The 144,179-nt window shown below is 38.4% G+C and overlaps 1 protein-coding gene and 1 long non-coding RNA gene across 5 annotated transcripts; both read left to right on the top strand.

The window, feature by feature from the left end:
• Positions 1 to 4,199: 4,199 nt before the first annotated feature.
• LOC118967920 (uncharacterized) lies at positions 4,200 to 10,292 on the top strand. The gene is made up of 3 exons (XR_005055250.2): positions 4,200 to 5,597; positions 6,612 to 6,815; positions 9,490 to 10,292. It is a non-coding gene; the product is annotated as an uncharacterized lncRNA (long non-coding RNA).
• Positions 10,293 to 32,951: 22,659 nt separating this feature from the next.
• Positions 32,952 to 138,827, top strand: GRB14 (growth factor receptor bound protein 14). 4 transcript variants are annotated; one of them, XM_036996111.2, is made up of 14 exons: positions 32,956 to 33,263; positions 34,551 to 34,683; positions 98,517 to 98,673; positions 113,775 to 113,893; positions 115,633 to 115,707; positions 118,270 to 118,407; positions 122,854 to 122,964; positions 123,155 to 123,250; positions 129,568 to 129,648; positions 134,378 to 134,494; positions 134,585 to 134,657; positions 134,803 to 134,890; positions 137,061 to 137,154; positions 138,462 to 138,827. In XM_036996111.2, the coding sequence occupies exons 1-14, from the start codon at positions 33,073 to 33,075 to the stop codon at positions 138,606 to 138,608; spliced, it is 1,620 nt and encodes a 539-aa protein (XP_036852006.2). In that variant the 5' UTR covers positions 32,956 to 33,072; the 3' UTR covers positions 138,609 to 138,827. The 4 variants fall into 4 exon arrangements, with proteins under 4 accessions (XP_036852008.2, XP_036852007.2, XP_036852006.2 ...); XM_036996113.2 differs by lacking the exon at positions 137,061 to 137,154 and having other exon boundaries at positions 32,952 to 33,263; XM_036996112.2 differs by lacking the exon at positions 123,155 to 123,250 and having other exon boundaries at positions 32,955 to 33,263.
• The last annotated feature ends 5,352 nt before the right edge of the window (positions 138,828 to 144,179 follow it).

Here is a 144,179-nt window from a genome sequence, read left to right as displayed (position 1 = left end):
CCCTAAAATGATTAGGATCTTACATTCCTTCACTCTCACACAGGCAAAATAAAAGCCCTGGATTCTGCCATTTTCACTGAGGTTCTGTGCTGCAACTCCCTGCTGCTAACAGCTTCTGTTTAAATTGGGGTCTTGGTTGCACAACAGAAACTAACTCTGGTTCTCCTAAGCGGAAAAAGACTCCACTGGAAGAGTGTGGGTTAGCTCAGCCCATAGGAGGGTTGGACAAACAAACTTAGAAAATGAGCCTGAATTAGAGACTGGGAAGCAGAGAATGTAGCTAAACTCATACATCAGGACCAGCCTGTTAGGACACTGCCATTAACAGCGCCACCACTGGCTCCTTACTGCTGCTGACAGGAAGACATGCTACCGTTGTCACTTCACTGTTCTGTTCCCTCCAGAACCACCCCTCACTGCCCCTGATACTGTCACTTCCTAAGATCCAACGTTCCTGCGCAGAGCTTCCTGCTGGCCAGACTTAAGCGACATGCCTGCATCTCAGCCTTCGGGGCAGTGAGAGGGGATGAATGCTCCTTCCAGCTCCCTGGAGGGGAGAGGGGCTTTGGTTCACCATGTCTGCACAGCAGACCTCCTACCAAATAGGAAGGAGACTTGGATTTGGGGTAGACAAAAATAAGCCACATACTCACTGTTCATGCTTAATCTGATTATTTAATCATTAAAATAGATGAATGGGTGAATTAGCAATAAGATTTAATCAGTTCAAGCAACCACTTTAAAAAAGAACCCCCAGATTCTTCCCTTTTTGGTGGAGTGACTGGGTAAATCACTTAACCTCTCTAGTTATCTTTTCTCATGTATAAAACGAGGGGTTGACCTCTGATCTCTTAATTTTCACTACAACTAACTTCTCTTTTTAAAATTATTGTCAGTATTATTTGCAGAGGCTCATCCACATGGTGGAGCCACATGCCTAGGACTGGGCAGTACCCACTGCATGAGTTTTATAATATTAAAGGAATTCTTAGGGAACCAAGTTGGATGACTTTGGAAGTTTCGATGGTTTGTTTTCCTATGCGTACATAAACACATAATGAAAGATTATTGAATAAAGTTGGTTATACTTAATGGTTATACATCTAATTTTGCATTGTGTGTGTAGTAATTTGGAACTTTTTCTTTTTGGACAGTCTTATTTTGTTTTCTCAACTTTAGCACAGCTTGATGAGCTGGCTAGCCAATAGCCTGCAAACCCAGGAAACCCTCCCCAAGAGAATGTGGGTTCTTGGTACAGAAATCTTTACAAGAGACTTGGTTCCAAGGTTCTCTAGGAGGAATTCTGAGGACTTTCCATTTAATTCACCTCCTCTGAGTCATTCCTTCCATGCCCCTGATGTTGCCTCTGAAGATGATCTAAACTCTTCAAGAGAACACAGACTGTATTCTCTCCCCCTTAGGAAAGATCACAGTCATTCTTTGGAGGAAAAGATGGTGCCACTTCAGCCTTGTCTGACCTCCCCTTCCTCAGGGTATCGATTAGGGATTTTCTCAAGCGTCCAGGGAACTCCTCTGGATCCATCTTTAGCAACTAATACCCAACCAAGATCAAATTTTCAGATTTCACTGGCAGTGGCTCCCACAGTCCTCCTACCTGAACGGCACAGAACCTTCAGAAAGGAGCAATGTCTCATGAATCCCGAGAAGCCTTTTGGACAGAAAGGTAATTTGCCAAAATTTTGCAGTTTGCTATGTAATTTACTATAGTTGGGATCCAAATTTCCAAACAGGGTTACAACAGAGAAATCAGACAATTGGAATAGGTATTCAGAAATGGCTGTTCACCCAGCAACATGAAGTTCCCAGGCAGGGACTTTTGGATTGATTTGCCAGGCCCAAGTCATGCCTGTGTTCAAGGGAAATTCCCAGCAAGGCCATGGATGTGACCACTGGGAGTGCTCCAGTCTCCTCCAGCCAACTCCAGACCCAAACAGGAACTCATTCAGGGAATGTTACAGCCGTACTGGCTCCCACAGTCTTGCTGTGGGACCAGCTCCACAGTGACAGGGAAGTTCACACAGCAGGAATGTGCAGTCAGAAGTTGCCTTTTGACCAGCTACACTAGATTCCCACATTATGACAGCTGATGGTTGTTGTATTTGATCACATAGACGCGATTAAAGATGACTGGTTAGTTGAAGGTTTCATAAATGTGCACACTTGTGTTAGAACTCTTCATACAAGGCCTAGCGTAAAATGATCAGAGCAATGAACTAACATTTGTGTCAGTTAACTTTGTGGCATAGGCATATTTTTGCACCTACTTTCCAGGTAGAGAAACTAAAGTGCAAAAAAAAAAAAAAAACAACCAAAATACTAAACTGAAAGGAAAACCTAGTTAGTTACATTGCTTAAATATACCTGGCTTGTTAGAGATGGGTTTGGGGTTTTCCTACTACAGCCCATCTCCTTAGCCACACCGTTGCATGTGATGGATGCAGGCTCAATAAATATTATTTTTTATTAAATAAATACTGAAATACATAAAAGATAGAACACATAACTCTTTCCTGGACTATTAGTTTTTAAACCTCATCTTCATGCCTATGTAATTTTGTTGATTTATTTTATTAGTGTCTCACATTTAGTTTAGCAAAAGATATTCTTCCTAAATTTTCATAAAACCTGTTGGTTAATATAGACATGGCCTGCCTTGTGTAAACTTTTATACATGGGCTTACCTATGATGTATATACCATGTAGTTGTTTTAATTCCTAAGTTTTAAGAATATGTAAACAATGACAAAAGCTCTTTAATTTATAAAAGGTTAAATGAAATTACAGACTACATCAATGACCTATGTAAATACAATAGATTTCCTGAAGGAACTATTTCAGTGTGGCCTTTACATACCAGGGTCAAAGTCAATATATCATAAATTTGTTCCAAAAATACATGTCATTTTTAGGGGTCCCAGTTAGGGCTGAAGCAATATTTTTATGTGCTGAAAAAAATGACAGTCATTTTTTGTAGACCCCGTAACATTTACTATTCTCTGTCCCTTTTCAGGATTTCTGAGGATTTTATATTTCCCATTGTATGTCCAAACCAATTTCACTGTGTCCCTTAAAAAGAAATTTCCAGAGAAGTAGACAGGAGTCAATATACTGGCAATAAAATATTTCAGGTAAGTTTTCTAGATTGTTCACCTGTCACAAATGCCACTGAAATGACTGTTTTTTGCCTAGACTGGTAATTAAGTGACACAATAATCTGTATGAGAAATGGGTTGTTTTATTCACTTGTGTATTATGTTATTACTTAGGTATCCATTGCTTTGTGGAGTGAATACTTACAAAATAAGTTGGTTAAACGGTCTTCATCAAATAAGACAAAACTTATTTTAGTCGCAAAATTGGTTTGGCAAACTTCTTCTGTAAAGGGCCAGATATTAAGTATTTCAGGCTTTTCTGGCCATATGGTCTCCGTAGCTAGTACCCAGCTTTTCCACTTGAGCCCCAGAACAGCCATATAGCACATGCACACGTAGTGTGGTTGTGTTCCAATAAAACTTTATGGATACTGAAGTTTGAATGCCATTTAGATTTTATGTGTCATGAAACATTCTTCTTCTTTTGAAGCATTATTCTTCTGGTGATTTTTTTCAACTAACCATTTAACAATGTGAAGTGGGCCTTAGTCTGTGCGCTGTATCTGGCTGACCCTTGTAATAAACTGTGAAATCAGCTGTAGGTTAAAAACAACAAAAATCTACCCATGGAATACTTAAAGTGGCAATGATAACGCTATATAGTGGTATTTTAATCATTCTAGTTTACTTTTACTTGTTATCTCTATCATCTTAATCATCTCCAAGATGAGTGTGCATCTTAAATTTGTACTTTTCCTTTTGTTGCTCCTTCTGAACTTGAAGTATTTACCTAATCCACTATTTTTTATGTCAGCCATTTTACCCTTGATCCTGTATTCTTCAAACCTTGCTTTGATTTGCTATGTTCTTAAATTTATATGGGGAAATAAATGATAACAGATATTATTTATATCAGGGAGATAAATTATAACAAAGAATATGTTAGCTGTTTCTTTATCCTTGCCCTAATGAAAGCATCATTTTACATGTTTTAGATTTGTATAAATGTAATATGTGTTTTTCTGTCCTTTCGTTGATATAAAATTTTCTTCCCTTTCCCTTTGATGATAGATTATTTTTAAAACATGGCTATGTACTATCATAACTTTGGCTATTCTCATTATAATTTCACTTAAAATGGGGATTAATGGCTGTATATAACTTTGCCTCTGAACACGGACCTTGGCAGAACTGGTGAGAATATGGAAGATCAGAACCAAGAGTACAGGCCGGACTACAAGTTGGGTGAAGACCTGACAACATACCCGTAGAAGGATAATTGTTTTCAAGATAAGGAGGTGAAGGTATAAAATTGAAAGAGTTCCAGCGTTGGCCATACATCCAAGGAGAAAAGACAGGCACATCATGAGAATAAATGACAAAACTTCTAAAATTTCAAAGGTTTCTTTTTGGAGATGGACTAGGTCATTGGCCACAGCTAAAAAATACTAATTAGTTGACATTTTAATATAGATTATGGGTAAGATTCAAAAGCAACACAGTGTTTGAAAGATGTTAGTTTTCTCATAACATTATCAGTGTTACCAAAAAACAATTGCAGCAGAAGAGACAAGACCACTGAGTACAAACCAGCTAGTGAGCTGAGAGACTGGCCTGGCAGCGGGTAATAGGAATCCTGAGCTAGCGAGGTTAGGGTTCATGGACAGGTGCAAGGCAGGCATGCGGGATTGTGGGTGTAAAGCCCATGTGTACACACTGGCTCACAAAGTAGCAAAACCAGAGACAAGGTAGAGAGAAGAGTGGGATCAAAGATTATCCTCACAACCTGGAATCTGAGGTATCAAGCCTAGACCGAAACTTGCAGTGAAACACCTCAAATTTCAGTTGCTGCCAGATTTGGGAGAATAAAAAGTCACAAATGAGGTTCTGCTGAGGAATTACAATTGGCAGGGAAAAAAGAGAGAGAGAGAGCAAGAGAGAGAGAGAGAGAGAGAGCACTGTATTATAAGTGCATAAGATAAGAATGAAGTAACACCACAGTTAGAAGACATATGTTATTTTTTACAGAGGGAAACCTAGATCTTTCCATTTTCTTATTTAAATGATGTCACTACTCATATTAATTTATGTGTCATCCAAGCTTTGTTCATATTTATTTCAGTCAATTTAATTAGAAATATGGTCATGGAAAATACATATTGGTTGGTATACGTCCTAAAATCTTGGACTCGTGTCCTGTGCAGAGAAGTCTCTCTGGTAAGACTTGGTCTCCCACCTGAACAGCCCATCACCAGGTCCTCTCCCAGCCCCATAACATTTCTCCGTGCATCTGCTTCTTCTTTTCCTCAATGCCTCTACTTTGTTCAGCGCTTCAGTGTATTTTGCTTGGATTACTGAAATGTCTTCTCAAATTCTTTGTTCACGTTCAAGCCAGGATGATCTTCACAACCGAGAAATTACATCATGCCCCTTCCTGCTGCCATTAGGAGCCCAGCTCCATTATGACACAGCTGTGCCACTTTGGTAAAGTTCGTTATGTTTCATCTCTGTGCCTCAGCTTCACTTTTATTAAATTGGGAGTCATACCAGTTCCTAGAGCAGCTGTGAAGACTGACATAAACTTAGCACAATGCAGAGCTGTTAGTAAGCACCGGAACAGCATTATATATGAGTCTTGTTATTTAGAATGACATCCAAATTCCTTTGTAGGGCATTCAGCACCCCACAAGATCCTTCCTTCCCTTGCCTTCCCATCGGGCATTAACCCCTATTGCCCTCCATGCCATTCCTTCCCTGGCACCAGCAATGCCCTGTGCTAGTCACACTGAGCAGCTCGCAACTATTTTAAACCGTCTTCTTTCTCTTGGATTTGGGACTTTGCATATGCCACTGTCCTATCTGGAAGGCCCCACCCCACATAATTTGCCCGTGTATATTCTTTGGGACTTACCGTTATGGTCATATTCATTGCAAAGACGTTTCTGGTCTCCTAATCCTAGACCCGGTGCTCTTTCTGCTGCGATGCCGTGTAGTACCTATGTTTACATCCACCTTCATAAGACTCCCTGGTAACTGCTTGCTTCTCTGTCTCCCCTTTAGTCTGTAAGATTCTCGGAGGCAAAACTGTCTGAGGGCAGAGCCTCTGGCAGTGCCTGGCTCATGGAGCACATGCAATAAATACGGTTGCCTTAGTGAGTGAATAGGACACTTATGGAATAATACGGTTATTAATTCAAAAGTGAAAACCAGAGCGACACATGTTGGCAGCAATTATAAAAATATCCTGTTTGCTTCCCTCCCAAAATGTTCAAGCATCCTGGAAATGCATAAGTAAATGTGGCATTTGCAGTATAAATATGTCTTATTCAAAATGTAAGTCTGAAGCTATTATACACCAAGGATTTTTTTAAAATGTACTGTAAAAATACACTTAATATTTCAAACTACAAATTGTTGTGTCATAAAACATCACATTGACAAATTGATGAAACATACTTTTATTTATAATTATTTCTTACTTTTTTGGTTGTTTTTCAGTTGGGCTTCTCCCTCACTGAACTCTCCTTACTGGACTGTAACCCAGGACTGACTGAACTGAAACACACTGGGGATGCACAAATGTATTTTTATTCATCATGACAGATGCTCTTTGAAACTTGTGAGAACAGAAGTTCAGTTAATGTGTTTCCCATTTGTTCTTATAACAGACAGAGGCCAAAAGATGCAGTGAGAAGGTCCTCAGTAAGTGTCAGAGTACAGCTCCTGTCCTATCGTGTTCTAGTGTCCTCTTTACCACTTTAAATAGCCTTGTAACTAAGAGTGTCATTTGACAGCTCTGAGATTTAGAAATGGAAATGAAAGACATTTTTAAAGTGGCACATCACGGGCGGTAGAAAGAATCTGACACGGAGGTGCCCAGGGAGTCCTGGGCTTGCCACTCCTATTTGGGCGACCACTAAACCATTCGCTTGTTTCTCTTTCACTCATTTACATACTGTAAATTGCATACAGCTCAGCAGACACGGTCACTTTGTTAAGCGATTCAAAAAATGAAATACGTGGTTCTTATCTAGAGGAGCTCAGAGTTCAGTATAAAAGATAGCTCTCCAAACCTCTGATAATATTATCTCTAGCCACATATCTAAAACTTTTATGTGCATAAGAATCAGCTGGGGAGCTCCTTAAAATGCAGGCTGTGATTCAGCAGGCCTTGGGGAGTCTGGAATCCTGCATTTCTCAGAAGCTTCCAGGCTGTGGAGATGGCTGGCCAATGGGCACAGTTTGAGAAGCAACTGCACTGAGATATAAACAGAGATGGGGGAGGAGCACAGAAGAAAGGGCACGAAGTCATCCAGGAAGACTCCACAGAGTGAGTGAGAAGGGGTTGAAGGGTGAGTAATACAAGGTGAAGAGGGAGGTATTAAATGCATTTGAATGGAGGGAATATTTTATATAAGACGCGGAAGTGTGAATGGCCTCGCCTCGGTGTGGGTGTGGAAAAAAAGGCAGCAAATTTAGGGAGGCATGTGGTGGGCGACCAATTTTCAGGAAGCGCAGTAGTCCAGGAAGCTCAGTTTGCAAAAGGTGCGTGGTGGAGTGGGCCTAAGCAAGGTGGGGTCAGTGAAAACGGGAGAAAAGAAACAGATTTCTACTGATATTTTTATGAGGTAAAAAAAATAACAGAACCAGATCCCTGATGGCATGTGGTTGAGGCACGCAGGGACGTCTGTAACTCAGTGACTGGAAAATAGGGCTGGTTTTTAATTCAGGGAATCTTAGCAGGAGAAGCGGGTTTGGATTTGGGGGGGCAAGTGAAAAATGAAGTGTGTTTTGAATACGTAAAATTTAATGACTGAGGGACAGAGATTCATCTCCATTTACATCTAAAGATCTGTTGTTTCCTTTTGTTAAGTCCATTGTCCCTGAATGCTGCACAGAGGTATTATTTTCTATTTAGTAATAAATAAAACAAAAGTTAACATTATACCCCCAAAAACAAGATTTAATGTTTTACCCTCATTTCATGAGTCCCTTCAACAATTTTCTTTTCTTGCTTATAAATTCTCTGTGTGTATTCCTTAAAAGTTTACTGTTGTGACTTTTAATAGTATTGCCATTTTTTTCCCTGAATACAGAATCTTTTAATCATGCCCTTGGGTGGGTCTATAATACAGTTCATTTTCTGTGTCTCTTAATTATTGCCAGCGTCATTTCAGCTGCTTTTGTGACCTTATTTTTTCCTTGACATTACCTTTTCATTTCTCATGGGTTCAATCTGATTATATTCCAGACTCTCTTAAATAAGTCATTCTGAAACAGTTTGTCATTAATGACTTCTTTCTGGTAGTAAGTAATATTGTGAGTCTTAAAGAAAGACTACACAAGAAAATGAATTCACTAAACCTTTGTCTCTATCTGTAGAGCTGATGGTTTTTGCTTTTTTAAAAAACAAGAGTTGTAAAATAATAAATCGTCTCGGCCAGAGAGGTAATGTAGTGGATGAAGTGGGTGGAGTGTAGGAATTCTGGCATTTTGATACTGTCATAACTCATGTTCAGTTGTGAAGATGAAACTTGGCCCTGGCTTCAAGTGACATTGAACCTTGGCGAGGGAGACAATAGTGATTGGCGGAGAATGTGGCAAACTAGAGAGCACGGGCCCCGTATAGAGCGGAAGACACCCCTTAGTTCCAGGGGGCTGATGCCATGTGGGAAGGCAGTTACTCTTAAAATCTGCTGAGTTTTCAAGAGTAGAAATCTAGATTTTTATTTGAATCTTATCAATGTTGGCCCAACTATTTTAATACTGTGACCTGTAGTTGTTATGGGGTGAACCATGTATCCTAAAAAAATATGTTGAAGTCATAACCCACAGTATCTGAGAATGTGACCTTATTTCAAAACAGGGTTTTTGCTGATGTAATCTTGTTGGTTAAGATGAGGTCATTGGAATGGGTCCTGATATGGTATGACTGTGACTTTATGAGAAGACAGGAGAGAAACACACAGGGAAAGGGCCATGTGAGAAGCGGGCAGAGATTGTAACATTGCATCTACAAGCCAAGGCACAGGAAGGGTGCCAATCACCAGCAGCCAGGAGGAGAGGCATAGGGCAGATCACCCCTCACAGTCCTCAGACAGAACCAGTCTTGCTGACTGCTGGCCTCCAGAACTGTAAGACAGTAAATTTCTGTTGTTCCAAGCCACCCAGTTTGTGGCACTTTGTTATGGCAGCCCTAGGACTGACACCATAGTAAATCAACATGCCTGAGAGTTTTATGTAGTTTGCCACCATATAATATTGTGTAATTTTGTTACAGATAAAAAAACAAAACAAAACAGGAATTTGTAAAAATATTTATGTCTGGCTATGCTTTTCTAGAATATGGCAAGTTACTTTGTGTCTTTATCAACAGCTTTTCATCTAATGTCTTAACCCAGTAGATGACCAGAAAATTAAGGATCGGAATTTATTCCCTCAATAAATATTAAGCACGTAGCAGGTGCCCAAAACTGGACGAGGCACAAGGGGTAAAACTATGAATACGAACAGCCCTTCTCCTCAGGAAATTCACCATGATAACAGCAGTTATGATGCAAACCTGTCGTGATGGCAGAGTAGCACGGAGCGCTACGGGAGGACGGATGAGGGGCACCTGACACTAAGAGGAGGTCGGGAAAACCATCCAACCGCGGCGCGCACGGTTGAATTGTGCGGAAGGGGAGGCATGGCAGCCGACTTGTCTCACAACTGGTACATAACAGAAGTAAGAGCCAGCCCAGGACCTCCAACCCAAATCTCGTTGTACTTCACTACACTACTTCGGTCTTCTCATCTGCAAAAAAGGAGATATTATTACTCCTTAAACCTTCTGTGGAGATTAAATAAAACATATGAAGCGCGCGAGCCCCATGCGTGCTCATGGCACACCTCACCAGTGCCCACCAGCACTGGCTCTCCTGCCCGCCCTGGACACTCACAGGACTCCATGTCCCAGATCCCTTGCAAGGAGGCAGAGTCTTGTGACTATTTCTGGCCAATACATCAAAGCAGCTAAGAGCCAATGTCCACTTCTGATGGTAGGACCAGGGTGACCGTAGGTTCTGGATGGTGGAGCTGCAGGTGATGAAGCCTCTGCCAGCCAGAGTCTCTGGGCAACTATTAGGACAAGCAACCTGCCACCACACCATGGGAATACATTTGTGTTTTGTTAAACTACTGGGATTTGAGAGTTCATTTTTTTATAGACGTTTATCTTAGTTTATCCTAATGAATACACTCCTCCATAATACGTGCCTCACAAATGTCCTTTTTTCCTTTGACAATAATTTAGGTCACAGGGTGATGGAAATAAGCTTTAAATTGAGAAAAATATTAAAAGTTAGGGTACCTGTTACCCAGCTGCATGTATTACATTCCTATTGCAGATCCTGAGACAAACCCAAAGCAGTTTATGATAGCTGAGGAAGTCAACGTGTCCTGAGACCCGCTGAAACGGAAAATCCATGTGCTGTCAGAAAAGTCACCTCTCATGAAAGATCATTTCTCTCATTCTTCCAAACCAAATTATTTCAGTTTAAAAATAGCAAAAGGGCCTTATGAAAAAACACACAAATGCAAAAATTCCCAGCTTGAGGTTTCAGCCACTCTTCTTAACATACCTTCGGAGGGCTCTGACTGCCTTTGCTACAAATAGAAGACTTCCAGGAAGGAATTATTGAGCAAAAATAAGTCTTTCATTTTCTCTACAAATTTGAGACACAGGGAGAAAGATGAGAGTAAATATAATTCCAAGTTTTCCACTCAAACAAATCTGGATGCTTCTGCCCAGCATCCGATGTCTTGATGACATGTTCTCATTTGCTGACTAACCGCATTTGCCATTTTTTTTTTTCTAACAGACTCCATTTTAGTCACATCTCCTCAAAGTCCACAAACAAGCCAGATTCATCTTTTCTTTATGTCTTTATCCGATTGCCTGAAATGCCCTTCTCTCTAATGTGGAGAACCAGCTGGGGTGCTGCTTCTCATACCTGGATTTTGTCCTCTAAGATTCTATGCTTTTTTTTTAAATTTATCGATTTATTTTACCATTGTTCTTTTAAAAATGGAGATACAATTGGCATATAACATTATATTAGTTTCAAGTGTACAATATGATGATTTCGCACGTATATATCTAGCCAAATGATCACCAAACCAAGTCTTAACATCATCGATGCCTTTTTATGCCTAGTAATTCTATCTCTTATCTGAACTGTAAGTTTTCCAAGAACAGGAATGGCTTTACCCACCTCACCTCCATAGCCCGAGACTCTGACACAGTCCTGGGGGCACCATTAGCAGTCAATCAACACTTCCAGGAGGCTTGGCTTGTGATAGTTATGGATGGGTAATGTATTTCAAGCAGGGAAAAGAGAAAATTGAAGAGGTTCCAGCGGGACTGGTGACTGAAGTTCAAATCCATGTCTGGGAACTTGAAAAATCATGTTCCGCAGGGTTTTTTTAGAGCTGAGTCTTACCAATTAGTGACCATTTGACAATAGGTTTACCACAGCTGTCCCATGGAGACTGGAAATAGGCAAAGAGCACTTCAAAACATTTTTTACTTGGGAATAGCTCTGGTGGCTGGAGAGAGAGGTCCTGAAAATGATATTGTGCACATTTTTTTTGTGTGTGTGTGTGTTTTTATTTTTTTATTTTTATTAAGGTATCATTGATATACACTCTTATGAAGGTTTCACAGGAAAAACAATGTGGTTATTACATTCACCCCTATTTCCAAGTCCCCCCTTACCCCATTGCAGTCACTGTCCATCAGTATAGTAAGATGGCACAGAGTCCCTATTTGTCTGTCTTCCCTGTAACCCCAGACACACTATGGGTACCAATTATAATACCCCACAATCCCCTTCTCCCTCCCTCCCCACCTGCCCTTCCCACCCCTCCCCTTTGGTAACCACTAGTCCCTTCTTGGAGTCTGTGAGTCTGCTGCTATTTTGTTTCTTCAGTTTTGCTTTGTTGTTATATTCCACAAATTAGGGAAATCATTTGGTATATGACTTATTTCACTGAGCATAATACCCTCTAGCTCCATCCATGTTGTTGCAAATGGGAGGATTTGTTTCTTTCTTATGGCTGAGTAATATTCCATTGTGTATATGTACCACATCTTCTTTATCCATTCATCTACTGATGGACACTTAGGTTGCTTCCATATCATGGCTGTTGTAAACAGTGCTGCGATAAACATAGGGATGCATATGTCATTTTGAATCTGAGAACTTGTTTTCTTTGGGTAAATTCCTAGGAGTGGAATTCCTGGGTCAAACGGTATTTCTATTTTTTAGTTTTTTGAAGAACCTCCATATTGCTTTTCACAATGGTTGAACTAGTTTACATTCCCACCAACAGTGTAGGAGGGCTCCCCTTTCTCTGCATCCTCGCCAGCATTTGTTGTTTCTAGTCTTTTCCATGTTGGCTATCCTAACTGGTATGGGGTGATATATCATTGTGGTTTTAATTTGCATTTTCCTGATAATTAGCAATGACACTGGTCACATTTTAACGTTAGGCATTCCATTCTCTGCTCCTGCATCTGCTTCTGAGAATTAGATCTGTGATCATTGGGAGTATTGTACGTATTATGTTTTTACTCAAACTATCACCTCAGTTATAGAGGACACAAAGACGTTTTATGTGACAATTGAGTTTCAGTTAGTGAATAATTTTGTGCTATAGACTCATGTGAAGTACATTAGCACCAATAAAAATAAATAATTAAGATGTTTGGGTAGGTTTTTCTCCGAGTCCTGGTTGCACTACCTTATCCTGTATCCTGTGGTGATTGTAATTTTCAGATATATTATGTTAAACTAGGTGGTGAGTTAGATCTGATGTTCCTAAAAAGGAAAGGTGACATCATAGACAGGGCCATGAATTGAGCAGAACTTGACTGAAAGAGGGGAGGGAGGAATTGGGGTGGTTTTTAAATTGAGCTCAATTTATTCATTGGATAAGTGTTTCCTGAATACCAGGCACCATTCTGGGCACTGAGGAGCTACAGGTGATCCAGACAGACTTGCCCTCTGTAATCTTGGAGCATCTATTCCAGTTGGGGTGATAGACCATAAACAAGGGAATAAATGACCAAGGCAGAACCTGACAGTGGCAAGTGCTATGAAGAACCTGAAACGGTGTGTTGCTAACAATATGGAGGGAAGGTGCGGCAAGGGAAGGCTGTCTGGGAGGTGACGTGAAAGCAGAGGCTCGTTCCATCCAGGGAGCAGCCTCACCCCGATGCCGGGAAAGAGCGTCCCTGCAGGGGCCTTTAGGCTGCAGTGAGCTTGGCCTGTTTGTGTCTGAGGAGCTTAGGAAGACCAGTGTGATGGGAGCATGGCGGAGGAGCAGTGGGAAGGGGATGAGACGGGGGGCGATGGGGTGGCTCAGACCTGCAGGCCACGGGAGGAGTGCCGGCTTTAATGGAGTCAGAGACTGCTTCCCTGACTCTGGTAGCACCTGCACGTACTCTGCCTCCATTGTCCCCCTGCTGCTCGGTGTAGCTTCAGGTCCCTCTTCTCTCCTTTCTCTTATCCTGACTGCTGTTCTGGGAAATCCACCATCTTTCAAACAGGAAAAAGTTATCTTTGAGGGATAACTGCAGAAAACCCATGATCCGGGGGCACTAGTCCTTCCTCAGTACACCCCGTCCTTGTGGGTGGGTTTTTGCATACATGCCACCAGCTACAAAACTGAAACCTAAACCTGAGCAGTTTTATTTCATCTCTTAGGGTGTGGGTGCCAAGGCCAAGTTATCCACGTGGCACAGCACCTGGGCCCACAAAACTGGGAGGAGAAAATGAACTTTTAGTTTACAGCAAACAAGTAGTATTGATATATCTATAGTCATCTTTAGTCCAATGCAGTCATAAAATAAAATTTTAAATATCTTTATGGAAGAAGAGGCCCGTGGAGGCCCGATGCCTGGGACCCACGGAAGTCATAATGTAGCCCTTGGAGTTTATATGATAATAGATGCTAAGGGGCTGTTTACTTTTCAGTGTAATTATTACTCTAAAAGAAAAGCATTTTATTTTGTTCATTCTAGTTTATTAATTCAGTGGACTCTAAACTAGTTGAATAGTAAACCCCTAATAGTAAAAATTATTTTAAAATTGTGTATCCCTGGAAGTATGAAGTATGAAGTTATTTATAAAATATATATATATATATATATATGCATCTATTACTGTACTATTATATTGATAAAATTTATACAGTTATAAATACATAAATAGAAAAATTTTAAGGCTAGGTTAAATAAGAAATAAATGTTAAAAACATTTTCAAGTTATTAATAGGTATAATTTTTGCTCTATATAAAGTTATTGATGATTGTTTTTAGTAAAAACAATATAACTGAATATGCTGAACTCCTATGAAAGTCTTATTTTAACATTTAGTGATGTGAGAGTCAAGTTAAAAAGTCAGCTTTTTTCAGCTAACATAACTGAAAAAGATACATAATAAAAATCTGTATCCAATGGAATGAGTCCAGCAAAGGAGGCACTTAGGAAGTCATGATACTTGTTTTTCGATCCTGTCTATCAATTACACATTTTGTTGAAATTCAGCCACTTGGTTATCTTCTTTGTGTAAAAATCACTAGTATTTTGGTTTTTTTAAATCAGAAATAGCTGCAGTGTTTATTTTTAGCAATTAGTTCAAGATCCACTGAAATCCTCATTTAGAAGATTTTAAAATAAATTATAAAACATTAGGTTTGTTTTTAAATTAAGGAGCAGTTAAATTAAGGAGCAAATATATACATTTGCTTTTAAAATGCAGCAAAATCACATAACAAGGGCAACATCTCCACAGATTTATCTTCTCTATATTAATGAGTTTCTCTTAAAAACTTACTGAATCACTCATTGTTAAAACATTATCTTGACGGGGTGGATGAAAGTATGTCTTTTTCAAAAAATATCTACAAGCATTCCATTGAGAAATGCTATCACTGGAGCAAAGATCAGCCAATTTGGAGCACTTCCCTAATTTCTAAAAGAAAAATGTGTAACTCGCTTTTATTTCAACAACCACTTCATGCACTTCGACAAGGTAACTAGTGAACTTCTTTGTAGGGTAAAACAATTTTGTGGTCATTGTCTTCTCATTGCAGAATATTTAAAGGTTACAATAACTTAAAATAAGAAATTAAAAAATATATTTAATGGGACAAGGAATTGCAATACATGGTGAAATGCTGAAAGGGAACCCAAGAGTTATGGAGTGATTCTCAAAAAGCTTTGGATGTCACAATATGCTCTTGGGACACCTTGCGCACATGATAGGACGCTCGCATTCCTGACACGCACAGGGAGTGAGGGGGCCAGGGTAAAGATCTAAATGAAAGATCAGGGCCACTTAATTTCTTTTTTATTTTTTAGATAAGAAATAATTACAAATATGAGGCTTGATATTTTCATTTTGCACTATAATGGATTATTTGACTCTGGAAGTCATGCTGTAAAATTGCCATTGGGTGTTTCTCATCTTTTTTCAGTTTTTATTCTAGTTGTCTTCTCCTAACATATTTACTATGACATCAATTCCTTCATGTATTTTTGCCAATCAAATGTTATTTAACAATGACAAATAAACAGATTAGAGACACTTTCTAAATAGTCTATGCATTTATATAGATTCTTTTCAGGGTTTCTCATATCAGTTGAAATTAATAACAGATTAATTGAAGAAAAAAATTTCTGCAATTAAAAAGCAATTTTCAAAGCCTCTTTTTATTATTTAAAAAGAATAGTCTAGATTATATTCAGAGAGTTATGGAATATTCTTATTAAGACAGAGCAAACAAGTTTTGAGCTTGAGCAATAAAGTTATTTTTTTCACTTTTTTTTGCTTTCTATGAAAGTATCAACACTCAAACAATAAATATGCCATGTGTTTATCAACCCAAAATATCTGAAGACAGGATGGTATTTCTGTAGCCTTAGCGTTATAAAAAGGATACAGAGAAGCAAATGTTTCTTATGTCAAATCAGAATTTTTAAAAAGTAAAATGACATTATCTAACATACTAGAGATTGGAAACCAGAGGACAAAGAGAGATTAGTATTTCAGAGACAATATGTTCCAAAAAAAAAAAAGAGTACATTAATAGCTGAGATAAAGTCATTCAATTAATTGACTATTTTCTATTCAAAGTCTACTGTAACACCAATTGCTAGTAACTTAACTCACACTTGAATCAAACCTAAAACTTGCCTTTGGAGAATATTCCTGAATGGTTTAAGAATTTACTAGGAATCCATTTTCCATTAGTATTGCCTATTACTTTTATTCAAAATGGGGGTTTGGGGGGAAGGCTGGGAAAATAAACCAGCTTTGAAGTAGCATTGTAAAAAAAGTTTTAAAAGTAAATGGCCCCACAAAAAAATTCTATTCAGTTCATCAAATTTGCCTTGGCCTCGTCCATATTTACCAACTTACTTCCTCTTAGCTATTTTCATCATTTTCTATCATTAAACGAAGACAGTACTTCTCAGTTTTGAAACTAGCAGAAATAACCCCCTGAGGGAAGTAATAACCACCTACCTCTGACCGCACCTTCTCTGTCTACTTTGAGGCTGTTTCTTCCGCCTTCTACCCCCTAATGTTCCTGCCTGAGGTTTGTTCAAATCTTTACTCTTACTTTTCATACCCTTCCTTGTCTCTGATAGTTTCATTTACCCTATGATTTCAGTAATTGCCTCCTGGAGAAGAATCCCAAATAGGTGACGCTAGCTGAGATTTTTAACTTCTTTCTGGTCACCTATGTTCAGGTAGACTACAAGCAATACAAACTTAATGTCTACACAGCCAATAGCCAGTCTTCCTGCATGTAAGTCCTCTGCTTCTGTTTAGGTTCCATTTTCCTATCTACGTTGCCTGGAGACTCAGAGCTCTTTGAATCCCGTGTCTGCTCTCTTACCATCCCATCCTGACAATCCTGACGAGCACTGCTTTCAGTAACATCTTAATGGGTCTTATTCTGAGGAATATGTCAACCTGAGTCATCATTTTAAAGCATGGCTTTAATCACATTTCATATCTCCTTTAAAAACCTTTATTTACTTCTGATTGCTTGTAGAGGAATGTTCAAGTTTGAATGTCCATATTCTTCAGTCTGCCATTCAAGAATTTCATATTTTTTTAGATTCACTGCCCCTCTGTCCTATCACTTAGTAGCGTATACACTAAGGTTGAATTTCATTGCTTCGTATTTCCCCAATATAACATGCAATGTCTTGCCCCTTCATCTTTGCTCATTGTGTATCCTGTCTCTAGCCTGAAGTACTATACAACCTGCAAAACCTAGTTCAAATTAATCTTTCCAAAGGAGTTTTACCTGATGGCTCTAGCTTAGGCTATGATCTCTAACTGTTGACTTATTCCTGTGGGTTCCATGATGTAATGGAAAGGGTATAAACTACATCTAGGTTCCAAAGTCCTGCTGTTAGCTTTGTGACAACTGGAAAGTTATTTAATTACTTTAAGTCTTGTTTTTCACATCTGTAAAGCAAGAATAATATAGTTTACCAAGTAGCTCAAAACAAATCCTGTGTGGTTGATATCACCAAGCGAGATGCCAACTGAGTGGTTACCAAGAAGCCTGGCATTCATTTGGATATATATATGTATATATGAAGTGCCACCTAAGGACCAGGCATTTTAAAATAGAGGATGATGAGCAGGATAAACACAGCCCCTGCTTACATGGAGCTAACAGTTTTATGGTCTAAATTCATCTCAGCCCAGAGAATAGTCCTCTACTTTGCAGACTCAGAAATTACCTGAAAGTGATTGGATTAATGGATGTAGCTCTTGCTAACAACACCCTTAACACTGATATATGAAAACAGAATAATAATTTCTTATTTATACTGAAAAGGTAACTGTCAAACACACTAACCCCTTGACATGATCTAACCAGAAAGCTGTATGGAATCAGAATAAGAATGAGAAAAAATTCAAATATTTGATGGGCTTGAGCTCTGATGGCCAGATGGATCAATCTCTAAAGATAGACTTTCTTTCTTAATACTTGTATACAGAGAGATGGCACCTGGAATATCAAGCTTCAGAAAGGCCCCGGAATACCATCTCTCTCTGATTTCCCTCATTTCCTAAAGATCTGTAGAAGAAGGGGGCACAAAGATGGTGGCGAAAGAAGTTCCTGAACTCACCTCCTCCAAGGATATACCAAACCTGTAGCTACATACATGCATCATTTCCCTCTGAAAAAGATCTGAAAATCAGATGAACTGCTCTCCACAACAAAGGTTAAAAGGACCATACCAAGATGGATAGGAGAGGCAGAGACATGTTCTTGCAAACCACCCCCTTCCCTGGCTGGACAACTTGCATTAGGGAAGGATCTCACCAGACAGGCACTTCCCCTGGAGGAGTGAAGGGTTGGTACCCTACATCCGGCATCCCAGAGCCCTGGAGAGATGAGCCTCAAGAACATCTGGCTTGGAAAACCTGATGAAGCTGACATCCAGGGGTCTCAAAGTGCTACAGGAAACATATTCCCCTCTTGGAGGGCTAACATGCAATCTTGCTAACCCCAAAACCCATTGAAAAATATAGCAGTTTAAAAAGCTTCTAGACTATATATATAAAGGAGATACATTTGCTGATTGGCAGGCATTGACCGGAGGGATGGACGGCGGACAAAACACTCTCTGGAGATGGAGGTGCTGGTGGATGCCATTATTGAATTCTTAGCACAGCCTGATAGCACAGGTGAGCGGGACAACAGCCCCCTCCCACCGCTTTGCTGGGATGAATGGCAAGTGCAAATAGTCATGGAGTTCTCCTGCTCCCTAGTAAATCCGCAAATGTGGGCAATTACCATACTCCACTGCCTCCTGGCTTGGGCTGGTGATCATAGGTAGTCAGGGCATTTCCCACTCACAGCTTAAAGCTGGTGAGCATGCACATAGAGAAGGCACTCCCCCACAGCATTACTGAGCTCTGCAGGCATGTGCAGTCAAGACATTTTCCCACTGACTTTCTGAAGCTGGAGAGTGTGTCCTGCCTCCTACGCTCTCCAGCTACCTTACTAAAGCCAGTGGGCAAGCAAAATCCACACAGTGGCCACGCCTTGCCTTCCTGGCCCTTGTGGCCAATGGGGCCAGTGTTCCAGAGCTCCATAGGACTGTAACAATTGGAAAGACAGTTCTTGGCAGGTCACCACCCCCAGAGCACTGCACAGACATCAGCCTGAAATACAACCTGGGTCTTCCTGTGAACAAGGCCTATTTACTTAGCCTGGAGCTTCAGCCTAAAGGACACACTTCAGGTTTCCCATACACCTGGAAACTAAGGAGGTGCTACCTGGGAATATAAACAGAGAGACACCATCCTTGTGTACCTCTGTAGCCTTGCTACAGCTCTACAAGACTTCCCAGAGAGGAGCTTATACACTCATTTGGAGTCCCAATTTTTGCAACATCACCCAGGGGTCACCTCTGTATCTCTTTGTCTGGAAGCCAGTAGGGATTACAATTGCAGCCCCACAGGACTGCATATATTTGCATGCTTTAAAAGCTGCTACCTGAGGGCCTGGCTTCCAATCAGCCTGAAACTAGGTGCTGAATGAGATTCCTCCCCTTGGATCACTGACAGGTCTTGGCACACCCTCAACAATATCAAGAATAAATCAGTCTGTTTAGACAATCACAAAGGATTAAGAAACAACCAAGAGCTAGGGTAAAGCTGAATAAGGATAGTCACCTACATAAAACTACTCTTTCAAGACTGAAAGAGGTAGCTATTTCACTTAATACATAGAAACAGAGAGTCAAGCAAAATGAGGAAACAGAGGAATATGTCCCAAACAAAAGAACAAGATAAAAATCTCAGAAAAAGGCCATAATAGTATGGAGATAAATAATATATCTGAAAAAGAATTTAAAGTCATAGTCATAAAGATGCTCACTGAACTCAGGAGAAGAAGGGATGAACAGTGAGAATTGGAAAGAATGGATAGGAAACATGAGAAGGTACCAAACAGAAATCATAGAGCTAAAGAATATAATAACTGACCTGAAAAATACACTAGGCTGGATGAAGTAGAAGAATGGGTCAGTCAGTGCTGGGAGACAAAGCAATGGAACTCACCTAAACGATGCAACAAAAAGAAAAAATAACTAAAAAAAAATGAAGATAACTTAAAATACCTCTAAGACAAGATCAAGTGGAATAACTTTTGCATTATAGGGGACCCTGAAAGAGAAGAGAAAAGGGCAGCAAAGTTATTTGAGGAAATAATGGGTGAAAGCTTTCCTAATCTAGGGAAGGAAACTGATAGCTCAGTCCAGGAAAACCAGAGCATTCCAAAAAAAATGAACCCAAATTGAACCACACCAAGACACAGTATAATTAAAGTGTCAAAAGTTAAAGACAAAAAAAGAATCTTAAAAACTGAAGGAGAAAGAAAAAAGTTACACATGAGGGAAACCCCAGAAGGCCAACAGCAGATTCCTCAACAGAAACTTTTCAAGTCAGAAGGGAGTAGCATGATATATTCAAAGTACTGAAAGAAAAAGATTTCCAACCAAGAATACTCTACCCAGGAAGATTATCATTCAGATTAGAAAGAATAGTTTTCCAGACAAGCAAAATCTAAAGGAGTTAATCACTACTAAACTGGTCATGCAAGAAATACTAAAGGGACTTCTTTAAACTGTAATGAAATGGCACTAATTAGTAACAAAAAAACATACAAAAGTAAACTCTCACTGCAAAAGGTAAATATATGGTAAAGGTAGTAGATCAATCACTTATAAAGCCATTAAAAAGGTTAACAGACAAAACTGATAAAATTAAATAAAACTACAATAATAAGCTAAAATAAAAAGATGCAGAAAGTGACATTAAAAACAAAAAATGTGGTCAGGGAAGTAAAAATGTAGAGCTTTGTAATGTGTCCAAGTTTGAATTACTATCAATTTAAAACAGACTATTATATACAGAGCATGCTTCATGGCAACCACAAAGCAAAAACTTACAGTAAACACACAGAAGAAAATGACAGACAATCTAAATATAACATTAAAGAAAGTCATGAAAACACAAGGGAAGAGAGAAAGAAATGAAAAAAAGGAGCAGAGATGAACTAGAAAAATAGCCAAAAAACAATGAACAAATGGCAATAAGTACATGCCAATGAATAATTACTTTAAATGTAAATGGACTAAATTCTCCAATCAAAAGACACAGACTGGCTGAATAGATTTAAAAAAGAAGATGTATCTGTATACTGCCTACAAGAGACTCATTTCAGGTAAGGATGTGCACAGACCAAAAGTAAAGGGATAAGAAAAAAAATTACATGCATATTGGAAATGAAAAGAAAGCTGGTATAGCTATATTTATATCAGAGAAAACGGACTTTAAAACTAAGATTGTAATAAAAGACAAAGGGGGTACTACATAATGATAAATGGGTTAATCCAGCAAGAAGATATAAATGACATTTATAAATATATATGCACCCAACATAGGAGCACAAAAATATATAAAGCTAATATTAACAGACCTAAAGGGAGAAATTGACAGCAATATACTAATAATAGAGGATTTTTAACACCTTTCTTACATCGATGGATAGATTATCCAGATAAAAGTAATAAGGAAAATTGGCCTCAAGCAATACATTAGGACAGATGGACTTAATAGATATATACAGTACATTCCATCCAAAGGCAGCAGAGTCCACATTCTTCTCAAGTACACATGGAACATTCTCCAGGATAGAGCATGTTAGGCCACAAAACAAGTCTCATAAAATTCAAGAAGACTGAAATCTTACAAGTGCCTTTTGAACCAATGACATGAAACTATAAAGCAATTAGAAGAAGAAAACTGGAAAGCCTAAAAATATGTGGAGATTAAAGAACATGTTACTGAACAACTACTGGATCACAGAAGAAATCAAAGGGAAGATTAAAAAAATATTTACAGACAGATGAATACAGAAATGTGACATATCAAAATCTATGGGATGCAACAAAAGTAGTTCCAGGAAGTTCAAAGTAATATAGGCTTATTTCAAGAACCAAGAGACAGCTCAAATAATCAACTTTACATCTAAAGGATCTAGAAAAAAGAAAAACAAATGAAGCCCAAAGTTAGTAAAGTTAGTAAAAAAAAAAGTTAGTAAAAGGATCAGAGTGGAAATAAATGAGAGAGAGACCTAAAAGATAACAAAAAAGATCAGTGAAACTAAGAACTGGTTCTTTGAAGTACATAGAATTGATAAACTTTAGCTAGACTTACCAAGAAAAAAAAGAGAGAGGGTTCAAATAAATTAAATCAGAAATGAGAGGGAAATTACAAGTGATACCATAAAATACAAAGGATTATAAGACACAACTATGAGGAATTATATGCCACAACTTGGACAACCTAGAATAAGTGGATAAATTATGTCACAGATGCAAGAGTACTTACAAACTTCAAAAAGAATATATAAAAACAAATCCTCATGTATGTACATTATAATAAAATTGCTGAAAACCAAGAAAAGAGACTACCTTAAGAGACAGGGGGTTGGATAGGAATCAAATTACTTTCAAAATAAATGACAATTAGTCAGAGTTGATTTTTCAGTATAAACAGTTAAACCAGAATAATGGAAGGATATATTCAAAGTGTTGAAAGAGAGTAGTACCAACCAAGAATTCTATAGCCAATAAAACATCCTCCAAATATGACAAGAAGAAAAGAACATTTAACAAAATCCAAACTTCTTCATAATAAAAACACTCAAAAAGTAGGAATATAAGTTAATTTTTTCTACTTGATAAAAGGCATTTATGGAACTCCACAGCTAACATCATACGTAAAACCGAAAGATTGAATATTCCCACTTTAAGATAAGAACAAGACAAGAATATCTGTTCTCATTACTATTCAACATTGTATTGGAGGTTCTTGCCAGGGGCAAAAAACTATTAGAATTAAAAAGTGAGTTCATCAAGGTTGCAGGATATAAGATCAATATAGAAAAATCAATTTTATTTATATGAACTAGGAATGAATAATTTAAAATGAAATTAAGAAAACAATTTCACTTAGATTAGCATCAAAAAGATAAAGTACATAGTAATAAGTTTAAGCAAAGTAGTACAACATTTATAATTAAAAATACAGAACATTTTTGATAGGAGATAAAGAAGATCTAAGTGAATGGAAAGATATTCCATGTTCATGGACTGGAAGACTTATTATTTTTAAGACCATAATACTCTCCAAATTGAACCACATATTCAATGCAATCCTTGTCAACATCTCAGTGGTACTCCTTTATAAAACCTGACAAGCCGATTTTTAAAATTCAAGAGGAAATTCAAGGCTCCAGAATAGCTATAAAAATCTTTAAAAAGAACAATCTTAAAAAGAAGAGCAAAGTCACAATGAACAATTCAGAACTTACTACAAATATATAATAATAAAAATATTGTACCACTAGCACAAGAAAAAGAGACCAGTGGAATAAAATTGAAAGCCCAGAAATAAAAACTCATATGTATAGTCAACTGATTTTTGAACAAGGAAGCCAAGACAATTGAAAAAAAAAAGTCTTTTCAATAAATGATGCTGGGACAACTGTACATACACATAGAATAAAGCTAGACTCCTTTCTCACATCATATATAAAAATGTATCATAGACATAAATGTAAGGATTAAAACTAAAACTTTTAGATAAAAGTATAGGAGTATATCTTGGTGATCCTGGTCTTCTTAGATATGACATCAAAAGCATATGTGTCAAAAGAAAAATATAAATCGGAGTTTGTCAAAATTAAAAACCATGTGATTCAAAGATATCAAAAAATGAAAAGGCAACCCACAAAATAGGAGAAAGTATTCACAAAACATGAATCTTATAACAGACTTGATTCTAGAATATGTAAAGACCTTTTACAAATCAATAATAAAAAGACAAATGACCTTTTAAGAAATGGAGAAAAGTTCTGAACAGACGTATCTCAAAGATTTACAAATGGCCAATAGACACATGAAAAGTTGTTTAACGTCATTAGCCATGCAGGAAATGCAAATCAAAACCACAATGAAATACCACTTTGCACCCACTGGAATGGCTATACTCAAAGGCAGATAATAAGAAGTGTTAGTCAGAATGTGGAGCAACTGGAACCCTCGTACATTGCTGGTATGAAAGTAAAGTGGGGCAAATATTACGGACAATATTCTGGTAGCTCTTCAAATGATTAAAAATAGTTACCTACCATATGACAGTGCAGTTCAAAGGAGAAATGAAAATATGTCCACATAAAAACTTGTACACAAATGTTCATTGTGGCACTATTCACAATAGCCAAAAAGTGGAAAAAAAATCCAAACATCTTATCAACTCATGAGTGGATAAAGAAAATGTATATATATTTTGAATGAATAGAACATTATTCCTCAACAAAAAAAGAACGAAGTACTGACACATGCTACAATACATATGAATCTTGAAAACTTGTCCTAAGTGAATGAAGACAGTGATAAAAAAAACCACATGTTATGTGAGTCTTTTTATATGAAATGTCCAGCAGAAGCAAATCTGTGGAGACAGAAAGTAGATGAGTGGTTGCCTAGGGCTGCATAGTTTGAGGTAAAATGGAAAATGACTGCTAATGGATGTGGGTTTCTTTCGGGATGATGAAAATGTTCTAAAGTTGATTGTTTTGTACAAATCTGTATATATATTAAAGCCATTGAATTGTAAATTTTAAGTGATAAAAAGCATGGTAAGGGACCTACATCTCAGTATAGTTGCTATATACAGAAAAAGACATTTTTCAGAGAAACAAAACATAATCACCAGCAGACTTATCAGTAGAAGAAATATAATTGTAAAGTTTGATGGCTTCAGAAAGAATGAAGACCAATAAAGAAGGTAAATATGTGAGTAAAACAAATGAGTATTACTGTGTGAAACAATATTAATGATACCTTATGGAGATATAATACACATGAACACAGACAGAGGTTCATATACAAAACAGCAGAATAGAAGTGGAGAGGAGGTTAAATGGAGATAAAATGTTCTAAGATCCTTGCATGTCTAGAAAGATGGTAAAATTAAATATATTTGGTGAGTCAAGGATATATGTTGTAATTTCTGATATAATCACTAAAAGGATAGTAAAAATGTGCATTACTTCCAAGTTAATAAAGCAGGAAACAGATGGCACACTCAAGCTGGGTACTTTCAAGAGTTTAATAGAGGAGTTCTTTATAAAGATGTGAGCAAGTTAAAAATTACAACAAAAGGAGATGGTGCTGAACTCCACTGTGCCAAGAACTGTGATTTGTGTGAGATTTTACTTGGTTTACAAGCTGACAAATTATCTTGCTGTGGTTTCAAGGATGCTGGCAGAAGACACAAGACTCCTGGGTCAGAGACAAAGGACAGGTTGTCACTATAACAGTATTAGTAGCAGAGCACCTGTGCGGTTCTCCAGGCTTCAAATTCCCACAAGGTTATAAGAAGAGGGTCAGGCCAGACCTGCACACGCAGTAGATTGCACTTCAGGTGAGGAACCATGCAACCTCTTAGAGAGGGGAAAGAAATTAACTATCCTAATGTCATGTTCTTCTTACTGTTTCATCTCCTGATGGTTAACTTCCACTGAACAAAACCAACCAGAAGTTAGAGGGCAAGAAACACTCTGATATCACCCATAAAGTTGACCTTCCCAGGGCCCACAGCAAGGTGGAGAAGGATGGAAAATGGGTCCGATGGGACAGTGGATAAACAGAGGGGAAATATGGAGTAATACAAACTAATCCAAAAAAAGTAAGAAAGAAGGGGAAAAGGAATACAGAAATGGTTAGACAAAAAGATAGCACTAATAGGACAGAGGTTTAACCCCAAAGGTTTAAATGCATCAATTATAAGCTATGGTGATCTGATTGGATAAAAACCAATGAGCAAAATGCTTTATCATATGTCACTTACAAAAGACACCTCTAAAACATGGAGGTAAAGCAATATTGACACTGACAGGACAGATAAAAGATGTACCATAAAGCATCAGTCAAACTGTATTAATATCAGACAAAGACCTGAAGGCAGAAGAGTTACTAGAGATAAAGGAGGACACCTCAAAAAGTTAAATGCTTCAATTTACCAAGAAGACCTACTAAATTTATAAAATAACATACTAAAGTTAACCTGTAAAAATTCAGCCTTACAGCATATAAAGCAAAAGAGAATATATAGAGCAAAAATAATTAGAAAATCCATAATCATAGTGGGAGATTTTCATACATTTCTCAGAAAATGATAAAACAAAAAATTAGTATGAATATAGAAAATCTAAACATGGTTGACATATTTGACCTACTTGACTTAACAATAAAACCTGCATAAAACACCTTCTTTCCAAGTGCACACATACTATTATAAATATTTGACCATATGCTAAGCCATAAAAGAACTTTCAACAAATTTCAAAGCACTGAAATCCTACAGAGTACATTCTGTGACAAGGTAATTAACCTATATATTTAAAAAATAATAAAACAAAAAGAAAAATCTCTATCACATTGGTAAATATAAAATATTTTGATTGGGATGCAAATGAAAATACAATTTATTGAACTTCAGGTGTACAGCTAAGACCATACCTGAAAGGAAAAATATGTCTTTAAATGTGAATATTAGAAAATATAAAACACTAAATATCAGTGAGCTATAAACTTAGGGCCAAATATCAATTAGTCAAAAAAACTCAGGGAGGAATAAAATAACAGGAAATAAAACCGAAGAAAGTAGAAGGAGGGAAATAGGAAAAATAAGATTAAAAATAAACACGAGCACACAGACAATAAGGTCACTCCTAAAACACTTTAAAATTGATAAGTTCTGGTGAATATAACCAAGATAAAAATAAGAAGGAGCAAATATACAATGTTAGGACTAAGGAATAGAGCAATATAATAAATCTTCAAGTATTAAAAAGTGAAGAGGAAAATGTAATTCTATGCTAACACATTTGAAAATTTAGATGAAAACGATAAATTCCTAGAAACGCTGTTTGTCAAAATCGAGACTGGGAAAAATAAGAATTCAGGAGAGTCCTATTGACTCATTTCTTAAAAACTTTCCCAATAAGAGAACCACAGAGCCAGATGGCTTTGCAAGTACACCGTATCAACTATTAAGGAACAAGTAACACTAATGTTATATATACTTTTTAAGGAAAGAAAAAAGGGAACACTCCCCACTTCTAATGAGGCCATCAAAACCCTATACTAACACCTCATAAGAATATTATGGGCAAGGAAAATTATGGGCCAATCTCATTCATTAAATAGATGCAAAAGTTATATACAAAATATTAGCAAGCTTATCAAAAACGTATAAGAATGGTAGGGGTTAGTCTGTGAATGTAAGTTTAGTTTGCCATAATTCATTACTTTAATAGAATGAAGGAGGAAAACCGTATGATCAACTCAGTAGTTGCAGAAAAGCTATTTAATACTATTCAATATCAACTGGCAATAACAATTTTTAGAAAACACGGAATATGAGGTAGGTTTCCTCCTTTATCTGATAAAGGATATATATGACAAAGATATGACAATAGTATATTTAATATCTGTTCCTCTGAGATGAGGAATATGACTAGATTTTGTACTCTCATCACTCATATTTGACATTGTACTCAAATTCCTAAGCAGTGTAGTAAGGCTAAAAAAAGGTGTAAAAGATATAAATTAGAAAGACACAAATAAAACTGTTATTTTTCATAGATAATATGGTCATATACATAGAAAACTAAAAATGTGTTCAGTTAAAATATTAGAATTAATTTGTTGAAAGTAATTATATGGTTGAAGAGATCAACAAAGAGAAATCAGTTATTTTTGTCATCACAACAAATGATAGAAAATCAAATTTAAAATAAGGTATCAAAAATAGTGTAAAAATATCAAATATCTAAGAACACATCTAATAATATATGTGCAAGGTATTTATTCAGAAAACCATTACTGCAACAAATTAAAGATATAATCAAATGGAAAGATACAGAAATTTCATGGATTAGGTATGTTATTTCTAAAAAATACTATTTTTCTCTGAACTGATTTATAGATTTAATTCAATTGAATCAAAATTCCAGCAGGTCTTTGTAGAATTTGTGAAGTTAATTCTAAAATTAATAAATTGAAGAACAAAATGAAATACCTTGCAGTACTGAATATTAAGACTTTTAATAAATCATAGTAATTAAGGCAATGTGATATTGACATAAATATTGATAAGTAAGCTAATGGAATAGAAGAGAGAAGCCAGAGAAGAACTGTGGATAGATAAACAATTGGATTAATACAAAGAAATACTGAATAGTGAGGAAATGATAATCCTTTCAGTGAATGAGGCTGTGAAAATTACCTATTTATATGGGAAAAAAATAAAACAATCTCCACGTCTTCACACAGTAAGGAAAAAAAAATCAGCTTCGAGTGGATAACAGATTTAAATGTTAAAGGCAAAATATATTTCTTGAGTAGATAGGGACAATTTCCAAGCAGGATATGGAAATATAATCATAAAAAGATAAATTTGACTACACCATAGATGAGAACTTCTGTTTATCAAAAGATTCCATTGAGAGGTCTAAGATGTAAGACAAACAATGGGAGAATATACTTACAAAACATAACTAACAAAGAGCTGGAACTAAATATAAGATCTCCTATAAAAGAATAAGAAAAAGATAGACAACCTGTTATAAAAAAGGACAGCAGACTTGAACTGGCATTTACCAGAAGAGGTTCTCCAAATGGTAAATTAACACATGAAAATGTGCTCATCTTTATTAGACATCAGAAAAGTCAAATTCCACCATGAGATACTGCTGTATACACACCAGAATGTCTGTTGTGAAAATTCCAATAATCTCCGAATTGTCAAGGATGCTAAGAACTGGGGAAACTTATGCATTGTTGGTGGTGAAATTGGTGCAATTAATTGAATAAACTGGCAGTCTCTACGAAAGCTGAACATATGCCTTCCATGACCTCACCATGCCCCTCCTGCATATACACCATCCAGAAATGCATGCACGTGTGCACCAAGAGAAGTCTACAAAATACTCACTGCAGTGTTACTAATAATGGTCCAAAGCTGGAAATAGCCGTGATGTTCATCAGTACTAGAATGGATAAATGATTACATACAATAAAAGAATTAAAGAACTACAGCTACTTGTACAAGCATGGAAGAATATCGTAAAAAAAATATGCTGAAGGGAACCTAGCCAAGCGCAAAATGGTCATAGTGTATGATTCCATTTACATACACAGAACCAGGCAAGCTACCCTGCTGTGCTTAGGGATGGATCCTTGCGGTTAAACCATGAGTGGATTACTATGAAAATCTGGGTTGGAGGGAGGTGCTTTTCGAGGACTGGCAATATGAATTTCATGACCTAACATCATCAGTGTTTGCATTGTGATAAGCAAAATTGCCTTGTGATCATGCAATTTTGTTTGCAAAGTTTTATGTATGTTATCTTCCCCAATATAAAGGCTTGCAATAATTGATTTGATGAGAAAGGGAGAGAGTAGAGCAAGGGAGACATGCTTTCCTTGAAGAGTAGGTAAGCTAGGGTCTCCCGGGAGAGGTGGAAAGGCAGGTGGAAGGGGGCAGAAAAGGCTCACAGTGAGTGAGGGGCCAGGAGACAAGCTCCCTCTGCAGTTTTACAAGCTCAAGTCAAAAGCGACAAGTGCTACCCGGAGGAGGACTGCTCTTGGGTACCAAGATATCTGCCTTATTGTTTCAGACATCTTTGTCAGTGATGGAAAGGAAAATCTCCCCTTTTATCTTCCCTTTTGATAAAAAAGAAAGCCTCTGTATTCTCTGAGGCTGTACAAGGACTGATAGTATTCTGCACCTTTTACATTGTGTAGTTCTTTATTTAGAATCATTTTTTTCTAAACCTCTTGGATACAAAACCTAGTTCTTTGGTTGGCTTGATTCAAAAAATGTGAATGAGCTAATTCGAATATTTCTTGGTGCTGCTCCTCAAGGTATCTCGGAGTAAATTCAATATTTAACACCAGTCTACAAGACAAAATTATTTAGGTTCCCATTACTCGGAGACGTGTTCTTTTTGTTTCTGCCCCTGCTGACTGCCGGTATTATAATTTTTACCCATGGGGGTTAGAGGAAGAGCATAATGCCTGCAAATGATTATTCCCTGGATTTTCACTAAATGAGAAAATGCCTAGAGAGGGGAATACAATTGAGATCTTGTTCCGACCAGTGAATACTCTTTCTTGAGGTTAACATGCTGGAAAGTGGAGCGGGATACAGTTAGGAAATAGTACTTCCAGTGATTCCAAAGACATATACTTTCCACCTGTCCTTTTTCTCTAACAGAAAAATCCCAGCATGCTCGTGTGTGTGTGTGTGTGTGTGTGTGTGTGTGTGTGTGTGTGTGTGAGAGAGAGAGAGAGAGAGAGAGAGAGAGAGAGAGAGAGAGAGAGAGAGAGAGAGAGAGAGAGAGAGAGAGAGAGATTCATTGGAAGTAGGGAGGGAATAAACCCGAGCCATTGCTTCACCCTCCTGGTAGAATGCTCAAACTACACCAGTTTCAGAGGAGAAATGGCTGCCTGCAAGAGTTTTGGATGAAAATAGGACGATGTTGTTGAGGAAGATGATGATGATGATGAAGTTTATTTCTTTATGTCTTTAGTTTAAGCCATCAGCAGATACATACCTCTTACTGAGGTGGAATGACCTCAGGGTATCTGTGCGCTTTTACATTAAACTCTCATTACCAGCACAAAGAATCCAGACCATAATTCAGGGAATTGGGTGTGAGTGAGGGTTTTGCCTGGCGGCGAGGCCATCGCATCTCAGTACCTGCTAGCTGTCACCACGATTAGTATTACTAATTTTACTCCTCAGGAGAACTGCTGTTTCGTCCTGGCTTGGACACTGCACTGTATGAAGGGTCCTGGCCACCACACCCACAGTGCGGCCCAGGCCAGTACTGATTTTATTAGGCCTGAATTTTGACACCAGTCAAGTGAAGTATATGCATTCCGCGAGCTCTTCGACTTCAGATTTCCTGCATTCATGGAGTCTCCAGGTTTGCTCACTGTCTGACCAAGACGTCAGCAGAGGATGGTGCCATGGGGTTTTCACGTTTGCAGGGTGGGGGTGTGGGGGGTGAGCATGGACATGCAGGAGGGGGCTTTGCTGGTTTCTTCAGGAGGCAGTGTTTTCCTTTCCCCAGGCAGAGGTTGTGGAGGTTAAGGAAACCTGCTGAAACAGATGCCAGGGATAGATGTTACCTAATTTGGTCAAAGAACATGGAGCGTGTAAAACATTTGGAAGTCCTCAGCAGTGCACTGGGATGGGGACATGCAGGGGGAGAGCTGGAACCGAGTATCACCTAGGATTTCTGAGTAGAGTTGCTGCTTCTCAGAGGCTGAGCATAATGGAATGACAGCAGTGCTCCCTTATCTATGGAGGATACAGGCCAAGACCCCCAGTGGATGCCTGAAGCTTCTGGATAGTACTGAACCCTATATATATTTAATGTTTATATATATAAAAATATATGTAATGTTTTATATAAGATATGTAAAAACATTTGATATATTTAAAGATATACACAATTTCTACATATACATATGATAAAGTTTAATTTCTAAATTATGCACAATAAGAGATTAAGAACAATAACAATACAGAACAATTATAAGGATTAGTGCAGTAGAAGTTACGTGAATGTGGTCTGGCTTTCTCTCAAAATACCTTACTGTTGTGCACCCACCCTTCTCGTGATGATGCGAGATGATAAAATGCCTCCTGATGAGATGAAGCCAGGTGAACGGCTGGAGGCACAGTGTTAGGCTACTTCTGCCCTGATACTGATACCCAGAGGGGGGATCGTCTGCTTCCAGACCTTGGTTGACTCTGGATCACGTAACTGGTGGAAAGCAAGACGGCTACGAGGGGACTGTTGCATCGTTTCAAGTAGTCTGGGTTTTTGAGGGAATCTTCTGGGTTGGAAGCTTAACTGCACCAATTACCTGTGCTATGTTGCAGAAAGTACTCTATGGCTTTAAGCGCCAATTTCCTTACCTGTAAAATGGGATAAATACCTAATTTAGGAGGCTATTGTAGGGGTGGAATAGGACAAGGCAGAGTGGGGAGTGAGAGCTGATGTTACTAAAATAAAATTAATAGTTTTTCCCAATTCTCAAGACCCCTTCAGGTTTACCCATGCCCAGGAATCCTCAGGGATCTCAGGAGTGCATTGCACGCCCTGCTCGCCCACCCACCCTTTCCCTCTCCCGCGCCCGGCGCTGGCTGAGGAACGGAGGGAAGACGGGGCGCGCGGGCCGAGTCTGGGGCACACCTGGCGCCCGGGCCCCCGGCCTCCCGGCTCGGTGGGCCTGTCATGGCGGCCCGGCCGTAGCTCAGGGGATCCCCAGCTTAGTATGAATGGAAGGGTGCGGAGGCCAGGCTGCCCTGACGCCCGCCCGCCGGGCGCCCCGCGCGGCCGCGCAGCGCACAGCGGACCCGCCTCCGGCGGCGCGGGCCGCCCTGACCTCGGGCTCAGCCTCGCGCCGGGCGCCCACCTGGGGAGGCGGCCGCACGGCCTCGGGCGCCCGCAGCCGAGGCCCCGGCGCGCTCCCCGCCCCCTCCGCGCCGCGCCCGCCCGCCCGCCGGCCGCTCCTCCCCTCTCCCCTCCCTCCCCGCCCGCCCCGCCCCTCCCCCGCCGCCTCGCCGCCTGCTCCGCCGCGCGTCTCCGCCGCCCGGGCCCGGAGCGCCGGCAGCGAGGCCACCGCACCTGCCGCGCGCCCGGGCCGCCGAGCGGGCCCCCGGCCCCCGCCGCCCGCCCTCCTTCTCCCCCCGCGCCGGCGCTCCCGGGGCGCCCATGGCCACTTCCCTGCAGGATGGGCAGAGCGCCGCGGGCAGGGCGGCCGCCCGGGACCCGCCGCTGGCCGCCCAGGTGTGCGGCGCGGCCCGGGGCAGGGGCGACGCCCGCGACCTGGCGCCGGCCCCCTGGCTGCACGCGCGGGCGCTCCTGCCCCCGGCGGACGCGCCCCGCGGCGGTGCTGCACGCAGGTAGGCAGGCTCGGAGGGCGCGGGGGAGTGTCCTGGGCGGGCAGCCGGCGAGGGGGGGAGGAGGCGGGCCTAGGGGGGAGCATGTGCCCAGAGCCGGGCCAAGTTTGTGAAAGTCTCCGAAGACAATTCCCTCTGAGCGGGCTGCTGCCGGGTCGGCAGGACATTGCGATCTCCCAGCGTCTTATAAATAGCATCACCGTTTCATTGAGAGCTCCAGGTCTCTCTCGCCTTTCACGCCCATCGGTGTGAACTAGGAGGCCAAACCCCAGGCTGATCACCCCCCTTTCCTCTTTATTCCTGGCCTGCATTAAAGTAATAATAATAACAACTCTTTCTATTTTATGTTTTTAAAAAACCAAAGCGTAAATGAGTTCACCTCCCACATAGAGTGTTCCAGCGACCCGGCAGAAGCAAAGAACGGATGACATTTGAGCAGTCTTGCAGTTCAGCAGGAAAAGAATAGAGGCTTTAAAAGGTTTCTCAGTCTCCATAGCATTCAGCACTAAGTGCCTTTAGAGTTCATAATTTTGCACAGACTTCAGCAAAGAGAAAGGTTGCAACAATACACAAATCTATATTCATAGACTTAAATGATACTTTTTTTTCCTTCAGATTTTTCAAAGTGCTTCAACTTCATTGAAGTTAAAATTATTCTGCAGTGGACTAGAAGTACATTTACACCAGCCAGTTCTCTTCACTTACCTCTTCAGCACTGCCTTGCAGCTTAGTATCTATAAGCACTTGAAAAGTCAACAGACTGTGTGTGGGCAACATTGTGAATGAAATTTGAAGTGAGATGAACCACAGCTATAATTAATAAACCATAACTTCCAAAAGTGATTAGTAAAATAGCAGAGGGATGAATTCCCTAAATGTTTATAGACTTTATCAGTTTAATGGATGCAGAACAATGTCTAACTCCTCCAAATGATGTTTGCATCAATTATTAGATAGTCTCTATTTCAATTTCAGGAAAATTATCAGAAGTGCTAGAAATGGCGTTTCCATGCCTGGTGATTACTTTTTTAAAGGCAAAAACCAACCAACCAAACAAACAAAAAAAATCAAAGAAAAAAAACACCTAGAAAAGAATACTATAAAAGATTGATTTATATCAACATTTTATTTTACCCACAGAAAGTACATCACAGAACTTTGCTGCATACTTTATATAGTATTAGTGTTGTCACAGCATGCTACATCTTGGCCTTCCCTTTTTAATCCTGACAGCAATTACATTTTACATTCTGTTTTATGTAAATTACATCCTATGTTCTCTTGGTGTAGGAGAAAAGAGAAAGATCTTGATGTTCTGGAAATGCCATCTATTCCAAACCCTTTTCCTGAGCTATGCTGTTCTCCGTTTACATCTGTGTTATCAGCAGGCCTTTTTCCCAAAGCAAATTCAAGGAAAAAGCAGGTATGCATTTAAACATTTTCTGATTAAAAAATCTTAAAGAGTTCTAAATCCATGTAGTCTTTAAGATATTCAGTAACTTAATCTTAACAGAATTAGCATGCCTATTTTAAATAACTCTGTTGACTGACATTTCTTTGACATTATTTCCTTTGGGGCCCTTGGTTTTCACAGCTGTATAATGGGAATGTTAAAACCTAGCTATCAGTCTTTTGGGACCCATTAAATGAAAGCATATATGTAAAGTACAGTATCTGGGTACTATTATTATTCAGAATAGTTGGGAGAGTTCTATGTGATAATAGATTATCAATCTTAGGTTAGAAATTGGGGGTGCAGTGGTATTGAGGTGAGAAGGGGATTGGCTGGATTCTGTAACACCTTTATTCTCTGAAATTTTCAACCTAAGCCAGCCTCATTTATTAAAGTGATACAGTGGATCTGCGGCAAAAGGTAATTGGAGTTTAGGACTCAACATCTCTTCGTCATCAGGGAATTCCTGAATTTGGAGACTGCTGGCTACAGGAGGCAGTTCCTGTGTAAGTGGTGATCAGAAGATGGACTTAATTTTTATGCTTTCCTTTCTTTTCACGTTTTCAGTTCGGGACTGCCAAGCAAATTAGGGTCCAAGAACCAAGTAACTATGAGGAGATCCATCAATGATTATACATTTTGTGAGGAGAAAAAAAGTCAGTGTATTTTAGGATAATCCCATCTTTTCTTAATATTTTCCTCCCAAGTTTGAATCAGCAACACAAAGATAGGCTTCATTAGGCAACGTGTACCTCATTCTTGCAAGGGGAGAAGCGATAAATTTAAACAACTGCTTGTAGTGAGGGGAGGGACAATGAACAGAGAGAAGACAGTTGATCATGTCCTCTCATCTGTTGTTCCCTTTCCTTTTTTCTCAACTTTTACTACCTGTGATGGGTTCCGGGTAATGTGGGTTTATAGTTTTAGGAGTAAAGGACATACCCTAGGAAATGGATGACTTCTTGATAACATGCAGCAATAATAGAGGCATTAGGGAAGCATTACATGGAAAGTTGTGTTGTGATGGAAATCCAGTCCAGCAAGGCATATACACCTTTTTTTTTTTTCGGCTTGGGAGGTGTTGAAATTTAATTGGTGCATGTCCCTTTTGGATAAGGATTGGAGAAAGTGGGAGTAGTGTTCCTGGAGCAGAGGTATGTTCTGAATTAGCCTTTGATGGGGGAGGCAAGTCCTTAAGTGGGCAGGACTGTGACTGTGGGTGGGAGGTGAACAAGGAGACTCTCTCCAGAGCTTTATTATCCGGGTGAGGTTTAAAGTCAGAGCCCAAGAAAATAGCCCTGCGGAAATGTCTGGGCTTTTGAAGAGCTTGAATTTGGGGTTAGGATATGAGATGGAAGTGTGGATGATAGATTTGCTTGTGTGTCCCGGTGGTGGAAAAAAATTGATCTTGGATGGTTCCTGTGATCCAGAATGGGAAAAGGAAATGTTTTGATAATGAAGTAATAGTCATCTGGAGAATTTAATAGATGATTTCTCTATTTATGGAGGGCCTGCTATGTTCGTTGCACCATCCTAGGCTCTGAGGCCTTGAGCTAAGCAAAAATGCCACCCAAGGAGGGGTTTACCAGGGTGGGCCTTGTTCTGGGCTGGGATTAGTGGTCAGGACTGAACAGAGGAAGGGGAGTAGAGGGAGAGAGGTGTGGGTTTACTTTTTCTTTAATTTCATCAATGAACACGGGGTGGGGTGGGGGAATATCTGGGTCTAGGAGATGTGTCCACAGGGCGGTGTTTGTTTTGAATAGAGAGAATAAGTGTTTTGTGCTTATGTTAATAGAAGGAGAGAAAGAGAAAGGGAGTGGCTGGGTGTGTCCTGTCACATCAGGGTGTGTCCTAAGGATGGGTAGTCAGCATCCTAGAGTAAGATGGCTGATCTGGGGAATGATAACATTTCTTTAGGTTTGGCAAATTGGTAAAATGGGAAAAGGGTGCTGTGTGGTGACTGACTCCTGCGGGTTTCCTGCTCCGGCCTCTGTCCTGTTTCCACAGTGACCTTCTCAGAAAGCAGTGCACCCGCAGACCGCTGCGCTGTTTCAGGCACAGAGCGTTGCGGCCCGACTCCTGGCGAAGGGCCCTTCCTGCTGGTCTCTTCCTTGGCCCCAAGGGTTGGGGTCTCTATGAAGAGAAGGATGTCCCAAAGTTGGGGAAGAGGAAGAGTGCGTTTGGAACTGATCCTTTGTTTTTATTCCTTTGAATATGCTCAATTCTTTGGAATGAGTGAGTTTCGGGAACAGAGGACCCTATGTCAGTAATTTCCCAAACTCAGTATCTTTGTGACACAATTCACTCCTTTATGAGATGGTATTTCTGGCCCAGTTATTTCTGACCTTCAGTTGAGCCGATGTAAATAACTGTATATGGTAGGTTTCTGCTGATTATTATTTATGGTTGAAACATCACAGGAGCCCCAATGTCTCTTTTCTTTATATTCTCACTTTTCATTTGTTTTGTTTAGCCGTTTCAATCATTATAGCCATTTTTGTCTCCCCATAGAGTGAAGAATTGCGCTTCTTATTTACAAATAAATGACCAGAAAGTTTGAAAGCATCCAGACTAGAAATGTTAAATTGAATGTGGCTTTTCAAAACCACAGTCAAAACTCATTTTACAGGCCATAAATTTTTTTTTTCACAATTTAAGATGCCTACATAATGCATGAGTGGAAAAGTACATTGAAGCCACAAATAGGATATGCTTTATCTCTTTTTGCAAATAAAATGTCTCAAAGTTTACAATACTCTAGGCTTTCAGTATTTTTATTGTAAAGTAAGAGCCAGGATGAGATAGAGTATGGATTCTTTGAAAGCCTCTCCCCCCTTTTTTTTTATAATACTGTCCAGATATATTTCCTAGGCATATTTTTTTGTGTGTGTTTACCAATAAAGCAGATTTAAACTTCCATTGTACACATGATCCATAAGAGTTTTACTTAAAATTAAAATTTTATATTAAAAGTGACTTGTGATTTTAGATATCTCCTTTGCTTTTTTTCTATTTCTTACTGAAATTTACCAGGAAATCATCCCTTAGCACTTATTATTTGAAGAAAGGGGAAGAGATCTTCAGTCCTTGCAGAAGAATCAGTTCTTCTCTTGAGTTTATCTACCCCCACGTGATTTTTGGGCTTGGAATCAGCTTCTGTAGAAGCTCTGGTTAATTGCTTCCCAGGACTATATAGTATAACAAATTAAAAATAAAGCATCTAAAGATTTTAAAGATAAAAAGACACCTATAAAATACCATGTGTCATGGAATTTTTGAGCTGGGAGAAATCTTTGAGATCATGTAATGAATGCTCTTCTTTTACGTATGTGTAAATTGAGGCTACGAAATGCCCTGTGGCTGATAATGGCATAGTCAGGACCTGAAATCTGGATTTCTTGAGGCTTTAGGACAGTCTGTTTTTAGGAAGGCAAAATTTCCAAGACATCGAGAACCGTAAGAGTAACACAAGTAATAAAGTCCTATGATTGTCGTTAGTTATAATTCAGCCTGTGATGCAAGAGGCAGCGGGACAATGCTGCTTATTAATACTCCTCTAAGGATCTGTATTCCTTTTTTTTTCCTTCCTCAAGTATAACTGTCCCTTTGCCTTTTTTTGCTTTTTTCCCTCTAGCTTTCTTCTCCATCTTTTCTCTACAATTAATATATGAAAAATCTATCAAGTAATGGGTTAGTCACCAAATAAGATTTTTGAGTACCGTTAATGACCAGCTTTTGTGTGTAACGTATGGTCCACAGTCACAGGAAGTAGGTCTGCATCCACATTTTAAGATTTTTTTTGAGACATACAAAAAGCAGAAATGACTTGCCCCTCCGTCTACACTTTAGATAAAGGGGGATGTGAAGGAATATCACGTCTGAGTGTGCTTTGCCCCTGACCTCACTGTTTCTGATCTATTCTGTATTGAATTGAGCCTTCTTGTGTATCTCAGAAAAATAGAAAATATCATCCAAATAATTCAGAAATTACTGTTCCATATGCTTTGCCTTTGAGTTCATTTTCTTCTCGCATGTCAGGGACTATCAAAGGAGAAGCTCATCTCTGTCACCAGACTAAAGAGCCTCTGATGTCATTCCTTTGTGATGTCAGCAATGATTCCAGTTTGTATAGTGCTGAATCTGTGGGTCCAGTGGGAATCTTACGTGGTCGCTACATTAACCAAATTTGCTTTTACTCATTTCTCTAGTATATACAGAGGTAAAAAGAAATAAATTATGCCCCCATATTCCCATGTTCCAGATTCAGCAATTATCAAGATTTTGCCTTATTTATTTCATCTGTTTTCCTCATTGACATTTTTATTGACTCTGTTGAAGTATTGTAAAGTCAGTCCTGGACATCCTATCACTGCATTCCTACCTGGTTTTTTATGCGTCTCTGAAAAACACACTTTCTTACATATCCAAAATGCCATTATTCCATACAAAAAAATAACAGTAATTCCTTGGTATCACTTAAAACCATCCATAATTAAATTTTCTCATTTGGAATGATACATGAAATTCTCCAGTTGCAAACTGGTTCTGTTTCATGGTTCTTTAAGATAGCTCTGTGGAAATTTAAAGTTATTTTCAGATGGAAGCAGCATCATAAGCTGTATTTAGCAACCCCCTCATCCCCCCGCCACTTGCCCCAGGCCATTTTATAAAATCCCATTTAATGTGAAATGAAACACAAATGTCATATTTATGCAGGAAGAATAATAGAAACAATACTTGCTCCTATTAGGGTTTCAAACAAATGTGTCTTTTCAACAGCAGTGTGCTCCTTTTGAATGTTGGCACTTGATGAATATCATTTTTCTTGGGAGGAATTTGAAAGTGCACAGATCTTTGTAGCAGTATTGAAACAGGCTTTAGAGCAGTACAGCTCAAAGTGTAGTCACTGGGCCATCTTCCTCAGACTCAAGCATTCCTCAAGTAGGGATGCTTGTTAAAAATATAGAGACTTGGGTCTCTTGCAAATAATACGTTAGTGAAGGGCATAGGAATGTGACTTCTCCCTTTTTTTTTTGCTTTGACATATGTACAAAAAAGGGGTACTATTAATCTCTGCCGTATTCACACCAATCTGATACTTCAAAGTTGTGGACAGTTTCATGTAACTGAGAACAGGTAGGCCTGTTACAAATGGACTTTAGTTGGTATTTTATCCAGGTATTGATTGTTTGGAGGAAACACAGCCTCACATGAACTAGCCTGAAAGGTTATGTTATAGTACCTGAAGGCCAAAAGTTCACTGATCACATGAGAGATAGGAATTGGGAATTAGGAAGTCAGCAAAAATCAAGGCAACCACTTTCTCCATTCTCTCTTTTGTCCTAGTCCTTCCACAATCACGGCAACCACACCTTCCAAATCTGTTTGTCTCTGACATTTTTCTCTGCACTCTTGATTGTCTTGATTGCACATCGGTGCCTGTGGCCTCAAAGGGCCACTCCACTGGGACAAATATTTCCTCCTGTTACTGGCTCAGCACTTGGTAAGTGACTTAGAAGTTGTCTGGAGAGAGCTGTTAGCCCGGAATGTCCTGTGCTTCCTTGGTCAGCTGTGGCCATGAGGACACAGGAACCTGAGCCCCTGCTCACTCGTCACATTCTGTGAGCAGGAAGGCGGGGCCAGCAGGTGTGGCCAGTGGAGGTGGGGGGAAACAGGATGCATGCCCCAGGGTAAAAAGAAGAGCTCAGACAAAATACAATGGAAAAAAACCAAATTCTTACATATGTATGATACATGGTGATCCCCTGATGAGCTTGGCTAACTTAAACTAGGCAGTCCACAGTGTCCAGTTCCTTGGCCTCAATTTGCTTGATTCACGTGAAGCATATTTACTTGGTAGTGGTGTTGGTTAATGCCACCCTGCAGTGATGGCCATCCTCTTTGGCCATCGTCCTGCGCTTGCACCTTAATAAGGTTCCTTCCACTCTGATGACAGGAGCTACCAACTCAGGATGCTCCCTACTTCATGCTAGTTACCTTCCCTTGTCACAGAAGACAGCTGTCTCTTCCTATTTTAAAACTTAAATCCCCTTGCAGATCTTCTGCTTGTCAAGGTTTTATTTTCAGCTTGAAGGTTGCCTCTAATGTGTGGCTAACTTGCAGGGCACATCTGCAGTCCAGCCTTTATCTGCAACATGGATTTTGCTTTTTGCTTGTTTGAAAGCTCAGCTTCTGGTTTGTTTTTTCCTAGGGGCATGTATTATGTTGTATCAAGAGAAGGAAAATTGGAGTCATTCATGTTTCAGTATAAATGTGGATCTTAATAGAAGAAAGCTTTCTGCAGTCTTAGAGCTGTTGCTGGAAAACATGGCGCGTTTATGGGATAGTGGTAATTCCACTGTATAAGCACACATTGTTGTGTGTGTGAGTTGGCATATGCAGCCCTGGCCATTGTCCTTTTGGCAGTCTAGGTACGGGAGCGCTTGATGGAGCAGCTAGGATATGGCCACAAATCTTTGCCAAGGCAAAGGAGCAGAAGGGAGCTTTCAACATCAATGCAGTAAAGATATGGAAGAGCTGATACGGGGAGAGCATCCTTTACTTTCTGTCCTTCCCTTTGGTTCCACTCATTTGATATTTTTCAAAGCTATGGAGAAAATAAACACAAACAGGAGGATTCATGTTCTTAATCAGTTTACAAATGCTCCTATCTATTCCAACTGGCTGTTTATTCACATACATTTTCCCATAGATGTTATGGTATATGTGGTGATTAGGTTGTGAGGTCAGTCAGTGAAATTTTTTAACGCATAATAGCTCCTAAGAATGGTACATTTGCAACATCTTGTGCACCGTGCTTTTAACAGTATTTCTATGGAAAGGGGTGAGTCAATATGATGTGCTGAAAGTTATTGGACTGGAATCTACAAACCTAATTTTTAATAACGTCCTGCTACTGATGGGTGATGTGGTATAAACCTGTTGCGTCCACGCTGTCTGGGCCTGAGAGTGCTACAGTTCTATTCTGTTCATAGAGCAGGTGATGCTGATGGCTCTTGGAGTACTAATGACTCCATGTGGTAGATCCAGCAGTCTTAAGAGGCTTCTCTGGTTTCACTGGCCTTGGAAGTTCCCTCTCCGCCTTTGCTCACATTTCCCACAGGGTCATTATACCTCCTTTGATAAGGAGCACATTTGGATGCCATGGAGAAGGAACCCAGGAGTCACCTTTATGGAAATGATGAGGGGCTAGTTAAACTAGAAAACGTGCATCAAAGTCAAGGGCCAAATATTAGAAAGAGAGCTGTCTGGGAGGGGCTGGGTTAGATGGGGAAGCTGCACTTGAATTTAGAAGTAAGGATATGAGATTAGATGTGAACATTTCAGATTGTCATGGTCCGGTGTACACCTGCCTTACAACCTCTAAGTCCCTCTCCTCTTCTCAGCCCTCAAGTCACACATTTAGTTGCTCAAGCCAGAAACCAGGGAGACCTCCTTCTGGTTTTTCCTCCAGTATTGCTACATCTTTCATTATAATATACTTGAATCCGTAAACTTTTCTCTCTCTCCATTGCTACCATTCCAATTTAAGCCACTGTCTTCCCGGCACAGGAGCCTCATAAATGCCCCCCCTTGCTTCCCTTTTAGCGCATTGGTCCTTTCTCCTTACACTTGTTGGAAGTGAACTTTTAGAAATGTAGATTACATCATGTCACTCCGCGGTTGAAAATATCTTGGTAGCTTAGAATAAAATTCAGATTTTTACCTTGGCCTATAGCATTTCACATGGTTTGGCTTCTGTCTGTTCCTTAATGTGCATTCTACTTAATTAATGTGCATTTCCACTAATTCTCATGTGCATTCTACTTTTTTGCTCATTCTAGTGCAGCCCAGTGGATGGGCAGGCCTACCTTTTTGTGAACATGGCACACTTTTTTCTACTTCAAGGCCTTTGGGTTGACTGTTTTCTCTGTTTCTCTTCTCGTGGTTCTTCACATAGCTGACCCCTCTTTATTCTTCCTTTGGGTTTTAGCATAAGATCATTTCACCAAGGAGGCCTTTTTTGACTAGTCTACCTAAAGTGTCCTCTATGCCTGTTTATTTATTCCTACCCCATCACATTTCCCAGTGTGTTTCCTTGGATTTACTTACCACAATCTGAACTGTGTCATTGATGAATTCGGCCTAATTATTTGTTGTTTTCCCTCCAAGTAGAATATCATGGGTTCATCATTCTTGGGTTCTCACATTAAAAGAATGAATAAGTAGATTGTGAAAGAGTAAGTGTTATTAATTCTAACTAATTGTATTTTGAGATATTCATTTGAATCATGATCAGTCATCTTACTCCTCTTCATTGAATAAAAAAATTTCTAATTCTATTAACAGATTTCTTATGGCAAAAATAACATTATATGCTAGGATCCTGGACCAGTGGGATTTAGCGGTATATATATCTTTTGCTTTCATTACATGCATAGGCAATTTTGATTATATTTCCTATTTTATTCATTATTCTTAATTAATGGAATTCTAAGTGAAAAGTGTTTGGTGGACCTATACTATCAGCTTCCTGTGTGTTAACAAAAATGCACAAATTTAGAAAAAATTAAATGAAAATATCAGTTGGATTTATAATGTAAGTCTCTCAGAGCAAGGGGTAAATGTTAGCAAATGTTTTAATTATTAACTGTTAATGTCACTGGTGAATGATTTAGGCCAGCACTTCTGACGTAGATAGAAATGGGAGACCTTACCCTTGAATATGCAAGACTTTCCAGGGATATGCAAACTCAGGTTTGAGAGCATCCATTTCCAGACCCTCTTGTCCATATGTACTTCGTCTGTATCCCTCAGAAACCCACCTGGGTTCCCAGTAACCTTCTCACCTGGGGCACAGAAACCTCCAGGGTATCACGCACGGGGGCAACTGCCTTTACTGACTGATCAAAGCACCACACATCAGAAGCGGTTCCTATCTCTTTATGATTTAAATGTATTTCTGCTAAGGGGCGACATTGTTAGAAATGAAGATTTTGACTTGTGTTGAAATGTTCAGAATTCAGATATATGATGTTGTGACGGCATTAATGACACTTTTCATTTTTTGTTTTCCAATTTTCACTGATTGACTTCAGTTCTTTCCTCTCCTGCCTGTTGTCTGAGGACGTTTGAGGGAGGGCTTCCTAAGAACAAAGCAGATACAGCATGACCGTGGGAAATACTGAATGCTGAAGGGACTTTTGTTATGTATTTAAATGTATCTTCTGCTATCCTCTGTCACATCAGCAGCTGAAAGAAAATGTGCCTACAGATACTTGATGTGAGGTTAGGCTGCGGGGGAGGCTCTCCTTGGAGCATAGATTTGCCTGCAGGCGGGTTCCTGGGGACAGCGCTCGGCACCCGTGCCTGTGGGAACGGACAGAGGGTAGAAGCTGGCGCTCAGCACAGCCGCCACACAGGCTTCAGCCCCGTCCGCAGGAGCTCCAGAGACGGGCTGGCTCTACAGAACTGCTCAGAATTAGGGCAGAGAGCCTGGGCCACCCAGGAAGGGCTTGACCTTGGACTCGGCCGCCTCCCTGATTGGACGTGCTGTCGGGAGGACTTAGCCAGGAGTCAGGATGGCTTAGTGGCTGACGCTGTTAACAGCTGGGAGGAGGAGGGTTTTAGCCTTAAAAGGTTGGATGGTGTGCCTAGCTCCACAGCAGTCAGGAATTCCAATTCTTTTAAATGTAACAGAAATCCTTTCTGAAACTACCCGGCTTTTTAACATAATTGGGATAAAACTCAGGGATATCATTTGTACATTTTTTTTTTTTAAGATTTTGTGTGTGTTATTCAACACCTTGGTTAAAACCTCTTTTATCAAATCGTATCATGAAATATATATTTAGTGCCAATCAAGCCCCATCCTATTTTATCATAAAATACTTTATAAGATTTTCTACTTTCTGTTAATAAAAAATATACTCCATGCTAGACTCTTTTTTTTTTTTTAAGTCTGTATACTTCATTTGCTTTCATTAAAAATGAGAAATTTTTGTCATGATGAATACTTCAAATTATGGAACTGTTTCTATTTTTTTAAAGTTGTTTATTTAATTACATCCAAAAGCTGGAAATCAAGGTGGAAATGTGTACTCAGAGGAACTCCATGCCTTTCCTAGCACTTCATCATACTCTTCAGAACTCTTAATTCTGTATTATTTTAATTTTGACTGCTTTCAGCTATTTCGTGCATAAAACATAAGTCATAATTAATTTTTAGTGTTTTTCAATAATTTTTTTCTCTCAAAATGCATATTGGTAGCTGTATTTGAACTGAAAAGTAAAGTTGGACTTTAGAATATGACAGAATATGGCAGATTTGGTTGATTGATTTGGAGTGAGGACATTACCAATTATATGGTTGATATTTTCCTTAAATTGAATAAACTAAATTTATAGCCCTAAACTTTTGATGAGGATATATATAAAGCACACTATAAGACAAAAAGCACTTTATTTAAAAAAATTGGAAGAAAGTCATGCAAAAGCCTCTCTAGTATGTTGTTCTGGTGAACGTGTGATAAAATTAACACACCCCGCCTCACAGTTCTTCTGAGTGTATTAGTTTGAACAAAGTGCATTTAAGAAAGAGGAATGTATCACAAATGGTAAAGCCTTGGGGATGAATTATCCAGAGCTTGAGGAAGTAAATGAATCTGATTGGGTAACAAATCTGTCAAGTCAAATAGATTCCAATTCATTGTTTGAAATCACGTTCTAAGAGGCCTCATGGATTTACTGGATAATGGATCATTAAAAGTGATTTTAGCTCAGATGGAAATCAAAGATTTGCATTGCCTTTCACTACCTCTGCACATTTTCCTCCCCTTTACCCAGCTTAATTTTTCTCTCTGGCACTTACCATCATCTGGCATATTATATGTTCACACATACATGTGTTTATTCTCTGCCTTTTCCCGCTAGAACAGAAGCCCTGTGAGGGCACAGACTCTGATATACTTATCAGTCTGCGGCAGATAGAGAGAGCGATGCTTTGCTCTTCATAGGTCCTCAGTAAATTTTGCTGAAATAAGGAATAAGTGAATGAATTAATGAATGGGAAAGGAGCAGAGGAAGTGGTTATTACTAAGGGAAGGAATGAGGGACTATTGGGGAACATGCTGATAGTTTAATATAAGTGATAAAGAGTTTGCAAGGGAACTTAGAAAAGTGAGATTTAGTTTAGTTACTGGGAGGGGTCTGATATTCTTGGATGTTAAAAGAGATCCTAGTCAGGATACACGTTGAGTATTGATATACCACTATCAGCACATTCTAAATTGGGATTCCCCTGGCTCAGAGTAAGCTCTGCTCTTTGTGTCTCTGGTCCCCTTGTAAGTGTTATTCAGCCTCACCAACTCGTGTGTGCCAGTTAAAAAGCAAGTATATTTTATGAGACTGAGTCTAGTAAAAGCTTTTCAGTCAACCCACATTCACAGTGGAAGATTACTTTCATTCTTGGGAAGGGTGACACGCGTGTGAAACCCAGTATTCAGATGAAAGGGGTACTTTGATATTATTTAGCGGTGTATTGGCAACACTGGACCCAGGATCTAGTTTCTGTTTAGAGACATTCTGCATTATGTTACAGTACTCCTACTGTGCTGTGCCAGGGAAATTAAGATCAGCTGGAACACTCTGTAGGTCACTGGCTTGGAATCTTAGGGCACTGGGAACTTGATGTTTTGTTTTAATGACCTCATTTAGGCTGAACCTGCCTTTGTCCCAAAGGCATAAGGGCCCCTTTACAAAATCATGTCTGCACCTTGGAAAATATATGGGGAAGGTTTGGAGAAAAGTGCATAAATATTTCAAGGTATTGGGTGGACTTCCATGTAAAGAGTACTTGGTAAATTATGAATCTCTGGTCAAAAAGATGAAAAGGAGGCCTTAATTAAAGTCCCCGTCACATGGGTATAGTCATCAGATTCCCTGACATCTGAAACATGCTTTGAAGGCTGAAGGACCTAGTTTTAAGAAAAATGAAAGGGAGAAATGTTTGCTAGTCACGTAGCAGTTCAAGGGACTTGTACCCTGGCAGATGCTTTCTAGAGATTTCCAGAGGATGTTACTTTTGTGGAATGAAGTACTTCCTACAGGTTTTTCATAGTGGGAGTATATATGGTATGTATCTGCATATGGGGTTTGTGAGGACTGTGGGAGAGCCATATGGGAAGCTGCATGATAAATGCGGAACACCTTTCTGGAACAATAATTTTAATTGAAAATAGGAGGAAAACATTTTTATATTTAACCCTCCTGTTTTTATGAGTGAAATGCACAACTTAGATGGATTTTTAAGAACAAATTAAACAGAGTTATTTCCTACCCTTAGATGGCAAGGACTGGGTCATTATTTTATTTTGTATTTTTGGTAGTTCTAGTGGGAAATTTGAGAACCCTTAGTGTTGTTTTCAGTTCGGTGGGAAGTAGCTTTCTGTAGTCCTCTGGAGGATTGATTATTGTCTCTCTTTTCCTTCTCAGTTCTCTAGCCAAAGTTCATTCTCTCTAAAGTGTCTCTGCTTTTATTGGTGCTTATAATATTGAGGATATTGGGTTGTTAAGCATTTGAAGTACTTTTTTCTACTCTGCTTTCCTGCAGCTTGGCAGGAAATTTACCTCACTAAAGTCTCTGAAAACCCCCTTTATTCCAGAAGGCCTACTTCACTGCTTATTTTTATATCTCAGCAGTTTGGGGCAGCTTTGAGTACTCTTTCCTTTCTGGAGCACTTTCTTGACCTCTACATCTCCTAGGTCTCTGTTGTAGGATCTTGGCATTGGTGTTCCTAATCTGGGGTTTTTATCCTCAAACTTCTTGTTTTCATTTTACTGCCAGGGTGATCTTATACTCCCATGGTCTCAGTTGCAATATACCTGTAAGTCTAGACTTGGGCAGGTCATCCTGGGCTGCCTACTAGATGTCTTTACTTACATGGTCCACAGACATCCTAAACTCAGCATATTCCAGACTGAATCATTACTTTCCCCTTTACTCTGTGCTTTCCTTCATTGGGAATGGCATACTCTACTCATACCAGAAAATCGGAAATCTTAGTTCTTCCCTGGCTTCTCACTATATTCCTCTCTCTCCTCATCTGATTGGTTACAAAGCCCTCTTGGAAAAACAACAGTTTATCCATTCTGTGTCAGATGCCTGATTAGAGGCAATCCACCAGGTCAGTTGCATTGCATTATCAGTCTGTTCACTTACCAGTGTTCCACTATCCCGGAAGCTCTGAAAGGGCAGCAGGAGCTAAGTCTGGCTTGGCCACCAGTGAATTTCCAAACCTTAGCATTGTACCTTGTAGGTCTTCTGTAAATGCTGGTTGAATGAAAAGATGGCTCAGATGACATTCTTATGTAAAGTAGGATTCATTTCTAAACTGCCTGATAGATGACCATCTATACAGTCTCCTTGAGCATTTTCAGTATAATGAGCTTATTTTGTTTGTGATCAATAGCTTTCTTATGAGCTGTATATGAACCAAGGTTGTGTATAAATGTTAGAAAAAATTTAATTGGAATCTTTTTTTTGTAGAATTTCACCTTTCTCTGTTTAAATCCAGTATGTCAGGATGTTACAGAATTGTATTGTATTTACAATAATTGTCCTTCTCAGCTTTGCTTCGTATGCACATAGGTATGGATGGCAGTACCTTCATTCAAGAGTAGAAAATGAAGCTTGCCCCTTTAGCCTGCTTTCAGAGGTTATGCTAGTGGAATTAGCCAACACTTTAAATAAGTTTTCTCAATGTGTTGCTAATCCATTCAACTGATATTTATTGAGTGTCTGCTTTATACTAGTCATTGTGTTTGGTGTATATATAATAATTTTATCATTTTAGTCTTACATTATCTTTTCTGTCAGGAGTGTCATGGGGTATTTTTCAATTATTCTTTAGAAATCAAGATGTCTTCAGTCCTAGATAGTCCTTTGACCAATCAGTATAGAGGCTTAAAAAGCTGTAACTTAGTGGTTATTACTGTTATCAGTAGTATTTATTCAGGCCTGACAGTATACCTTTGGTGCTGTGCTAAGAAGGTAAGTTTTATAATATCAGCTTTTCTCAATACCTCAGTGAGTTAGATGTTATCCTCTTTTCCATCTTACAGAGGAGAGCACTTAAGTTTAATGAAGGTGATATCATTTGATTAGAATTACGCAGATGGGAAGTGACAAAGGCTGCATCCTAACTCAGACTGCCCTATTGTTAGTGAGATTCACAGACACTCTGTGACTCTCCCTCCCTGCCTCCCTCCCATCCATTCGCTCATCATCCATCCTTTCGTCTTTTCTTCCTTCCTTCTTCGCTCCCTCTCTCCCTTCCTTCCTTCCATCCATCCATCCATCCATCCATCCATCCATCCATCCATCCATCCATATTTTCTTCTTTCCTTCCTTCCTTCCTCATTATATCATTCCTTTATATTGATGATGTAATTTTCAAGGTACTTTTAAGTATGTTATCATCTTTATCCTTTGAATGAATTTTAAATTGTATTATCTTTAAAAATAAAGTATGTTTGTTGTTTAACAAAGAACCTCTGTAGCATGGAAACTCCATGGTTATGCTGGTGGCTGTTGAAGTAGATTGCACAGGGGGGCGCTGTTGAAATATGTTTTTGTCTGTGGTTAGTTCCAAATACGGACAGTAGAGGGGGCATGCTTTAAATGACCCCAAGCACCTTTATGAATAGGTTGTTCTAGATTGCATTGTTAATTCATTTCATTTAGACTCTTAGAGAAGGGCCATTTGTTGAAACAAATCGTCTATTTAAGAAGGGACCATGAGAGTGGACATTTTTATAAGTAAATTGTTTGAAGGAAAAATATTTCAATCATTCATTTAAATTATCCTTGGTTCTTTTCATATTTTCACATTATGTTATGAGCAATGGCTCTAGCTAGCATCTTTTATAGGATGGGTTTTTATTTTTAGTTGTAATAATTAAGAGTAGGATATGCTGAAAGTTTAATTATAAAACTAGAACTGACAGATCTCCTACAGATGATTTGTTGAATAAAGTTGTACAGTGCTTCGCCTAAGAATTGAAGATATATGTCATTCAGATCATATTATATCATTAAAAAACTGGAAATGAATCCTATGTCCTAAAACCATTCTCTCTTTCCTTCCAGACTTCATGCATTTATAGATACTGTGTTTATAACTTGGTGTTCTTTTTTATATGGCATTTTTCAACACATGCTTTTATCAATTAAGGCTCTATTAGTAACAATAGAATAAATCAACTTGAATTAAATTAAGCAAAAAAGGAATGCTTCCTTTGCCATTCTTTTTGTTAAATTGTGACCTTTTTTGAAGGCAGAGACTGTTCCTTTTCTTTTTTTTTTTTTTGACCTCTTTAGATTCTACTGTGAAACTTTAGACAGAATAATGAGTGTTACCACTGGTATGAATTCCTATGAAAGGCTGTCATGGTTTAAAGATGGCTATGGTTTAAAGATTTTTTGCTTTTTCTCACATCTCACATGGGGAGTTGGAATCTACGTCACATCCTCTAGAATCTTGGGGACATCTGATTATTTGACCAATGTAGTACAGTAGAAGTGACACTGACAGTTTTTGGTCTGAGGATTTAAGAGACTGGCAGCTTCCGTTTCCTGTTTCTTGGAATACTTCCTTTGGGAAACCTGAGCATTCCTGTCTGAGCTCTTTCTGACCGCATGGAGACCACTGTGCTGGAGAGGTCATGGCGAGGCTCTCCAGTCTGACAGTCTCAGCTAAGCCCGGCTTTTCAGCCACCTCCACAAGATGTTGGTGATGAGAATGAGGCAGTCTTGGATCTTCCAGAGCAGCCTGTCCACTGACTGAATATCTTGTGGCATTCACTGCACCGTGCAGATCTGAAGAATTGCTTCACTAAGCCTTGCCCTCCTGATCCACAAAACCATGAGGTACGATCAGAGGGTTACTCTTTTAAGTTACTGTGTTTGGGGCCAATTTGTTTTGCACCAATAGGATAACCAGAAAACAGGCAAAGCACCTGACAGAAGAGTAGATGGTGGCAGTTAGTAGGAGCTGGGAGGAACCTCGGACAATACCTTATTTAATCACTACCTTTTGTTGGGTAAAACTACATTCCGGAGAGATGAAGTGACGTGTTCACTTCAAGGTCCTCCAGACAGTTATGGTCACAGTCAGAACTCTCATCCATCTCTGCCAGATCAGTAATTTTATACTTTAAAACTGGTAGGCAAAGACATACAGATGTAGCCTAGAGACATCTCAAGAACTACTACCATGACAGAAAGAACTTCTTCAACTCTAAAAAGAACCCCAAAGCAGTGGTTTTTATGGGAAAATGCTTTCTAAATGCCAGCTGGATGTCTGTGAATCTGGCAGTGCAGCGTCCCGCTGTATCCGGCTTTGGTAGGGTTCTGCTCCTCCTGTGAGCAGTGGCAGGGGGCACTTACCTGTGTCTTAGCACCAGCTGGTGGCAGAGGTCATCTGTGACTAAGGATGAAGGGGAGAAGGTCCTGGGATCCCATGCAGGTGGGGAGTGTGCGCCACTTGGCGAGGAGCAGAAGGGAGGAAGCAGCAAGCAGCATGGGTCAGGACTCGCTTAAATATTTTAGTTCAGGTCCGCTCTGCTGCTTTTTTCTCCCTCTTTTTCTTAAACACCACGGACAGTGGTGTACTTGCTTTTCTTTCCGTCTTTCCCAATCGCTGCCTCCTTTTAAGGTAGCAGTTCTTAACCTCGCTAACAACAGCATGAGGTCTTCCCATTTTTCTGTACTTTTCTATTTTTAAAGATAAGATGGTGACTTTCTTTCCTTTTATTTCTTTTTTTTCCTTCTCTCTTTTTTCCTTTCTCTTCTCTTGTCTTCTTTTTCCCTCCCTCCCTCCTTCCTTCCCTCTCTACCCACTGTCTTATTTCTCTTAAAATGAACCATATTTCTTTTATGCCTTGGGAATTATTAGTTGGTACAGTGAATTAAATCCTTCAGTTTATCTTTATAAATTTAGGGATGGTGAGTGGCACCTTTACTATTTAAATACCTAACACAAATTACAGGTATTTGTACCAGGTTGTAAACCCCCAATAGGAGGGACTACATTTAATTTTTCTCTCTATCCCTTGTCACGTAATTTTGAAATATTTAGCTCTATTTATTGAATGAATGAATAAAGATTAAGGATCACAGTTGTGACCTCTGTCTCTGATTATATATTTATGCTTTGAAAGAAGGTGAAATGCACTGAAGATTATGTTAAGGTCCTGGAATACTTGCATCATGCCCACGTTTCTAGCCTGTGAATGCCAAGTATTTGGGAAACTTGAAAATCAAATTCTGCTTTTGGTTTTTCCTTCAACCTTTACTTTCCACTTTGGCTAATGTTCTGGTGGTACTGCTTGACTCTCTTATAATGAGGCCATCAAAGAGCGGAGCTGTATAAAGCCATATATGTGGTGTGGTTAATTCATTAATAATACTTGACATTACTCTTTATTGAGTAAGCTTAAATAAAGGTTTTGTAGGTTATTGCAAAGATTAAAGACTAGATTCAGGAAACACTTCTTTTTCAGTTGGTATTTTGATGAGAAGGGAACTCTAACTCTTCACTCAAACAGAATAATTTGCATTGTGACAGTTCCAGCTTTCTTCAGGTATAAGACCAAAATTGTGCTGAGAAGTTCAAGGTAAATTTTGTTTTTAATGTTTCCTTGAGTCTGATTTGAAGTATAAAAATAAGATGCCAAGAAGTCCCAAGTTGAACATATTATTCCACAAAATGTTATCTTTTGTGTTTCTATCAGTTTTTGCTGTAGCCATTCTAAACTCTTCTATTTTCATCTTCTTAGACCAAATATACTTTAAATAATTCCTCATGTAATCAAGAGGGAAAACACAGCTATGAGAGAATCCCAAATAGAAATTTTAAGAAAATCTTCAAATAATAGATAAGGAAACTTTTTATTAAGGGCCTTGGTTAATTCTTGGTCTATTTTTTAAAAAAGAAAGCTGGCATTTTAATGACCTCAGGGGTATTAATTACCTTCTTCTTATGTTAGATTTCAGGACTCTCCAGATGTCCACTGGGGTACAAATTCTTTAGAAAGTTAATATTTCAAAAGGTGGAAATTAACTCTATTTGCTTTACTAAAACTTGACTCATTAACATTACAAATTTTTATGAAGTAACTATTATATCCCTCCTATTACTGGTCAATCAGTTATGTTTGAGAAAAATTTATTTGTATTGTACATGGAGTAGAAATCTACAGTATATTCCAAGTTGGACATTCATGTATAGGTACCAAATATAGAATGCAACTTTAATTTTATTCTGCTCTATTGCATAGTCTCTAAATACCATCAACTGGCTTCCCAGATCATATCTTTCTCTTCTTTTTCTGTTAGATAATCTTTCTAAAAATCTAAATGTGAACCTGACATTCATCTATGTTGATTCTTGGATGACTCTCCACTGCCTATCAAATAGGGCCTAAGCTGTTTACTATTGCTTACCCAGCTTTCTGTGATTTGGCTTCTGACAGCCTCCCCCTTGCCTGCTGTTTACCCCTCTCCACGTCTTACTTCCTCCTCCAGGCATAGCTTGCCATCCTGTAATGAATCACCACCTTCCCTAAAGGGCATGTCCTGTGAGCTTCAGGATAGATGGACCACGTTCCCCTTTCTTATGCATTTGTTTTCAACTCTGCCAACTATACCATCTGGGCCCTATGTTTTTTATATCTGCCTGTTTCAACCACTAGACCATGAGATTCTTGAGATTAGAGATTACGTCTTACTCATATATGAATCCTTAGTGCATAGCTCTTGGCACTGTAGGGTTTAAAAAATACTTAGTGAATGAAAGAATGAGTAGGCTTACCAAACTGAAAATGTCAACTTGACTACATAAACTGACTTATGATAAAGTCTTTTGCATGTGCTCAAGTTACTTGGTCATATGGGCTTGTCAAATCATTTTCATGAAGAACCATTAGCTGAGACTGGCAGAAACTGATTTTAATGTTTAGTGGAAAGTCTGATTTTGAAGATAGCAGGGGTACTCTCTTTCTTTTCATTCTCTAAACCCTGTTTTTACTTCTGTAAATTTCCTTTTGTTGTAAAAGTGAACAGGAAATTATTTAGTAAGTTAATATGTATACATAATTTTTATGGTAAAAAATATTTAGCTGTAGAATCTCTTCATGAAGAAATTTGAGAAGAAATTGATTGCTTCTACCTGACCTGAGATATGGCTACTTCAGCTAACACCTTGGGGACTGTCAAATTGAGTCCAAAGTTCCCTGTGCACCTGTAGTAGATAATGAGTCCCTGGTAAATAATTACATGTGACCTCTGTACTTGACAAGAAAGAATACAGTGGACAGCATCCTGGAGTAATAGGCAAGAAAGTTGGTTCTACCATGGTTCTGATTAGCCAGATGTTTCTGAGTAAGTTAGCAGATCCACTGCACGTTTCTTCAGTAATACAGAGATGATGAGATCCATTCCATTTATCTCACATGATGTCATGAAGTTTATGACATTAGTTATGTGGACATATGAGCTTATTTGGTGTCAAAATAATACATGCATGTAGCTTAGAAAGTCAAGAAGTAAGTCTTATAAAAATAAAAGAAAGCCTCGTTTGTCTTCCTACCCCAGGGGCAAGTCCTGCTAGACGACTGAACCCTTTTTTCCCCTTATATAACATAGTTTTAATCAGTATTCATAAACTGTGGTCTTGTGAATCAGCACAAGATAGATATTTTTTATTAGATAGACTGTGAACACAAGATATTTTCAGTCATCTGCTGTCTCCCTATTATGCAGCTGACGATGTTCAGTTCTTTGTCAGCCTCTGCCTCCCTCTTCCCCTACTGACAATGTGATCACATCACAAATGTGCTTTGGAAATCTCCGTAATGGATGTATGTAAACATCATTTGCTGCTACATTGTGTATTATGGTTACATTTCTTTTATTGTGAGAACTTTTTGTTTTTCCTGAAATTAATAATTGCCTTGTTTTTTCATTTGCTTCACTCTCTTTAATCTTATGACCAAATTTTATTCACCTCTTCTGACAATTGGGTCAAACACTCAACACAGCCTTCAAAGTGGTCAGCTGGGCAGGTAGTCTATTATGTTAGCTCCTTCCCCAGCCCAGGCGTCCCTCTCGGAACTCTGTTCTTCTGACTCTGGTCTTCTGTGTTGCTGTTCTGCTTTTGTCTGGCAAGTTTATGCTTCAGGATTGGCATAGACCTGTTGTCCCTTTGGGATTTTACTTTGCCTTTATTCTGGGAATTCCTTTTTCCTCTTTCCTGTATTAGGTTCCTGGTTTTCTAAGCCTCATAATTTATTTTTCCCCTTTTTCTGTGGTGGTGTACACAGCTGGGGGAGGGCGGAGTAAGTTTTTTGAGTCGGCTGGTTGGAAAATGCCTTTATAATAAGGCTTATAATTCAGCAATTTGTTTTGCTGAATATGGAATTCTAGTTATTTATACTCTTTTGCAGGCATTTCTCTATTGTCTTGTATTTCTAGATTGTTGTTGAGAATTTCAGTTTAAAATTTTAATCCTTTTTGCTCTGTTTATTCCTGGAAGGTTTTAGAATTCTCTCTTTATCACAGATGTTCTAGAATTTTATGATGAAATGCCTTGATGTAGGACTTAAAAAAATTTTGGGGTAGAGTATGTTGTAACCCATTTAATCTGGAGATTAGTCCTATTCTGTGTTTCTTTCTGTGTTATTTTTGTGGTGTATTCCTACCCTCTGTTTTCTCATTATAGAATTGTACAAATCAGATGTTGAGCCTATTGGTTTGATCTGTTTTTTTCTTCCCTTTCATCCTCTTTTAAAAAAAATTATTGTCTTTCGGTTCTACTTTTGGGTGATTTTCTCAATTTATGTTTCCATTTTAAATTAAACGTTTTTTTCCGGTAAATGCTATCTTTGTATCTTTCATGTCTAAGAAATCTTTTCTTATTTCTAAATATTCCTTTTTTTACTTTGATAGATTCTGGATGCTATTTCTGCTATCTCTCTCTGGATATTATTTTAGCTTCCTTGAAGTTGTCTTCTGTACCATTCATTGTGTCTAATTCTTTTCTCTTTTTTGTTGTTGACTTTCTGGGATAGAGATATTCATCAAAAGTCTGTTGACTTTTGGCTGCTTATTCATATTTAAAAATTAAGCCATAAAATGATTATTGAAAGCTCTGTTTGTTGGCTAGTAGGGCAATATTAATCAGGCATTTGGGGAACCCACATGACCATGATCTCACAGGTCTTTTATCTGAGGCCATTTAGTTCATCCAGCTAGGAGTCCTCCAACATTTTGCCAAGGGTGATAAGCCTGCCAGCGAGTGTGTGGGAGCTAGGTGAGGACAGTGTGCTTAGACAGTGGATATCTTATTATTTGGGATATAGATTTTTCACCCCTAGCCTTCTCTGACCCTGGAGCCTCTCCAACTCCATTTCTCTTAAAATTCTGTCTCCCCTGGGTGGTGCTAGGTGGCCTGACTCTGCAGGGTGGGAGGAGGGGAGACTTGGGAGTATAAAGTCCCTTTATACAGATTTGCAGGCCATGACCTTTATTTTTTTTATATCTAGTAGCAATACCTCCTCTGGAGATGCCTTATATTTCTAATTTCTGAGTATTTAGGGGTTTGCGGGACATAGTAGACTACTTCATTGTTTCTGCCCTCAGATTTGACCTCCTTCCATTCTCCTAAGTCATCTACCATTCTTCCAGCCATTGTATGTTTTCATATGTTAAAGTTTATGGTTAAATCTGCTTCCTGGTCTCTTTGTAGATGGCATTAGTGTTTTTGCTCATTGTTCCTGTTCGTGGGAATTTGAAAATGAGGAGAAAATGTGTTAGTCTACATTCTTGAAATTTTAAATCCATTGAAGACACATTTATTTATTTATTTTTAAATTTTATTCTCTTAAGTAGGTATAACATGTATAGTTCACAATATAAAATCATATTTGAATTATTCATTGAGAAGTCTTGCTTCCCTTCTTCAATCCATTGGCCTGTGATGTCTCCCACAATAACTTTAGAGATCCACTTATATTAATATCTTTTATACATCCCTCTGTATTGATGTATGTAAACATCAGTAACTATAAATACATATTTATTTGTAGGCATACCCTGTTTACTTTGCCTTTTTGGCTTAATAGTTTCTCTGGATACCTTGACATGAAAGCAGTTTTAAAGGAGCAGACTACTATATAACAAAGTGATTTGCATTATTTATGACTTAAAATTGGTTCTTGTACAATTGCCTTCACTTTTTAATGAAACTCAAGGCTTATCGTTGGGAAATACGAAAGATTGGACAATAACAGCTCAAATCAGGGCATGGAGGCAGAACTGAGCTGCAATGAGAAAGCAGCACAAGGGTGGAAGGTTCTAAGAAACACGGAGGTGGGTATTTAGGCCAGCTTTCATAAACTGAGGAGTAGGTCTACATATGGACAAAGTAGTTTATGGAGTACAGGGCTCCACTGCATACAAAGCACATGCAAAGTAAGCAGAGAAGAGAGTCATATCTGATGCCCCCCTAAAATATCTGTAGCGAATAGCAAAGTTTGCTTCAGAAAGTTTTGCCACTTGCGTAAGAGAATACATTTCTGTAAATGTCTTGAAAAGTTTTGATAGACTTGAGACTAATAAGGGATTTCTGTGACTTTTGGCTTATACATGTATATTCAGCAATAAATATGCATTCAGTGATTCAAAATGAGGATGACACCTTCAAGGAAATGGCTTCCCAAGCACCTGTAACAGCACACTACAAAAACAGTCACTCAAAGGTTTTGCTGTTAGAATTCGGCTAATGATGTTGAATAGTTTCCTCAGCTTGTGTGTACACAAATGAGAAGGCTCTTCTGAAACGGCGTAAAACAATACAAAAACTGGTGATCTGGAAGAGTCCTGCTTGAGTGATCTTAAACAGTCATCTTTAGTTGGGAAATAATATAATTTTATATTTAAATTTAAAATAAGTACCTTTAAATTAAACTGTGAAGCGTTAGGGAAAACTAGGAACTGTATACAAACAGAAGATAAAACTAAAACTACTGAATGAGAATGAAAACCATAATCCCATGGCTTGAAAATAACTCCTGCTACTGTCTTTTTTCTACCTTTTTAATGCATCTGAATATAATTTTAAAATGTTTAATTAAATACTGTATATTGATCTAGAATTATAAACTTCTGGCAGTAAGGGGGCCCATTCGTGATCAGCTTCCTTGTTTTACAAATGTGGAGAACTATGGACTGACTGATGGGCTGGCAGGCACCTCAGTTGAAACGCTGAGAACAGAAGTAAATGCTAGTGGGATCTCCCTGTGCACTTTTTCCATCTCTAGTCTTAGAAAGTCCACATTCCCCATGGAAGACTGATGTGGGGAGTATTTGTAAGTGTCAGTTTATCTCATGACCTCCTGGGTTTGAGAGGAGCTCTCAGTGAATTTACTTGCCAATACTTGGCTGTAATCCCTTCTGAAGCGGGGCGGGGGCAGGAGGACTCAGGTTTGCTCATGATCTTTCTACAGTGGCACTAAATTCAGGTCCCACTCCTGCTTTAATTTCTCAGCTTGTTAGCAGGTTGCCATGCACACAAATGCCAGGCTGTGAAGACGAGGGCTGCATGAACACAGTGTGCCTAGTGGCTGTTGCCAGCCACCTGCTTGGATTCCAGCCTGGTGGTGGCCCAAGAGGCGGCCTGCAAGGCAGAGCTGGCTCGTTTGGAGCTGGGTCTTGGAGGCCTCGCTGAGGTCAGTAGCCTGCGAAGCACAGGCCTGGGCCAAGCTCACCAAGCCCGTCTGCTTAGCCGCCCAGAACAATAGATACTGCTTTGGAGAAGGCAGTGGGATCGGGAAGTAGTTTCTGAGGATTGGTGAGGAATGATAGGGAAGTGAACTGCCCCGAGGCCTTTGGGAGCCCCTGGCCTCCTGACCAACAACCCAGAGGATCAGAAGAGGCCAGGCCTTCCTATTATCTGTCCTCTAATTCTCTGAAAATTGGCAAAATAACAGGATGGTGTTGCAGGCCCCGGCTGGACCTGGGCAGAATAGCCTTTTCCTTCCTCCTCTTTTATTGAAGAATATAAGTACTGTTAAGATGCCCTCTCCCCAAGGCTTTGGTTGGGGTGTTACTGATGTCCAGCAGGGGGAGGAGAGGAAGAAACAATGATTTTTTTTTTTTTCTTGAAGCATTTGAAGACTTTTGTTACTCAGTAGAAGTTTCATGCAATGTTTTGGTCAAAACCCCTTACTTTTAATGGACTGATTGGCCTGGCAGGCACCTCAGTTGAGATGCTGAGACCAGAAGTAAATGCTAGTGGGATCTCCCTGTGCACTTTTTCCATTTCTAGTCTTAGAAAGTCTGCATTCCACATGGAAGACTCATGTGGGGAGTATTTATAAGTGTCAGTTTATCTCATGACCTCCTGGGTTTGAGAGGAACTCTCAGTCAAATACACAGAAATTTCTGTGTGTTACATGTAAATTTCTATGTGTTAAGTCAGCTTCATATTTGAACCGAAAGTGATTTCTTATGGTTGATAGGAATTCATTAGGCCAAATAATTTCCCTGGATTAACAAACGGCATAATTGATATAGAATGACAGCCAAGAATTGCGTGTCATTACGCATTTGGTGCAGATGTTTGCAAAGTAAATCAAGTGACAGTTTGCAAATATGGATACAGTAGAACCAGTTGCAGTTGTATATTTAGAGCCCTTTTAACCCCTAAATAATAGGGTTACTATTTTCTTTTCCTATAATGAAGAATGATTGTTTTGTTTGTATACTTTTTAGTAAGTGAAACTATTTCTATAAAGTACTGTCAAAATAGTTTTAGCCATAGATTCAGAAGGAACAGTGCTGTAGAAGGGATGTTTCATCTTGTAAGATTCATCCAGTGCCAGTCAGGGTGCTGTGTGCTACATATGGGCGTAAAATAAATGTCAGTTTGTGCTAGATGCTCCCCTAAGTAATCGGTTTGTTGCCTTTCCCCTTCCCAAACTGTTGGACTTGATCTTCATTTGGCTGTAGCTTAAGGTCATGGCAATTTATTTGTTTTATTCTGGAATCGATGCCTCCAAATGAGTGTAGTCTAATTTGAGGTGGTCACTGGGAGGTGACACTGAGTCTAGTGGTGGTGGTAACTGCTCAACAGCTATAGAACAGCTCACTTGTTTTTGGAGATTGACAGCAATCTTTTAAGCACCCCCACTGGTGACTGATCTTAATTCCTTTTGACTGTCTGATTTTGAGAAAGAGTGAAAAGTTGTGTAGAGCCAAATCTGGAGAATGACATGAGCACTCAGCCTAGGAAATTCCTGAAGAAGTTAACGACGCTCTGAGTTTCTTGCTTGACTTAAATACTTCGGTATTCCCTGGAAGAATATAAAAACTGCTCATGGAGAGGAACATTGTTAGAATAAGGATGTAAGATGCCTAAACTTCTGTGACATTTTCTGTGAAACTGCAAAGTAGAATATTTTAACTAGGATAGTATTTTTTTTTCCAAGGGCAAGGTATTATTAGAGTTGTAATTTGAACTAAATACATCCTAGTAGAACAGTATGGTGAAAGCAAAAACATAGTAACAATAAAACACTATAAATAGCATTTGAATATAGTCTTATGTTTCAGCATCTATAAAATGCATGGGAATATGCACATTGACCCTAGGAAAGACTTCCGTGTATCGTGCTGTGTACAGCCAACATAAAAATGCACTTCTACCCTCATCAATTTTGTTGTGCCACTAATATGTACTATTAAGTGAATGTTCTCCAAAGGAAATTTTTGGAATGACTTATCTGAATTGGGAATTGTAATAAAGGTGTCTGGGAGGTTTAAGCATGAACCATGTTTTCCTCAAAATAGCTTTCTCTGCAGCAAACTGAACATTCAAAACTGCTATACTGGCCTTGTAAGCATGTTACTTAAAATAGCTTGCACCTTCTCCCCATTTATACCAGAAAATAATGGTTCCTCCTTTGTTAATACATTGTCAAAAGGATAGAGGTGGCTGAAAATAAAAATAATAGGCTTACTTTAAACAATTTGGAATGAACCTCCGCATGATGAAATTTATGAGTAACTTCCGAGACAGTCACTTGTGAAGGATTTCACTCATTTGCTGCTTCCATATGTCCTGGTATATTTGTTAAATCAGTATCATTATCACATAGTCACACCTTATAAATATTTGAACTTGCGGTCAAAAAATGCATGTACTCCCACAATAACAGTTAAGAATACTTTTCTCTCTCCACCTACATACAGCTCCATAATGATGTCCACATTTGTTTTCTTGAAGTTTCTGCTGTGACCACTGGCAGAAACAGCATAGCAGACCAGATGGTCTGTTGATTCACGTAGAGAAATTCTTTTGGCCCTTATTTAGTTCAGTAGTTCTCCTCAATCTGCTCAGGAGAGTCTAATGAGAGAACAGAAGGCTGCTGCTGTTAAGATGAGGTACACTGGCAACATTTCTGTATTTCTTGCCTACCCCGGCTGAGTATTGTCAGTAGTTTTCTTATCTTTATAAACCCATTAAATGAATCATTCAATTAAGAAAAGCATTTTCTGATGTGACATTTTATTTTTTAAAAGGTGGCTCTAGGTTTACATATTGTTACCTGTAGAGAGTTTGTGAAGACTGGAAACAGATTTATCCAGTAACGGTTGATAAGAAGTCGAGCATCTCATTGGGCTTTAGATGCATTTTGGGGACCACTGTGGTTCTAACGTGGAAGGATTGGAATGAGCAGGAATGAAGTCCTAAACAAGTGCAGGCACCCTCTTTGGACCTGGATGTTTAGATCAGAAGTTGCCATGACAAACAGTCTTTGAAAAGACGCTTTGTGTGCTCACCTCCGAGGAGTGTTGTCTGTAATGACTGCATGTCACCTTGTCTGATGCGGTGTTTTTACTCCTGTCAGGAGAGTTTTCATGTCAGGTGCAGTTTTCTTTAAAATTGGTCCTGATATCCAGAGTGAAAATTTATATTGGAAGGTCATCCTAAATGTCAGTTTCCCACGCATAAGGTTAGCAGACTGTGCACTGGGGTAGATGAAAATGAGTAAGGATCTATGTCTTGAATTATTTTTTGGAGTTTCAACTCATTGCCGCCTGTCTGACACCCTTCCTCCTTTCTCTCCTGTATCATTAGCCAAATTATTTGTTAGTCTGTGGTGAGAGTTGGTAGATACAAACATTACATTGTTGTATCAGTTTGCATATTTAAAAGTATATCTATAAAAATGGAGTTATGCATGTTTGGAGAAATGCAATGTTGCAATAAAATGAATTTTTTTAATGTTATAACTTAAAGACAACTTTTTTATGCAGAAGAACTGTCTGGGACAGAGTGGTTCACCTGTAATAATGAATGCCTAGCACTGTGCCTGAAACAGAGTGTTCATCTGGATTTAGTAGAGAAAGGGGCTCTATTTTTAAGGATGTCATCACTTGACCCTCACTCTTTTTAACAATTTGGCTAGATATGGAATTCTAGGTTCAAAATAATTTTGCCCTCAGAACTTTAAAGATATGTATTAATCCATTGTCATACAACATCCAGTTTTGAAGGTCAAAAAGTTTGTGGCTTTTTGTTTTGATTTGTTGATTTAATGTTTGAAAAGTCTTCTCTCTGGAAGCTTTACAGTTTTTCCCTTGTTGGGATGATGATATTTCATTAAAATATGTGAAAAACTTGTCAAAAAACTCCACTCCTCTGCCCTGCACTTGGTAGGCTCATTTAATCTCAAGCCTACAGTCCTTTATAACAGCTAAGAGAACATGAAGTGCTTCGTTATTTTCTATCTTCTGTTTTCCCCTTCTGGGTCCCAGTTTTGCCAAGCATTATGTCAGCCTTGTGGGTTTGAGCAAGTTAACCTCTAACATCTTTGATCATCAATTGCTTTATTACAGAGTGGAAATTGGAATCCGCAGGAGGCCAGGCCCCCCAGTCTGGTGGTTATTCTGTCTCCTTCACATGCCTTGCTCATCTACGCTTATCGTTTTGATCAAGGTACTTGAATCTAAATATAGCCTTCTGGCTCTTAAAGTGATGTCTGGGCTGTTTTTAGCATGAAGGTTATTGGGCATGACTGGTCCCTCACGGTAGCCCTGGCTCATTTCTGAAGGCTTCCTTGGCTGCCTTCAGAAGCCTATGTTAACATGGCAAATGCAGAGGTCGACCCGAAGGGGGAATCAAAGCATATGTGCAAATAGGAGATAGAAGGTTAAATAACAGGATGACATGTAGCATCTGTTATATAATAGAAGTCTATAAAAGAAAACAGTAGGATCGACAATATTTCCATATGAGTTCATCTGATGAATGGCTGCCAGATTAATCTTCTCAAAAGGAGAGCTCCGGTCATGTTACACTCCTTGAAAATCTCCTTGGGATCCCCATTGCCTACAAAATTGACATCAGATTCTTAAACTAAATTTTCAAGTTGTCCAAAAGATTGGCTGTTGTGGGGGGGAACTTGGCAATATGTATCCTACTTTTCTTTACATATTCCTTCAGTCTAATCAAAATATTTCATTCTGTTTCCCAAATCTGTCCTATATTGTTCCCTTTGCCTGTCATTCTCCTTTAGTTTATCCTTGTGAAATACTTCTGAGGTCCAGCTCCACAGTCCCCGCCTTTACAAAGTCTTCACCAAGCTCTGTAACTCTACATTCTGTTTCTCTTTATGGCCCAAAGCATATGACTTGTGCATTTCTTATAGCACCTAACATACTGCATTGAAGTGACTTTAGGTAGGAACTGTGTCATACTCATTTGTGATCTACTGAGGTCTAATTGTGCCTCATGTGTAATTTGTGCTCAGTAAATATGATTGAATGAATTAAGGCAATACATGCATGTAGTCATGCTGCCTTGTAATGTCTTACAGGAACAAGGTAAATTTGGAGTGTGTTTTTTTTCTTTCTTTAATGGAGCTTACTGGTGACCAAAACTGTGCTTTGTTGACTATTTTGTTTAGAGGTTTTTATATTATCTATATGATGTTTTTATGAACCAAGCTATAAGCAATTTGCTAATGATACAGGAATACTGTCAGATATTTGTATAGTAGTTTATCAGCTTTAAGTCCTTTTCTTTTCAAGAGTTCATATGAAGAAAAATGAAAATCAAATATAATACTGCTTGTGATTGAAAATATTGTGCATTTTATTGAAATTTCTTCTACAATCTGACTTGTGTCAGTGCAAATAGTTTGAAAATCAACTGACTTGCTACTTGGGATGGATGGTACTAAATCTGCTGAGAGTCTCAAATGCATTCTCTCTCCTGCTCCTTTTCCATTGATGAAATTGAAGATATTATAATACCTTATTCTTTAAGTTGCAGCATTTCCTATAAGGAAGCATGTAACTTTTACGAAGGCACTAGCAGTTTCTTGATGGATCTAAGAAAGAGGAGTGGAACAAAACATTACATGGCAATTTGTTATATGTGATTTATAATATGTGGGAGAAGAGTAGCTATAACTTTGTGTCTTTAGTCAGTGGAGTGACATTGATTGGTGGCAAGTCAATGTATTTCTTGGTATTTTTGCAGTGATAATGATACTTGAGAGAAAAATACGTAGGTCTCCTGAGAAAGACTTTTAAGTTGTAGGGACTTACTCCTAGTCATCCCTCTGATAAATATACAAAATATTGTAGTTTCAGGAAATGAGTGTGTTTTCATGTTCATATTAATGGTTTTTCCCCCTTATAAATAGAAAAATATGTAAGGTCCATTTTGTACAAATACTTTCTTTTTTTTTTTTTTTTTCACAGATAAGTATAGATGCTTTGAGAGTTGGGAGAGGGCCTGGGACCAAAAGTTGTCTTCCAGCTTAATACTAATTATATTAACAACAACAATAATAAAGGTACTAGCAGCTAATGTGTATTATACATATTGTTTCCATATACTATCACTATAAGGGAACAGAGGCGTGGAGAAGTTAAGTAGCTTGTGTAGGATCACACCATCAGTAAGTGGTAGAGTTGAGGTTCAAATACAGGTTGTCTTGTTGTGAGTCTTTCAGTGTAACCCAGAAATGTGGTATGCTATGGTTTCTGTTTTAAATGAAGCTTAGAGTACATATTGCTTCTCTAAGAAAATAAAGACCCAACTTCAAACCCAACATCTCAACATTAGTATCAGTAATGGTTTCCAAAATATTATTTCTTCTCATTACAGAGCATACCTATGTCACAATTCATAAAGAGAGAATAAAACTCTATTATTGGTCTGAATAAACATTTCTTATTTGAAATAAAACTATGAAAATTGAAATGAAATTGAATATGATGAAAATTGAACTTCTCTAGTTTATAAATTGCACTAAGTGTAATCCGTTCTAAGCTCTGGATGTTAATATAGACTGATCATAATGCCTAAGTGTGTAAGAGGTCACCTAATCATGTTAGAGTCAGGAAGACAAAACAGGTACAATTTCCAGCACCCATAAAGAAAGAGACTCTCTTAAATAAGAAAAGTGACACTTTGTTGAACTCATCTAGAATGTTTATAACCAAGGAAATTATGAAGAAATTATTTCAACTTTAATGTAAAAATGAGTACACTGACTTACAATTCCAAATAGTTTGTTGTATTCCCTTTTACTATTTGTCCCACCTATTTTTATGTTCTTTATTTTTCCTCTCCTGTCTTCTTTTGGACTAATCAAGTATTTAAAAATTGTTTAGCTATCTCACTCTACTAGCTTATAGTTTTATACTGTTTTACTATTCCTTTTGTGATTATCTTTGCGATTATCTTTTGTGATTAGACTTTTTTTTTATGTTGTGTATATATATATATATATATTTTTTTTGACAGGGCATCTCTCATATTTATTGATCAAATGGTTGTTAACAACAATAAAATTCTGTATAGGGGAGTCAATGCTCAATGCACAATCATTAATCCACCCCAAGCCTAATTTTCATCAGTCTCCAATCTTCTGAAGCATAATAAACAAGTTCTTACATGGTGAACAAATTCTTACATAGTGAATAAGTTCTTACCTGGTGAACAGTACAAGGGCAGTCATCACAGAAACTTTCGGTTTTGATCACGCATTATGAACTATAAACAATCAGGTCAAATATGAATATTCGTTTGATTTTTATACTTGATTTATATGTGGATCCCACATTTCTCCCTTTATTATTATTACTATTATTATTATTATTTTTAATAAAATGCTGAGGTGGTAGGTAGATGCAAGATAAAGGTAGAAAGCATAGTTTAGTGTTGTAAGAGAGCAGATGTAGATGATAGGGTGTGTGCCTGTAGCCTATTTGTTAATGCAAGCTAGACAAGGGCAATAAAACATCCACAGATGCAGAAGATTTCTCTCAAAACAGGGAGGGTGAGGTTCTAAGCCTCACCTCTGTTGATCCCCAATTTCTCACCTGTGCCTGTCTTAGGTTGTTCCTCCCTTGAGGAATCTTACCCATCTCTGGCTAACCAGTCATCTTCTGGGGCCATACAGGGAAATGTAAAGTTGGTAAGTGAAAGAGAGGCCATATTGTTTGAAAAGGTTAGCTTTTTACTTCTTTGCAGATTTATGCCCTGTGGCTTCTATGCCCAGCATTTGTCTTGAGGTATCTTTACCACTTGGAGGAATTATGATACTTGGTAAATTCAATATGAGCCATGAATTCTATTTAAGGGTTGTAATTAGGAAGGAAGAAGAAAAGCTATAGAAGTAGCAGGCGAAAGAAAACATGGGAAGATTGATTATTTCTTTGACATATCTTCTTGTAGAGTAACTTAAGCATGTATAGGTTTTAAGCCACTAATTAAATTGCACACATACATTAACATAATAGGAATACAGTTACATAACCAAAGCAGATCTATAATTACCAGCCATCTCCAGTGAAACCAAGAAAACCATTTAGGCATCCTAGGCATTTGTGAAAATTTATCTATGATATGATGGATATTGTCCAACTGTACTTGAATAGTCTGAGAGAAATCAGACAAATTAAAACAACCCATTCCCGGGAACTGTTCACATCCATATGTTCTTTTAACAGTAGACAGTCTGTAGTTGTAAGATTTTGGAGCGCTACAACTTGCACTTCTCCTAATTCTTGGTTGAGTTCCAACAGTATAGATCCAGTCAAATTTGTTGTTTTACTGTATGCACAGGCCAGCTTAGATATCTCCTTCTTCATTCCCATGGCAAGTCCAGGAACCGGTGGAATGAATGCAACTACAGCTGTAGCAGCACCTGGATCTTTGTTGAGGTTTTTTGATGATCATCTTCTGGTATGAGTCTTCCAGAGAGTGCTGATGTTGGAAGTTCTTCGTCATATTGTATCTTAGTTCATTTTCTGGGTAGCCAAATTAGGCTTTGATCCTCTGTATAAACACAAACAGACCCTTTGCCCACACTTTGATATGCCCTTTATACCATTGTGTAGAACTCATTGGAGGTCACCACCCAGGAACTGCTTTTTTTTTTAAGAGAAAGGAATATTATCAGAAAAGTGTACCTCCATAGCCGATCATCTGACACCCTTTAAGTGATCAAAATTAAGGATATTTAAAGCATGCATTAATCGTTGATTTACAGTTAGTTTTATCCTATCAGGGAGTAATTCCCCTTTCCTTTCTTTCTTTTTTTTTTTGTTATCATTAATCTACACTTACATGAAGAATATTATGTTTACTAGGCTCTCCCCTATACCAGGTCCCCCCTATAAAACCCCTTTACAGTCACTGTCCATCAGCATAGCAAAATGTTATAGAATCACTACTTATCTTCTCTGTGTTGTACAGCCCTCCCCTTTCTTCCACCCCCCCCATTATGCATGCTAATGTGATTAGACTTTTTAATGTGTACTTGACTCATTGAACTGGTACTGTTACCAGTACTGAGACTAGTTAACTGTATTCTCCTGTCCTTTGTGTTAATGTCATGTATTTTAATTCTTTACATATTTTAAGCTTCATAAAACATCAGTATTTTCATTCAAAATTTATTTTGAATTACCATTGCTTTTCCATTGCTCTTCCATTGAATTCTACATTAAAAAAAAACCTGGAATCAATTTCCTTTTGCCTGAAGAATTCCATTACTGTTTATTGTAATGGTAGTCATACATTTTCTCTGATTTTCTTTTATTGGAAATGTCTTTTTTTTTATTGAGGTGTATTTTTTATGGGTTTAAAATTCTAGGCTGACATTATTTTCTATTAATGTTTAATAGATTGTCTTTCCATTGTCTTCCAACTTCTGTTGTTTCTGTTAGGAAATTAGCTGTCAGTCTTATTGTTATTTTTGTTTTTTTTCCAGTTATTTTCCCACCTCAGACTGTTTCTAAAATTTTCCCTTTAGTTGAGTATAATTATTATTATACTTTTAAAATACTTATCTGCTTAACACATGTAGTGCTTCTTAATTCTTTGACTTGTTGGCTTTCCTCAGTTTTGGAATATCTTGATCACACAAAGAAAGCTCTTTAAGTGTTTTGTCCAGTTCTTTCTCTGTTTCTCTTACCTATTTTATGCTCTTTCCTCCTTCCTTTTTGCTTCTCTTATGTCAGTCTGAATATTTTTAATGAGATATTCCAGTTCACTAATCTTCTCCTTGGCTAAATCCAACCTGTTAGTAAAACTGTATTTTGTGTTTTTAATTTTATGATTGTACTTTTCAGTTCTAGAATATCTATTTCATTCATTTTTATATATTTGAGTTCTTTTGTGAATTACCCACTTTGTCATTTACTTTCTTAAACACGTTAGTTACAATTATTTTGAAGTCCAGATCTGAAAACTCCAATATCTAGATGTTTTTCTTTTGTCTGTTCCCTTCCACCCCACTTGACCCTGACCCTGTTTCTTGGTATGCCGGTTGATTTTTTTTCAAATGTTGACATTATGTATGGAAAATTGAACAGGTTGTAGATGAAGTAATTTTCCTAAGGATGTTCATCATGTTCCCTGATTGGGTGCATAACCTCTATCTGTTCATAAGAGTAGCTCAGACGGCCAAAGATAACTGCTACAAGGAGGAGTAGTGGGTGATATATTTTAATGATAAATTCTTAAAGCTAGGCAAATTTAACAAAAAGAGGAAGTTAAAAATAGCAATGAGGAACAAGAAGGATCTCTGCCCGCCTCTGGATTGAGGGCCTTGAGACATGTGGGGCAGTGATCTTCAGTGATATTCAGGGTTCGTTTACAATGAAGGGGAAGTTGAGAGAAGATCATGGGTTTTTCTTCATGATTAACTGTGAGATCCAGAGGCATAGCAAAAGGATTTTAGTAGTTGGGGAAATGTGAGTGATGAGGTAAGGGAGGTAGTGAACTGATCCTACAGAAAGAGGATGGATGACCTGTGAGTTAAGGGCTTGGAGTGGCTGCCCCAACCCAGGAAAAGGTTATAAAGAAATCGGAGACAGACAGATAATGACGGTGAAGCTGTAAGGAGGCAGAGTCATTTTGTCAGCACACAAAGTTCTGCGTTCTGTGTTACATTCATTTAAGTCATATTTGCATGAAATTGAGGAAATTTATTTCTTAATATTCTTTCAGTTGCTTCTTTGTTTCTCTGGGATTATTTTTTATTTTGTGTATTGGTAATTCTCTCTCTCCCACCCCAGATTTATTTCACTATTTATCTCTTTTTTCATCAAAGAAAAGATCTTGGAGTTTTACTTATTAGTTCTATGATTTTGCTTTTTCCCAAGTTTTAATTTCTACTTTTATCTTTATTAGTTTCTTCCTTCTGCTTTCCTCAGGTTTATTATAGTTTCTAATTATGGGATGTTAATTTATTCTCATTCTTGTTTATGAATAGATATGTTGCTTAAGGCTATGAATTATAGTATGAGAATAGTTTTAGCAGTGTAAGATGTGATATATATTGTTTTCATTATATTCATTAATATTATTACATAATCTGCAATTTCAATTTCCATTTTTTTCTTTGGTATAAGATATTGAGAAGTTTTGAAATATTTAGATGCCAGGAGCTTCCTAACCTCAGATTTTATTATTTTTCACTTTATTGTGTATTGTGATCAAAATCTGTGTCTGTATTTCGTCTCTTTAAGAATTTTTTTGGGTTCTATCTATGACATAAAATGTGACCAAGATTTTTTTTTTAACTAAGAGTTTCTTAAGGAGAAGCTATATTCTCTGATTTAACTTTAGAATTCAGTAACAAACTGTTCTATTAACTATATTTTCCTATCTGTATTTTTCATATTTATACCAACTTTTTAAATTGAAGTATAGTTGATATACAAATCATGTTGGTTTGATGTATACAACACAGTGATTCAACAACAGTTACCCCCGTTATGAAATCCTCATCCGAACTAGTGCAGTTACTGTCAACATAGAAAGATGTTACAGAACCATTGACTGGATTCTCCATTGGGCACTTGCATCCCCGCCATGACCAACTGATATTATGACTGAGATGTTTTATACCAACTTTCTAATCCACTTGTTCTTCATGATTTGAGGGAGTTGGATAATAGTTCATTGATAATGAGTTCCTATATGATTCTCCTTGTATCTCCTTTAAGGTGTGTTTTACAAATGTGTATCATATGACACCTAGATATTCATAATCAATGTTTTTATTGTGAATTGCATCATTCAGCATTATAAAGTTTTCATTACTCTCTCAGTCCTTTTCTGTACCGAGTTTAATATTCCATGACATTGACCACTGCATTCTTTCCTTTTTTATCTCTTTCCCTCCCTCTATTTTTCCTTTTCTCACCCACCCCCTATTCTCTTATTTTCAAACTTTCTCAGTCACTTGGTTATAGTGGTCTCTTTTTGATAGAATAGAGTGGAATCTGCTTTGTGATTCAAATAAAAACCTTTGTTTTCTTTCAGAAGGTGAGTTTGGCCCCCTAACATTTACTGAGAATATGTAAGTTTGACATTAATACTGTTATATTATGTTTTAAAATTTCTAGGTTTTGGAAAAACATTCACAATGTGTTCTTCCTTCTTAGCATTGTGTTCTTTTAATTAGGAAGCTCTATATTTCTATTATCATGACTGTCACTTTATCAAAAACCCTTAATCCTCTTAGGTCTTTAAACAATACCTATTAATCCCTTCTGAGGAGCAATAATGAAATTAATATTTTTCCTCTTCCTTCTCCCTTGTCTACTAGCTGTTTTTAACATTATAAAATAACTTACTTAAATCCTCCTGTGATGTCAGTTTTAAATAATCACTTTTGATCTCAGAAACATTCTATGGTTTTCCTCCTTTATCTTTCACCTCTTCTGTTTATCATTTCTGCATTGTTAAGGCTTATATTACTTATATTTTATTATAGCAATATAATCAAATAGTGATTTATTTCCCTAATTTGTTTTGGTATTTATTATTGTTCTTTTACTAAAATTTTTCTAGCCATCTCTTGGAGAGCTGCAGTTTGTCTTCTGGCAAATGATCCAGAAGCTCTCATGGGAACAAGTGGTTTTTGTGTTTGCATATGTTCAGAACTTGCCTTTATAATTAATGAGTTTGGCTAGATTTAAACATTTCATTTGTATTTTCTTTCCCCACGGATCACGGGTATTATTGCATCCAGTGGCGTAAGTAGGAGGCAGTGGGGTTCCTTGAGACCTGGCACAGAGTGATGTGGAGAAATACAACAGACTGATCCCCTCCTAAAAGCTACTAGAGTTTTCTTTGTTGTTGGTTTTCTTTGTTTTTTTGTTTTTTTTGTTTTTTTGCCTTGATGTCCAAAAGGATTTCTTAAATTTGAAGTCCAGTAATTTTGCTAGGGTATCTTGCTGTTGACTGTTAGAATGAGTTTCTCTGGGGAAGTGTGCCCTTTTAATAGGTATTTTATTACAAAAAGATTTCTTATATTTTATCTTTAGAGATTTATTTGTTTCCATTATTTTGGTTTTCTTCTGTGGAGATTCCAGTTACAGGTATATACATCTTCTTTGCTTGTGTTTACATCTCTGTGTCTAATAATTAAATTAAAAAATTTTATTCTCTCTTTGGCTACTTTTCTTGTATCTGTCATCTATTTACCTAACTCTGATTTCACTGTAGATTTCAATATGTAGTAATTAAGTCTCTTGAGCTCTGCCATTTGATGCTTTGTTTACTCTTACCTTCTTGGTATTTCTTTCTTTTTTTTTGTTTTAACTTTATTTTGGTATCATTAATATACGGTTACATGAGCAACTTTATGGTTACTAGACTTCCCCCATTATCCAGTTCCCACCACATACCCCATGACAGTGACTGTCCTTCAGCATAGTGAGATGCTATAGAATCACTACCTGTCTTCTCTGTGTTGTATTGCCTTCCCCATGCCCAGCCCCTACATTATGTGTGCTAATCATAATGCCCCTTTTTCCCCCTTATCCCTCCCTTCCCACCCATCCTCCCCAGGCCCTTTCTCTTTGGTAACTGTTAGTCCATTCTTGGGTTCTGTGATTCTGCTGCTGTTTTGTTTTGTTCCTTCAGTTTTTTCTTTGTTCTTATACTCCACATATGAGTGAAATCATTTGATACTTGTCTTTCTCCTCTGCCTGGCTTATTTCACTGAGCATCATACCCTCTACCTCCATCCACGTTGTTGCAAATGGTAGGATTTGTTTTCTTCTGATGGCTGAATAATATTCCATTGTGTATATGTACCACATCTTCTGTATTCATTCATCTACTGATGGACACTTAGGTTGCTTCCATTTCTTGGGTATTGTAAATAGTGTTGCAATAAACATAGGGGTGCATCTGTCTTTTTCAAACTGGGCTGCTGCATTCTTAGGGTAAATTCCTAGGAGTGGAATTCCTGGGTCAGATGGTATTTCTATTTTGAGTTTTTTGAGGAGCATCCATACTGCTTTCCACAATGGTTGAACTAATTTACATTCCCACCAGCAGTGTAGGAGGGTTCCCCTTTCTCCACATCCTTGCCAACATTTGTTGATGTTTTTCTTTTGGATGGTGGCCATCCTAACTGGTGTGAGGTAATATCTCATTGTGGTTTTAATTTGCATTCTCTGATGATTAGCGATGTGGAGCATCTTTTCATGTGCCTGTTGGCCATCTGAATTTCTTCTTTGGAGAAGTATCTGTTCAGCTCCTCTGCCCATTTTTTAATTGGATTATTTGCTTTTTGTTTGTTGAGGCACGTGAGCTCTTTATATATTTTGGATGTCAACTGTTTATCAGGTAGGTCATTTATGAAAATATTCTCCCATACTGTAGAATGCCTTTTTGTTCTATTGATGGTGTCCTTTGCTGTACAGAAGCTTTTCAGCTTGATATAGTCCCACTTGTTCATTTTTGCTTTTGTTTCGCTTGCCCGGGGAGATATCTTCATCAACAAGTTGCTCATGTTTATGTCCAAGAGATTTTTGCCTATGTTTTTTTCTAAGAGTTTATGGTTTCATGACTTACATTCAGGTCTTTGATCCATTTTGAATTTACTTTTGTGTATGGAGTTAGACAATGATCCAGTTTTATTCTCTTACATGTAGCTGTCCAGTTTTGCCAACACCAGCTTTTGAAGAGGCTGTCATTTCTCCACTGTATATCTAGTGGCTCCTTTGTCATATATTAACTGACCATACATGTTTTGGTTAATATCTGGGCTCTATTCTGTTCCCTAGATATACTCTTAGCTTAATTTATCTGGGTCATTTATCTGTTCTGGTCTGTGGGTCTGTTCTTGTGCCAGTACCACATTGTCTTGTCTTGGTGTTTCTTTTTTATGCTTTTAATTTTCTACTTTATGTGTGAGCAGACAAGAGTTTGCTTCATGAATTATTTTTTATTCTTGGTTAATGTATGGTTTTAATTTTTATCTGATTTTTGGAAGTATTTTTTTTTGGCACGTAATCCTCATCTGCCATTTGTTTTTACTCTACCTTTTCTTCTTTCTTTCCATTCATAATGTGTTTGTGCAGATTCAGTGATTATTATGTTTTATTATTCATCTTCAGAGGGGTGGGTTTTTCTTAGAACATACTTATATGTGATGTTCATGAAGAAGAAAGTCAAGGTCTAAGTGCTAAGACTTCATTTTTATGTTTGATTTTTTTTTTCAGTCTTTAATTCTTCTGAGCTAATGGAAATGAGAAGGTGTGTTTTTTTCTTAATCACTGACTTCCCCCTGCCACAGAGTTATGGTGTTCCCTGTGAAGGTGGGTTTCTACCTCTGTTGGTTTCTACTATTTATTAAGGGTGTTTGTGCCTAGAATCATGAGGAGTATCAGTGAGAAATAGGATAACATTCTGATAACTGTCTTATTCTTATACTTTGCACATAAACATGAATTCCCCTCTCAGGAAGTCTTATCTTCCCCCTTTGAAGTTGATACATTTCCCACTATTTGTGTAGCACTCAAATACGTAGCATCTTGGTGCCCTTTTAGTTTAAAGGTGTCTAACTTTTATCAGTTCAGAGAATCTCTCCTCTGCCTTTTCCCTCTTACTTTCTTCCACTTACTTTTTTCACTCTTTATGTAACTCTTATTCTGTGTGTGTTGATCTTTCTGGATTGTTCCTTCATTGTTTTTTTTTTTCCCTTTTCACTTTGACTTTGCCTTCACATTTTGGGAAACACTCTCTCAACTTCATCTTCTTTACTTACTAGTTTTTAGCTTTGTTTATTGTAATAATATCTTAAAATATCCCATTTCCATATTGTTCTTAATATCTATGAATGGTCTATGGTTCTTTGATTGCTACTTTTATAGGCAGAGCATTCCATTTTATTAATGCTGTGGCAAATCAACTCTTCACCTGATCTGAGGAGTCCAGTTACACTCCTTAAAATTTTAATTTTTCCCTAAAAGATCTCTGATATTTTTTATATTTACATGTTTTTGTGTTGTTTTCTTCAAATGTTTAGTGATCCTTGGTTATTTATTTATTAAGGTGAAATGTCTCATTTAAATGTGTCCTTTTTTCTCCTTTTTCTTTCTTTTTTGGTCTTTTTTGGAAGTTCTAGGTTGCCTCTACCTGCATTCCTTTTCTCTTTTAAGTATTTACATAATATTTATAATGTGCTTACATTTTCCATAGATATATTTCAGCTTAATTTTTCTGGATCTGCCTTCACGATCATTTATTTTATACACAAATTCTGGCTGTAATTTCATATACTCTTATTAGTCTAATCACAATGACTTTCAGCTTCTTGAAATTCTTTTTTTTAAGCTCTTCTTGAAGATATGTTTCTTATCCCAGCATAGTAAAAAAAGAAATTGTTTCCTTTTCCTTAGTAAGGGAATTATTTTTCTATTTCCTTCTTCTTCTTGTCATTTTAAAGTTTTGGGGATTTTGAGAAAGGTAGATGCTGTTTTCTGTCTGTTCTCTGGACTTAATCTCTCTAAAATTTCAAAGACTGTTTTTCATAAGAAAACAAAGCATATGAAATTTGAAGAATGTAGACATTTATCATTTATCTTTTTATAGTTTATACTTTTGTTAATCATTATTTTGTAAGCTGATATACAGGAAAAAGTTAATGACTTTTATGTGTATTTGACCATTTGATCCTGCTGTATCTATATCCTCTTTATCTTTGAAATCTTGGTTTTTTCCTTATCTGGTAATTTCCATTTCTCTCTGGGACTCATTTAGATATTCCTAATTCTTTTCTTTCTTTCTAGTTACCATTCCCAGAAACAACACAGTCTGGCTTACTCACTGAGGTAAAATTCACATCTTATCAAATATTGCTACCCTTAAGAATGGAGTTAAATTCAATAGGTGACGTAGAATGACCATTCTTGTCTGGCCCCTCCCTCCATGTTTTTCCAGATTCATCTGTGTATATGTTACCTTTACCTGGAATTTCCTTCATTCTTGAATCTTCTGTTTATTTGGGAAACTTGTCTGCTATCTTATGGTGAAGTTATGCCCTTTCTCTTATATGTTTCCAACACTTTATTTTTACTCTGTTATAGAGCTTCACACATTTTTGTAGTTACTTTTTATGTATCCATCAACCCTGCTGTAGAAAGTAGTTCCTTGCTAGGTGGGCCTACTCTTCCTGGAAGACTGTGTTAGGTAGATTACATAGGTTCTTTTTAAATACTTGAATGAACGAACTGTGGATTGGTAATATTTATTATCACTGGGACTTATAAGTCATTCAGTAATTTCTTTAAAGAAGAAATTTTCTATTGGAGTTTAAGATGGTGAGAAACCTTGGACATTCCTGATGGAAGGAAATAGCTGTCAGACTGGAGGAGGCAAAATAAGATAGAGGTTAGATCACATCAGGCTCATCAAGTGTGAAGACTGGCACCATGTCGTGTACCTAGGGGAGCAGAGGGTCTGCGGGTAAGACGGGCGGGTGGAACTAGCAGGACTGAGTTCATGTTTAAAGATCTAGACTCAATTGCTATAACAAAACACTTTAAGATTTTTTTTAAAAAACCGTGTTCTTAGGATAAAAGTTAAATTTAGCATCCACACTGCTGACCACCAATTGAACTATATCAGAGAGCAAAAGAATATCCAAATGTGTTCTTGTGAAGAAGGCTGTGTGCTTTTGTTCAGTATAAATCATAGGCTAACAATTAAGAGGAGAAAGGAGGCTCATCCACTGTGTGACTGGAGCGAGTGGTCTTTCTGCATTGGTTGTGAGCGAGGATAATGCCTACCGTGCACAGAGAATTCTCCGCGAGGTATTCTGGGAGCAGCAGAGGAAATAGGAATCTGGGATCCACCCTGAAAGATCCTATCTTCAATAGGCAGAAAACTAGGGCCTAGAAAAGTATATATTAGTTATGAAAGCAATTTGTTAGTATATACAGAGCAAGACATGAGAAATGGAAAATTTAAGTCCTAAAAATGTACAAAACAATGAATGATATATTTTAGATGGAGGAATGACTTCTTGGGGCAGTGAATTTTGATCGGAGTCTTTGAAGGAGATGATAAAGCTGGATAGGCAGTGAGCTACCCCAAACGGCTAGCGTGATAGCACAATGCATGGGGGAGGATGAGGGGACAGAGAAAGCTGTGTCTTGTGTAAGGCAGGAGATTGGTCAGTTGGTTGGCTAAAGAATTTTTAGGACTTAGTAGTCAAGAAGCATTTTTCTGCCTTATAGCATTTTTTTTTCTTTTTGTATAGAGCCACTGGGTAGACAGTGTGATGGTTAAAGAAAGGTTTGACATGTCCCTACTTTCAAGGAGCCTACATTCTAAATGATATAAATTCCTCACACATGGAAACAGTGGCTTGACTAAACTAGCATATAATAAAGATAGGGAAACAGTATGGAAAGGACAGATCTAATATGAATCTGTAAAATGGGATAAAATAATACTGCTTTACAGGGTTAGAATAAAATGTAATAACATATGCAAAGTGCCTTATGTAACCCTTATATAAACATGTAAAAGCTTAATAGACAATTCATAGGTGTTTATTGTCTCTCTCGCCTTCTCTGCCTCTCAGTTTTAAGGTAACTTAATGCAAAGAAAAGAAGAGATGACCGAGGAGGCATGATTAATGATACTTGCAGAAGAGGGGTGTCTTGACTTTGGCCATGAAAGATCTGTGGGGTCTAGTGAGTGAACATTGTGAAAAGAGAAGCGAGAATGCAGAGTGTACTTTGGGAGCTACAGAAAACATGTTGATGTTGAGTAGAAGAGGTTGGAAAGACAGGCTTAGAACCTCTGGCTGGTGCTTACGTGGCATTCTTCTGTGCAGACCCCACCTTGTACACTTCTCTGACTCATTGTTTACGTGGTGCCGTGGGTTGGCTCCTTTGGTAAACAGGAATCAAGAGTTATCAACTTTGAATTCCCATAGCAAATACTGCCGTACTTTACACATGCTAAGGCCCTTACTACACATTTATTGAGTTAGTAAAACAAATGCATAGGTGCGTCAGAAACAAGAGCTATATGAAGGTGACATATTGCGCTATATTCTATCACATTACATAGTACAGTGTGATAGAATATGGGGAAGAATACTGTAGAGTAGAATAGTGGAATGTCTTAGAGAGGGCTGGATATGGCTCTCTCCTTGGCTTATCGACTTACATGCTCTGTGAACTTGGACACGTTCTTTTCCAATATGTCCTTATGTCTGAAACCATTTCTTAAGCCGTCTGCTCTTCCGGCCTTAGTTTCCTCATCTATAGGATGGCTAGTGCCCACTGCATGGAGTTGTGAGGAATAAATAAAAACTAACTTAGTGCCTGGCTCAGACTGAGTGCTCACATAAATACTATTCATAATCAGAGCAATAGTTATTTTTTGTTATTAATTTGCATTGAATCTGTGATATGCATATTTTGAGTGGCAAAATACACTGTTCTATCAAAATATTGAGCAAAAACAAAATACTGTACAGTGCCATTTAGTAATGTTTCATTGTTGATCTTGCTGTATTAAGTTTGAAACCCTGTTAGATCGAAATTTCATGTTTGGAAATGGCAACCAGTGATACAGTGTAAGAATGCACGTTAGGCCCAAATCATTGCAGGAGGCAGTTCTGAGAGTGTTTTTTTCAGCACCTGCCTTGGGCCCTTCCGGGCCTTGTACAACTTTGATTTTGTTGATCCTCATAGTAATTCCCAAACTGTTTGCCATAGCTTTTTATCCCCATTTGTGGCAGCTGAAGAAATTAAGGCTCAGGTGACAAGGTTAATGAGTGTGAAGTCAGTTATAATAATGCTAAAAAGAGCATAGGCCTGAGTTAAATTTTGAATCAGTGTCCACAGTGATTGCAGGTGGGTAAGTGAGCTCGAGCAGTCAGTATGAATGTTTGGGAAGGATCACTGGAAAATGAGACTCTACCTGGCCTAAGTGTGAATGCCATTTCATTCGTCTTTCAGCCTGTTGACTATGAAAAGTGTATGTATGTTTCATTTTTTCAGAGACAATGACCTGTTTGGCAGCAGAGCATTGCAAAATGGCACATTTTGTTCTTCATGGTTTTCACTGAAAATTTATAGACTTCAATTTTCAAGTGTCCCAAAAAGATGAGCTGTCACACCTCAGCAGTTAGTTAGATGTCTGTCAAATGTTTTTTAAGCCCATTTAAGGCAGGTATATTTTATTATAATAAATATAAAGCCTGGGCACTGTTTTGACTTGAGGATTCATTTTAGTGTTTAGAAATTGTTACAGTGTGACGTAAAACAGCATCTTTGACTTCCCACTCACCTGTCTTCAAAACTTGGGGTCAACTTTGAGGACCCCACTCTCTATCCATATCAGTTACCAAGTTCTGTGTGATCTTTTCTCCTAATTGCTTCTCAAAGTGAATGTCATTTCCTCCTTGAGGCCTGCCATGATCTCACCTTTGATGTATAGTTTCTTCTACCTTGGTGCACCTCTGGTACTTGGCATTTAACCACTATTGGACTAACTTTGCCCACCACTGAGTATGATTTTTTAGTTTGAAAGGGAGTGTCTCTATGGGTCAATGACCCTGTCTTATTCAACATTCCTTCTGCCTAACACACTGCCTGACACATAGGAGGTACTTTGCCCCATGATATAGTGAATAGATCTGCTTGGATTGTGCTGGAACCCATATTTTGAGACCAGAGGTAATACTTCTTTATAATATTCAAAGACTAAATTGAAAAAAGAAGAAACAAAAAGCCAAGTATTACAGTTAATAATCTGAAGCTGTGTAGTTCCCCTGGGCACTGTTATTCTTGGCATGCCAAAAAGGTGACTCAAGGTTAAACCAGAATCTTTTACTTCAGAAATGGTAACTCCCCTCTCAGTGTCAGTAGAATTTTGTTGGTAGTTTTATTTTAAAAGGCCATGATAACACCTAACTGGGCAAGGAGCCAGTGAAAGCCCCCAAACTAGATCTGTCTGTGACCTTCTATACTAAGTGAATTTTTTCCCCTCTAGTTACCATCGCGGGGGATCTATGTAGGTGTTCAGATTCAAAGTAGGGAACTCTAGAATTTGTACTCTTTTTTTTCTTTTGAGGAATATGAGATCACTATGCATATAAAACACACCCCAGTGTTAAACAGTAAAGTGAACCCTGCCTAGTAGCAGTCTAGATAATGAAATGGAAAGTTTGTGTCAGAGATGCTGAGAATCTTCCATTTTGCCCTGTTCCTATAACACCCACGTTGTAATCTAGAAATTGTGGGGAGTTCCCTGCAGGCTGCCTGCACTGAGTGGGTCATGACATGTATCATGGTTGAAAGAGCACTGAGTAGGTGCTTGCTTAGTTATCAGTCCAGGAGGGATTCTGTAAGTATAAAAACTCAAATTAGATTTAATATTGCAATGTTTTTGTCATTTGGAGTGCTTCTTTTACTCTTTTTAAATTAAAAAAAAATTTTAATTTTATTTGTTTTTTATTATCAAATGTACATCACAGTCTTTTACTCTTTATTTAGACTTTACTGGAAATTTTCTCATTAGCCAGGAATGTTTTTAGTTGTGACCCTCCTCCAACCTCTGAAGTATTGGAATTTTTACTTAATGCATGAAAAAAGGCTCAATGGTTGTTAAAATTTTGAGAGCTCTTTGAGCAGTGATTGTTTAAATGCTTTTAATTGAATGAAATATACTAAATTACACAGATCTGTACTTTGTAAAAACAAGCACTGAGATTCATATATTGCAGTTTAATGCCCCCTTAATACTGAACAGTATTATTTAAGTTGATAAGGTAATGTTAATAGGAATATTTAAGCAGGTAACCTTAAGGATAGCCAAAAGGCCCATAACACAGAAATTTTATCTTCTTCAGAGATGAAATGCATAAATGTACATTGAAAACCTTTTATTATAACATGTCAGTTCACACATTTGGACCAATACTAACTTCAAGATTCTTTTTTGCACCTCACATAATATGTTTCAGTTGACCCATTTATCAACTTTGTGAGCAGCTTAAGTAAATTTGGTTCATCTGCATATTTATATACTTCAAATAGACCAATGTAAACAGTTTCTTATCTGCCATATGTTGAAATGTTTTAGCAAAGTAAAGACATAACTGCTTAGTCAACAAAGATGGCATTAAATTGCACTGTTTTGGAAAAAAAAGTCAGTGAACTAGATGCCTGTTAATCTGGTTCTTTAAATATCATAAACAAAAGTATCAGAATGTGTTTCCAAGGACAAAGGCGGAGTTTTCCAGGCTTTGATTGGTCGCTGCCTTGTCCTGTCGCACAGCCATCCTTAATTGGCTTTGGGGAGACTGGAATCACAGAAGCAGAGCGACATTTATTACTTTCCCCGTTTCTTTGCCCTGAGCCCTGAGATTCTCAAGGAGTAACTGTAAAAGATTTCTTTCATTTTGTCCCTGGTCTACGCGAGGGGATCGTTCTCAGGAGGGCAGACATGAGTCTGAGCGTGAGGAGAGTCACTCTGCCTGCAATCACACCAATAGTTCTACAGAAAAGGGTATGTGACTTTTTTTTGCCCTTTTCTTTTCTTTTTTTGCTGATTTTTTTTTCTCCCTGTTAGTATGCATCTCTTAGTATGTTGGAAACTTCAGTTATACATCCTGAGAGAGACTGTAATTCATTGAGGCTGTAAATAATTAAAGGATATATATCACTGAAATTAGTGTAGGGGAAAAAAATGCTCTTCTGTAACTTTGCTGTAGTAAAAAAGCTCCACAGTAAAAGCAGTTTGCTCTTGACTTCAGGGCTTTGTGACTTGGAAACTATATTAAAGTTCGTCTCTTGTTTTTCCCCCTCTGTAACTTCAGGTCTCTCTGCCTTGAGTGCAATAGGAAATCTGCTAGCGGTTATGTTTTATATTTGCTTGTTAAAAAGCAGTTTCTTTGTTTTATTATAATTCATAATGCATCCATCCTCATTGTTGAATGGACTATATAACTGTTTTACTGTTTAAAACATATGGCACCGGTTTATATCCTCTGGTTTCTACCCATTTCTATTGAGTTTCTGCCTATTTGCTTAAGAAAAACTTTCCATTAAAATCCCTTGTGAAAGGGCTTTCTGTTAATTATTAATGCAGTCAGTCCTGTGTATTAAAATCTCTATTTTTATCTATCAGTTTTTTGTAAAGTTTATTTCCATGTCTTACTTGCAGCATCATATTTTATAAGGTAATAAATACAGCATGTAATGTAACATTTAAGTAAAATCGAGTATACTAAACTTTTCTTATAAATATACCAAGTAAGAACAATGCATAAAAATCCTTAAAGAATCACATTTGTTGTGTAGAAAAAGAAAGCACTGAAATACATTTGTGGCAGTCTACTTTCTGAATGGTTTTGGTGATATTAGAGACTGTGTTTGTTTCCATACCTGACTTTTAATAGTTAACTGTTAGTTAACTATTAGTGTATTCCTTAAGTCAAAGGTCATGGTTTAATTTGTTTGAAAATGACAAATCTAACAATTAGGGTCTTTTTAAAAAAAGAAGCATCTCTTGTTTGTTGTTTTTAATTATTAGGTTTTCAGTTTATTTCTTATCTAGTCAACCGTTTATTCACTAGGGACGTTTTCCTTGGCAGTGGGATAATATATGGTCATTTTGCCAACATTTGTTCATTATCTTTCTCGATACCTTTCCTCATCTTAAGCAAATTTAATTAAAGATATTTTGCTTTAAGCTTGAGTCTTTATTTTGATTTAGATTTAGCATTAATGACAGTGTAGATCCCCTGACTCATTGAGAGTGTAAAAAGGAGTATTAACATATACCAAATCTATGTTCTTATGTTTGAGTTCTTTGTGCAGTTAATGTTGCCGTGTAGATTGACCAAACAGCTTGCATCGTGTGGTCTTTCTGGACGTGGCGGTGTGGTAGAAAGCCTCTCACCTGGCTTTCTTCTGACATTTTAATCCCCAAGGGACTCCATTGTCTGTAAGATTCTTCTAAAAATGTTTTCTAACTGTGTGACTTTTGTTAAGTCACTTAGACTCTCAGAATCATTACTTCCTTACCTGTAATACAATAGTTGACAGATTGTCATTAAATGCTCTCTTCAGTCTTATTTGGGTCTATAATTCTGTGAATCAAGGACTATATTTTGTATTTTCATAGTTGTAATACAATATTTAAATCAATTTTCATTTTCTGAGAGTTTAAAGCATTAGAAAAGATGCTGTTGTTTTCAGGATTTTGAGCAGTTAGTTTAGGGGAAATTGGTATGAGTAAAACTTGGCTAGAAAATAACTTCCAGCACTGACAGGTAAGTAGCAAAACAAGATTCTTTGGGGAAGCTGTGATTATAGCTAATGTTAGGCCTGAGCAGCTGATGGACAGAGCATTGCAGTTTCTCTTGGCCTTTTATAATAACTTTCTTGTCAGGTATCTAGGACAAAAATTACTAAGTTAAAATTCCCTAAGTCCGGAAGTCTGTGTTGTTCCTTTCCAGTGACTATACATAGCAAGCATTCATATAATTTACCACATCATCATTTGCTGAGAGTTTACACTGTTTCTTTCTTCTGACATTTTAATCCCCAAGGGACTCCATTGTCTGTAAGATTCTTCTAAAAATCTTAATATCTCTTATTTTAGAAATTGAGTATTTTTCTGACTCAGAAAACATCCATCTGCTCTGGTCGCACCATGACTTTTTCCAAGATAGGAAATTATTCCACACTTGTAATTAACTTGCCATTTTCTATATACACCATAATTTAAGATGACTTTACAAAGTGTAAGCATTGTGCAGAGTATTTGAGGGTAGCTTCTCATTTTCCCAAGAAGTCAGGTGCTTTTTCTGCAGGTTTGCCATGAAGTTTGCTCATCCTAAATGAGTAGCTCTTGCGAAATAATTTGCCAGTTGGAATCCTAGTCATTTGAAAGGCTAAGGGCATCTCTGGCGCTAGGGAATAATTTTCTTATCAGCTAGTGCATCTTATATAAAAGGCCGTAAGAGTCTCCTGAGAGTGGTTAGACCCTGAACTTGAAACATAGCCCTTAACAAGGCAGGAGTGATTTTTTCAGAATTGTAGAATTTTGTAACTTCAGTCTTCGAGGAACAGTATTTTGGTAGACTCTCCATCCAGTAGATTGGAAAAAAATTTTGGACTTCTAATTCTATTAGGGTCTGATTTCCTTGATTCTAGTTAATCAACATGATAGTGAAGAAAGTTTTATTATGTCTCTCAGAAATCATCACACCTTCATCAGATTTTCCGAGTGAGTCCTTTACCTCATAGCATTTTTCTCAGCTAACTGTTAGGTCATGCCTTTTTTTCCCCCCCAGATGAGAAGACTGAGTCTCTTGGGTGTTGAGTGACTTATGCAAGGCCACCCAGAAGGTCAATGGCAAAGCTAGAAATAGAATCTAGGTCTTGTGATTTCCAGTGTGTTTCTCCTAGATATGTGTTACCTCCTGAAATTAATGTTAATGAACTTGCCTTATGGTGTGTGTGATTGCCATTCAGCATTTAGTCTAGAATTAGTTTAGGCAAATCTTTTCATCTTTCTCTGTGCTTTCACCAACTCCCATGTGTTCTAGTGAGAAACATTTTCTTCAGAAAGCACTTATGAGAAACAAAATGAATGTGAGTATGTGTGTTTGGGTATGTGTGTATCGGTGTGTGTGTGAGAGAGAGAGAGAGGGAGAGAGATTGAGGGAGAGATTGAGATTGAGAGGCAGAGAGAATGAGATGGAAAGACAATTTATACCCAGGGCTCTACACTGGTACATTACTTCAGGAAGCTGTTTTAAGGTCCCAGGGAGTTAACAAAAGACTAAAGCACTGTAAGGTTTACGTTAAGTGCAATATAAAATTCATATTCTGTTTCTACAAATGCTGCAAGGTCAGAAGGCCAGATGTCCATGTTCTGATTCTGTGGGCAGAAATATTTCATGTCTGTCTGATTAATATTGTTTTGCAAATTATGTTTACATGCGTTCTGCCTTCTTTATCCATATTGCAATTACAAGAAGTGTTCATGAGCACACACGGTCCTGAAGCAGCTTCTGAAATCTCAGAGACAAAAGGGATACTTTTTTAGAACCTATTCTTCCTAAGAGTCAAATACTTTTGAAAATCCGAAATTTGTGAGTATAATATGGAGCATTGCCATTTCTCCAAAGACACAAGTCCTCATCTATATACAAGAGAATACTTTGTGTTATATTCATTTGTTTCCTCATGCACTGGGAATAATTTCTATGCTTTCTTAAAAACAGTTTTATAAGAAATGAAAGAATACAGACTGTCATATCACTATTTTGCCCAGAAACTCTTAAATACTTACAAACTCAGTCCAGATGTATGTAGCATTCACTGTGCTTCAGGGCCTGGAAGCACCGTGTTTTGCCCAGCTTCTTATGAAGCCTCCACTCCAGGACATTGCTTTTCTCATTGTTCTCCAAATACCCTCTGACATTTGTGCCCCTTCACCTCTGCCCCAGCCTTGCAGGCCATGGCCTGTAGACAACCCCAGGATCCCATGTGCTTTCCCAAAGACTGTCTGTTGTCTGTGTCCCAGCTCAAACTTGGTACCATCCTGAAGCCTAGAGATGCTTTCTCATCGCAGTTATCTTGATGGTGTCTGGATTCAGCATAAGTGGACACGCCTTTGTTAACTCATGTTCCAGTTTAGTATTACTGCCATAGGTTTGCAAAACAATTTTATTATTACCTTTTATGATATTTAAGGTCTTATTAGCTACTCATAGGTGTGTATATTATGCCTTCTGGCTTTTCAAATTTTCCCTTTAGTCTTCTTTGTGTATCTTGTGTATTTTTTATGTGTCTCATACTATGTGGTTTTCAAAACTTGTTTTTCATTTTTACTTAGAACTAGATTTTAAAATTTTAAGGGAAAGACTCTTTAAATAAAGTGCTTTGTCATTTATAGGCTGAATTTAGTTTCACACAACAAGAAAACTCAGAGTGTATTAAACACGGAAGAGATTTATTTTTCTTTCACTTTACAAGAAGAATCCGTCCAAAGCTAATGTAGCAGCCCCACGATGTCCTCAGGCAATCAAGCTCCTTCTTGTTTGCTATTGTATATTCCTTAGTGTGGGTCTCTTTTCCTTTTATGGAAAGATAAATGCAAATCTCCAGTCATCTCATGCACATTCCTGGCATACGAAGTGGGAAGGACCTGGGACATGCTGCCTAGCTCTGTCAGACCTTAACATGTCACCTTAGAATAACCAGGAGCTTCTGTTTACATTGCATTGGACGGCATTGTGTCATGTGATCAACCTTGGCTGTGAGGGAAGCTGGGAAACGGAGGCCCTGAGTTCCACCCTTTTTATCAGAATCAGGATTCCTTAGGGAGAAGGGAAGGGAAGTCCTTGGTGAGCCACTAGCCATCTCCACCACAACATATTAGGCATGCAGGAAATACTTGTCCCTCGGATTTTTACTATTGTCATGCCACGTACAAAATATGGTTATGCTTTTTGAACACCTGTGTTCTTTTACTTGATGGGGATAGTAGAAAGAGCGGTAAGGGGGAAGGGAACCCATTTCCTGAGTACGGAGGGTGATGGGCGTCCGCAGGTGGTGACCTGAGCTGAGATGCTAGCCTTGGCTGGGAGGCGGTAGGGGTGGCATCTCTTACTGCTCTTTGCTTGGAGTTTGCATTCTTGCTACACCTTGATATTTCTCTTGCCTTTTTGACTTTTACGCAGGGTAGCTTAGTGGCATATTCATCCAGGAAGGGCGCCACACAGATAAGTGGATTTTGTATTTTCACAAAACGTTTCCTTCCCAGGGAAGTGAGTGTTTGGGGGGTGTGAGGTACCAGAGATGCATGTGTGCTGTAGAGGCAGAAAGCCTGGAGTTTTAGCTCAGCTCTGTCACCAGCCAGTGGTGTGACTCTGGGTGCCTTCTTTTCAACCTTTCTGAGAATCAGTTTCTCTGTCTTGGGGATAATATGCTTCCTCACAGAACAGTTATGAGAATTAAATATTGACACATAATAGAAGCTCAACAAATGTGAATTCCTTTTTCCCCCCTCATCTGTGAAATGGCATGTTTTACTAATTTCAAAAGCAGTTTAAAATCTCCCTCTTCCTGTGAATTTAAATTTTTTTGTGCTCTCTCCAATTAAGGTAATTATCCAAAAATTTCCTTGTAGCAAATGAGTCAGACAAAAGTAGTTGTCCTTGATCTAATGTAGCCAAGGAGAAAAAGACAATATGCCTTTCAACTGCTTGTTCCATCTGCTTCCTTTCTGTAATTTTAGGTGGACTCTGAATTAGAAAAAATTAATCCAGGTATTATATGCTGATAAATACATTTATATTTAAATCTGGGAACACAGATTTAAATGTAATACAATAGGTTAGGTTAGATTATTTCCCCTTTGAGTCTCCCAGGGAGCATCAGGCATGGGTTTCTAGGTTGTGCATGTGCAAGGTAGCATTGTGCCTCATGTTGTGATACTGTTTTAGTAGAGAAAGGCGGCGTTACTGGAACGTTAGCTATGTGACGGCAGGAGCTGTGTCACTTTTGATCATCAGTGGGTTCGAGTGTCCAGCACAGGGAAGGTGCAAAATTGGTATGTAATTACTATTAGTTGAATAAACACAAGTTTTGGAAAAACAGAATTGGGTTCTCCATTGGATGCTGACCTATTTCTGGCATTTCCTTCTCTACATCCATCTCTCTGTTGCATTCACTTTGTTTTCCCAGGTTGCATACCTTGTGGTGGAAGCCGTGTGCTCAGGGCCCCCCTGTGCTGGTCTGCCTGTCTGTCCCTTACCTTTATCCAGGGCAGCTTGCTGCTCTGGGCAGTTTGTTATACTTACTGCCCTCCCCACACACCAGGAAAAACAAAAGTAGCTGTAATGTGTTCAGCACTGAGTTCACATCCTCTTCAGTCCTTGTAAGAACACTACAGGGTTGGTGGACAAACCCAGTTTTGGATGAAGAAAGTGAGGCTAGAGAAAACACCCCGCTAATCAGTGGCGGAGCTGGGACTGAGCTCCAGGCCTGCTCCGCCAGCCCAGGCGGCCACCTCAGGGAGCCGCACAGGCACATGCATGCTGCCGAGCCGCCCTCCACCCCAGGTGCGATGCTCTCTCCTCCCGCCTGCAGTCCACTCATTGGGCAGATCTCACCTCCCTACCAGTCTTTCTCTTGCCTCGTTATTTTTTTTTTGCAGTGCACTCAATCGTGCCTCAAAGACAGTGACTAAACTCTATGTTAGAGTTTCATACAAAGAGTTCAGTGGGAATGCAGGTGTCTCTTGGGGCTTACTCATAAAATGCTCTATTTGCTTTCAAAACTTTATAGCAGTAAGCACTAATATTAACCGAGCACTATCAGTTTGCCAGCATTTTGCCCATTTTACAGTGTCAGGAATCTGAGACACATAACTGATAAGCTGGTGGTTTAGGATCTGACCCAGAGCATCGCCATGAGTACTGGGCTGAAGCTCCATGAGAACCCGACCAAGCCTCTTACTAACTTTGTAAACCACAATGCCTGGTCCACGTTTGGCAAACGAAAGCAGATTAAAAATAGCCAGGCTGATTAACAGTCTCAGACTCTTGCTTGAGGACAGTCTTAAGGCTGGTTCTCCTGGCCATGCCCCAGCACCCTGAGCCAAATTAGAAAATAAGAATCTCTGGCAGAAAAAAAGCAAAACTTCCGGTGATTTCATATATTAAACCTTCTGAAAGATTAAAGATTTTCTACCCCTATAGAATATTAAAAATGCTTGCTCTTGAGACAGTTCCAAAAAAAGGAATGAAAATATCATTTTGGCCAAAACAGCATTGTCAGAAAGAGATAATAGTCTCCTTTTCAGCCATACATATTTGGACCATGTACATTCAGTTGTGTTTACGAAAAATATCAGGGATATTATTTTGTAGTGTCAGAAGTCAGGTTTGTTTGGATAATTCTGTCAAAATTTCAAGAAAAAATTTGACATCACCATTCTAAATTCCAGGGAGGACCTCCAGTTTGAGTTTCTGGAAAAATCCTTGCTGAGGTGAATAAACACACACACATACACATGCACACACACAAAATACCCTTCTTATTGAAGTTAAAGATGTAGACGTGATTTATCTAAAAAATTCAACTAGTTAATATTTAAAAATAAATTTAAACTTGTTAAAAGCTTGTAATTATGATAAGTAGGACCTCCTTTGGGTGAGCAAAGTTAAAGCTGAGCTGTAATTTTCAAAACATTGTTATTTCGTTTCTTCTCCATTTGCATTCTCTGAGCAATAGAGACTCCCTCTGCTGGCTCTTTCCATATATGCAGTTTTTCTGGGAAGATTCGCTGAGAAAAGTGAAATAGGAAGAACAACCTATTGTGACATTCAAAAAGCTAGGTGCTGCGGGACACGTACGCCCTTTTTATGTCCCGGTTTTTAGTTACCTAATACTGACTAAGTAAGATGTCGTGTAGAAGCAGCAGCTTCAAGTGGCAGGAAAGTTGGATCGGCAAAAGAACAGAATCAGGAGCCCAGCGGCAGAGTTCCCTGGCCGGCGCTGCCGGGGACGGCGGGGATCCCTGGGCAAGTCAGACCCTCCTCGGCCTCAGCTTCTTTATTTATATAGAATGAGAGGACTTTAGTAAATGATCTCCAACAGCCCTCTGACCTTTAGTATTTTAGATTCGAACAGTATTGATTCCATTTCTTTTATAGGAACATGCTGTATACATGTTTTGCACTGATATAAAACAGATATTTAGAAAAATGAAAGGTGAAATTATAAAAATAGATATAAATCAGTTGTGCCTAGCTATCACAGCATGGGAAAGCTAGGTCTCTTAAGTGATTATTTTGTATGCTATTATAAGTTTATAAAATAATACCTCCCCAAATGTCCCAGAAAGACTGAACATAGCATATTCCATTCACTCTAGGGCACCTTACATTATAAAAGGCCTCACTACTTTATGTGTTTCCAATTAAACTACAACATACCTTTGATGATAAGTTACCTCTAAGTTTCAGAGAAGTTAAATGTAAGAAAACTGTGCTGTTCAAATTCAGTGCAACAAGGTAGTTCCTAAAAGTGCGGCGATCAATGCCAGGGAGCTCAAGTATCGCAATTAAATGTCTGATTTGTCCTGGCTCTACTAATTATGCTTTTCTCTCTTTTCAAAACACTTCTTCCTCCGTCCCTCCCCAACTTGTCCTTACCTCTCACTGTGTGAAACAGTTTTTATTTTTTCGCTTAGACTTGCCTTAAGGTTATTCTGGGAATAAATGATTGCTTAAAGACTGAAATGAGATACTGGAATAAAATCGTGTCCAACCTAAGCATGACCAGTGGTTTTCTGCTTTAAATATGAATAAGGATTAGCACTTGTGAAGGGCTTTTTTTTTTTTTTTTTTTTTACTTCAAAGATGAATTAGCACTGGCATCTTCACAGGAATTACACGAGTGTTAAAAACACTAAGGCTACAGAGAACCACCCCTTTGATGAAGTCCCTGGAAACATTAGCGTGGGAATGGTGGTTTGGCCCTCTTCATTATTCGTCAAACAACATGTGTATATACATATGTATACGTGTGTATGGGTGTGTGCGCGTGGTTTGGGATATTTTTAGACTTAGCTTTTCATGCTTGCCTTCTTTTATAATGAAATTGGAGCTGTTTCTGTCTTCTGCCTTTTTTTTCTACCACATTAACAGCACCCCGCAAGGCCTTCTGGTTTCTGCCTTTGTAAACTTGAACCCGTACGGGAGTGAGCGTCTGTCTTGCTGTCCTAGAGGGAGAAGGGAGGCCCAAGCAAGGAGAGCCTGGGGCTCTCGGCCTCCGAAGGAGCATGGAAAGGGCGAAGAACAGAGTAAGGGGACAAAGCAGAGTACGGGGGCTTCCAAGAGGCTCTCCGGCCCCCGTTTGCCTGCAGACTGGCTCTCTTCTCTTGGTTGGAAGCCTAGACTCGTCACTGCCACTGATCCCAGCTGTCAGGTGTGGCAGTGCTGAATCCCCTGGCATGCCAAGTCGGGGCATCTCCAGGACTGAGACCGCACAGGGCCCCTTTGGCCTGATGTAGGTGGGAAACAAATAAATACCTCCTAAATAAGTCCATCCTTGCATTTCTGATTCATATACAGAACTCCTGGGCGGTATATATGGGTCCCTAATAGCTCCAGTCCTTGAACTGTGAAATTAGTCTTCTCTTTAGCCAGGCATTCCCTATAAGTTTCTTGCTGAAATGTAATAACGTACAGTGTTTACAGGCAGGTGAGGTGTGGGGATAATCCGTCTCGTGACCTTGAGGACGGTGAATAAACAGCAGGAGCGCGGGTCAGCAGTGACTTGGGGGAACTGCCTCACCGAGCCCTGAGTTTTGAATGTGAGGGAGAAAAAAAGATAAACCTCAGTTTGTTTAATAAGCCCTTGTAGGGTAGATTTTCTGTTACTTGTAGCTGAACCTGTCCCTAAATAATTAGGTCATCATGTGGTTATTCATCATTATTCCCTTATCATTTTGTACTCATGTTCTTGTAAAACCATTGTTTTTTAACTTAATCCTTATTTCCAGATACTGAAAATTTGTGTGTGTATCGTCATTTGTGTGTCTGAGATGATAACTTGCCGTGGCGGGCCCCCCACGGGTCTGCCCAGGCGGAGCCCCGTGTCCAGAGTCGCGGGGCGAAGGCGCTCCTCCCCCAGCCTTCTGCCCGCTCCTCCTCCCGTCTTCCTCAAGGCTTGGTCCCTGTGTCTTTCTGTTCTAGGCATATTTTTTGCTTCGTCAGGCCTCAGTATCTTTGCTCATATGTGTCCCACCCAGATGTCCTTTTACTTAATTTTTTTAAATTCTCACAGAGTCCCAGACTTGGAAGGGGCCAGAAAAGTCACCTTATCCAGTTCACAGATTCACATTATTCAGTTCACAGAGTTTGTGAAAACTTAACTATGGTTTAAACCTCTTTGGTCCCATGTGTATTTTTTTCTCCCCTGGAGGCTTTCAAATCCTATGAGGTTTCGGTGCTACTGTTTCTGGGATCCCGGATATTGTCTCCGGCAGGCCTATCCTTGGTGCTGTCATTCATCACCAACAGAGTATGTCTGATTATCTACCATGTGCCAGGCACGGTGCTGACGGCTGGGGGATACGTCGGAAAGCACACACTGACATCATCTCTGGTTCTGAGTCGTGGGGGCTGAGAGGCAGTAGTTACATCCACACATGCACATGAGCAGCAAAGGGCCTGAGTTCAAACTGGGAGGGTCATTGGAAGCCACTGCACAGACGTAATAGAAGTTTATAGAAGGTGGGAGACTGTGTTTTAGTCAGTATATGTGAAGGCCTTGTGTCAGGAAGGTGCATGGCTGTTTCAAGAAGCTGAGAAAAAAGTAAGGTTAGATTTAGAGAATAAGGAAGGGATTTTGGGGAATAAAGTTGAAATGGGCCACCGGGCTATGGAATGGACCTGATCATGTCAATCACTTCCTATGGTTCTGATATTGGTGACAATCATCTATTTAGAGTTAATATCTTTTAACTACTTGAACATGCACTGTGCATGCCCAGGTAAATCTCCTTTTCAGTGGAGAGAATATAAGACTCTCTAGTACCTGATTTCTCTAAACTGTGTAATATTTGCTCTTGATCAATATTTGACAGCTAGCAAAATAATACAGGATGGCAATAAGGAAGAGGCTTTTCTTGAGCTGTTAGTGTCTTTTGGAATAGCCTTTGTTTTTAAACTATATCATTTTGTTAGAGATTTGGAATAAATAATGATATTTTCCATTCCCTTCAAGGGAACACATTGAGTTGCTTAATTCAAAATATCTAAGAATGCCTCCTCTTATCTTAGGACACTGCATTCCTTATTTAAAAGAATGTGAAAATCCAGGGCTACTATGACCTTGATATAAAAAATATTTCCCATGGTTTAGGTACATTGCCTATCTGTTAAAAATATTCGAGAAAAAATATGAAACATTAGAAGATGCCTTTATAACCCAACTGTACTTGGATGATAAGCTTTTAAAAAGCTTTACTTTGGGACCTAGTTGAGATTGCCTTTCTATGGACCTTGTTCCTTATTTTATATTAATCCTATATAAACAACATATATATTGAATAGACATAATAAATTTATTTTTCTGATTATAAGTCATAACTTTTCATCAGAGGAAGACTTTGTTGTTTGAATATGGTGTTTAAGTTATTTTAAATAAAAATTAAGAACTAATATTTGATTAAATACTAAATGTGATATTAAAATGTAGTTAAAAGTTAAATTTAAATTTTCCTAAACAGTAACTTTGACACAGAAGATAACCATGCTGGAACAATCTTTTTCCTTCTCTTTCACTCTTTCTTCCTTCCTTTTAAAAAGTTTTCTCTCACTTTATCCTATGGATTCTTGCTTATGTACTTATTTTTAACTTGTGCTATATTTTTTTTACTTGCTGAACGATTATCCCTCTTTCTTCTTCCCTCATCTGAAGAAAAAAGGGATAAATGGGGAAAAGCTATCGAGGAGCTAATTCCTCACAAGGGGTCCAGTGCCCCTTTCTGCCCAGGAGTCTTGCTCCAGGGACCTAGCTGTACTGTGCTGGCACATTCCTGGGGTCCGCAGGGAGGAGAGAGACTGCCTGCTTAGCCCCTGACCCGTGCTATTCAAGGCTTTCCACATATTCTGTTCTGAGATTCAGAATTTCTGGTGATTATAGCAGATGTATACTATGTGTGTTTTGGCGGTGAGGTGAGACATAGTAAATTGACTTCCAAATTCGATCTCTGTTTATTTTTTCAGAAATGATCTCTGGCTTATATTTTAAATATTTTGTCTCTAGGCTTTAGGGGCCTCAAGCTTTTTTTCAGAAAAGTTCACCATTTCTTGCTCTCTGTATATTTAAGCATTGTGTGCCTACTGCTTTAAACTGGGTGTTGTTAATTTTTTAATCTCTTGCCTCCACTTACTTTTTATGGGCAGTCTAGGGGACCTGAGCAGAAGGTACATAAGCTGTCTTGGTAAGGATGTCAGCCGAAAGAGGGATCTGCTCCACCACGTTCCAGCACATTCCCTGCAGGGGCGACTGTATCCGTGGATTACGTTTTCATTGCCAGATGCCAGATGCTCCCAGAACAGTGTTTGAAGTTATAAACCATTCCAAAGGCCAAGGTTGCTCTGATTGTTGGGATTAAAGTGACACAGAAGGGCGTCCTAAACACAGCCTGTGTTTCCACCGTCGGCTGTCCTTCGGCGTGCACTGTTTATGCTGGTGGGATGTCTGTGCATGTCTGTCCTGCTAGTCAAGTGTCTATTCACTGGTGAAAGAAGTTCTTGTCCTTCTTTAGGGTCCAGGCAGGATTTATCCCTGTAGGCATACAATTTCAAATTATCTTGTAGATCAATTGATATGAAATATATTCTTCTTACCCTATTTTTTATTTTTTTAAAGAAAGCTGGGAATTCAGACTACAGAACTGGAAATGTATAATACTCTTTTAGTAAATAGCATGATTATATGATTTTTAAATCTCTTTTTTACCTCTCAGTGTGTGGAGGGAACAGGATACCACTCTTTTGCCTTAAAGATTCTGAAGAACAGCTCTGCTATTTGATTTTTACAAGATCATAAAAGTTTTTAACTTAATTTTAATCCACGCTAGTCATGTAGCTTTTCTGATACCTTGACTTTTTTTCTTAAATAGGTTTATTGTAGTAATATTTTTGCCAAGAGGCATATTCAACTCTGCTAGAGAGTTAAGGCTTAGATTATCTTTCCCTTTTTCATGTATTTTAAGGAGAAGTAAATAGAAATAAAATGAAATTTTTAAACACACACACCCCATGGGTAGTACAAGGAATTTTTCACAGTTGCTGAATAGATCTGAGAGATGACAAGGATTTACTGCTGTGGAATATCAACCAAAATATCATTTTATCACTCATAGAAGAATGTGTTTTTTGGACAAATGTCAGCATTAAGTAGGGTTTAAAAAAATAAGTGTTTCAAATGGAGCTCAAACAAAAGTATTAAGTTTTTCTTCCAGCAAGTGTTATGTTATTTACTTAAAAAAATGAGGACATGCATCATTCCAGAAGCTTAAGTTGGCCTATAGCCCTTCTGACCGTGTGTGTCTTGATTCTGGGTAACATTTCTTTCAAATTTGCAGCAACATAGTCTGAGGACAATAATGGCATTTCCTCATTGGGGAGATGCCTTTTTCATTCCCTGCAGCTTTACCTCTTGCTCTGGGCTTTTCCTCTTCTTAAATTTGGCTTAGGCCTCCGAATGACTCCAGTTTTTCATTGCTTAGTTATAAAGGATAGAGCAGGAAACCTAAGAGACATGCTTCTTTATCTCGGGCGATGGGAGTTTACTGTAAGAAACCATAGGGCAGTTGGGAAGCTCACGGACCCTATCCTGCGGCCACCAGGTCATTCCCAATTCCCTGTTTCCTGCCACGGAAGGAGGGAAATGAAATAGTGGTTATCATTGCCGTCCATGGAGGAGCAGCCCCAGGGTGGGATCCTTCTGTCCTCACAGGAGTGACACTGCTTTTGGCAGGAGCATCCCCTGGTGTTTGATGCAGTCAGTGTGAACCACAGCGGTGTGGATAAACGGTGGACGGCATCGCTTAGATCTCGCCAGCCCTCTAGCATAGGCACAAATACTGAAGGCGCGCACTTGAGAACAAGAACCTATCTGGATGGAATCATGCAAACAGTGCGCATTCCAAACAGATCTTAGATCTTAGTTAACTGTATGTATTAACCAAAATACTACTACTACTACTACTACTAATAATAATAACAACAACAACAACAACAATAATAATAATATAATAAAGTTGAAGTGAAAGCTCAGACAACTGCATCAGACTGATCTGGGTAGTGTATATTCATGATGTTTTTCATATTTATAGCCACCTCAGTGACTGTGAAACTCAGAACTGCCTGCTAATATTGAGTCAATTCTTACCTAGGATTTTTTGTAAGAAAACTTCTATATCTGGAGATCATTAAGAATAATTTTAATTAATCATATACTTTGTGAAAGAAAGTAATTTTAAAGTTTATAAATATGTATTTGGTACTAACAATGTACAACACACTTTGACAGGCTTTGCAGAGGTACAAAGCTCATTTGTTCCAAAGTTCTTTATTGTCATACTCTGCCTTGGGGTAGGTCCCTGGGATATGATGTCAAATGGTGAAAAAATAGATATTTTCCCTAAAGGAGCTTAGTAGTACAGTTGAGAAGACATTCAAATAGATATTGCAAAATACGAGCATGAAAGAGCCATGGGCAATCAAGGAAGACTTTCTAGAGGAGGTGACCTGGAGACTGGGTCCAACTGCGGAGTAGGAATTTGCCAAAGAGTTTGGGCTTTAGTCCATGGGGCCCCACTGCCCTGGTTCTTTTTATGCTTCACTTTATCTTTCACATTTTCTTGCCCCTAACTCACCATTAAATATTAGAATTTCTTAGCGTTCGATTCTCCTTTACCTTGTTCATCCTTTTCCCCCTTGTCAGATATATGCCCTTCCATGCATTTGTTTACTACCAAAAGCTCAATGATTCTTAAGTCAATTCTCAACTTCGGATCTTTTCATCCCTCTTACCACCATCACATGTACCACTTCAGTTCCCTCGGGACCATGTTCCCTGCTCGCTGTTCCTCCCATCCCTGATTCCTCTCAGTCCTCGGAATCTGACAGGTTCCTTCTTGCCCCAGGGACCTTGCACAGCTGCTGTTCCCTTAGCCTGAAATGTGTTTGCTCCCTCACCAAGCTACTGCTCACCCCTCCTTCAGGTCTTGGCTTAAATATCATTATCTCATGGATATCTTTTGGGCCTCTCCTACACCCATTTTAAGATTTAGTAACAAGCTGCATTTTCCCACAGTCTTTTTTGTGTGTATGAAAACAACAGCTCCACCCTACATCTTTCCAGGAGGAAAGAGGGCCAGTCTGACTCTGTCTGGGTCTGACTGGGGCATGTGCCCATCTCTGGAAAAGAATCACTGTTGCCAAGGGGATTCTGGGTGCCGAGGATCAATCTGGGTAACATCTTCTCACTGTAACAGAGGGGCAGTAGTGCACTGGCAAACTGGCTCTAAAAAGAATGTCTTTTTTTAATGGCCTTATTTGTAATTTGTAGTGTTTGCCAGTTTCTTTGGTGTACACACTCCCACCATGCCTCATTTCAGGATGTCTGACTTGCAACTCCTGAATAATTAATGGTCAGCTCTTGCAAGGGGACAGGGGGTCCCAGCCTCTCCAGCACACCATGGCCGAGCTGAAAGTGAGCTGCCAAAATCACAAAGACTGGAGGAGAGGGAGGGAGAGAGGGGGGGTCTAGGAAGCGATGACAGTGCTGTTTGAAGAAGAGGTTGGTGCCTGGCAGCCAGTCCAGTCCAACGAGTCAGTTTATACTGGATCATGTAACATAGACTCTGATGTCATGACTTACTTTCCTTGAGAGTTTTTCAAAGTTCTTACATAGTTTGCTTAAGTAACATTTTTAACTACCATATAATATTCCATTCTGTGAAAGTACTGTAGTTTACCATTTATTTTATTGTTGGTTATTTAGGTTGATACACAATGCTGTCCTGGGTATGTCTATGCCTAAAGTCATTTTCCACAGTTAGGACAGACCTATTGAAATTATTTGCCTAAGTGAAATTACTAAATCAAAGGAATGGATCTTTTAATGTTTTTGATTAATACTTTCCAATATGTGTACAAGTAATTTCACCAATTTATAGCATTCCTATTATTGTAAGAGAACAACTATTTCACTGCACTGTCACTAAATGTAATTTAAAATAATTGATAGGACAGAATTGATGCATTGTTTAATTTGTATTTGTTTGAATTACTAAAAATGTTGAATGCCTTTATTTTTGTAACAGGTGTATTTCTAATATTGAACTGTCATGTCATTTCCCACATGTGTGTGTATGTGTGTGTTGATCTTACTATGCTATTGTCATAGGTATTTATCTTCTTATAATTTTATTAATATGCAACTTAACTGTAATCAGTAGTGGAAATTCTAGGACACAGCACAACTTGGTAAATGTTAGGGAAGTGTAGAAAATGAGTCCCTCTTAATTCTGTGTAATTTAGGGTGGCCTTAGCTTCTGTAATAGATAAATACAAATTCATAGGGAATTAACACAATAAAAGTTTATTTCTTGCTCATGTCAAAGCTCTACATGGGAGTTCCTAGTCGGGCACCTTCCGTCTGGTCATTCAGGGGTAAAGGCTCCTTCTAAGGCTTTCCTCCCCTTTCAGTCTGGGAAGTCATTTCCGTTTAGTGTGGTGGTGGCATAGAGAGTGGAGGATGATGTGGGGGAGATTTTTATGGGCTAACATGGAAGTTATACATTGCGTATGCTTACATTCCATTGACTAAAACTCAATCCTACGGACAAACTAATTGCAAAGGAGAAAAGAAAAAGAATTTGGTGACCGTCTAGCCAGTCTCTGCCTAAATTTCTAAAACTTGAAATAGAGAAATCTTTTCACAAAGTCTGTTTACTGCTTTTTACTACTTGTGTATATCTAGGAATAAATCATCCATGTTCCTTGGATTATTGACAGGATTTAAATACAGAATGGGAATTTAAAATATTGATAAGAGACACATAGCTTTTTAATAGATTAAAGTGGTGGGCAAGTGACATTGAATGGTCATTGAATGGCCTGTAGACATTGAAGAGAGTGGAAACTATTGGACAAAGTGACTTTGATACTTGTTATGACAAGTATTAGGAAGGACTCAGTATAAGAAAATTACATGTATAAGAAGTTGAGTAAGGAATTTGTAATCATCTCAACCAATAACTTTGATGACTTACTAGAATTATATTTTTAATAGAACATTTTAGCTCACTTTCTTATTTCTACCTACACAGGTAATTAAAGTGTACAGTGAAGATGAGACCAGCAGAGCTTTAGAGGTGCCCAGTGACATAACTGCCCGGGATGTTTGCCAGCTGTTGATCCTGAAGAATCACTACATTGATGACCACAGCTGGACCCTTTTTGAGCACCTGCCTCACGTAGGTCTAGGTAAGGATACAGACGCACAGTCACATCATTGCTTCCTTACCCCTTATGGTTCCAGTCGTGTGGCAAATGATTCTATTCTTCAGATATAGATAAACTGAAGAGAATTATGAATGGTCCTTTTCTGTACCCTCTTTACTTATGATGTTGGTTGTTGACAAAGAAGGTAGCACAAAATGGAAGTAAGGATAGAAATATTACACATTTGCCACCCTTCTCTATTTAAATAATGATCTATGGGAATTTGGGAGCTAAAACATAGAGTTCAAATTGATGAAAAGATAAATTTCATAATAATCTTTAGTGGCACCATAAGAAGTTTGTAAGATATGCTATTATGTGGACTATTTTTAAATCGATTTTACTGCAGACATGGGAAGTATTCACAATGGTGGTTCTCTTTATCTATGTGACACCCTGCATTTTTCATAGAGAAATAAATAACTCCTTTACATTTTTAAGTCTTAAAGAGTAACCTTTTAAAAAATTTAAATCAGAAAAGCATCTCTGTATTTCAAGATGTAGATTTTTTTTCCACCAAATCTTTTAAGAGGTTAAAAAGAATTTTCATTCTTCTGCTAGAGTAAGACAGTATTTGGCAATAATTTCATTTTGTCCTTTCTTAGTTTTACAGATACTGGTGTTAAAAAATATGTTCCCATAATACGTAGATGCCAGAGGAAGGGGTTTGTTACAGCGATGTCATTCGATTCCTTGAATTCTCTGTTAGTTTCCTGTGGCTGCGATAACAAATCACCACAAACTTGGTGGCTTAAAACAAACAATATTTATTCTTTCACAGATCTGGAGGCTGGAAGTCTGAAATTAGTAAAACTGGGTTGAAAACAAGGAATCAGCAGGGATGTGCTTCCACCAGAGGCTCTGGACTAGAATCTGCTCCTTGCCACTCCTAGCTTCTGGTGACAGCTGGCATTCCTGGGCTGATGGTGCACGACACTAATCTGTACCTCTGAGGCCATACTGTGTCCACCCCTTCTGTCTGTGTCAAGTCTCCCTCTGCCTCTGTGTTACAGGAATAGTAGCATCTAGGGTTTACCCAGGATAGCCTTCTTATTTCAAGATCTGTAAATCAAACATACCTTCAAAGCCCTTTTGTATGTTGGCATGTAAGGTAACTTTCACGGGTTCTAGGAATTAAGGTGTGGCTGTCTTTTGGGAGCTGTGATTAGCCTACCACAGACTCCTTTACATTACATGTAAAATAACTGAGTAATCATCAAAATTGTTTAAAAAAAATTTTGTCAGTGACAGCTCAGTTAGTTCCTTCACTTTGTTTAAAGAATTGATAATTTTATACCTAGTCATGAGAGTCATTCACTTTCTTACACTGTTAGCTACCAGTATACAAAATATGCATAGAGGGCTTACCCTGCAGAAATATATATCAAAGTGAGGTCCGTTTTAGGTGACAGGCTTGCTTTTGTCTTATGAAATGGGATAAAGGTGATCTTGTTGGAAAAGGCATATCTCTAGGAGGATCTGTTTTAAAAGATTCTGGAAAGTGGTTCATTTAAAATTCCCTGCAGAGTGGAGTCTGTGGAAAACAGGTTTGTGTAGTCTGACAGTCTCCAGAGGGATTCTGAGCCTCGGTCCACCCTCCCCAGCTGATAGTTGATGAGCTATAGTAGGTCAGCTGATCTTGACAACTGAACGTACACCTGCCAGGAAAACCCGAATTCTGAAGGTAAGCTGTACTGGCCCCTGCAATTTGTTGTGTCTCCGTCTTAGGGCAGCAAAAGCTGAACATATATTTTCTTCATTGACATCTGTGACTAATTTAACTTTTATTCCTGATTATTATTTTCCCAGAAGTATGCTGTTAACTCTCCAAATATATCTGCCATATTATAAAATACTTGGTTTGCTTAGGCTTACAGGAATATAGCTTTTAATTCGCATAATACACAATTACAGTGTTTTATACTCTTAAATTTTTCTTTTGGAAAGAGTTTAAAACCATTTCCTTGGGTATAGTCACTACAATTTATCCATAGCAAATAGCTTGAAGTAATAAAAATCTACTCTATAAATCAAGCAACAGTTTTCACTGAAAACACTGTAAGTTACATTAAGAAATAAAGTACACAAATATTTTAAACATAGGGGCTTAAAATGGAACACAGAATTAATTTGAGCTACCTACTACATTTAAACTTTTAGCATCAAATATAAATAGAAGTATGTATCTCCATTACTGTGTTTTCTGGAAACGGCTAAAATAAAATCAAAGATGTGAGAATATTGTCTCCTGGCTTCATCAACCATGGATTAGACTGAAGCTTATGAGAAAGAAATTTACTTCCAAAACTTTTTTGTATTTTTTTCTTTCTTTTTGTTTTCTCTCAGGTTATAGCTTTGAGTGGTAGAAAGATGTCAGACACTGGTGCTACCCAAATACGCAGGTGTTTTATGATTTATCAGCCTCCACGTCTTTTTTATTTATATGCTGCTTTCTTTCTGTAAGCATAACTGAAACCTAGATCATAATAGCTAATGAATATCCAGCAAAGCTCTTGAGGAGCAGATTTTTTTCTTGTTTTTTTTCCTTCCCTTTCATTTATCTAAAAATATCCACAAGAAAATAGCCGCAATTGAGGTGCTGTGGTCTTCCTTAGCATCAAACATAAAACCGGCATGTTTTTGAACTTTATTTTTGTGTGTGTAGCTTCTCAGTACTCTTGCAATATCTACTCAGATAGCGGTATTAACATATTTTCCATTTGCATATTAAAACAAATGAAAAGAACTAGAGTGGGTTTCTTCCCCTTCGTTACTATATGCAGCGGCGATGCCCTTGGTCAGTTGAATGAATCACTGACATCCTCAACTGTAAATCTGCTGTGGGAGCTGTTGAAATAAAAAAACCAAAGATGAATCATTTGCCAAACTTTGGTGACCAGCTAGCGGGCTCTGCATATTGTTCTGGAGACATTCTTGACCTCTCTTGGGTCAAAGTAACGAGTTTGCAGTGAATAGAATTCCAAAGATAAGAGGTGGTATCAGCTATTTTTAAAAATATTCTTAATAACAAATAATTCAGCTCATTGTAAATAACAGAGAAATAAAGATACCAAGAAATAAACAACGTTATATATAATTTTGCAATGACAGGATAATTTCTGTTAATTTCTCCATTTTAACATAATCTTTAATCATACTGTGTATTAATGAATACCTTCTTTTGTGTGTGTGTGTGTGTGTGCGCGCACCTTAAAAATATATCCTGAGTATTTTTAGTTCTTTTTTACTTTCATTTTACAAATTCCTTGAAAACTAGCAGCTCTCCCTGCCTCTCCCTGTTGCCATCCTCAAACACTATAGCAAATATTTATTGACTACTTCGTGTATGGATCCTAGGGGTGCAGTAGGAGGACAATAGGCAAAAAGTACTGCCCTTGGGAGTTTGCATTCTAGTGGGAAGAGAAAGACAAGAGACACTTGACTAAATTTGTAATCCCTTAGGTGATAGTAAGTACATATTTCCCCCATTATCCAGAGGTAGAGTGGTCCTATGAAACCTTCTTGCTACCAGAGGCACAGAATAAATCGGGATAAAGCACAGACGCTCACAGCCACTGTTCACAGCTAGGGTGCCTCTGCCTCGATGCTGGGGGGCTGAGTGTGGCTCCTGGGGAGGAGCTTGGTGGGGCCTCACACTGCTTGCGGTGTGCATGTGCCGGTTCTCCCGTGGCTTGATGCTATTTTCACCTTTTTCCTAAAAGTGAAAACCTCTTCTGATTTCTTTCAGCTAGTGAAAATGGGTACTGATGTAGGTCTTTCATAAAAGCGAAGCGGCATATTGTGAACTTTTGAAAAGCCGGGGAACCTGTACTGGGGAAGAGCGGTAGTGAGTCCTGGTGGACGGTGGGAGATGTGCTTTAAATAGAAAGGTGAGGGAACGCAGGCCTGGCTGCGTGATGTTTGAGTGGAGACCTGAATCAGCAGACAGGAGTAGGCCTTGCACCTAGAAGGAAGATCGCTGTAGACAGAAGGAACATCAAGTGGACAGGCCCAGGCCTGCCAACGTGCTGACGTTCAGGAAGTAGTCGGAGGCCAGTCTTCTGCAGTGGAGCCATTAAGGTGGGAAGTTAACGGGAGAGGGTTTCACGGAGCTGTCCTGGTGGCAGGCCCAGCTCATGTAGGCTGCGTAGGCCATAGAGGGCTTCACTTTTACACTGAGTGAGAGAAAAAGTAGCTGGAGCTCTTTGAGTCAGAGAGCATATGATCTGATTTGGTTTTGAAAGTGTACTGTTAAGAAGTGCAAAATTCAGGCTTTGGCCTTTTGGAGGCTAAGCAATTTTTTTTTTCCTTTTACATCAAACTACCTGTGGCTTCCTGGATCGATCCTTGCCCTTCTCTCCTTTTTGCTAGTTGTGCACACTCTGTTGCACTGTCTTCACACTAATGGTTTGCACTTTCATGGTGTTTAGTGTTTGTGAGAACATGAAGCCTTACACAGGTGAGGACATTTTGACTTATGGGATAGATTGGAGTTTAGGGTTTCTGCATTTTAGTTCACTCTAGAAGCTTAGGAAAGTATCAGAGACATTCTGTGTTGTGCACAGACATGCTGCTATTGTTCCTTATCTGTTAAGACACACCATGAATTACTAATGTCAGAAGGAGGAGCAGCTGACATTCAGAATACAGTAGGTTTGTGGAATCTAAAACTTTTCAGCGTGACATTTTCTGAAGCAAAGAAAACTTCAATCTTATTAATGTTTTTAGTATGAATGTATATGTGTAATAACTACTATTAATGTGCATCTTATATGTACAAGGCATGGAGGGAGAGGTTACCTTAATTCTTGATCAATGCTCTCATTACTTAGCTTCATAGCAACCCTGCAAGGTATGTCTTTTAATCTCTGTCTTACATATAAGAAAACAGACTCAGTGAAGAAATACCTTGTACAAATATTGTACGAATCCAGGTGCTGTCAGATTCTAAAGTCTTCGGATTTTCTATTGAAACTAGTTGATTTCTCCTCACCCCAGCAGGTCAGGCAAGTGTTCCTGGGATTCTGTGGTGGTCTGTCCCTATCTCACTCTCCACCTCTCTCTCTCACACATGCTGTAGGTACAATTCAAAATGTTGAGCCCTCAAGAACAGATAAATTTTCCTTACCAAGGTGGTAATTGACATTACTGAGATCAAACTGATCCAACCGCAGTCACTTTGTAACAGAGCCAGCTATTGATTTTGTTTGGACAAGAGGATCACGTTGGAAATGACTTGTCTTTAAATTTGTGCACAACATAAACGGTAATATGACAATTGAAACTTTGAATACAATACCATTTTTTCGTATCTGCTTGTAAGTATTAAATGTATGCTGTTGAGAATTTTAATAGAGTAAATCATTGAAAGCGGCTAAGCATCTGATTTTGGGTCGTGTTATGAGATTCTAAGTTTTATAGACATGAATTTGAAACATCAGTATAGCAACAAATACGGTTTGCAATTGGTGTTTAACTTCATCGCCACTGGGTGGCAGTGTAGTTCCCCAGATGGAGTCTGTCTGCCTTTACAATCAGTGTTGAGAGGCGGGTGAGGGAAAACTTGTTTAAAGTCCTCTGGAACTTAATGGGATCCATGTTTGTCTTGCTCCCATTTTGATTCCTAATTGAAGCCATGGTATGAAGCAGTGGCAATTAACACAATACCTCAAGCGCATACCTACGGACTCCTCGGGAAGAGGAATTAATTGTATTTTAGTGTCATTGCGAGGGACAGCTGAGATTTCCGTTGTGAATATCATCGTGGAGTGGCTTTAATAAGCAAAATGAATGACTGGAGGCTTTTAATGAAACCACTTTTTGTGTGCAGCAATACCCACGTGGTCCCTTTAAGACAGCAGTGAGGGAATGCTTCTCAGCTGCTTAGAAGTTGCTCCTTCACTTTTTTCTTTCTTTTCTTTTTTTTTTTTCCACCAAAGAGGCATGAGTGTTTTTCCTGTTATCTCCAGCTGATATGTAGTTGTTTGTAATCTGTACCGGAGTTGTGACCGTCCTCACCACCAGCAGAAATTGTTATGAGGCCTTTAGGACCCGTGGCCCTGGGCTTCCTTCTGTGCTTAGACTCAGGCAGGCCTCGCCTGAGCTTTCAAGAGACATGGCGCCCTGGTTGGAGACGGAAACTAAGACACCAAAAGAGTGCCCGTAACTAAATCTGGCCCTGGTCCAACTGATTTTTCAGTCATCTGAAAGCTTGAGTTCAGGTCTTATCGCCTCTCTCATCAGGTATTATGTGAGCCTTACAGCTAGTCCTCGGGCCTCCGGTCAAACCAAGGTCATCCGTTTGCGTGCAGACCTCAGTCTCTGTGCATTAGGGCCCAGGTCCTCTGTGGGCCTGTGGTCTGACTCCTCCTGTCTGTAGCCTTGTGTCTCGCCCCTCTTCCCTCTAAATGTATACATTCAAGAACTGCTCGTAAGTGCAGGAATATGTGAGTATCTCCTTCTTAGTTTCTTTGCACATGCTGTTAAGATTCTTAGCAAGTCCTTTTTTGTCCATATTTACGTGGTGAACTGATACCCACCTTCCAAAGCTTACTTGGAATTCTAGTGTAAAATGGCAGTAAATACAACTGCTATTCCTAAAAGCTACGAAAACAAAGTAAGATGAAAACCCTCAGCTCTCCAAGCTCTCAGACAGCTAACCTAGTGCCACAGCCTGGGGAGAGAAGAGAGGGAGAGAAGCACTTGGAGGCATCCCACACTCAGCCTTATGAAGTGGAGTCACGCTTTCTACCTGAGAGCAGGTAGGGAGACACATCTGCCTCTTCCGTATGCCCGGCCCCTGGGCACAGACCTCTGCTACTCAGAAGCTGCTTCTTAAGATAGGATGCTTGCTGGCATCACCCTTTCTCATATGCTTGTTAAGAGATTGCACATCTCCAAAATGACAGAGCGGTGCAGGAAACACTGTGAGCGACCGTGTCGGTGTGCCCTGGGAGTTAACACTACCACACTGTTGGTGGGTATGGGAAACGAGCACATTTGGGTAAGAAATAACATACAAGGCTGTTCAAGCAGGATTGTTTACAATATCAGGTAATAAGAAAAATAAAACCTAATGCTGTAGCAATGGGGGGATGTTATAAATTACAGCACAACCAGAGGATGTAAGTTAGGCAGCTTTTGATCATTTTTTGGAGTTTCTCTTTTGAAGACTGATGTGGGCAAATGGGAGGTTATAATGATGATTGAATAAAAGTCTATATTTTTCACAAAATTTAGGAATTTATATTTTGTACATATAAATAAAATATACATAAATATGCACACACACACATATATATAAAGAGACATATATACAATGTTTCCTAAATTTTGTCAAATATATATATATATATACACACACACACATACATTCATATAGATCCAGAGAAAAAGACAAAAGGGAATATACTGAAATGTTAAGTGCTTATTCTTGATTGATTGTTTTAAAGATGGATTGTGATTGTCATCTGTATGTGTTCTTCAAATTTTCTATAATGGTAATGTGTTATTTTAGTAATTAGAAGCAAAGAAGTAAGCACAATTTTAAAAACTATTCATTTAAGAGATCTTTAAAAACTTACACATGTTCCCGAAGCCCGAGGTTGGGCCAAGCACCCGTCTTCTGTACCATTGTAACATTTTCTGCAGCTATCTTCGTAGTGAATCATATTATTAAAACTAGGCAGTAATTCCATGAGAGCTGAAACTCTGTGTATATACATACATCCTAGTAGCCCAGGGTCCAGGACAAATAAATGGTTTTCGAATTTATTTATTTACTTATTTATTATTTATTTATTTATACCACATGATTCAAAGGGTGGATTACCAAGTACAGAGAAGGAAGAGACTTGGAAAAGAAACCAAAAAAAATCACATGTCATGCGCAGATGGAAATTTACTCTGAGTCCTTAAGGGATACATTAGAAAAATGGATGTTAAGAACTTAGAATATATTGATGCTGTTTCTTAGCCCTTCAGGTATTTAAAAGTCAGCTTGCAGTGACGTATATGCCAATACTTTGTTATATGTGGAAAAATAAGGCTTTCTATGAAGACAAGTTGTGATCATTGGGTCTGAGTTAATATGAGGACTATTTCCATTTGTAGAAGAATCCTCCACAAGGCCTTTATACCCATCAAGCTTAAGTGTCTGGATTTTCCTATCTCTGCACTCGGGAGCTGAATCGGGCAGTGGCAATTTTCTGGGGGATCTTGCTGGTATTAAGTAGTTTTCTTAGGTTAAGGAACCTTTTAGAAATTGAGCCCTGTTTTATTCTTTGTTTCTCCAGATTTTGTTTTGGTTGGTCTGAAGCTGTTCATTTTTATCTGAAAATAAGATTGACAAAATGTATGTAGTTTCTACCTAGCACAGCAAAGTACAAGGAACATTTGTCTCCTGGCGTTTCCTGTAACAAAGGTGCACAAAGAATTGTTTTCTGGGTGAATTAGAGGTAAAAGCCACTTTTGTTTCTTCTCTGATCAAGTGATGAGAAGAGTAAGGACTCAGGTTTCTATTGAGCCCCACACTGCACTTTCAGTAGATTCAGCGAAGAAATCCGGGCAGAAGGTCGCAGGTGAACACTTTCCATTCTGGGAGGATTGAGGTTTTTTAAAAGACTTTGAAGTTAAATCAACAGTTTCAGGAGAAACTTCTTTCTTGTCTTTTTCACCTCCTTTTTTTTTTTAAAGAAAAAGTTTCTGCAAATTAAATAGAAAACCGAATTATATATAGGTATCATTATTTGATAATATTTCATCCTATTACCATAAGGCTTCACTGACAGTGTCCTAAACAAAAATACCATTTAAAGTGGTAGGAAGCTCTTGTTTTTGTTTTAAGAAATTTTTTTTTCACTTTTTTGGAGGTTTTCTTTCCTTTTTTCCTCCTTTTTGGATGTGGTTTTGAAGTGACTTAAGAGGGCTTCTCTCCTGTTTTCTTCCTACGTAGGAGTGGTATTCGATGCTGGTAATGCACTTTCTGGTGCCTGAAAAATACTTCAGAAAATTTTAAAAAATAGACTTGTATCTGTGAAGTTTTAATACCGTATGTTAATACAGACTATTTTAGATGCATTTCTGAAGTTTTAATAATAAGGTCCTTAAAAGAACCATGGTGAATTTATGTGAAAGTTCCCTGGAGTCATTTCTCAAATGGTAACAAAAAATACCTGAGTTCCTAGGGGGTGACAGTTCCTAATACCACTGTTTTTGAGCATTGCAGCCAAGAGCCCCTAGTTACAGAATTAACTCATTTCTTTCTGGTATTTTTAAAGTATATGATGTTACTTAGTAGGATTGCTCAGTTGGTTTTCGAATGGGACTACAGAGGGAGAGTTAGGAGAAGGTTAACTGGAAGCCATTTAGACTCGGATTTTGTTTCATCTTTTCTGTTCTCAGGTCTTGGTGATAATGTCTTAGTCCAGGCCTAGCAAAACAAAGCTGGCCTTAAGCAATTTTTCACCTCCCTTTTAAACATTTTTCTTTTTCACCCCAAATAATCCATCTAGGGGTCTTGTATCTTCATGTTGGGCTTCCTCCCTATATTAAGTCTGTATTTAGTTAGAAACCTGCATTGAAAAAAAAACCCACTGATTTTCTGTACAGTGTGATTAACTGATAATCAGATATGCCTCTTGGGATATTTGCATTATAGCATGAATCCTGATGTAATGAGACTTGGCTGGGGGTTGTCCTGTGATAGCACATCCACATTGGGATGGGATGTATACATTTAAAAAGATTATTTAACATGATACACTTTTCAAAAGCTAGACTCTAAGAAAGTTTTTTCTCCATTACCAGATGCATAAATGAGGTGAGAATCTGTAGCTACATTTGATCCGTTGGAGTTTATTTGCTTTCTTATATGTTACCTGAATTTTCAGTAGAATAGTACCAGCAATCTTGTTTGGAGGAATGAAGAGTATCTATTGCTTTCTCACATGCTCCAGTTTTGGCTAGCTTTATTTGAAGAAATTTTTCATTTGAAGGTGATGAGAATATTTTCCTGATGTTAGTAATTGTACTGTTTAAACACTTGGTATTACAGTTCTGTGAAATTTTCTGAAGATAGAATATCCTTTATTTTCCTTTCTAGATTTGGCATGCTGGGCTCTATTTATTTGAGTTGTCCACAGAACCATGTATATTACACTAGTTCTTCTGTTACACATCTGTCATACCTGTTCAAATGCACCTTGGTTTCTCTGCCCTTTCTATTTCCTTTTTTTGATGCAGCCCAAATTAAATGATTTATGTTACTTTTGCGTGAGCTTAAGATTGATGTAATTTGGAATATTGCCCGTTATTTGCTTTCCCCTTACACTCAAAGTGTGGTTGTTTTCACTTAATTAGCAAATGTTTATTGAACACATTTCAAAATAAAATAATTTGAAGCAATTGAAACATGGGAACTGCAGGAATATGAGAGAAGGAAAGCTTTTAGCTGATAAAGAAAGAATGAGCAAGATCTAAATAGGCTCAGCAGAGCGGCAGGGGGCGCCTGGACGAGGGAACCGTTCTGGAGGCCGAGGGAAGGGCATCCGTCCTCTAGGGGCCGGACTCATGGCTGCCATTCAAATCCTGAGAAATTTGCTGTTCTGAACTTGCAGCTCATCTTCTGTACAATGGAAATATAACTTGCTCATTAGATTATTTTATTGTTTCCTAAGGCTGCTGTAACAGATTACCGCAAACCCAGTGGCTTAAAAAACACACATGTAATCTTTAACATGGAGGTGAAAAATTTCACTGGGTTGAAATCAAGGTGTGTTGGCAGGGTCACACTCTTTCTGAGGCTTTTGGGGGGAACCTGTTCCTTGTCTCTTCCAGCTTCTGTGGCTGCATCTTTCCTTGTCTTGTGGCCACATCACTTGAGTCTCTGCCTCGGTGGTCACACTGCCTGTATACCTCTTCTGTTTGTGTCAGATCGCCTTCTGTCTCTGTTTTATAAAGACACCGTGATTGAATCTAGGGCCCACCTGGGTGCTTCCGGATAATCTTCTTTCAATATCTTTAAGTTAGCAGACATCTGTAAAGACTTTGCCATATAAGGTAATATTTACCAGTTCTAGAGATTAGGATCTGATGTCTTTGGGCCATTTTTCAAACTACTGCAAAAATTAGAAGAATTAAATGTAGTAATGAAAAAGGTCTCAGATTGAGACTTGCAGAGATACAACTTCCTTTATTTCTATAACTTGAATTAGTTTTTGATTCTTTCCTGCATTCTTAATGGCAGACAGTTTGATTTTCTATTATTTGTTTGCTTTATGGATTGTTGTCAGTCTTGTTGGGGTAAATAATAAATTCAGGTAACTGTATGCTGTTTCCTTAGTGGTAGAGAGAGGCAAGAGATACAAAGGAAAAAAGAAACATAGGTTGGTAACACAAACAAGCAAGCATCTTGCCCTTATATGTTGGAATGTTCTCCCATTGTAGTTGCAAAGAATATAGAGTTCTTAGCTTATAGTGTGTTTAATAGTGTGCCCTGTGTTTCATAAGCCTGAGAATAAGAGCTGGGTTTGTGTAGGAAGTAGACAAAAGTAAAGATAGAAAGATTGTCAGGGATGCTGACATGTCAGTATCTCAGACTGCTGGACCGTCCCTCAGCCTACTTCCTACTTCCTTATGGTCTCCAGAACCCACGAATGGCAGCACAGTCCTCCTAAGAGCTGAGGCAGGGAACCTCAGTGTCTTCCATAGCTACCCTCTCTCTTAACATCGCTTAGCCAGTTTGTCAGCAAAGCCTGTTGGCTCGGCCTTCGGAATCTATCAGATTCTGCCTCCTTACATGTCTGTCCACTGCCATCGCTCTAAACCAGGGTGCATCCTCTCTCTGGATAATCGCAGGATTCTATGAAGTGGTCTTCCTGCTTCCACTCTTAAGCCTTTCAAAATCAGTTCTCCGCGCAGCAGCCCATGTGACCCAGTGATAACGTGAGTCAGGTCCTGTCATGTTTCTGTTCAGAATGATGTCCCACTTAACTCGGAGGAAAGCCCAAACCCTTCCCGTGAACTGCAGGGCTTCATCCAGCCCCGCCCAGGGCCCCACCCTACGTCTCTCTTCTCTTCTCTCCCCTTTGCTTGCTGAGCCGCAGCCACACCGACCTCCTTGCCGAACTGCCCACACGCCAACTTACTTCCGCCTCAAGGGCTTTGTTTTGTCCCTCCTCTAGGACGCTGCTGGGCTCCCCCGCCCTCTTCTCCTTTGGGTCTTTGTTCAGGCATCTCCTTCTCAGCGAGGCCCCCTGCCCGGGCGAGCTGTCGGGATGGATCCCTCGTGCCCTCCCCACTCCCGCTGCCCTGGTCTCCTGGTCTCCGTGGGGTTTGTCATTGCCTTTTGGGATTTGCATTTGATTTATTGAATGAACACTCCATGCAGCAGTGATTTTGACTAACGTATTACAGACTTCCAAGCCCCAAAAGGAATGTCGGACACTTGGAAGGCCTCCCATAAAGAGTTGTGGAATGGGTGGCTGGATGAAGAAGTTATAATGGCCAAACTGCAAAGTAGGAAGTAGGCAAGCTTTCTGAGGAAGGTTCAGATTGATACAGATGTTTTATGAGGTTTACTATAGTATCAGTGTCCAGGCTGGATTAGAAAAATAAGGAACTAGAGGTTGGGAGACTAGTTAAGATAAGGTGAAGCTCTAAACTGGACTGGTGCTAGTGGGAGTGGGTCGGGGCTTATTGGTTGTATGAGAGACTCTGAAAAGAAAAATCCCTGATATCTGGAGATCCCGAATGGAGGGTATTGGAGTGGATGTTCAGAATGGTGTAGTGCAGATAGGAGAATTTAGGGAAAAGGAGTTTGAGAGCACAAAGGAAGATGACTTCGTTTCATTTCCATTTTTCTTAAATTTTGGCACAATGTACCTAAATAAAATTGACCATTTTATTCATTTTTAAGGATATAGTTTACTGTCATCATATACATTCATAATATTGTGCAGCCACTATCCATCACCACCATCCATGTCTGGAACATTTTTATCTCCCCACGCTGACACTCTGAACCCGTTAAACAATAACTCCTTATTCTCACCCTAGTCCCTGGCAACCCCCACCCTACTTTCTGTCTCTGTAATCTGTCTATTCTAGGTATCTCATGCTAATGGAGTCATGTAATATCTGTTCTTTTGTGTGTCTTATTTTACATGACATAATATCATGTGGTAGCATGTGCCGGAATTTCATTCCTTTTTATGGCTAAATATGTCTCCACTACATTTTGTTTATCTGTTCATTTGTTGATGGGCCTTAGGATGTTTCCACCTTTTGGCTACTGTGAATGAACATTGGTGAACAAATATCTGTTCCAGTTCTTGCTTCTTTTGGTCATAAACTCAGAAGCCAAGTTGCTGCGGTTGCTGTATTTTGAAGAACTGCCATGCTGACTTTGGTTTTAGACGACCTGTTTTTGAGGCGGTGGGAAGTCTAGCAGTCAGCACTGGAGTGTGAGTGAGAGCAGCTGTAGCTGGAGATTTCACTTCAGGGAATTTGACTGATGGACGGCTGAAGAGGAGTAAATTAGTTTAGAGAAAAGGGGAGAAAAGAGTTGAGCCACAGACTGCATCTTAGGAGGGAGAAGGAGCTATGGAGCTCGTCAAGGAGGCAGAAAAGAACAATCAGAGTTAGGAGCAGAACCTGGAGTGTTTATACACACTTAGCTCAAACTCATCCATATTCATTGAGCTCTCTTACAAGAGCTTCCTTTCAGATGAATAAGCTTCTGTTTAAGGATGACATTACTGTAAGGGTTCGGGTTTTGGAGGTCACAGATCACTACTGAGTGGTGAATTTCTGAGGCATAGATACTTTTCAAAAAGGTCCTAGAAGCACCTAAAGAAAGCAGGATTTCCCTATTCCTTATTTGGCTCTTCTCCCTTTACTGTTTTTCACAGTAATTTCACAGTTATTTTCCTTTTACCTTTTATTGAACTATGACATACCTTAAGGGAACCACCCCTATGCAGACAGCTCAGTGAATGCTCAGATATTACATATGTCTGAATATCCAACACCCAGATCAGGAAACAGTATTTCCCCCACTCAGTGGTTTCCCCTCAGGCCCCCCTCACTCACCCGCTGTTTCCATTATCTTCGTTCCTGACATCATAGGTTTATTTTACCTGTGTTGAACCTTATATAAGTAGAAGCATGTAATGCTATGTACTCTTTGTGTCTGACTTCCTTCAGTTAATATTGTTTGTAAAATTCATCCATACGGTTGATTGCATGTTGTGTATGTTCCACTGTGTGCTTGTATACAATTTATTTATTCATCCTCATGTTGATAGGCCTATTGGTAGCTTCCAGTTTGGGGCTATCATGAGTAGTACTGTGGACATCACATTTTCTTATTAAAATGGGAATTTTGCATACTGTAGTCACCTCCTTAAAGTTGTCATTGCTCATTGCACTGAAGTACCTTTCCTCCTCAGCGTCTTCCCACCCTACCTAATTATTTTTATTATTCATACAAAATATACATGCCTGAGCATTTGTTTTGAAAGTATAAAGTGACATAAGAAATTAGGTTTCTTAAAAAAGTGTATGTACTTACATTAAAATTTTTCTCTTAAAGCATGTATTTTAATTTTTCTCAAGTATCCAGATTATGTATCTTAAATGCATATTGAACCTGTCAAAATTCTTCATCTCTTAACAGGGTGAATTGTTCAACCTTGAGGCAGATATTTTAATTTTGGCATAGTGATAAGTTGGAGAAAAAGAACAGCTCCCATATTCTTAATGCAGATTTGTTATCAAACTTATAATTCACATAGAAATAAAATGAGATTGAGAATTAGCAAAAAGTACATTTTATGTCATTTTTTGCTCCATGTTACAGTCTGCTTTGGTATAAAAATCAACATTACTAATTCAAAATTGGTGAAAATTATATCAATCTGGCTACTTCAGAACTGAGTTGAATTTTGCTGTGTTTAATAAAAATACATACATAATATATTTTATGTATTTGTATGGATATATATATATATATAATTTCTATCTACTTGTAGAAGACCTATCCATCCATCTGTTGACATTCTTACTGAAACATTTTTTTACAGAAAGAACAATAGAAGACCATGAGCTGGTGATTGAAGTGCTGTCTAACTGGGGAATGGAAGAAAATAAGCTATACTTTAGAAAAAATTATGCCAAATATGAGTTCTTTAAAAACCCAATGGTAAGTGAAATCTCCATTAATAGTTATGGAAAATAAGTGAACTAGTTTAATGTTATTTTATGTGAAGAAAAGAGTCACTATAAATAAAATACAATTCCTTATTTGATAAGTTGTAGGTAAGAATTCTGATCCTTTAAATCTATAGTCACATTTCTTCTTATGCTAACAATGATTAGTCATCATAAGCAGAGAGGTCCAGATACATGGTTTTGGGAAACTATTCCTTCTTTTTCTTGCCTTTTAAGGGAACAAAAACTATACCATTGATTTGGGGAATGAGTTATTAGACATCCTCAATTGGTTCCAAAATATTACACTTCCAACACTTTTCACAGAATTTAGGAAATTTAAATAAGAAGATTTCTAAAAAACAGATTGATAATGGTTGGGAGTGTTTTGAGGTTGACATGAATCTTGCTGTTCTAAATTATTTGTTTTCAGTTCAGTAATTACTAGGCATAGTAGAAATAAGATAAAGACCAGTGCATTATCTAGTAAATACTACTTTTATTGTAGTTCTCTTTAAAAGAAAATAAATGTATGTCACATTTTAATGAAGACTAGGGATCTGGAGAAGTCAGAATAGCCTGTGGGCTCATTATTTTAAATTGTTTTTGTCTCTCTGCTGTACCATATTTTTACACTTAGTTTTGGATAATTGGATTAAAAGAATCCTTTATGAAAAATATATGATACACACCATAATAGAATGTTTTCAAACCCTGAAAGACCTCTTACATTCTCTTTTATTTGAACCTATTAATAGAAACATAATGGGATGATCTTTGACAAAGAACAGTCCTAATAAAAATTAAGTAGAATTCTTGTTGTGATTCTTCATTAAGAGCAAGAACTTAAAAAGTCATATTTAAAGACATATGGTTTAGTGCTCATTTTTAGTTTCATAGGTATTTTTTTATTTAAACAAGGCTGTACTTTCCTTTTGTAGACCTAGAACAGTGAATCTCAGGCTGGGATCGGGGGGCGATTTGACAGGGTCTGGAGGCATTTTTGGTTGTCATAATGGGGTTTGGAGAGGTGGGAAGGGCTGCTAGTAGGCAGAGGCCAGTATGGATGCTACACATGCTGTGATGCACAGGACAGTCCCCGCAATACAGTATTACTAGGCCAAATGTTAATAGAGCTACTGTCCTAGAGGACGGTTAGTAGTATATTTTTTCTCAAACTTGTCTACTTATAAAAATGACCTGGGAGACTGAGAAAGTGCTTGTTAAATATAGGATCCAGGACTTACCCAGACTCACTGATTTAAACGCTCAAGGAATAAGGCTTGGAATTCCTCTTTTAAACAACGGCTGCCAGTGAATTTTCTGATTACCCTATCTTAAGTCCTGGCTCCTCTACACTTGGGCTGTGCCCTTGGGTACGTCCTTCCCTACGAGAAGATGGACTTGCCTGCTAGAGTAGTTGCAGGACTCAGACAAGAGAGGTGGGAGCAGGCCCACTGTCAGCCTGAGGGCCGTGTTCTGTAATCTGAGGTCTGCAGAACTCTGCCTGCCGCGGGGCATGGTGAGGGTGTTTGCTGATCTTTGGGCCCTACCCTACTGTCTCATTAAGAGACCTGAAGGTAGAGCCAGGGTCTGGCATTTTTAAAAGCACTTTGGGTGAATTTTCCACACACTGATTTAAAGAACTTTTTTTAGGTTACTATGTTGGTCATAAATGAATCTTTCCTAGCATGGGTTTTGGGGTAATGTAACCTCCATCTTTTCGTCCAGTATTTTTTTCCAGAGCATATGGTGTCTTTTGCAACTGAAACCAATGGTGAAGTATCCCCCACACAGATTTTGCAGGTAAAATATATTTTCGTTAAAATATATAAGTAATAGCATAATAAAGATAAACGTTAAGGTCTATATTTATACGTGTCCAGAGTTTGAAATGCTATCCCTTGAATGATTAATTTTTGCTGGAGGTAAAACTAAGAAGAAAAGGAAAGAATTGGAAAGAAAAGGAAAATAAAATTGAAGAATTCATTAAGCCAATAAAGCTCCCTAGTAATGTTATTCTTCCCAATTTTGGCCAAATGTCAAATGATTTTAAGCATTTAAAAAACGTGTATAATGAAAGGAAACTTGCAGAAGTTGCCTCTGTTATGTGTTTAAAGATGATGGTAGTCTTGAAAAATCAAAATTCCCAGTAAATTATAGACATTTTACTAATAGATATTTAGCATTAACTTTTATAACAAATGCCCTCAATCCTATTTGTGATAAAATATTTAAGCAATTAAACAAAAGAAAAATATATAGAATATGTCTGTTTCATATGCTAACATTTACAGTAACTATGCTGGAAATACTTGACTGTAATTGTGAAATATCTTAGCTGAATTAAGACTGTAGTTCTTTTAGTTAAAAATCTCCTTAGTTTTGCATTTGTTGGGCTCATTTCTTCCAAAATGGCAGTGGCTTTAGGTGATCATTTTCCAAAACATTGTCATTACAAAAAGAATGATTTCAGTTATTTTATTTTTGATAGACTAGTAGATTTCACATCAGAGGCTTTACAGTGTACAGGTTACTGTTGAGCAATGTCTGCATAATGGTGGCTGGCTGATCTAAGGCCCGGGCATCCCCAGCCCACTCGATATTCTCTGATCTGTAATGAAGAAAACTTTTAATATTTCCAGTATAGATATTACTCTAAATATATTGGTATTTAAATACATTGATAAACATACTGGACATCACAGATTTGTTTTCCATGGGCTTTTTAGTACATGATATTTCATTTTTGTGCTTCAAAATATTTTAGAAATACGAGTAGTCTAAACAGATTTCCCTAAAAACTACTATATGCTACTGAGTTTTCAGACACCCCATCAGAATCAGGGTGACTGGCAGCAGTGCCTCAGGACACCAGCTCTCAGTGCTTCAACTCTGTATTACGACAGGGTGTATGGTTGGAGTTTTTCTTCTGCCTCCTTTCCAAAATTCTCCTATAGTACAGTTATATCACTTTAATGTTAAATTAAATTACAAAAACAAGAAAAAGCATAGCTTTGGAATCAGGTGGCCCCGCATGTGCCCCTGACCTCTTCTCTCCACTGAGGCAATGTTTCCACTTTTTAAAACGTTTCTTCTTTTTCTAAGGTGACCTCTGTGACTCCCTTTTTAAAATTTAATTGGTTTGGTTTAATAACTTGGAAAGCACTCAAACTAAAAAACCTACTGGCCTGTTTTGCATGTCAATTAATTAATATCTGTAGCTCATTAAATTAAAAAAATTTTAGTAATGTACTTAAAAAAACACAAATATCTACTATCGTATCAACATGTCCCTGAGTAGCCTTTTAAACTATGCTGCATTGTTTTAGCTATTAATTTCTCTTACAGTTACTCCACTTTGCATTTGTTTGTTAGGAATTCCTATTTTCCTCTTTTAGTGAGACACTAATGCATTTCCACTGACTTATTCAAGTTGCTGAGCACAGCCACTCAGAGCATTTCTTTTCAGTGTCATTTTCCTGACCAACACATGCCCACTGTCTCAGTTCATTATTACCGTGTAACAAACTATTCCAATATCCAGTTGAGGATCCCCTTCTAAGGTGGCTCTTCCCTACATGGCCTCTCTCTGCCCACACGGCGGCTCATGCCCCAGGGCTTTTCCAGTTGCACTGGGCTTCTCACCACATAGCCACCTCAGGGCAGTCACATTTCTTAAGACAGCTAGCTCTCAAGAGTTAGTTAGAACTGGCTGATTGTCACGTCTGCCATACTCTATTGATTAGTGCAGTATTTAGCCCTGCCCAGACCACCTCTTTATAGTTCAGTGGCAAGATCACGTTGCAGAACAACAATTGTGTGGGATGGAAGATGTTGCCGTTCTGTTTGGAAACACACCCTGCCATGCCCACCAACAGTGGAGAACCGTAGAGGACAAAGAGATGCTTCACCCTCATTTAGGAGGTGAACTTGGCTCAACTTTGTAATAACTGAAAAACTGAAATCAGGATTGTGGTCTTACGTATACCATGATGAAGCTGAAGTTGGTGGGTTCTCAGGAACGTCATAGCTAAGGATGGAAAGCAGCAGGACTTAACCCCATAAATGAAGTCCCACCTTTTAAATGGGCAGTCAAATAGCTCATGATTTTGGTGTTTGGCTCAGTGCTAATCAATCTGGATGTATATATTGTGAACGTGTTTTCATTTGGAACTTGCCTCAGTTTATCAAAAGATGGATTAATTTTCTGTTGTACCTATATTGTCATTTCTGTAGTGGTATATAAGTGGTATTGACACTGTTAGATTTTGCATGATTACTAATGCAATGCTTAACATGATTACTAATAAGGCCACAGTATCATTGATTCAAAAGCATAATGAGAATGTCTAATTTTTCTTACAGATGTTTCTGAGTTCAAGCACATACCCTGAAATCCATGGCTTCTTACATGCAAAAGAGCAGGGAAAGAAGTCCTGGAAAAAGATTTACTTCCTTCTAAGAAGATCTGGTTTATATTTTTCTACTAAAGGAACATCAAAGGTATTTGAAACATGCATGATAGAATATGAATCATACACAAATTTTAAGTTAAAATAGGTTTGACTTTATTACTTGATCTTAAGAGTTGATAACTTTTTAATTCTGAACCCTTGCCATAGTCTGTTGGAACACTATTCAGCTTTATTTCCCACTAGTTTCAGCATACATTCTTTGATGGAATCTAGTTCTTATTTCAGGACTGCATACCTTGCTCATTTTGTCCCCACTATGAATTCACCCCCTTTCTCCTTAATGTAGGTTGCAGACTTGGGGGCCAGACAGTTCATATCTTTTCTTTTTATCCCAATTCATACTATCGATCTTTCCCACCTCTGAACTTCTACAGATGTGGATTCAGGTAGTAACACTCGGCTGAGTCCATAATCGCTCTTTAATTCCTTTGGGCGGTTTAGTGTTGTCTCCTCAGCTACACTAGTTCCTAGAGGAAGTTATGTTATGATTCGAGTGGATGTATGTGTTTGTGTGCTTGTGTATATGTACTGCATATACAGTTACTTAGACACAGGTGTTCATACCTGTATACATAATCACACGTACACGGAATTCCCACATTGCTCAGCATTATGTCGGCTGCGCTTCTGTAGTCTAGTCAACGTCAACTCTGCCATATGGTCTGTGTTCTGTAAGTGTTAGCACTTTATGCAATTCATTGATATCTTTTAAGTAAAACTACTTTTTAGAGTTTTTATGAGAAGTGATTTGAATTTCATTTTCATGCATCTGTTGTTGTCAGTGACAACAATGTTGGTTCTTTATTGGTAATCTGTCATTTTCCTCTGGCTGTTCTTCAAATGTTATAATCATTGATGTTCAGTAACTTCCCAGCCGTACTTTTAGGTGCACACATATTCTGATAAATACTGTTCGATTCTCAGTATTGCATTCAATCCACAAATACAATTTTCTTTTATACTGGAAATGTTCATCTGTTGTTTATTTCTCATTCTCATTATCTGATCCTTCTCTTCTACTCTTTCTCTGCGTGTCTCTTATTGACATCACTGCTCACCAGGATCATCTAAGATGACTTCATCTTGACATCCTTAATTTTATTAATCTGCAAAGTCCCTTTTTGTCCAAATGAGATCATGTTCACAGTTTCTTGGGGTTAGGGCACGGGCATATCTTTTGGGGGGCTATCATTCAACTCACTATAGGAAGCCAGGGAAAAATTTTGAAATGATCAAGTCTTAAAAAGATTAGTATGGCTATAGAGAGTTTAAAAAAATCAAGTAGAGAGAGGGAAAGAAAAAGAGAGTGAGGGGAGGGGAACTAGGGGGGCAAGGAGGGAGTCGAAGAGGGAGAGAGATGGATATTAATTAATTAGAGGCACAGGTGCTAATTAACTAGATGGTCATTTTAGTAATGCAGCGTGTAGATGATGGCATTTAATGTAAGCTGAGAAGTAAAGGGGAAGAAAGGGTAGTTGCAAGATTAAATGGCAAATATTCAGGTTTTGCTGAATGATATGAAAGGAAAGGAAGCCTTTAAAAGTGTTCTTGGAGAAAGCAAGAAAGAAACAGAAAGTGATTTATTAGAAAAAACAGGAATAAGAGGTTTGCTAGAAGGTCACTATCTTAGTAAGATAATGATCTTAGTTCTGTTGTACTGAGGTTCTAAAGCATTTACATAGAAATTTCCAGAAAGCAGTTGATGATGGAGACCAGATTATTTGAGTAGTGGTCCTAAGAGGAGATAAGGAGCCAGAAAGGAATAATTCTTGACTCTTTAATGTATTTTCCCAAGAATTTTCCCAGTTCTTGCACAGTTTCCTCCTTTTTCTCATGGATAGTTTTCCTTTGTTGATATTTGTGTGTGTGTGTGTGTGTGTATGTGTGTGTGTCTGTGTGTGTGTGCACGTGTGTGTGTGTTTCCTTGAGGTGTGAGTGGTGGAATGATCCATGGAATGGGGCTCTGCTAATTTAGTAATGCATCCCCTAACACATATTTTATTTTTAAGTATCTAAGTGTTTGACCACTCATATTCTGTCATACAGATGCATTTAACTCTTACACATGCACTGACTTTTCTTGAACACTTAAACTAGTTTCCAAATTTTTCCATCATAAATAATGTTAGGATGAATAACCTATTTTGTGATTAAGGTTTTAACTTTTTCTTAACCATTTTAATGAGGTTGCTCTTTTCCCCATGTTCCGAATGTATGAAATTACCTATGATGGTGTTGTTTAAACAAATGCATGCTGAATCATCTTTTTACTTTTAACATCAGAGAAAAGTGGCCTCTAAATCCAGTAGTAATGTTTATCCAGTGGAAAGATAGGATAATGTTTCTTTAATTTCTAAATTCTTATTTCTTCAGCAGGCTTCTCATTAGAATCAGCCACCTGTGATATTTTGCTTCACCTCTCGCCGCCCCCCTCCCACCTGCTGTACAGGATGGCTCTTACCCCTCCTGCTGAATCTGTGCTTTAACCCTACCTTGGTCTTCCCCTTGCCTAGGCCAAATCATCAGCCTCAGATCTCTATTCTCAGCCCATACTTTAGCTCTTTCAACAAAATGTCTGCTTTTGCTGTGCATTAAGACATAATATTCTCTCTAGCCTGTGCTTCATGGACTGATGAATGATGTTCCATAGTCTATGCATGAAAATGATTTTAAGTTCCCCCTCCAAAAAGAAAGTTGAGATATTAAATAACTTCAAGGACTATAACCCAGGTACCAATTATGTAGGCTATCTAATGTCTAAGATGATATTTCTGCCTGGCAAGGAGACCATTTTTTTGTCCTTTTTCTGTGAAAAGGGTATTGATTTATTTTACTTTCCAAAGATGGAGGCTGCATGGGATTGAAATAACTAGTGCTACAGGCCTTGGAGATGAGACTATGGCTTGTAATTACAGGGAAACATCTGAGCACCCTCCTTTCCATCTCCCTTCATGTATACATGTGCATGCTTAGCCTTTGCTAACCATGCCAGCTCGGCCTGGAGCCTTACAGTGTCTTAAGCCTTGATATGTCTGCAGTAATGGAACCAAAGTCAGTCAGGAGAAGTTACTCATCCTTCCCGTTTATGGCCCTACAGTGTTTCAACCTTTCCCTTACATCCAAATGACTCAGCTGCACTGGCTTCTACAGGATCAGTGGACGGAGATGGTTTTATTCTATCTATGTTGAAATCAGACATTTTTACTAGTCAGTTAATTTCTATCAAGGAATAAACTTTTATCACTTGACAATAAGAGTACCTTTCTTTTTCTTCCCCCCTTGTTCCAAAGGCCTTACGCTGGGTCTCTTCTAACAATTTTCTCCTCTGCCTTCTCCTCCCACAGAGTGGGAACTGTAGTCACTCTTTAAATCAAAATGCCTAAGAACAGTGACAAACAATGACAGTGACAGCATCTCTCACTCTCCCAGTCATCAGGGATGGAATAGCTTTGCTGCTAAATGACTGAAATTGCTTTGGTTTGAATGGGTTGCTCAGGTTGCTGGATGTTCTGTTTTCTTTCTTTTTGTGTTTGTGTGGAGCACTGCTTCTCAACTTCCAGTGCATGGGAATCATCTGGAATCTTGTTAAAATGCAGATTTTGCTTCAGTAGGTCTGGAGTGGGCTCTGAGATTTTACATTTTTAATAAGCTCCCAGGCAAGGCTCATGCTGCTGGGCTAGGACCACACTACCAGTAGCAAGGTTTTAATGAACAAATGCGTTTTGTTCAGTTTTGATTATACATTCAACCCTAGAATTCAGCACTTCTCCAAGTTATTAACCTATCCCATCATAATATGACCCGGGGATTTCCCACGACCGGCTCTAAATCTCACGATTTTCCAGAGAAGAATTAGCCGTTCGTGATTCCACTTTGCCTTAAAAATTAGACACATTCCACTGCCAGGTAATTTCCCAGCACTCATCTGTACAGGCTTCCTTCTTTTTGCAAAGGAGAAGAGTCCTGGCACCTGTCTCACTGCTGCTGTGATGTGCTAGGCGGTACATGGAAGTGAGAGATGATCTTCCCTGAGGCAGGACTCATCATCAGTTCCTCCGCTTTCTTCCCTAGTTGCTTCGGAAGCTCAAAACAACCTATTTCCTTTTGTTAAATTACCATTATTTGAAACCTGGACAAGGAAAACCTCTTCAAAAGCCATTTTTGTTCTCTTCTCTTTCTCAGATTCCTTGAAATGGCAGTTAAAGAGAATGATTTTAAAAAAAGATGATGCATTATTTTATATATTGGGAGTTAAATTATAAACAAATTGCCACTCCTCAATTCAGTAGTAATATTGTATGAAGCTCCTGATTGTTTAAGGATGGCCTGTCTTAGCTTTTCTTCCCTCGTGTTCCCGTGATATTATTTGAAATGTCTTTTTCCAAGGTATAAACTGTGTGATATCATAGAAATACAAAAGCGATAGTGCAAACATATGCATCCATTTCAACCCTTACATCTTTTCTTTCCGAAGGAACCACGGCATTTGCAGTTTTTCAGCGAATTTGGCAATAGTGATATTTATGTGTCACTGGCAGGCAAAAAAAAACACGGAGCCCCAGCTAACTATGGATTCGGCTTTAAGGTACAGGCTTAATATTTTGATAGATGAATAAAGCAAGCCTCAGTCTTTTAGGTAAGCTTGAGTTTCTTTAATTTCTTTTAAAAAGGGACCGCTTTCTCTTATATGTAGGAGAATTTTAGTGGCTTTTATTTCAACAGGTGTTACCTTCAAGATATGCATTAACGATAAACAATGTGCTGTGGCCTTCTAGCCTAACAGAGCAGGAGGGCCCCGCGACCTGAGAATGCTCTGTGCAGAAGAAGAGCAGAGTAGGACCTGCTGGGTGACCGCCATTAGATTGCTTAAGGTAATCTCCCTGCAGGCGTAAATTTCCATTACATGCTGTGAGGACCATGAAAGTTTGACAATATCTGTATTTCAAAACACAAAGACTCAACTATGCTTCTGCGTGCTTCCAGGAGAAAGAAGAAAAATCACCACCACCAAATGTGTGTGTTTTCTTTCTTTATCCGGAAGGTAAACATTTGCAGAGTAGAGTGGAATAAACTTAATACATTTGTTTTTTTTGTGTGTGGAGTCAGTATGCCATTTTTAGAAATTTTCTGACATTTTTTTAAGTATTACATATCTAGCTGGTATAACTGATTGAAACATATCCTATATAGGACTCAGTCTTCATTTTTTAAATTAAATAATTAATTAATTAATTTTTATTTTTTTGACTTAAAAATTTTTTTTATTAAGGTATGATTGATATACACTCTTATGAAGGTTTCACATGAAAAAACAATGTGGTTACTACATTCACCCATATTATCAAGCCCCCACCCATACCCCAATGCAGTCTCTGTCCATCGGTGCAGCAAGATGCCACAGATCCACTATGTGCCTTGTCTGTGCTACACTGTTCTCCCCATAATCCCCCAAACCGTGTGTACTAAACATAATACCCCTCAATCCCCTTCTCCCTCCCTCCCCACCCACCCTACCCCACCCCTCCCCTTTGGTAACCACTAGTTCATTCATGGAGTCTCTGAGTCTCTGCTATTTTGTTCCTTCAGTTTTGCTTCATTGTTATACTCCACAAATGAGGGAAATCATTTGGCACTTGTCTTTCTCTGCCTGGCTTATTTCACTGACCATAATGTCCTCCAGCTCCATCCATGTTGTTGCAAATGGTAGGATTTGTTTCTTTCTTATGGCCGATCAGTAGATGAATGGATAAAGAAGATGTGGTACATATACACAATGGAATACTATTCAGTCTTCATTTTAAAAAATGTTGCTGTCAGTCCAACACAAAGTGTATTTTACAAAGCGCCCACCCGGGTATGTTTAGAATAGTTGTTTTACATTTCATTTAAATATTGTACAGATTGCTTTCTAGTTTAAGTGTAACTCAAGTTATTCAATAAATTTTAGTAGAGATATATTAATTAAAACATCTACCTTTGCACTAAGTGTAAATTACAACTTAAATGAGCATAATTTGTTGGTGGGCATTTTGAAAGGAGTAAGAATGTTCTAAATGGTAAGTCGGGAAGAGAGATGTAGAACTGATTTCTGCCAGACTGACACTTATTCATTTTTAAAATTTGTATGCTAGTAAATTCAGTACGACTTTACATTTACAATTATGAAATTATCAACCATTCCTTTTGAAGAAGGGCAAAATAATCAGAATCTGAAGTATTAGCTGTCATACCAGGCTTGGAAGAAAGTTTTGCTTTTTATCCTTCTATTATTTTAATTGAGGTGAAATTCACATAACATAAAAGCAGGCAGATTGACTACTTTTAATGTGAACAATTCAATGGCATATAGTACATTCAAAGTGTTGTGCAATCAGCACCTCTGTTTAGCTCCAAAACACTTTTATCACCTCAAAAGGAAACTTCGAGCCCACCGGGCAGTTATTCCCAGCCCAGGGTGACCGTCAGTCTGTGTCTGTCTCCATGGATTTGCTTATTTAGATACTTCACAGAAATGAAATCATATGTAACCTTTTGTGTCTGTCTGCTTTTACTTAGCATATTGTTTTGTGGCTCATTCGCCTTTTGTAGCATCTATCAAATGGGTTGTTTGTACCTTTTGACAGTTGTGAATAGCGCTGCTGTGAACATATGTGTACGTGTATTTAAGCACCAGTTCTCAGGTTTTTCAGGTATATACCCAGGAATGGAATTGTTGTTCATATAGTAATTGTTTGTTTACCTTTTTGAGGAATTACAGAATGTTTTCCGTGGTGGCTCAACTACTCTACATTCCTACCAGCAATGTATGAGAATTCTAATTTCACCATGTCCTCGCTCACACTTGTTATTATCCTTTTTTTTTAAATTTTAAAGAATCATTTCACACCTAGTGGGTGTGAAATGGTATTGGAAGAAAGTTTTCAAAAATGCTTAAAGGAAGCTTTTGGAATGACTGTAATTTGCTTCCTTTTGCTGTTATGGTGGAGAGCCAAGGAGGTCACCTTTTTATAAGAGATTTGTCCCAAATAGCATACTGTTAAATGGCTGTCAGCTATCATCATTTGGTTTCAGTAAAGCTGAGAAGTCTTGGTTCTTTGAAATCCTAATGATAAATAATCACTCCTATGTAGCTCTCATTGTCATAAAATATAAACAAGAGAAAAGAAATTCAGAGTCTTGGGAACCAGCCAATCAAGGAGCAGAAGTGAGGTAGCTAGAGATGTGCTCTGGAATCAGCTGAGGGGCATCCTCAAGGTCTGTGTGCCTGGCCCCAACCTTGGGGACCCCGATTCAGTGGGTGAATCCCAGGTGTCTGCCTGATTAAGAACCACTGACCTCATCCAGACCTCTCCTTTTACAGATGAAGAGGCTGGCACCCTTTGGAAGGCTTTACCCCATCACAGTTGTAGGGAAAATTGTAGAGAAAATACCCTGAGGTTTCTGGTTCTCCCTCCCCTTCCATCAAAACTCTGGAAATCAGGCCAGGTTGGTAGAGGAGACGCTTTCCAATCTGGTGAGTCAAGTCTTTCTCCCTCCTAACTTGGGCTCAAAGTCAGACACCCAACAGAGGAGCAATTGGTAAGCGCACTTTCTTGAATCAGTCTTTCAGTGAATCTAACACGTCGTGATCTTACTAGATTACTCAGTTATTTTGGTCTAACTAGAAAGAAAATTATTATGCCAATGGAGTTTTAATATGATGCTTTCATGTCCCTCAAAATTTTTTATTTTCATTTAAGTGTTATTTTAGATTTATTTAGACCTATAGATCTAGATTTTCCTCATTTATTGATTTTGTGCATGACACGAATATATACATATATATGATTATATATGTGAAATAAATTAGCTTGGGTATCTTTAAAACTTCTTCATATTCTAAGTCTGGCATTTCTGAATCCTTTTCATCTCAGAGTCGTGGATACCCATATTTTCCACAGACTCTGCAGCTCTGTGGCATCAGGAGCCTCAGGGAGGCAGAACTTCTCAAAGACGTGCCCTGCCGGGGTCTGGGGGGGCTGTCTAGCCGCTGACACCCCTTTTGCATGGGTTGATGCTGATGATTCCTTGATCCCCTCAATGATCAGGCAATGGGAAGTCACGTGGTCCACAGTGAATATAAAATGCCTTCGATTATAAGACATAGTTCCAGGTGTTAAAATTTGAGAAGAAATGAGTCTGAGAATTAATGAAATAAACTAAAGGTTTTTTTTTTGATGACTTCTGTATCCAAAGGGCTGAGTTTCTGGAATTTTGTCCCTTTATACTTTGACTCTTCTCGAAGCCTCTTTCGAGTCACAGATGCGCGGTTTCTAAACGCTCTGTTGTATCAGTTTCCCGTTGCCTCTGTAACGAATCGCCACCAGCACAGTGACTTACAGCAACGCAGATTTATTATCCTACACCTCTCTCATTCAAGAAGTCTGGATTGGGTTTTATTGGCCTCAAAGCGAGGTGTTGACGGGGCTTCATTCCCTTCTGGAAGCTTTAGGGGAGAATCCATTTCCCTTGCCCTTTCCAGCCTTTGGAGGCTGCCCGCATTCCTCGGTCAGACTCGTGGTCCCTTCCTCCACTTCAAAGGCAGCAGTGTCTGGCCAGGTCCTTTCATCCTGCCGTTTGCCCGGCTCTCCCCTTTCTGCCTGCCCCTTTCACTTAGAAGGACTATTGTGATCACATTAGAGCTACCTCAGTAGTCCAGGATGTTCACCTAATTTCAAGGTCACCTTATTAGCATGATTATTTCCATCTGCAACGTTAATCCCCCTCTGTCAGGCAGCTTGGCATATTCAGACAGGTTCTAGCGATTAGGATGGGGAGCTCTGTAGGGGCTGCTACTCTGCCCACCACATCCACCTTCCCTGTTGTGTCGATTGTGGTAAAGCTTTTGCAGGTAAGGCTGGAAAAGGGAGGCAGGCATCAGTGAGGACTTTTTCCCTGGAGCTAATGAGAAAACACCAAATGGTATCAAAAGGGAAAGTGATATGACCTGTTTTACACTTGATACAGGAAGCCAGGGCCCGCCCGCACAGGCCCATTTGAGACCCTCTAATAAGGGGGCTTGTTTCTCTTAGCGGCTTATAATCAGTGGGGCACTTGTTTTGTCCCCCTGTCTGGTCCAGCTGGACTCACCTGATGTTAGAGGTATTTTTGGATTGTCTCCTTTGGTTGTGTCATTTCCAGAGTTTATCTTTGTACCTTGGTGGGGAGGAGCAGGCAGAGACTAAACTGTCACGTTGGCTGGACTGAAAGTGTCCCTTTGGTTTTCATTGTATATGACTCGGTCAATGGAGCCTCCCCCAGGAAGCTTTGTTTTATTTCCCTTTTTTTTTTTCCATATACGCATACAAACTCTTCATGTAGCATCAGATGAAGATCTCTTGTTCTCTTTGGAGAAATTCCAGTTACATATAGAATCGCAGAAGATCTGAGACTTAGGAACGGGTAGATTTGCTCATGTACAGCATCCTGATTACACGTTGTCTGCTGCCCTTCCCTTCAGTGAGAGCTTTGCTGGCTTCTCTGACCTATTTTGGTCACTTCCCTGATCCTTCATAGGACAGGGAAATGTTAGGGTGATCCACACCCTGCCGCTTGGCCAGAGTTAAGTGCCTACTAAAGACCTCCACCAGCGCAGAAGCACCCACCTAACACCACAGGTACCAGGGACAATATGTCTTTGAAGAAAATAGTCTTATTAGTAGGTAGCAGGCTTTTTACTGCAGATAAATAAAAGGTTGTACTTTGTAGAAGGGTTGGTTAGAGGTTATTATATATTCTCCAAAATGAATTTGGCTAGGAATTAAGCTCCTCTGTCTTCTTTTTAAAGTTATTGTAGGCTTAGAGTTGATTTAAAGTAAATTTCATTAGGTACCATTAATGTCAATTAAACCTTAAATTAAAAAATAATTTTTAGAAGCTGGGAAATAATTGGATAAAGAAGTCAACACAGAGAATTTTAAATGAGTGTGGGTTTGCATTCATATTAAAAGCAAAATTTTGAAAATAGTGACTCTCCTTGCCCACCCCTCTGATTTTCTACCTAATTACCGCATATATCCACTTTGCTGAAATTGCTTTTAAGGAAATAGTCGTTAGTAGAGAAATAGCTCTGTTGGACTGTTGAGAGAGCATACATCCTAAGGATGAGATTGGATTCCACCGTGTCTCTTCCATCTCTTTTATATAGGACCTACTTTTAAGTTCATTATAGCTCTGTGACACAGAGGGAATTGTAGAGTATAGCCCCTGCTCCCTACCCCCAAATGCCCATCTGTTCCATTGGTTTTTTTTTTAACCAAGTGCCTTAAACATAAGCAGGTTATCCTTGTCTTCAGATAGTGAACTCTGCAAGATAAATGTGGTCATGGCACTTGGCATTCTTAATGGTTCTCAAACAGATAATCTAATTACGGTGCAGACAACCTTTCCAAGTGAGGCCTGGCAGCCCAAGTCTTATGATGCTACGTCCTCAAAGTAAAGGTGCTATAGCTTTTATCTGCTGCCATTCATGTTGTATTTTGTGACTCTTTGAAATCAGCCTGATTTCTTACCAATTTGATTTCTCTGAATTTAAAGCCCAAAATAAAACAGTGTCATAGCAGTATTGTTACCAATTTTATTTCCCTGAATTTAAAGCCAAAAATAAAACAGTGTCATAACAGTATTATTACCAAAGGATGATACAGTGTCAGGAATCTTCAACATTGAGCCAAGTTTATGGTTTTATCAATGAGACAATGCAATTCATCGACTAGTCATTGAAGAGTTACTGTGAATTTTACCTGGTGTTGCCTAGGATGTATATGAGGTTTGTGGAGTCTTTGTACCAGAAACCCTGGCACCCTTCCCAAGTGAGCTTTCTTATGACTAGGTGATATGTCACTGCAAATGGTTTTGGTGCTATTGGTGCTAAGAAAGATAAGTAGCAAGGTCAGTTCCAGATCTTTACACTGGGGAGCTAGACCGTAAGTGTGGGTCCAAGTGAAAAACAATGTCTTTTTAAATGTATCATTGTCAGGCACCAAAAGCTTACCTTTCAAAATTTTGGTTGCTTTATATGTTGTTTTAAGGAAAGCTTATAACTTCTACTTTTTATATTGGTGATATATAGTTAATGCAAGTAATGATTTCATAAATGATGTGTGTAGTACAAATGGTGGGAATGTATCCCTGTTTATTCGTTCTGCAGTATGGCATGCAGCTGTACCAGAATTACATGCATCCACATCAAGGCAGAAGTGGCTGCAGTTCTCAGAGTATATCACCCATGGTAAGGACCAAACTATTGAACCGATATTTTATTTATATTTACGTTATATGAATTTGCAAACACATTATATTATAAATGACTTGAAAATACATTGATATGCTTTCCTTCTGATCAAGTAAAGTAACTTTGGCACCATCCTATCATACTGTTGTGTTGAATTATTGATTCTTGAGTTTCATATGATTACATCCCATGATAAAGTCACAGCAATAGTGTATACATGATGGGTCCTATTAAAATAGATGATATTGTATGTTAACTTAAAAAAATATTTGAAAGAATTACATGAATCATTCAGCATCATTACCACTTTTGAGACTAGATTTTAATAAGATAATTTATAGAATATTTTCCTTGGGATTGTAGATGTTTTCTTAATGATTGATTTTGATTGTGGGCTTCCTTAATTTATTTAAATGTTAATTCTGGGATTGTCTTAGCCTAGTATAAAGATAACAATGGTTTGGAATATTAAAATCCGCACTGTATATATGGGAGTTCCTTTGCATTCTGGTTTTCTAACAATCAATTTTTTAAAGTTCCAGGTCCTTGAAAATCAAACTGCTCTCCAGGAAACCCAAAAACTACAAGGCAAAATATAGGTCATGAATTGCATTAAGTCTAGTACCTCCTTTCCTCTCAGATTTATACTAAGTGCAACGTGGATACTTACTTGCAGACACACACAGACACAACTTTTTCCTTCTTTAGGAACTAACTTTAATTTCCTGCGCATTAGCACAAGAAATTTATTTCTGAACGTTAAGTTTCTGTTCTGCTATTTTTGCTTTCACTCCTTAATGCGGAGTATGTTAGGGATTCAGATGTATGTGCCTGTGTTACAGATCACCTAAGGTGCCGCGTCTACACTGAGGTTAAAAATATGCTCCTCGTGGCTGTGACCAAGGAAGGCACATTTCCCTGCATGGAATGTAGCCGATGGATTGCTCAGTTCTAGGAAAGAAGCGTGAAATAATGTTGATTTTAAAGCCTGATAGACTAATACGGAAAAAGAACTCCAATTCTGTAGTCATGTTGCTTTAAGTTGTGGAAGAGTTAAGTGTTCATCTTTGTATCGTCCCACTTTTAAGCCCTAGAATAAGAAACTAAGGAATATAATGAATTTTTATAAAAGCAATTGCTTAAAGGTGAGTATTTTTACAATTTGTCAGCTTACCCTTATCTTTCAATCCATATATATATATAAAGAATAATGAGTCTTATTATCTTAAGCCTTTCCTAAATCCTTCTGAATTTCTTCTAGCATCTGTAGTTATTAGGATGAACATGTTATTAACAGCCATGCATTTGGACATTTGGAGGTAATTATTGTTTAGTGTCCTTGTAATCATAGAAAAAAAATTGTTACAAAGTACTTTCTAGTTTCGTCACTGTCATTAGCCTCCAAGTACGGTATTATCCTTCCATTGAAAGTGAACTTGCCGTTGATATGTATATGAGAGTATGGTTAGTCTAGCTTCCCTGGTTTAACACCTTGGATGGGAACAGACACGCCTTGAGTGAGTCTGGTTGGAAATTGTGATTGAAGAAGGGGTTTAGGCACCGGTATGGGGAAGACCTACACAGCAGTTGTCGTAATCAGAGAACAGCAGTTAAGAATTGTATGTGCACTTTTCATTTACATGAAGGAAACAAAGAAGTTTCGGGAGGTGTTTGTGCTGACTCTGGCGTCTACACAGAATCCCAGCTTTCTAGGTTCTCATAGAAGAGTCAGTGGCCTGCACAGTGGGGGCCAGTGTCCCTCACTGGCCTCTGTGGGTTTTCATCTGTGCTATTTTCTGGGAGCAATATAGAAAACTTCATATACTCTATTTACATTTTTAAAGGAACGATATTATCTTCTTAACTTCTCCAGGGATACATTTTGAGAAGAGAAATGAGAAGAAAAATTCTCATACTGTAATGAGCATCATAGCTAAATATATAACACATAATAGCCGCTCCTGTCAACCTTTGAAAGGAGAGTCATCAGCAGATATTTCAGGAACCCGAATGTGCTTGGTTCTTTTAGGGGCAAAGAAAGGATGCATTTAAGGGAGCATCTGTTAATATGGCCCTGGCTGGAGTGAGGGGATGGGGAAATGAGTCGATTCCAGTTCTTATCGTTCCTCACTTTGGACCGGACCCTACGCCAGATGTCCCAAACTGTAGTTTCTCTCCTGTACCTCCCACTCTCTGGTACATCAAAGAACCGTAGGTAGAGCCTGCTGTCACTGCTTTTCCATAAGCTGTCTGTGTGACTTTGGTCCAGTGGCTGGTGTCCTACAGTATAAAATAAGGGGCATGGCTGCATAATTTCTAAAACTGATTACATCTCTCATCTCCTTTGACTCTGTATGAAGCAGATGAGAGAACAATATCAGGAAATTCTGTTCCCTTTTGCACAGAACCGTGCTGCAGGTTTATCCGAATCTTTCAAGTGGGGTAACAGAGAGTGTGAGGCTACTAGTTACCTCCTAGCTAAACTGTCTGAAAAACATTTTATGTTCAAAACTCACCAAGAGGACCTAATCTCAAAGTGTGGCTGGGCTATCCAGGGGGTACCCAGGTCTCTTCTTTCTTAAAAAAAGAGACCTGCCATTAAAATCATGGATGCTTTTTAAGGGCTCACCCTATTTATCGCACTAGAAGAAAGAGCTAAAAAAAGGGACAAATATTTGAGAAATACACGGATTCTGAATGTTATCAACATTGCATTCCTATGTGAAAGAAATTGAGCTGAAAATGACCTTTTGAGTCCAAGTCAGATTCTTGTCCACTTCCATTTCTTTGTCCACCAAAGGTAAACTATTAATTTTTCATCCACCACCTGCCACTCAGTAGAAAACATTTGCTATATTCCTGTGTTTTCCCCTAGTGGAGTTAACGTAGCAGATGAAAATACTTACTTGCATTGTAGATACTCTACTTAGATCCAGTAATTATGGAACACGGGATCTTGTTTTACCTTCCAGCCTGTCATGTTATAGGCAAAAAACCAAAACACAACGAGCAAACCAAAACAAAAACAAGATCAGCAGGTTATGTTTATTTTGCTCCTCTAACAGTATTTTTATGTCATCAGAACGTTGCGATTGCAGAGCCCATCTTGGTGTATTAAGGTAGAGATATTGTTAGGATAAAGCTATCATTATGTTTGAGATTAGTTACTCTGTGGTTTGGGCAGGTGGGGGCTTTTCATTAATGTCGGCAAAGCAAAAGTATATCCAACGGGTCCATAGCCCGGCACAGAAGATCACGGGGTGAGAAGGGCAAAGTAAGGTGTGACAGCAAATAGAGATTACAGAGACAGCATCTGTCTGCAAAGAGCAGCTGTCAGTTATAAATGCTCCTGTAACAAATGAAAGATTGCCTGCTGGACCTCTAGGTATGAAGATGAACTGTAATAAGATTGCAGACCACTACAGCATGGTTCGAAGAGAAACAGCAAATGCTAATAAAGTGGGATGTGTGATGCAGTGATAAATGAGGCCCCCAATTTTTTTTGTGTGGACAAGGTTTTGTTTCAGGCACACATATGGCTGTGTAGTCGGTTAGACCAAGCTATGCCTGGCACAACCCATGTGGAGAGAGAGAAACTGGTCTGAAGCCACTGGCCTCCAGGTACACACTGGCTGGCCTTTGCCCATTAGCACTCCATGTTTTGTGTTACTCTTGTATTAACAAGTGGGGATAACTGTTAAACATTGTCCATGCTGTTTTTGAATTTTTTTTTTCTTTTGGAGAATTTTCAGTCTCATAAATGGACCAAGCCTCTTGACTGAAGATTTTGACAATTATCTTTTTTTAGAATGCATCATTTGGGATGCCATACTTTTAAAAAGATGGTTGTGAAATTGAGCCCTAAACAAACAAAAAACAAAAATATGGTCCAGGTTTGGCATATTTTATTTTCACCTAGAGAGAATATGAATTCAAAAAGTAGTGGTCTGAAAGATGATTTTATTACTTGTTCAAATTATGTTTGTTGAAAGATGTCTTTTATGTAAGTTCCCTTTTTGTCACACGGACTTATTTTTGCAACTCTCACTTGGTCACGTGTGTCCTCACAAGATGAAAAAACATGCACGTATTAAGTGATAGAAATTTTAGTATTATGGAACTATCTGAATCATCTTCTAAGAAAGATGAAAGTTGATCTGATAAGCTTTTAAAATGCATACTGTAGTTTGTTCCTTTGTAAAATATGAGTACTATTTCTTCTTAAGGAAGTGATGTAAGTCAGTCTAAGTTATGGTTTTGTCTCTCTTGAACCTTGTAAATTAGTTGCTGTATAAGTAGATAGATTTGACATATAAATGGTAATTGATGAATTTCAAGTCCTAATAGAGAGACAAATTCAGAAGTAATGGATCTTTTTAGCCACAGGAAGGATTTTTTCTTTCTAAATTGGCATTTTCCCATTTTACTAGAGAGTATGAAGAGAGAGGTTTTTGTTTTAGGAGAAAGTCATGCTTACTTGGAAAGCCTTTTAATCTCTTAGCTCAACACTTAATTCAGTAACCTTAACAAACAACTGTGTAACTTATTTAACTGAAATGTTTTATAGCACCATTTTATCTTGAATATGTATTTTTCACCTTTTAATGTCCTGCTGCCACTTTTGGAACCACAGTCTAGAATGGCAACATATTTCCTGCAAACACTTAAAGATAACTTTCAAAGATATTTTCATGGTAAAAAATGTGTTTATTATTTTTTTTTCCAGAGAAGTATATCAGAGAATTCCCTAGTAGCAATGGACTTCTCAGGCCAGAAAAGCAGAGTCATAGAAAATCCCACAGAAGCACTTTCGGTTGCCGTTGAAGAAGGTCTTGCTTGGAGGGTACATATAGCATCACGTTCCTCAAAATGTTTCTGATTTGAATTTGTTTTACCCCAAAAGCTGGACTTTCTTCCCCTCTTCCTTGTGCAGAAAAAGGGATGTTTACGCCTGGCCACTCATGGTAGCCCCACTGCATCTTTACAGAGCTCTGCCACAAACATGGGTACGTCTGCACGTGGTCCCCTGGGACTGAAATTATAGATGGGCATTTAGTTGGAGTAGCTAACTGGTTGAGGGTGGAAAGCACGTGCAACTAAATGGTGATAATTTCAGACACAGCTTTGTGTTCCTCCATTGTATTCCATCAGCTATCCACCGGTCCCAGCCCTGGTTTCACCACAAAATTTCTAGAGATGAAGCGCAGCGATTGATTATTCAGCAAGGACTTGTGGATGGGTAAGTTTGATTTTGAATGGTAGTGATTTGGTTTCTCCTGTAATCTATAATTATTCATTCAACACACATACTGTTTTGACTTGGGCTTATCATAAAACAGAAGTGACTTTGTTATGGAAGGATGGCTGCCCTTGTATCCTGCATTATCTATATAATACTTGGGACCCTGTGTGCTTAGTGATTGTGCGCAAATGAACAGATAACTGAGAGGATGCTCTGCTTTTAACCAGTGATTATTAGTACTACCCATTCTGTACCAAGACTAGTATCTCAGATAAAACTGACTTGTTTTGGGGTGTCAACATTTTGATTTGAACATATAATTAATATGATTCAAAAATAAGATTTGTGTCATGACATTATCTTACATGTTATATTTTTTTAAGTTTGATGCAGGGGGTATTAAGTAGAAGGCTCATATGTTTTGACTGCTTGTTTTATTTTTTTCTCTCTGCTTACATGCCTATTTTCTGTCTAAATTTTGGCAGTTTAAAGTAATAGAAACCTAAGAAAAGAGTACTTGTTGACTGTCTCTCGTGTTATCTTCTAGTGAGGTAGCATGGAAAATACAAGAGAAATAAAAAATGGATTAAGAAAGATTTATAATCTAAAGAATTTTCTTTTTTTAAATTATCAATATTTCAGATACTTTCTTTAATACTAGCTAAATTCTCTTCCCAAATGCCATACAAATAGGGAAGTTGTATTGAGGCTTGGATGAGAAATGCAACTAGCATCTATTTGAACCAATGGTGAATGGGATCTTTTATCTTCCAGGGTTGGCTTAAGTTGATGACGAGATTTCAAGGTGATTTAATACTGACATTTAGATAAAAATGAATCTTCATATGGAAGACTATTAATAGCCAGTCAGAATTTCACTGGATTCTGAATAAGAGAATATTTGAATGAGCTTCTCTGTGTGGAGCATGGTCTTTCTAGATTCAAATCTGAATAATTAGTAGAATTACAATCTGATGAGACCAAGAAAAGATATAAATTGCAAGGAATTGTAAACTGTTTGGGAGGATTATAATTTTCCCATTTTCTAAGCCCAGCTTTTTTCGATTGAATGCAGTAATTGCATAAAGAGTATTATCTTTATTTTTAAAATTTTTGAATTAAAAAAATTGGCCTTGGGGGGGCGGGGGTTATTCCTTTGGAAAAATGCCACGAGGCCACGCAGGCCACTAGGTGGCAGTGGTGACACGCTCGGGAATGGGGAAAGAATCAGCCTGGTTTACCAGTGAGTCTCTTGTACCACCTCCTCGTGATGTAATGTCTGAATTTCACGCAATACAACTGAAATGGATAATCTCATCAGACATCTGTGATGGCTCAAATTTGGCTGCCTCTTTGCCCAGGCACAGAGTCACCAGTGTGGACTGTTTGCACAGTCTGTTTGCCAACAATTAACACAAAGCTGGTTTTGCATAGTCTTGCGAGTAAATAAGAGCCCCCTCCTGACATCATTTTTCTCTTAGGCCATTAGGCCATGTCTTGTTTTCCCAGCCTGACACTACAGAGGCTTTTCTGCTGCATTCTTCAAGGTTAAAGTATAAGTTTTTGGGGTGTTTCTTTTACTTAAAACATTTTGTTCAAACATTTAACAAATGATTTTAAGGTTGATTTATTTTTAGAATGTATTTATTTCTCACTTTCTGTTGTGTGGGTACCATGTAATGGTAGGAACCAGAATCAAGAGAAAAAAGGGGATCCAGTGCAGAAAAGGGGATTACAAAATGATTTCATTCTAGATGATTTTCTTTTCAGGGCCTACTGCAACCCAGATTTAGAATAACAATATGCTAACGCCCCATTCTCTGTAAAGAAGTGCTACATGTGAATACCCAGTTTCCCGGTGGAGAAAGGACACATTAATTATTGATGCCAGCATAGCATTATATTGCTTATTGTGAGCAAACAATCTGACAAATGGGCTGTATGTTTATCCTTTTAAAGTGAAATTAGAGCTGATGACAGTTTTACAGTGTAAGGATCTGTTATACCGTGCTGTTTACCAGGTCGGATAATCCCACCATTGAATACAAAGTAAAGGAAAACTCTGGCTACATTTATGAATATACTTCCTGCATTCGTTACATGCTGTCTTTCTTTGAAATCCATGAGTAAATGCAGAAACATATTGAAATTCCTTCTCTCTCTTTAGAGTTTTCTTGGTACGGGATAGTCAGAGTAACCCCAAAACTTTCGTACTGTCAATGAGTCATGGACAAAAAATAAAGCATTTTCAAATTATACCAGTAAGTAATTTGTGATTTCACATTCGTATATCAGAAATGATCTTCATGCATAAGCTTTTGGAAACTGTTTTTTTCAGATTTTTTATTAAATATAACTTGGGAGCTTGTGCTTTGACCAGACTTAAGTTTGGCAGAAATGGTTTTATAAGCCTGAATTAATATAAGAAATACAGGAATTGTGAAAATTAAATTTCCCTTTTTCCATGAAATGTGATTTAGCAATATCATATAGACCCCATGCCACCTATTGTTAAAAGGCCACTAAAAATTCTTTCTGAATTCTACCAGTGGTTCTTTAAAAACCATTATTTTAAAGCCTTTTCTCCTTTCATGTCTCAAAAATGTTTTTTTGTGTGTGTGTGTGCTTTTTTAGTTTTATTTTTAATCATTATGGATAGAAACACAGGTACTGCAGAACTGGAGAACATTCCAACTATTCTGAGCACATTCTGTAATTCTGTTTCTGGATGGCACGACTTGCTTTGGGAGTTTCGTTGCTTCTGCTGTGTGTGTGTGTGTGTGTGTGTGTGTGTGTGTGTGTGTGTGTGTGTGTGTCTGCACGCACACACGCAGGTATGTATACATGCGATCTGTATATTGGGACCAGACAGTAATGGGATAGAAATTCAGTCTATTTTCAGTATGTAAGATTGCTAAATTGCTAGTGTTCCCTTTTGAATGGCCTCTTTTTGGAATTTTAGAGTCTATATGAAGTATCTTCCCTGTTTAATATGTGGTTAGTGTCCCTGAAAAATATAAATTGCTTACTATTAGAAGACCTCATTGCCCAAAAAGAAGAAAAAAAAAGAAAGGCAACTGTCATTCAATTTTTCTAATGCTTGATTGAGTCAGAAACAGTTTGTAGATACAAATTATATAAATATTCATTTTTAATACACTAAGAGAGGCTGTTAGGTAGTCATCATTTAGAAATGGGAATCAATTTCTGTAAAATGGAACATTAAAATACTCTGTTTGCTTTTACAGTGAATAGTGTAGATTTTTCACTGTTTCTTGATTCAGAACAGTATTTTCAGAATAGAATATATTGTTCCAAATATTGGACTTTGGGAGAATCAGAGGGAGAGGAAGTGGAGCCCCAGTGCTTATCCCAGGACCCCATGATGCTTCGTTTAAATGCAAGTGAAGTCGCGTAAACGAAGCGGCCATACCAGAACATTCTTCTCACTCTCCTTTAGTTTCATCAACTTGTGGGTTTGGGCAAATAGACACAGTATGCGTAGGATTTGATTGTCCTTCTGGGTGTTTTGTCCTTCTTTCTGAGCTTGTTGTTTTTCCTCTTGCAGGTGGAAGATGACGGCGACATGTTCCACAGTCTGGATGATGGCCACACGAGGTTTACAGACCTGATCCAGCTGGTGGAGTTCTACCAGCTCAATAAGGGTGTTCTTCCGTGCAAACTGAGACACTATTGTGCTAGGATTGCTCTCTAGTCAAACCGGAAGTGACTTATTGTTCAACTGTTGAAGAAAAAGGACTTAAGAAAAAAGAGGAAAAAGAAAAACCATGAACAAGGGAGGCCATGGTGAAAAGAATCTCTGTCACCTACAGGTTACAAAGCATAGTTTTTGCATTGGAAATAAGAGATTTGGATTGACATTACAGTCATCCTTTAAAATTTATTAGTTAAAATTAAACTTCAGAAAAAATGATTTGGTGTGTTCTTGTGTGATTTGACATTACCATAATATTTTCTTCAGATATGCACATTTTTCACATCTTTCTGTCCTTATAGTAGCATTAGAACTTTCAACCACAAAATAGGCAAAAAATATTGGGGTTCAGGATGAGTAGTCTGCAGACTGGATTTCGATTACACTACATTTTTTTGTAACTTTAAAAGTATAATAAAACCTTGGGTTATGAATTAAAAGAAGCAACCCACAACATGTTAACAAAACTAAAAATTATTTTGAATTATGTATTATCTTAGTTTATAATAGCTTTAAAATCAAATCATATTTTCAAGTAGCAAGTTAAAATTATTTGGAAATATATTGATTTTTTCAGGATGATTTTTATTACCTCGTCAGATTATTAATCATACAGTAATCATTACACTGGTATTGTACCTATTAGGGACACATCACCTACTGCATTTTTTTAATTCATTTAATGATTAACTGGAACTATTTGTTCTTAAGAAAATGACCAAAATATAGATGGGATTTACGTGATTTGCACATGCCTTCTGTGGCATATAATCTGTGACAATGTAACATTGTCACCTTAATATTTCACTTTTGCCCAGGCTGTAATTTTCAGAGGGCTCTTCATATTCTTTTCATTCTAGATTTTCAACCTGATCAAAATCAGTGAAACCAAAGATGCAAAATCTCTGAAGATCCTAATAGGTAAATCCATGCTATTCTCTTTGCCAACTGCCTTTTTGCTTTCTTACCTTGCCAACATCAATACGGAAAGCGAAATATTTTGGAAACTTGAGGCACCTCTTGAAACTCCTTTTTCACCTCTGAGAATCTGGTAGGTTTTTGTTGGGATTCCATGACTGTTTTTCCCATCTTGTGGGAATGATACTCATTGTTCTAAAGAAAGAAAGAAGAGAAACAAAACATCAAATAAACATTAAAATCATGCCAAATTTGCCTATGTCTTCTCTAGTTGATCCTTACAACACTGTGGGAAAGTTAGGAAGACTTTCTGCAACTATTTCAAAAATGCCTATTTTAGTTTTAAATAAAAGCTATGCATTTTTGGTAATAAAGCATCCAAAAACAGTCATGAAATGCTAGTAAGTCAGTTATCACTGAAATAGAATTATTGGTGGAATTAAAAAAAATTCAGTTTACTTTTAGCCAATGCAAACCTAATTCTTTAAACACTAAAACTTACAACATGAATCTGATGTTATAAAATATCTTTGTGGTGTCTACAATAGCTTGGAAGATACACAGGACCTCTAAATGGAAGAGTGAGAGGTACCCATTTGGCTTTTTCAGTCTTTCAGAAAAGCCCTGAAGTATTTCTGATTTACTTCTGATTTATAGAAATATATTGTGTTTTGATTTGAAATGCATTTTCTCATTTTGCAGCCAGTTCAAATTGACAGTATCAGAAACTGTAATATTTTAAATACTAGGCTCTCATAAATTGACCAATTTGTGCTTGTCTTTGTTATTTTTGTCTCTTACATCATTCACAATCTAAATTTATTTTTGTGGAGCCCACATTTTGTGTATAATTGCTCACTTTGATGTTAAAGCGTAAGTCAAGAAAAAGTATTGAGGAAAGGTTATCCCTATCATTTCTTATTCCTTCTGATAAGGGGTTTTGAATGTATGTGTGTGGTGTGTGTGTGTAAATCTAATATGAAATTAAGCCTGAGAGTGTCAGACACATTCAGAGTTAGTATAGTATTAAAATGGATTTCCAAGAAAACTGAATTACCTTTGGGTTATTTTTCATTTTGATTTAGCCAAATTCTGCTATTTTATACCATTATTGGATAGGGATTAGAGTAAATCGGCTGTTTGCTTTGTTTTCTTTTCCTATATTGGAGTCAATATGCTTTGCTTTCCTAGAAAGAAGGAAACCCAGCAGATTGCTACACTTGTTCTTTTTTATTTCCTTATATGGAAGAATTCAGTTTGTATTTTGAAGCATTTCGGAAACCTAATCAAACAAGATAAAAAATATTAGGGGTGTTTCAATTCAGAATAGTTCATTGTTTCACAAGCTTCTGGTCACCCACAATGCCAGCTCTGCACAGGGGAGTTGTTCTAGGGTAGTGGTATTGACTGTTCCTGGAGTATGATTCCTCTACTGAGGAAAAGATTGTCCTTGGTAATGGTTACAACGTGCGACTGCAAGCTGGCTCCACTATTTAGAAAATTCTGCCAGGCACACTTAAGATTTTTTGTGCTTTGAGTCCACCTAGCAACCTGATGACAATTATGGATCCCCTTCACAGAATATCTTTAAATACGTAAAACAAAGTGAACAGAATTTCAAAGCAAATTAATTATAGAAACATAAGTCTGTGTAATTGTTTAGGGAGGGGGGACCCCAAGTCGACCCCCAGCTGTAGGAAAGCCTGCTGTGTCTCCTGGCTGTGTTGACTGTCGCCCTTATAAAAGGCCTCTGGCTTTCTGTTTCATGTTCTCTAGGGGACACAGTGGGCGACCATTGGTCAGTGTTCACTCACGTCGGTGGGACACACGATAGTTTGCTTGAGATGTGCCGTTCTCGTGACACTGACCATTCAGCCAAACCTTTACACATGCCTCTTGCAGGAGGCATCACCTCCTGCCAGTCCTGGCACGCACAGCTCTCACTGTCAGTGACATTTAGGCCTGCTTGTGACCGGGCCACTGCCTGTAATGTTTCTAATTGCATATACCTCAGGGTACAAATTATAGATGTGAATGCGAGAAAGGCCAGCCTCTCGGCTGAGCACATAACTGTATTCACCCAAAAGTTCACTGCAGAGTTCTCCCAGTTTGATAAAGTTATTCAAATGAATTTCTAACTAACATAAATGCTTGTTTCTGCAGCTGGGGTATCCTTTGCCATCCCAGTTCCCTTGGTGATTATAAAAAAATTCACCACTTCCCAAATCAACCCCATATAATCCACAAGGCATTAGAAACTATAGTTAGGATTAGAGTTCTGAATTCATACTTTGTGAGTTTGAATTCTAGCCCATTGCATAGTGACTATGTGGCCTTGGGCAAATCACAGTTTCTTCATTTCTGTAGAAGGGACCCCCACCGGCATCCTCATCACTGCCTCTTAAGTTGTTGGGATGGTTAAATAAAATCATTCAAGTAGTTTGCACATTTGTGTAGAATCTTAATTGATTTTTTTTTTTTGTATTAGTGATTGTATGTTTAGGTACCCCACCTCCCTCTCTGGAACACTGCAGCTTCCACCACCAAGTGCTTTTTCCATGCCACCACTGTACCTCTGTTCTGGTTTCATTCTTTCCCACAAGACTGTGTCTGTGGAAGTAGCCATGGGTAGGGGACAGTCCCAACTGTAGGAGCTCTGTGGACAACGGTCCTGGCCTACACCATGCTTTCTTCCACTTGCTGATTCAAAATATAAAGTGAGATTTGGGATTTTCACACTATCCATCTTCCCCTAAATAACAGTGATTGATAGGACAGAACATACAGCAAATTGAAAACCTGCTTCAGAAACCCGCCTGGACAACACAGAAAGTGGGCTAATGCATAGCTAAGTGGAAGAAAATGAAAAGACTTGGCGATTAGTGCTTCTCCAAGAAATTAATAAATTTTCATTGAGCAAATGTCTCCAGTTGTACATTCAGAGTGGCTTTTGCTTCCTCAGAAGCTTTGTAATGTTAGCAATCTGATGAGAGCCAAAACCGTTCTTACCTCATGTGCTTGTCAAGTTCACTTCAGCATGTATTGAGTGCCTGTTATGTGAAAGGCACTTTTAGAGATGCAAAACTGAATAATAGAGTATAGATACACAAGTACCTGTCCTAGAAGCCAGGCTGAGGAAGTGGTGCACTATGAATACAATGGGAGAGAGACACTTGCTGAAAGGCAAGAGGAATAAGGTGGATCCTGAAAAGCCTTTAAGACTTCCATTTACAAGACCTTGGAGAGAGACCTACGGTGCCATCACAGGGTGAGCGGCAATGCTAGGCTGCATGGAAAGGGCACAGACTGAATTTAAGAGTTTCTGGGTGTTTAGCTTCATTGTAACTGAAGCATGCAGAGTATTGTGAAGGATGAGAAGTCATGGCAAATGGACTAGGAAGGCATCCCACTGCATTCGAGGTTGCTGCAACACTGGGCACTTGGTTAAGGAAAGCCATAGTCAGGTGTCACCCCTTAAATTTTTACCAGTTGAAATCAAGAATGGGCTTTATTCATCTTTTTAGCTCTGCCCTGCATATTGGAAATTCTCAGAAATGTCTGTTAAATGAATGAGTGAAATTAGAGGGCAGAAGTACCTTGCGGATGCCTGGATTAGAAGGGCACCTGTGTGTAAGATGAGTGAGCGCGGGACCTACTGAGAAGCCTTTGCCATAATCTTGGCAGTGATCAGGCAAGTCGGCTCTAGAGCCATAGACCCCAGAAGAGGGATTTTTCTTGGGGAGGAGTCACCAAATCGCCAGCGATACCTGCGACCGGATGAGAGGGCTGCCGGAGAAGCAAAGGGGCCGTCAAAATGGTCAGGGGGCTTAGGGCCAGAGCGACCAGGAAGATGAACCAGGCCTTGGATTTCAGACGTGAAGTTTTTTACACTCAAGTGTCACTGAGCAAGTTCAGATTTCTTTGAAATGGAAAACAAAAAACAGGAAGAATCAAGAATTTGCATGGAATTCAGAATCAATGAGGGAAGAGTCGATGGAACAACGAGCATTTCTACTTCTATCTCTACTTCATGCTTTATGCTGCAATGAATTCCAAACGGTTCAAAAACCTGCACACAGATTATGAAGCAGTATGTAACCGGGAAAATCATGGGAGAATGTTTTTGTAAAATTGTGGCTGTATTAAATGGTGAAACTAAAGACAAAAGCACTGAAATACACAAAATTAAAATCTATACAAAAAAAGACTATCACCATAAATAAGGCTTACTAACAAAAGAAAAAACTGGATAAAGTATTCATAACATTATCAATAAGAAATAAGATTAATATTTGTGTTGTACTAAATGTCTTTCTATACCAATCAGCGAGAAATGTAGAATTTCCAGTAGAATAAAGGTAAAGAAATGAACTGGCAGCTAAAAAATACATAGCCAATAAACATATAAAACAATGTTCAGCCCCATTAGCACTCAGCAACTAAAATTTAAATTTTTATGTCATTTTATTTCCTAATAGATTGGATCAAGGATTGTCATGGATGTGAAGGGAAAATAAAATATCCCCACCTGTTCTTGGCATTATATTCCCAAGACTTATTTATCTTACAGCTGGAAGTTTGAAGTTTGTACCTTTGATCCCCTTCACCCATTTTATGGAATTTCAAGTGCTCCAAACTTTTTGGTAGAACAAT

The sequence above is a fragment of the Manis javanica genome, chromosome 7 (assembly GCF_040802235.1).
Source record: "Manis javanica isolate MJ-LG chromosome 7, MJ_LKY, whole genome shotgun sequence".
Classification (NCBI taxonomy): domain Eukaryota; kingdom Metazoa; phylum Chordata; class Mammalia; order Pholidota; family Manidae; genus Manis; species Manis javanica.
The sequence above is the reverse complement of the archived record's forward strand: the minus strand, read 5'-3'. Positions and strand labels throughout refer to the sequence as shown.

Bases quoted from the DNA above. Each gene is read 5' to 3' on its own strand.
- GRB14 (XM_036996111.2), top strand. From the start codon at position 33,073: ATGGCCACTTCCCTGCAGGATGGGCAGAGCGCCGCGGGCAGGGCGGCC. The intron at 34,684-98,516 runs GTATGCATTTAA...CTACCTACACAG, and splicing joins CAAATTCAAGGAAAAAGCAG to GTAATTAAAGTGTACAGTGA. The intron at 123,251-129,567 runs GTAATCTCCCTG...TTCGTTCTGCAG, and splicing joins CCGCCATTAGATTGCTTAAG to TATGGCATGCAGCTGTACCA.